General features: G+C 41.4%; 7 protein-coding genes and 1 non-coding gene across 10 annotated transcripts; 4 read left to right on the forward strand and 4 right to left on the reverse strand.

Annotated features, from left to right (window-relative positions):
- The first annotated feature begins 13,993 nt into the window (after positions 1 to 13,993).
- slc20a1a (solute carrier family 20 member 1a) lies at positions 13,994 to 21,284 on the forward strand. Its single transcript, NM_001140224.1, has 11 exons — positions 13,994 to 14,180; positions 15,137 to 15,841; positions 15,985 to 16,125; positions 16,374 to 16,459; positions 16,659 to 16,755; positions 18,794 to 18,913; positions 19,049 to 19,261; positions 19,457 to 19,937; positions 20,021 to 20,206; positions 20,388 to 20,472; positions 20,756 to 21,284. The coding sequence occupies exons 2-11, from the start codon at positions 15,490 to 15,492 to the stop codon at positions 20,909 to 20,911; spliced, it is 1,917 nt and encodes a 638-aa protein (NP_001133696.1). The 5' UTR covers positions 13,994 to 14,180; positions 15,137 to 15,489; the 3' UTR covers positions 20,912 to 21,284.
- A 1,015-nt stretch (positions 21,285 to 22,299) lies between these two features.
- On the forward strand, positions 22,300 to 49,546 carry LOC106579886 (U5 small nuclear ribonucleoprotein 200 kDa helicase). Its single transcript, XM_014160217.3, has 44 exons — positions 22,300 to 22,588; positions 23,000 to 23,163; positions 23,276 to 23,447; positions 23,617 to 23,809; positions 23,921 to 24,075; positions 24,178 to 24,330; positions 24,407 to 24,506; positions 24,601 to 24,737; positions 24,906 to 24,986; positions 25,167 to 25,340; positions 25,473 to 25,610; positions 28,205 to 28,360; positions 28,508 to 28,678; positions 28,851 to 29,044; positions 29,172 to 29,295; positions 32,944 to 33,093; positions 33,227 to 33,337; positions 33,451 to 33,582; positions 33,731 to 33,919; positions 36,340 to 36,537; positions 36,713 to 36,865; positions 37,008 to 37,088; positions 37,518 to 37,601; positions 39,620 to 39,726; positions 39,861 to 39,979; positions 40,089 to 40,243; positions 40,360 to 40,549; positions 40,837 to 41,010; positions 41,153 to 41,313; positions 41,598 to 41,825; positions 41,962 to 42,153; positions 42,307 to 42,485; positions 42,618 to 42,769; positions 42,869 to 42,977; positions 43,095 to 43,203; positions 43,319 to 43,508; positions 44,174 to 44,338; positions 44,529 to 44,650; positions 44,810 to 44,953; positions 47,544 to 47,720; positions 47,841 to 48,001; positions 48,222 to 48,303; positions 48,409 to 48,501; positions 48,692 to 49,546. The coding sequence occupies exons 1-44, from the start codon at positions 22,544 to 22,546 to the stop codon at positions 48,839 to 48,841; spliced, it is 6,414 nt and encodes a 2,137-aa protein (XP_014015692.1). The 5' UTR covers positions 22,300 to 22,543; the 3' UTR covers positions 48,842 to 49,546.
- Positions 49,547 to 49,995: 449 nt separating this feature from the next.
- On the reverse strand, positions 49,996 to 52,189 carry LOC106579887 (putative cytosolic iron-sulfur protein assembly protein ciao1-A). Of its 2 annotated transcripts, none has more exons than XM_014160220.2 (7): positions 51,774 to 52,189; positions 51,532 to 51,680; positions 51,327 to 51,438; positions 51,099 to 51,187; positions 50,739 to 50,931; positions 50,546 to 50,612; positions 49,996 to 50,467 (listed from the first exon to the last, which is right to left on the reverse strand). In XM_014160220.2, exons 1-7 carry the CDS (start codon positions 51,910 to 51,912, stop codon positions 50,233 to 50,235), a joined length of 984 nt encoding a protein of 327 aa, XP_014015695.1. In that variant the 5' UTR covers positions 51,913 to 52,189; the 3' UTR covers positions 49,996 to 50,232. The 2 variants fall into 2 exon arrangements, with proteins under 2 accessions (XP_014015695.1, XP_014015694.1); XM_014160219.2 differs by having other exon boundaries at positions 50,730 to 50,931.
- A 158-nt stretch (positions 52,190 to 52,347) lies between these two features.
- LOC106579884 (transmembrane protein 127) lies at positions 52,348 to 55,293 on the forward strand. The gene is made up of 3 exons (XM_014160215.3): positions 52,348 to 53,112; positions 53,220 to 53,384; positions 53,515 to 55,293. The coding sequence occupies exons 1-3, from the start codon at positions 52,869 to 52,871 to the stop codon at positions 53,823 to 53,825; spliced, it is 720 nt and encodes a 239-aa protein (XP_014015690.1). The 5' UTR covers positions 52,348 to 52,868; the 3' UTR covers positions 53,826 to 55,293.
- Positions 55,294 to 57,038: 1,745 nt separating this feature from the next.
- On the reverse strand, positions 57,039 to 96,363 carry LOC106579883 (uncharacterized). 2 transcript variants are annotated; one of them, XM_014160213.3, is made up of 22 exons: positions 95,722 to 96,362; positions 88,495 to 88,590; positions 82,156 to 82,362; positions 72,284 to 72,430; positions 71,285 to 71,436; positions 71,064 to 71,181; positions 68,787 to 68,928; positions 68,136 to 68,281; positions 67,882 to 68,024; positions 67,638 to 67,778; positions 66,103 to 66,219; positions 65,848 to 65,998; positions 65,620 to 65,731; positions 65,343 to 65,518; positions 64,993 to 65,231; positions 64,734 to 64,818; positions 64,304 to 64,474; positions 63,519 to 63,555; positions 59,702 to 63,250; positions 59,376 to 59,545; positions 59,028 to 59,241; positions 57,039 to 58,754 (listed from the first exon to the last, which is right to left on the reverse strand). In XM_014160213.3, exons 2-21 carry the CDS (start codon positions 88,553 to 88,555, stop codon positions 59,066 to 59,068), a joined length of 6,240 nt encoding a protein of 2,079 aa, XP_014015688.3. In that variant the 5' UTR covers positions 88,556 to 88,590; positions 95,722 to 96,362; the 3' UTR covers positions 57,039 to 58,754; positions 59,028 to 59,065. The 2 variants fall into 2 exon arrangements, with proteins under 2 accessions (XP_014015688.3, XP_082822416.1); XM_082966290.1 differs by lacking the exon at positions 59,028 to 59,241 and having other exon boundaries at positions 95,722 to 96,363.
- Positions 96,364 to 97,038: 675 nt separating this feature from the next.
- On the reverse strand, positions 97,039 to 98,671 carry LOC106579885 (transmembrane protein 230). Its single transcript, XM_014160216.3, has 3 exons — positions 98,240 to 98,671; positions 97,832 to 97,954; positions 97,039 to 97,690 (listed from the first exon to the last, which is right to left on the reverse strand). The coding sequence occupies exons 1-3, from the start codon at positions 98,333 to 98,335 to the stop codon at positions 97,550 to 97,552; spliced, it is 360 nt and encodes a 119-aa protein (XP_014015691.1). The 5' UTR covers positions 98,336 to 98,671; the 3' UTR covers positions 97,039 to 97,549.
- Positions 98,672 to 121,815: 23,144 nt separating this feature from the next.
- Positions 121,816 to 130,458, forward strand: LOC106579882 (alpha-1A adrenergic receptor). The gene is given in 2 exon segments (XM_014160211.3): positions 121,816 to 123,533; positions 129,926 to 130,458. Coding segments are annotated over 2 exon segments (1,437 nt in total). The 5' UTR covers positions 121,816 to 122,629.
- A 6,162-nt stretch (positions 130,459 to 136,620) lies between these two features.
- Positions 136,621 to 136,673, reverse strand: LOC123729346 (U7 small nuclear RNA). The gene has a single exon (XR_006761134.1). It is a non-coding gene; the product is annotated as a U7 small nuclear RNA (small nuclear RNA).
- Between the last annotated feature and the right edge of the window lie 3,551 nt (positions 136,674 to 140,224).

Raw genomic sequence — 140,224 nt, forward strand, 5'->3', positions numbered from 1 at the left:
TTGTTTAACACTGACCTCAAGGCTCTACCTCCAGAATCTTCTAGTGATCTAATGCCACCTTCAAAAGTCATGTGTTCATCCAGAGTGAAGCCAAAGTATTTATAAAGCCCAGTGTAGAGTAATAGGGTTGTACCAAAATAAAAGTTGTGTGTACTTCTCTACACACTCTTCTTTCTGAAATGAACAACCTGGGTTTTATCTTGATTTATCACTAATCTCCATTTAGTACACCATAAATTAACAATATTTAAATTAACATACACTGAGTGTACAAAACAACTTTCCATGACATAGACTGACCAGGTGAATCAAGGTGAAAGCTTTGATCCCTTATTGATTTTACCTGTTAAATCCACTTCAGTCTATGTAGATGAAAGGGAGGAGACAGGTTAAAGATGGATTTTTAAGCCTTGAGACAATTGAGACATGGATTGTGTCATTCTGAAGGTGAACGGCAAGACAAATGTTTTAAGTAAGCTTGAACAGGGTATGGTAGTAGGTGCCAGACGCACCAGTTTGAGCGTGTTAAGAACTGCAACACTGCTGGGGTTTTCATGCTCAACAGTTTTCCGTGTGTATCAAGAATGGTCCACCACCCAAAGGACATCCAGCCGACTTGACACAACTGTGGGAAGAATTGGAGTAAACATGAGCCAGAATCCCTGTAGAATGCTTTTGAAACCTTGTAGTCCATGCCCCGACGAATTGAGTCTGTTCTGAGGGCTAAAGGGGATGCAATTCAATATTAGGATGGTGTTTTGTTCACTCAGTGTGTTTTGGAGGTCATCTTATGTCTCAGCAAGGATAGCTATGTCATCAGATGCCCAGATGCCCAGATGCCCAACAAAATGCCAAGGAATATATCCTCAACTTCAACACCAAGTTTAGCATGTTTGATTTGTAGGGCTATATCATTAACATATAGTGTAAATAAAGTGGGTGAGAGTACGTCTCTCTGCTTTACATAGTAAAGGGTTGGAAACCAGCCAGTCCTGAGGTTATTGACCTGAACACAGGCAACTGGAGCCCGATAAAGAGCTTGATAGCATCATAGAATCTACCATCAATTCCAATTTTAATTAGTCTGAAAGCAAGGAGGTCTGTATTCACCCAATCGAAAGCCTTCTGAAAATCAATAAAACGGGAAAAAGTTGATTTTCCCTCTTGAATTCTAGGCCGGACCACTGTAAAGACAGTATAGATGTGATACACGCTATGGCTTTGCCGAATCTATCTGTACTATAAACAAATAATTTATTAATGAAAAAGAGAATCACTCTTAAATGACCATATTTTCTGCAGTTCAGAATGGGTTGCAATGTGAGGGCATCTACAAAACGCTATTTGTGACAATACCATATAATAAGTGGCTTCTAAACAGCTTCTACCCCCAAGCAATAAGACTCCTGAACAGCTAATCAAATGGCTACCCAGACTATTTGCAACCCCCCATATCTGCTTTGACTCTGAAGAAATTGATGGAGTGCATATTCTGAGAACTGATGGCAGCAAGTTTCTTAACTGACTCTCGAACTGGAAATTGCTGAAATTGAAACTAACTCACTCAACCCTGTTCCAACGAAATGCTGCCTTTCCAGGACTTAATAAACATGTACAGAGATATTATTGCCATCTAGAGGACTTGAAGGTAAATTGTGTAGCTATATCTGAAACAAGGCCAATAGAAAGGGGTTACGTGTTGACTATATAATCAAGGTGATTGTATAAATGTGATCTTGGTTACTAAATTCCCCCCCCCACACACACACACGCAGGCACGCACACACACATACACTTTCTGTTATCATTGGGCCTGACCTACAGCCTCTGGTGTGCTTTAACATACCACCAAGGGGCGTCTCTTCAATGGGCTATTTTAGCCATACCAGTTAGGATTTAATTCCCAAGCACTAAATCCATTTCACAGATCTTTAATAATGGGGCTTAACAAGAACTGGGACTGGGAGGTTTATAATCATTTTCATCTGGTTTCTTTCTGTATGCTTTCTGCGAGTGTGTGTATGCATGTGTGCATGTGTCCAGGTGTTTGTGCGTGTGGTGCATTTTTTGATATATTTTTTATTATTAGGATCCCAATTAGCTGTTGCAAAAGCAGCAGCTACTCTTCCTGGGGTCCACACAAAACATGAAACATAATACAGAATGACATAATACAGAACATCAATAGACAAGAACAGCTCAAAGACAGAACTACATACAAAAAAATGTAAAGGCACACGTAGCCTACATATCAATGCATACACACAAACTATCTAGGTCAAATAGGGGAGAGGCGTTGTGCCTCGAGGTGTTGCTTTATCTGTTTTTTGAAACCAGGTTTACTGTTTATTTGAGCAATATGAGATGGAAGGAAGTTCCATGCAATTAGGGCTCTATATAATACTGTATGCTTTCCTGAATTTGTTCTGGATTTGGGGATTGTGAAAAGACCCCTGGTGGCATGTCTGGTTGGATAAGAAGGTGTGTCAGAGCTGTTTGTAAGTTGACTATGCTAACAATTTGGGATTTGTTTCTTATTAAAAGAAGAAGTGATGCAGTCAGTCTCTCCTCAACTCTTAGACAAGAGAGACTGGCATGCATAGTATTTATATCAGCCCTGTGATTACAATTAAGAGCAAAACGTGCTGCTCTCTTCTGGCCCAGCTACAGCTTAACTAGGTCTTTCCTTGCATCCCTGGACCACACGGCTGGACCATAATCAAGATTAGACAAAACTAAAGCCTGCAGAACTTTCTTTTGGATTGTGGTGTCAAAAAAGCAGAGCATCTCTTTATTATGGCCAGACCTCTCCCCGTCTTTACAACCATTGAATCTATATGTTTTGACCATGACAGTTTACAATCTAAAGTAAGGGCAAGTAATTCAAGTTGTTCAAGTTGTTCAAGTTCAAGTTGTTCAACAGCCACATCATTCATTACCAGATTCAGCTGAGGTCTAGAACTTAAGGAATGATTTGTACCAAATACAATGCTCTTAGTTTTAGAGATGTTCAGGACCAGTTTATTAATGGCCACCCATTCCAAAACAGACTTCAACTCTTTGTTAAGGGTTTCAGTGACTTCATTAGCTGTGGTTGTTGATGCGTATATGGTTGAAGCATCAGCATACATGGACACAAACACATGCTTTGTTTAATGCCAGTGGCAGGTCATTGGTAAAAATAGAAAAGAGTAGAGTGCCTAGAGAGCTGCCCTGCGGTACTACACACTTTACAAGTTTGATATTAGAGAAACTTCCATTAAAGAAAACCCTTTGAGTTCTATTAGATAGGTAGCTCTGAATCCACGATATGGCAGAGATTGAAAAGCCAAAACACATACATTTTTTTCAACAACAGGTTATGGTCAATAACGTCAAAGGCTGCACTGAAATCTAACAGTACAACTCCCACAATCTTCTTATTATCAATTTCATTCAACCAATCATCAGTCATTTGTGTCAGTGCAGTACATGTTGAATGCCCTTATCTATAAGCATGCTGAAAGTCTGTTGTTAATTTGTTTACAGAGAAATTGCATTGTATTTGGTAAACACAACTGTCAGTGTGTGTATGTGTATCTTAGTATACTCTCACAACAACTAAATGCAAACATTCTAAGCTAACCAAACTAGCTGTTAACCTTGTGCAGTATATTTCCTAACATCTTCCAGACTTGTTACTATCTTTATTGTTTAAACTTATGTAACAGTATTAAGCATCAAGAAGTACTTGACACATGACCTTGATCAGGCATTATTCAACATCATACAACCATGAAATGCCTTAGGAAAGCATAATGGCAATACAAACATTAGACATTTCCTTTTGAAATCTAATTTTTGCTGTCTATACAATTGTTATGTCGAGACTTTTCTTGTAACAATATCTTCATTATGTAGGCTACTCTGATTTCTTACCGAGAAATATTTTTCACATGTAAGAGCCCATTGTTAATAACACTGTATCTTTCTCAGCCTTGTTACAACTCGTGTCTTCAAGTTTCCTATGTTTACACTTTCCATCACACTCTCTCCCACAAGTGTTTCTTAGTTATGAAGAACAGTATAATCTAACTAAGTGGTGTTTTAGTAGAGGCTGTTTGTATAGTATTTCAACATCAGCCTGCCCTGCTCATTGTGAAAGATCCATTCTGCTTATTATGTGATCAACCAATAATGGTTGGCGGTATTATACATACTTTAAATTGTGTGTATGTGTGATCATAGAAAACAGAAATGAGAAACCACGGTATTAGAGCGCAACTAACAATTACTGTGGGAAAAGGCTCTACTGTCATCCTGTATAGTCAATGTGAAGCCCAAGCCTGGGAAAAAATTGTTTTCAATATGTTGGGGCCGGGGGTTTGGTTCTCTCACACCGAGTTACCCTTGACAAAGATATTTCTCACGCCTCAAAAGAAAACATGCAAAGACCAAAATGGCACATCCCTATGATTTTCAACAACAATGCCATCAGCTTGACTAAAACCATAGAAAGGTACATTAATCTAATTATTAGTTTGGAAGTACTAATTAAAGATGCATTAATGTAATTATTTGATTATACTGGATATTTTCTGGAAAATTTAAGACATTTTCAATGGTTATATAACTAATGTGCTAATTCAATAAAACATTTTAAAAAATGGTTTAGAGATGATTTCTAAAAGTGTTTTGTTTTGTTGTGTTTTTACATCTAGAGGATGCCGTGCCAGCTAGTGTAATGAGGCAGTTGTACAGCCAGACTGTACAAATAGAAAGACTCAAACCCCTATGATTGTGTAAGGAAACCATGAAAGTAGTGCAACTAATCTGAGAGCTGGTGTTTGGAGGATGTTTGAATGTAAACCCAATGTAAGTGTTTTGGTACACAGAATGGGTTTTAAAACACAATAGAAGTACTCTGAAACACCCAAAGTGGTTCTTCAATCTGAATATTGGTGTTTTTAAGAAAATGTTGTGATAACACTTTTTGGGGTTTCAGTGCATGTAAACGGCAGCATCAAAACACACACACACACACAAAATATATTTTTCTGCAGACTGTGTCTCTCATACAATCAAATTGTTAAGAAATACACACTCAAACACATACCCATATTGTAAAAAATATTCTGTGGTGAATTAAAATTAAAATTAAAATAACACATGCTTAATAAAAATATTTGACTTTCACTGAGGTCATTTCAATGATTTGTTCATTTCATTTTACCAAAACATTTAAGAATAAATCCAACTTAATACGTTACTCAAAAAGTAAGTATACATTATTAAGATAACGAAAGAGAGAAAATTGAGTGACTTAACTTTTTAGAGGATTGTGGGTAATTCAACCTTTTTGACTTTATCATTCTTATACACAATGTTGTTTGCATGTTTGAAGAAAGAAAAGTATACTTCTATATTAGTATTAATCAGCTCGTTGTACCATGAGATGTAATGGATCATGATGAACGGATATCAAAACCGTCAGAAAAATGACATGAGCAAGAAATGTAAAACATCTAATTATTGCTGGTGGATTGAGAGCTGTACTCAACATTGCCTGCCAAAATAGGTTAAACTGGCAAATTATTAGACAGATCAATGTTAAACATTAAAGTTCTTCATAAGGGATCTAATTCCGCACTAGACAGAAATAGACACCAAAAGTGTTTAACCATTTCCGGTAGTGTGCCCAGGGAGGCAAGGTTTTGCACAACACTTAAGTTTAGTTACAACACCATGTAATCTTTCAAAAACATCTCAGGATGATGTGTTTCAATACTCCAGCAAAGTTAAGGTTTCATCTCCTTCGCGTTGGTGGCAGATCAGTTGCCACTAGTTGGTGTTATAAAGCACTTCATTTTAAGTGTAGAGCAGGGATCATTAACTACATTCAGCCGCGGGCCAATTTTTTCTTGGGTGGATGGTCGGGGGGCTGGAACATAATTACATATTATTTGTAGACTGCAAATTGACCGCAAGAAACCCAAACAGATATGTCTGACTAAAACAAAATAATTTCAAACCTTGCTTACATTTGTATTCGATTCGTGTGGGAATACTTGGGAACAGCTTTCTTAAATGAAAATCACTTGGAGATGTTTTCCTGGAGTGTTTTACATTTTTTTTTATTACAGTCTTATGTCCAACTACGAAAATTCCACACCAAATGTATTTTTTATTTTTTGCTCAGTACTTAGGGGGCCTAATTCAGCCTGCCAGGTGGGGAACCCTGGTGTAGAGAAATAACTGAAGATGTGTGGGTGAGACTCTTCAAACCACAATATTTTAGTTTAAGGATGCTCTTCCTGTTTTGTCCCACATTTTCCCAAATTAAGAATTGAGTGTGGTAAGAATAACAGACAACATTACATGATGGTAAAGTTTCTTAAATTAGAAAAAGAAAAGGCCCGAACAAGTCTGACACATGCAGAGAGATTGGACAAACTCGTAGAGAGCTTTTCATTCAGATCTTTTCACTGTTCAATCTAAATCACAGCCTTTCAAGAGCCTGAAGCCAGCTAAACACATAATGTATACACAACAAAATGGTTGTGGGTTGAGGAGAAACATGCATCACACACACACACAACAAAGCAGAAACAAACAATACAAAACACATGAGGGTCAAATTGAAGGAGTTTCAAAATGTTTATTGGATCACAGATTGTTTGGAATGCTACATACACCTTTACAAGAGATCCAGGAATCATTGCTGGATCTAGTCTGTTCAATTGTTCACCCTTATGGTATTAACATTCCATTGATAATATTATTAGCTTCAGCAATGTGTAATGAAGACGCAGGGAGTCAGGAAGCAGGTGCAGTCGGTGAGTCTAATATGAACGACCTTTGAGAATACAAGAACAAGAGTAGCGTCTGAACATGAACGCAGAAACAATACTGCCTGATGGGTGATACAACGGAGTGATAGATAAAGGGGGAGTAATCAGGGAAGTGATGAAGTCCAGGTGTGCCTGATGAGGGGCATGTGTGTGTAATGATGGTTGCCAGGTGTACGTAATGATGGGTTGCCGGACCGGTGGTGAGTAGACCTGCGATGTCGTGCGCTGGAGCGGGGGAGCGGGAGTAGACGTGACACTAAAAACTATGACTTGCAAAACCTTTACAAATGTAATCTCTTCTATCTTCCCACTGTAATCTCCTGTGTTTGATTATTCTTCGTGTAAAAGGGGGTAAATAAATCCCTACATGCTTTTCCATTTCAGAAACATCACACAAAAGATGTCCAAGCTTCCCAAAACTGTCACACACTTGTTCACACTCTTGTCTCTGTAACGGAGTTAATAAGATGGTATCGTAAGCTCACTCCACAAAAAGCTTGAAATGTTGGGGATGGAGCTATCAAATCAAATTACATTAGATATAACCATTGGAATGTTGTCAAGGAGGAAAGTTATGTGTGTTGCTAAGCAGAGGATCACTGGTTTTAGCCCAGTATGGGGCAGTTGGACAGTGGAGGAAGCAAAACTAGTAAGTGCACACTGACCCCATGTCTTCAGTGTATTCACAATTTGTTTATCACTTTAATTGAACATTTACAGTGCTTTCAGAAAGTATTCAGACCCCTTGACTTTTTCCACATTATGTTACGTTACAGCCTTCTTTAATGTACTAAATAAAACAAGTTCCTCATCAATCTACGCACAATACCCCATAATGACAAAGCCCTTTGCTATGAGACTCGAAATGGAGCTCAGGTGCATCCTGTTTCCATTGATCATCCTTGAGATGTTTCTACAACTTGATTGGAGTCCACCTGTGGTACATTCAATTGATTGGACATGATTTGGAAAGGCACACGCCTTTCCAAATATATAAGGTCCCACAGTTGACAGTGCATGTCAGAGGCCTGAATGCAGACCTGAATGCCAAGCATCACGTCTGGAGGAAACCTGGCACCATCCCTATGGTGAAGCATGGTGCCATTTTGCACAGAGAGCAAAGTACAGAGAGATCATTGATGAAAACCCACTCCAGAGTGCGCAGGACCTCAGAATGGGATGAAGGTTCACCTTCCAACAGGACAATGACCGTAAGCACACAGCCAAGACAACGCAGGAGTGGCTTCGGGACAAGTCTCTGAATGTCCTTGAGTGGCCCAGCCAGAGCCTGTACCATAGAGGCACAGAATAAGTTAGAGGAAAAACAAAAATAAATGGAGGAACTTATTCAAGAAAGATCCAGTGTAATATATTATAAAAATAAAGCGAACTGGATGGAATATGGGGAAAAATGCACCAAATTCTTTTAGAAATGCACCAAATTCTTTTAGAAACATAGAAATGCTACCAAAAATGTTTTATTGAAACTTGTTACAAATGATGGAGTCACGCATGATTCACCGAATGATATTTTGAAAGAGGAAGTAAAGTACTTGTTTTCGTTTCAGTCTCCTCCATCTCCACTAACCGAAGCTAATTGTATGGATTATTTTCCTATTAATAATGTAAAATTAACATCTGTTCAGAAAGACTCATGTGCATGCCAAATTACAGAGGAGGAACTTCTTGATGTAATTAAAGCCTTTAAGGCCGGGATGGCATACCAGTGGAAGTATACCAAGCTTTTTTTTATATACTCATAGGACCATTATTAGCATGTTTTAACCACTCCTATATAAATGGTAGATTATCGGACACGCAACAAGAAGGTCTGATTTCATTATTACTGAAACGGGATCCAAGTGGTATATATAAAGATCCAGTCCATTAAAAAAAATTGGAGGCCTCTTACACTACAGTGTTGTTATGCAAAAAATATATCTAAATGCTTGGCACATAGAATTAAAAAGGTATTGTCAGATATTATTCATCCTAATCAGACAGGTTTTTTACATGGATGAAACATTGGAGATAATATAAGACAAGTACTAGAAACAACAGAATACTATGAAATATCAGGGACACCAGGTCTTGCTGATTCTGAAAGGTCTTTTGATAAAGTATGACTGGAGTTTATATATCAATGCCTAGAATATTTCAATTTTGGAGAATCTCTTATAAAATGGGTTAAAGATATATATAATAACCCTAGGTGTAAAATAGTAAATAATGGCAACTACTCAGAAAGTATTAAACTGTCAAGAGGAGCAAAACAAGGTTGTCCACTATTGGCATATCTATCTATTATTGCCATCGAAATGTTAGCTGTTAAAATTAGATTAGGGATTAGAAATCCGTGGTTTAAAAACAAAGGTGTCATTGTACGCTGATGATTCATGTTTTCTTTTAAAACCACAATTAGAATCCCTCCACAGCCTCATAGAGGATCTAGATACTTTTGCTAACCTCTCTGGATTAAAACCAAATTATGACTATATTACGTATTGGATCAATTTTTACATTACCGTGTAGTTTACCAATAAAATGGTGTGACGGGGTACCATACTCAGTATACAAATCCTGAAAGAAAGAAATGATCTCACTCCAATAGATTTTTATAGAAAGTTAGCAAAAATAGATCTTGCTACCATGGAAAGGAAACTACCTGTCTATTTGTGGAAAAATCAACTTCTTTGGGATCGGTGTCCCTTCCACGGGACAGTTGAGCTAACATAGGGTAATGCGATTAGCATGAGGTTGTAAGTAACAGGAACATTTCCCAGGACATAGACATATCTGATATTGGCAGAAAGCTTACATTCTTGTTAATCTAACTGCACTGTCCAATTTACAGTAGCTATTACAGTGAAAGAATACCATGCTATTGTTTGAGGAGTGTGCACAATTTTGAACATGAAAAGTTATTAATAAACAAATTAGGCACATTTGGGCAGTCTTGATACAAAAATGTTAACAGAAATAGAATGGTTCATTGGATCAGTCTAAAACTTTGCACATCTAGTGGCCAAAATCTAAATTGCACCTGGGCTGGAATAATACATTATGTCCTTTCTCTTGCAAAACAAAGATGATGGTACAAAAAAATTCAAAAGAATGGTTGGTTTTTTCTTTGTATTATCTTTCATCAGATCTGTTGTGTTATACTCTCCAACATTCCTTTCAAATTTCCACAAACATCAAAGTGTTTCCTTTCAAATGGTACCAAGAATATGCATGTCCTTGCTTCAGGGCCTGAGCTACAGGCTGTTAGATTTTGGTATGTGATTTTAGGCTAAAATTGAAAAAAAGGGGCGGATCCTTATTAACTCTTTAGTCATATCACAGTTGACCTATTTGCTTATGGTTTTCCTTACACCTAGTTTTATATTATATGAACAAGACATATTACATTTTATTTGGAATGGCAAGCCAGACAAAATTAAAAGGGCCTATTTATATAACGAATATGAATTCGGAGGGCAGAAATGATTAAATATTAAAGCATTAGACCTCTCACTAAAGGCATCAGTTATACAAAAGTTATACTTAAATCCGAAATGGTTCTCTAGTAAATTGGTAGGAATGTCTCACCTTATTTTCAAGAATGGCCTTTTCCCTTTATTCAGATTACAACTGCTCACTTTCGGCTGTTTGAAAACGAAATCATCTCCAAAACATAGTTATTTTTTAAACAAGCCTTAGAAAGATGGGTTGCAATTTCAGTTTAATCTACCTGAAAAGATAGAACAAATAATACAACAAATATTGTGGTTAAACTCAAATATACTCATTTATTTTAAAAAACTACTTATTTTTCGATAACATTTTTAAAAAAGGTATAATTTTTTTAAATTATATCATAAATAGGACTGGTGGAGTTATATCACACATGCAGCTAACACAAATATATGGAAATGTCTGCTCTACCCAAAATTACAACCAACTAATTGCAGCATTACCCACAAAAATGGAAGAGGCAAGTAGCGGAAAAGAAAGGAACTTGTCTGTCGGCCCTGCATTAAAGGCCATAAATGGTTAAAGAAAATTGTCGTGATAAATAAAAACATATACCAATTTCATTTATGGACCAAAAAATTGACAGCTGTGCCATATAAACTGCAAAATAGTTGGGAAGAGATTTTCAATGTACCCATTCCATGGCACATGGTTTATGAATTGACACGCAAAACAACGCCGATTCAAAACTTCAATTTTTTTTATTTAAATTATTATACAAAATTCTTGCAACCAATGGAATGTTATATATATGGGGGATACAATCTTCCCAGCTCTGCAGATTTTGCTGTGACGAGGCAGAGTCATTAGATTATTTATATTGGTACTGTCCATATGTAGCTTGTTTTTGGTCACAGGTCCAGGAATGGCGAAGAATTGCAACATTTGTCTAGAACTAACACTGCAGATAGCAATACTGGGAGATTTGAAAAGTCATAGTCAATCAATCAATAATATAATAATTATTTTAGCAAAAATGTTTATCTTTAATTTACAATCTGTAGAAGCTTTGAGAATAGAAAGGTTCAGCACTTTTGTGAAGCATCACAGCACAGTTGAAAAATATATGGCAAATAGAAATCCAACATGGATGGTGTTAAGAGATAGATGGGAGGGGTTGAATGGAGCTGAAGGGTGGGACTAATAACAAGATAACCAATGTAAAACATACGGGGTCTGTAAAATGTATTTAGGTTCAGAAATGTTGCGAAATAGCACAGTTACAAATAGAAATCAAACTGGATGGACATCAGAAATAGAGGACGGAATAAAAACAAACAAAATATGACTAATGTAAAATAGATTGTGTCTGTAAATGTGTATAATATGTATAAACTGAAGGTAGAAGCCTAAGTGTTATTGTTTATTAGTTTACTCCAATTGGGGGAGGGGTGGTTGGGTTTGCGGGGAATAATAAAGGTATATTCTAAAAAAATTATGTATGTATGTATGAATGTTTATGTATACATATAAAAGTACAGAGAGATCATTGATGAAAACTGTGTGGAAATTGATAAAATAAAAATAAAATAAGACTCTAACCTAACAAAATGTGGAAAAAGTTAGGGGTCTGAATACTTTACGAAGGCACTGTACTGTATGTGCAGTATCAATAGAAAACTTACACGGTTTTCAGGACTTCAGTTAGAGAATCATCAGCTCTGTCTTCCTGGCCCACCTCCAAATGCTTTTGATGGGTCAAAAAGTTCCATCCGAGGGGCAAGCGGACCACATAAATGCTGACTAAAAGGTTTAGATCACATGTACTTCAACTACCACAACTTTAACACCACAGAGTACCAAATAATTAGTGATGTTTAAAGGGAAGCCATCAGCAGTTTTGAGGGCAATGTTGCAATTCAAACCTGGGCAAATTCTGCTGACTAACATGGGCCTGCAGACTTCCTATGTGAATTTCACAGAAAAGGTGATTAATAGTTAATTGGAGGTTGACCTAACCCCTACACTTTTAAAGTGACCGCATAGTGCTGATGTGCAGAGACACTACACTGAGTATACCAAACATTAGGAACACCTTCCTAATATTGCCCTCAGAAAAGACTCAATACATTGGGGCATGGACTCTACAAGGTGTCGAAAGCGTTCCACAGGGATGCTGGCCAGTGCTTCGTACAGTTGTGTCAAGTTGGCTGGATGTCCTTTGGGTGGTGGACCATTCTTGATACACACGGGAAACTGTTGAGCGAGAAAAACCCAGCAACATTGCATTTCTTGACACAAACCGGTGCGCCTGGCACCTTCTACCATATCCCATTCAAAGGCACTTAAATATTTTGCCTTGCCCATTTAACCATCTGAATGGTACATACACAATCCATGTCTCAAGGCTTAAAATCCTTCTTTAACCTCTAAAAGTCTAAGCCATACTATAGCCCATAGAAACACATTGAATAACACATTCATAAATGGCAAAAAAGACATTCAAATTATAAATAAGGAATAAGGCTTTGAAGTGTCTGTCCTATATCTAGGAGATATAGGACATATTTTAGTTGTTTTGGACATATATTCAACCTCTTATCTTTGTTAGAAAAAAATACCTCCATACTTCAATTCACATACTAAAGTAAAGATATCTTAATAGAAAATGACTACAGTAAAAGTGAAAGTCACCCAGTAAAATACTACTTGAGTAAAAGTCTAAAAGTATTTGGTTTAAAATATACTTAACTATCAAATGTAAAGATAATTGCTCAAATAAACTTTTATTTTTATTTTATCCTTATATTTAGCAAACCAGAGGGCTATATTTTCTGGTTTTTTATTTATGGATAGCCAGGGCACACTCCAACATTCAGACATAATTTACAAACAAGCATGTGTGTTTACTGAGTCCACCAGATCAGAGGCAGTAGGGATGACCAGGAAACTTCTCTTGATAACTGTGTGAATTGGACAATTTTCCTGTCCTGCTAAGCAGTCAAAATGTAAGGAGCACTTTTGGGTGTCAGGGAAAATGTATGGATTCAAAAGTACATTATTTTCTTTGGGAATGTAGTGAAGTAAAAGTAGAAGTTGTCAAAAATAGAAATAGTAAAGTAAAGTACAGATACCCATAAAAACGACTTAAGTAGTACTTTAAATTATTTTTACTGAAGTACTTTACACCACTATAGACACGTTCATTTTGATGAATTAACTCCAGGAGTATAGCCTAGCCTGTAAAATATAAGTGGCATTTTTTGGGTAGAAAGCAACATGCATTGAAATGGGTTGATTTTGCAGCACTAATCATAAACACATGCGCATACACTGGAAGATGGGCCATGATATTTACTTTCTGCATCCCATGATTTGTAGTGCTCATGAGAGCAACATCACTAAAAACGATATAGAACATGATTTTAAACTCTGATTTGATTATCAAACAATTAAGTAATAGACCTAATTTAGATGATACACTACGCCCTGAAGAAAATGGTCTAGTTATCTGAACAAGGTGTGCCTTTTGCTAAAGGAGCTGCAATTAATGTTTCCTGTAAACAGGCTATTAAGCTTTGCCTCTGGCGGCTACGGTCTTATGATTAGAACTGAACGTGCGTGCGCATGAGCCGTTAGGCTACTCTCCACCCATTGCCGAACAAATATAAGGCAACAAGCAATTTAACATATAACAACACTGGCAGCGCCACTTGATATAGACCTCTTCTCCGATGACTGTTTAGCCTACTAGTGGACAAGTGACAGGATACTGCGGATGCTTGCTTTCTAGACACACAGGCTACGCGCAGTCTTTTCAATGTCACCTACTTATTGCAACAGGAACAGTGGAGCACCAGCCTTCGGAGAGACACTTTTTTAACGACATTATTGGTGAGTTTAAAGCAACTTGTTCTTCTTATGGTTTTCAGAATTGGACAATTAAAAGGCTACTACTCTATGATGGTTTTATGTTCCACTTGTTTTAATTTCATAACTGGTTTTAGTATAACGCACACGTGAAGCAGCCTAACATGTCAGTTATTCATTGCAAGTTATGCAAGATACAGAACTTTCTGGTTGCCTTGTCGGCCTATTGCATAAGACCACTTTTACTGTGTTAGTCAATAATAACTTTATGTAGCATTCATGGATAAGGCCTCACTAAATCAAATAACACTGCTCTTGAAGTGCTTGAAATCTACTTTTGTGCTCATTTATAATATAAGTATGTTACTTTTATGTTAGTGTATATTCACTGACAACTTGTGAAGGCCTACAGAAAGCCTACTTTTATACTGTATTATTTCAGCGATTTAAATTAAATTTGAGCCATCATACATGATTTCAAAAGTACCATCTCTCAAATTACAGTACAAAACATAGACTCCTTAGGGTAATGATTCACACCATAGTTAAGCCACCAATTCTTGGATGTGCTCTTAGTTTACAAATGAAAGGCCACTGTAAAAGAAGGCCAGACAGTTCACTAATATTAAAGTCAATAGGTCAGCTTGACAGAGACTGTGCCAGTGAGCATGGTGGAGAGAATGGATTACTATCAAATGTAAAAAATTCAAAACAGTAGTTGTCTGCTTTTTTTTCCACACATACAATGGTCATTCATTTGACCCCACCCAAGTTGTATCCATATTGACTTTGATCTGTCAGCAGACATGCTGTAACATTGCTGATCCATAGTGACTGTTTTGGTCCTGTCTGTTAACTCCTGGTCTAATAGGTTTATGTCACTTCAAGTATGTAATTTGTGTTCAATGCTGAAATGAAACAATGCTTTATATCTTCTGATTCAGTGTGGTGGATTAATCTTTTTGGTTGTTGTTTTGCAGAACATCGTATATCATCAACCACCTGCTGAGTCTACCACACAATGGATGTCCTTTGCATATCATCGCAGTGTCTAAGAAAACTCTCAAACCAGCTTTGTATACTTAGATAACAATTATTGTTTTACCCTTCCCATTAGCCGCTTATTGAACAGAGCTCGGAAAGGAGTAAGAAAATAGCTATATTCTTTGATTTGAGGCAGGATACCTGAAACATTTATTTATTGAATCTCAAAGAAGCAATATACCTCATTATTTATTAATCATATAATCTCGGAAAGCATTGTTAAGTAATTTTGAAGCTATCCTAATATTTAGAATTTAGTTTTGAGATTCAAACACACAAGTTTTTTGCAATGGAGTCTACCACTATAGCATCTCTTGCAGCAGCCACCACTTTAGCTACCGCGGCCTATTCAAGCGATATGTCAGGCTACCTGTGGCTACTGATTCTGGGCTTTGTCATTGCCTTCATCCTGGCCTTCTCTGTGGGGGCCAATGATGTGGCCAACTCATTTGGCACGGCGGTGGGCTCTGGCGTGGTCACCTTACGGCAGGCCTGCATCCTGGCCACTATCTTTGAGACCGTGGGCTCCATGCTGCTGGGGGCCAAAGTCAGCGAGACCATCCGCAAGGGCATCATCGACGTGAACATGTACAATGGCTCCGAACACGTGCTGATGGCAGGCTCCATCAGTGCCATGTTTGGTGAGTGCTTATATGATGGTCACTGTCAGGAGTTTAGAAACTCCTTGCATGCTATGTTGATTTGAAAGGTCTCAATGGCATTTGTTGATATCCTTTTGAAAAGAGTAACAAATAAGGACTTTGTTCATCCTTGTGTTCTACAGGTTCTGCTGTGTGGCAACTGACCGCTTCATTTTTGAAGCTCCCTATATCTGGAACCCACTGTATTGTGGGTGCGACACTTGGTTTCTCCATGGTAGCCAAAGGTCATCACGGGGTCAAATGGATGGAGCTACTACGCATTGGTATTTAAATGACTGTGGAGATATTCTGCAATAGGGACTTGCTCAGAAATTATAATTGTGTGATGATAAGACTAATTAAAGGGTGACATGCATGCTTATGACAAGTCTTACAATGTGTTATATCTGTATCATAATGATAATAGATGTCTGTGTTAAGGAAAGTGTTGACGAATAGTGTTGGTCAGAGACTCGTTGAAATATGCATTGAAAGGATTCTCTTTTAAAATACCCCTCTTTTCTCTCTGTAGTGGCATCTTGGTTCCTCTCACCTCTGCTGTCAGGCATCATGTCAGCAATTCTCTTCTATTTTGTTCGTAAATTCATCCTGAATAAGGTAAGATGGATAAACCTGTAATTCACTATTGTTTATAGTGTTTCAACTTTCCCCCGGGGAGTGAATGTAGAAGGATGAAATTACTGTTTCAACACAACATGGGTAGTATCTGAGGAATATATGAAATAACAGTGATATTTAAGAAGAGATCATTAGCTATGTACTCCGAGCCAGAACTTACCCATCCTGTTTTCCTCAGGAGGACCCTGTTCCCAACGGCCTGAGAGCTCTCCCTGTCTTCTATGCTATCACCATGGCCATCAACCTGTTCTCCATCATGTTCACTGGAGCCCCCTGTGAGTACAATACACACTCTGTCACAATGCACACATACACATCACCTACTTCATCCTCCCAAAACGCTCTCTCACAGCACTAATGCAGGGACCATTGACACCCCTGGAGCACGCTTGATGCCTTATTAAAGTGTCACTGGAGGCACCAAGAAGTCTGCTTTGATGATGTCTGTAAATATTTCACTCCTATGTTTTGTCATTCAGCATATTTAACTACCTGAATCTTAGAAAAGCAAGCATGCTGCTGTCAGAACCTCTGCAATGACATTTCTTATACTGTGTTTTGGAAACAATTTTATTTTCAAGTTGAATGAACCACTGAGAGAAATATGGATATTAAATGGGACATTTCCACTCCTTTGTGTTTCACTTGCAGGGCTGAACTTTTCAAGAAGTCAACTGGCCTGGGCCCTTCACTGAAGGCTGCAGGCCGGTGTATGTCAAGGATTAATACACACCATAACCCCTGGACACAGCACACATACAGCACACATACAGCACACATACAGCACACATACAGCACACATACAGCACACATACAGCACACATACAGCACACATACAGCACACATACAGCACACATAGACAACAATATATAGGCTATTTTGTATGGTATTGCTCATTTAGCAGGACTAACATTTTTACCACACTTGTTTTAATGCTTGCCCACATACTCTTTTCACACACACTTGCTCACTTTTTCTGTTTCTCAGACACTCACAGTATCACAACTGCTGATAATCTCACTCACTCCAACAGAGACACGTAATCAGAACCACACAATTGTATGTAGTATCATTGAGAGCAGGGCTCTCCTACCCTGTTCCTGGAGAGCTACCATCCTGTAGGTTTTCACTCCTACCTTAATCTAGCGCACCTTATAATTAGCTGGTTGATAAGCTGAATCAGGTTAGTTACAACTGGGGTTGGAGCTAAAACCTACAGGAGGGTAACTCTCCAGGAACAGGGTTGGAGAACTCTGATTGAGAAGATAAGAAGTGTTCTCTTGGGAGACTCTTGCTGTATCTATGGCAGTAGGAGATTCAATGTCACTACATTACAGCATTTGCCATCCTGTATATTTTTATTGTTCGTCTCTGCCTTTTGCTGTAAATGGTGTTTGGCTCCCTCTCTCTTACTTCTGTCAAGTACTTCTGTACTTCTGTCAAGTCTTCATTAAAATAGGCAGAGCTAGACATCTTCTTTTGCTTCATATACCACTATGAGACACTTTGAAAGAGCATCTCTTAATTACATTTACTAGTTAGCCATACATTAGTCTGTTACATTTCATTCACTTCCCGGATTAAACAGGTAAGTATTAGATGAAAATGGTGTAACTAACCATATAGTATAAACATATGTTAATAAGTAGAAAACAAAAAAGTAAAAATAATTACTAGTGATTGGTACATAGTAATGCACTGGCCTATTTTAAAGTGACCCTAAATCACATAATCACAATGCCACAGCGCCTGTCTGACTCCCATTATCTGTTGTGCAGAGCATGTCCTCTGTCTGATATGGCTAATCTCTGAGGACGTACACAAACAGCTTAGCTGGAAGTAAAACATTTCTCAAGAAATTCTACCACGTGTCTCCCATCTCATGTGATCATGAAGTAAGCAGGGGCATAGAAACTACCAAGAAAGGACAGCAAGAGGGGTCATTTGGTTTGTACCATCCTAGTGATTATCTAAAAGGACTTTGAAGGCACAAGCAATAGTACACTCAATAGTGTACTGGACATTGGCATAACTTAAATGAAAAGGTCACTTTCTACTTTATTCAAATTACTGAATCATGTACAATTTCTAATTTTAGTAAAGGCATCTAACCCAACTATGAATGTAAACTGAGATATGTTCGATGTTTTGTGCAGAATTTTGTTGCTATGACTGTGATAAAATACAGTGGGAAATGTTGACATTCCCATGGCAGGTGCTGTGTATGATGACCTTGGATTATGTGGAGGGTACATGCTTTAGTGAAAGCGTCCTCTGAGCATTCTGTTCTTTGTTCCCTTGTCCTGTACATAGTGCTGGGGTTCAACAAAATGCCATGGTGGGTAACACTGCTCATATCGCTAGGCTGCGCCCTCGTCACAGGCCTGGTCGTGTGGTTCTTCGTCTGTCCACGGCTCAAGAAGAAGATCAGGCGTAAGTGGCATTGCTGAACTTTTTCTTTAATTTGCAAAAAATAAATACTGGACTTCAAACTTGTGTTGATTTAAAGGGAATCGACTGATATGAAGATAATCCTGATTGCTCCCTTTCTGCCTGTTTGTCAACCAGGTAAAGTGGCCTCCAGTCCCTGTATGACTCCACTGATGGAGAAGACTCCTTCCAAACCTGCCCTACAGGAGCATCCCTCCACAATTCAACCTTGTGACTCTGTTCCCCAGACACCGCCAGCCTATGAGAAAAGGGCGGCCTTTAAGATTGGAGGTTCGGAGGAGGCTGATCTGGACAGCAACATGGACACCAAAGACTTAGACGCTAGCAGCGGTGAGATCCCCTTACTTTGTTGCAAGTGGCTAGTGACCATTTTAATTAGGGCACAATACATTATTTGTAAACGTATACATTTTATATAGCTAAAGTATTATAATATTATTACATTACTAAAGTAAGTATTATAGTATTTGTACACCCATCTGTATTGTTTGAACTGAATGTATTGTTGCTGGTTATCCCTCTTAGGTATTAATGGCATGGGCCCCATGACCATCACGGACCCACACAGTGGTCAGGCTCACACTGTACACAAGGACTCAGGGCTCTACAAAGACCTGCTGCACAAGCTTCACCTAGCCAAGGTGGGTGACTGCATTGGTGACGACGATGGACGGCCCATACGGCGGAACAACAGCTACACCTCCTACACCCTGGCCATCTATGGCATCCATGGGGACCCCAGATACAAGGAGGGAGAGCTAGCAGATCAGCGGAGGAGATCGCGGCTGGACAGCTACAACAGCTACTGCTCGGCAGTAGCAGATGGTGGCACAGTGGCTAAGGAGGAGGCAGGGGCTGTGGGGCTGACACTGGAGGCTGGCCAGGACATACTCCAAGAGGAGGATGAGCTGGAGGTGGACCGGCCAGAGGTCACACATCTCTTCCGGTTCCTCCAGATCCTCACTGCTTGTTTCGGCTCTTTCGCCCATGGAGGAAATGATGTCAGGTATGCGAGGATAGAGAATATAGAGAAATAATTACTGTCTGTGAATTATCATAGGCTGATTATAGGATGTTATTCTCTCTCAGTAATGCGATTGGTCCTCTGGTGGCCCTGTGGCTGGTGTTTGAGAGTGGCTCTGTGGTGTCCAATGCCCCCACACCCATCTGGCTGCTGTTGTATGGAGGAGTGGGCATCACTGCTGGGCTCTGGGTGTGGGGACGCAGAGTGATCCAGACCATGGGCAAGGACCTCACCCCAATCACCCCCTCCAGGTATGCCATGCACTCAAACTAAATATCTGTGTTTTACATAAGTCTGTGGGCCAATACAACAACATATCACATTGTTAAAACTCCCAATGTTTATTCAGTATGAATATCATTCATTGTACTCTTGTATCGTATTACACAGTATACTGTATAATCTCTTGTGAATCTTATTTGCTTCCTCCAGTGGATTTAGCATTGAACTGTCCTCAGCGCTCACAGTGGTAGTGGCCTCCAATATTGGTCTCCCTGTCAGCACAACTCACTGCAAGGTAATTCAACTTTAAATGTATAGATGAGTCTGTCCAATTTCTTAGCCTAACAACAAGAAACTGTTTATAGTGCTAAATCACTGTTATAAAATATTTTGGAAAATGTGTGTTTTATAACAACATAACGGAGGAGTCGCATGACACGTTAATAAGTAATCATTCATTCATTCATTCATTCATTCATTCATTCATTCATTCATTCATTGACCAGTGTGAGCCGGTAGAAACCAGTGTGAACCTGTGCATGGTGTTGAGTAAAGTTGTTTCTATTATGCTCACTCAGGTGGGCTCTGTGGTTGCTGTTGGATGGCTGCGCTCCAGGAAGGCTGTTGACTGGCGTCTGTTCAGGAACATCTTCATCGCCTGGTTTGTAACCGTCCCCATCTCTGGGCTCATCAGTGCTGCCATCATGGCTCTCTTCACCTATGTTATCCTGTGAGGTTCAAATGGACCTGGGATGACCTTGCCTTCACTCCTGACGAGGGTCTACTACACTGCAGCCGGGGATACTGTTGTTTTCTCACTGACCATAGTTTAAAACTGTGTTGAAAAATGTGTGTTTCAGCATGTTTATGTTATCTGTACATATCAAGTCCTGACTCTGTTTCTTTGTTTCTTTATACACATGTGTTTATTGCACAGTATTCAGCATCATTGAAGTTGATTACTATGTAATGTTGATCATCTATCTATCATGTAATGAATTGTTTGAACAATTTTAAAATGTCTAGTTTACAGAAGAACTAGGAGGTGTCCCTCCCATGGTGTTTCTAATTACATTTTTGATTCAAAATAAAATGACATTACTAACCCATTTGTTGTTGGGGTTATAATGTCAGTACACTTACCAGCAAGAGAATACAATGCAGTAAAAACGTAGACAATTCAGTTTAAATAGTCAATTTATATTTAGTTTGAAGAAACAATAGATCAATACCCTCTGTTATGATTTGCGTAGGCACATACAATACAGAGACATTGTAATCCTCATAAAATGTAGATTATTCTAGTCTTTCATTCACTTAATCAAGTTTGCCATTCACTCTAGATTACAAACATTTATGCTATGTGCGGCACTTGGGTGATAAACATCTAGAGGATCAGAATGAAATAGTGGATACCACTGGACAGTATTTTAAATCTATATGTAAGCTAGTGTGTGTGTGTCCAGATAATTTGACCCTGGGTGAGACTGGGGTGATCTGCCGCACAGGTATGTAAGTATTTAGTGATGGAAAAGATCCAGGAGATGATACACACACTAGCCTGCATATAGATTTAAAATGCAATACATCATTTTGTTGACTATGAAATAGGCTGTGCAATAGAGATTAGACTATACACTACAACTATATTACTATATTGCAGTACGTACAATCACAAAGCGAGTTGAGCAACTGCAGGCAATTTCATGACCACTTTTTTAAAGAATGGCTCAGCAGCCCAATTATTAGCTATGCCTTTGCTGGGCAGTATTCACAAACCTATATGATCTCTTGCAATTATATAATTGCCACCAAAGCCCAGTCTGGCTAATAATACAGTCAGTGCTGGTTGAGGATGAACAGTCTGGGGTTTGGACCAGGGACACTGTGTTGAGTGAGTTCGTGGGGCGAGTGTAATACCGCATGTGCAATAAAATAAATCATTTCTTAGCAGACGCAGCACTAACATATGGGGAGGCTAAACCCACTTAACAGAGTTAAGATTCTATAAAACCAAATCATTGCAATAATAAAGTTGGCCAGAGCGGTGATGCTTCAAAGAGTCGATAGAGGGCATTGTAGAAAAAAAATGTAACGTCGAATTTGACCTATAACACGGACGGAAGCGGAAGTAAAGACGCTTGTTGTTACATCGTGTTTTCCGGGACGTATGGCCAACGCTTTTATTTACAAAAAGTACATCACGTATCCCTAAGTGTATATATAGATATATCTATAGATACAGAGGATTTCTGCTTATCTGTATTTATTGATCTAAAGCACACCAACATTAGCGGGCTGCTCCGCAAACTAGCCATCGTTTTTCCAGTGTTGAACAACAAAAGTGCGGTTACGTTCATTCAACAATGGCAGATGTTACTGCGCGTAGCTTGCAGTATGAATACAAAGCGGTGAGTATGAAATTGAACTAAATTAGCTAACGTTAACTACTTGGAAATATGTTCACTCAGGCTATTGTTTTGTTGCGCCTATGTAGCTAGTTCGCAGTATAACGTTAGTTAGCGTAGTTGGATACAGCCTTATAACTTTAACAACCAAAACTGACTAAAGTTACGGGTTACTAACCAGCCGCGCTTGCCGACCAGTTACCAGCTAGCTAGCGAGACAAGTTAGCGAACCAACATTAGTCTGCTAGCTAGACAGTTGATTGTCCAATGTTGGGAAACACGAATTCCTCAAGATAAGTTGTTTTTGTGCCTCAGTAACTGTATAACCAGCCAACATAAGAATAACTTGGTGTGGGGAAGTTTACATTGCATTACAGTTCCTCCTTTTATCTTTTGTCTCTTGTCCAATAATAGAACTCCAACTTGGTCTTACAAGCGGACCGTTCGCTCATTGACCGCACAAGGCGCGATGAGCCCACGGGAGAGGTGCTGTCCCTGGTGGGAAAGTTGGTGGGAACCAAGATGGGTGACAAGTCCCAGAGGACCAAACCTTCAATGCAAGGAGAGAAACGGGCAAAGTAACTACAAGTGCCTCTTCATGTCTATTTCCTGGTGCATGTCTGAATCACTTCTTGACTAACTAACCCACATATGACTCGTCCCTCCACCTTTGTCTTTTAAACTGTGCAGGAGGAGGAAGAGAGATGAGGACGGACACGACATGAACAAGATGAAGGGCTTCACCCTCCTGTCAGAAGGCATTGATGAGATGGTGGGCATTGTGTACAAGCCTAAGACCAAGGAGACTAGGGAGACCTACGAAGTCCTTCTCAGCTTCATCCAAGCTGCCCTGGGAGATCAGGTCAGAGAAACAATCAATAAGGCACTTGTGCAATTATGTGTCCGTCTCAAGAATCACTGATTTGAAAAGATTGAAGAACACTATGCAGACAATATATAATGGTGGAATTAACAATGTTCTATTCAAATCAATGATGACTTGAATATGTCTGTGATGTGTGTCTCCGCAGCCAAGAGACATCCTGTGTGGAGCAGCTGACGAGGTGCTGGCTGTGCTGAAGAATGACAAGATGAGGGACAAGGAGAGACGGCGTGAAGTGGAGCAGCTACTAGGGCCTGCAGATGACACACGCTACCACGTGCTGGTCAACCTGGGCAAGAAGATCAGTGACTATGGGGGTGACAAGGAGCTCCAGAACATGGGTAAGGAAATTAACACAATGATGAAGGAATGTTTACATTATGTTCACTCAACTGGAACATGCCTTTATTTCAGTATTATGCACTCAAATGAATCAATGTTTCAACACACAGATGACAACATTGACGAAACATACGGGGTGAACGTCCAGTTTGAATCGGATGAGGAGGAGGGTGATGAGGACCAGTTTGGGGAGGTGCGAGATGATGGCTCAGATGAAGAGAGTGAAGGAGAGGAAGCAGACTTGGGCTGCACCCTGACGGCCAACGTAAGACCCCTCGTTTACATGACAACACACATTCATACTAAACTACAATGTCTTTTTTCACCATTGCACTAATGAAACATGCATCTCCATGTTCCCCTGTAGCTTGGTGTGACAGGTGATGTGATGACAGCCAAGAAGAAGGAGCTACACCCTCGTGACATTGATGCCTTCTGGCTCCAGCGTCAGCTCAGCCGTTTCTATGACGATGCCATAATCTCTCAGAAGAAAGCAGATGAGGTTCTGGAGATCCTCAAGGTGTGTTTTATTTGTTTCAGTGTGTCTGTGTGGATGTGTTGGTCTCTGACTGACTCTGTGTCTCTGTATTCCACAGACGGCCAGTGATGACAGAGAATGTGAGAACCAGCTGGTCTTACTGTTGGGATTCAACACTTTCGACTTCATCAAAATCCTTCGGCAGCATCGGCGGATGAGTGAGTACCTGTCATTTCCACAATGGAGGAAATCGCAGCCTGCGTTGCCAAATTTGAAAGGTCACTCATAATCAATTTCTCTCCTCCTTCCCAGTCCAGTACTGTACCATGTTGGCAAGTGCTCAGAGCGAAGCAGAAAAGGAGAAGATTATAGGAAAGATGGAGGCAGATCCAGACTTGTCCAAAGTTCTTTACCAGCTGCAGGAGACTGAGAAGGAGGATATTATTAGGGTAAGATGCCATCTTCATTGTTGCATTAGTCACTGGATAAATCATTGTTTATATTACACAGTATAGAAACATATTGGAACAGACTGAAGTAAATTAACAAATGATCACCTAATGATTTCATGTTGGTTCCCTTGGTCTCAAACAATGGCTGGTCTTTCATGTCTTTAGGAGGAGCGATCTCGCAGGGAGAGAGTGAGGAAGTCTCGCGTGGACAATGACTTAGAGTCTATGGACATCGACCACGGAGAGGTGAGAAGGAGAACCATGAATAATGCACACACTAATATAGCCTGTCTAACCACTGTGTATCACACAGACGATTTGCACATACATTGCAAACACGGCACACATGTTGCAATTCCACACGCATTTAATATGAATACATTGATGCTAAATACTAACTTGAATCATTTACCCCCCTCCTCTCAGTCCATGGCCCCTAAACAACTGCTGGACCTGGAGGACCTGGCCTTCACCCAGGGAAGCCACTTCATGGCCAACAAGAGATGCCAGCTACCAGACGGCTCCTTCCGCAAGCAGCGCAAAGGCTACGAGGAGGTGCACGTTCCTGCCCTCAAGCCCAAGCCCTTCGCTGACGATGAGGTGTGTGTTTGTGAGCGCGCCTGTGCATGTTTCATTTTTTGCTGTAGTCAGTACTGAGGCTTCTAGCAAGTGAATGGTCTTGTTTTCAAGAACTTTCTACCAAGCCTCTTAATTTATTATCTGTGTTATTAGGTGCTGGTGGTCATTGAGAAGCTTCCCAAGTATGCCCAGGCAGGTTTCGAAGGATTCAAAACCCTGAACCGCATCCAGAGCAAGCTGTTCAAGACTGCTATGGAGACCGACGAGAACCTGCTTGTGTGCGCTCCTACGGTTAGTAAATAAACCACGGTCAATTATAATACTTCTCCCCATAATACACTGCTCTCTGCTCAGCGCGCTGTCATGTTGCATATGTTTAGAAAATGCCACTGTCGAACTCTCTGTTATGTTTTCTAACTTATCACTATTTTCTTTTTTTTATATATATTTTTCTTTTCTTTTTTACTTCACCCTTATTTAACCAGGTAGGCTAGTTGAGAACAAATTCTCATTTGCAACTGCGACCTGGCCAAGATAAAAGCATAGCAATTCGACACATACAACAACACAGAGTTACACATGGAATAAACAAAACATACAGTCAATAATACAGTAATACAGAGAACAAAAAGTATATATACAGTGAGTGCAAATGAGGTAAGATAAGGGAGTTAAGGCAATAAATAGGCCATGGTGGCGAAGTAATTACAATATAGCAATTAAACACTGGAATGGTAGATGTGCAGAAGATTAATGTGCAAGTAGAGATACTGGGTGCAAAGGAGCAAGATGCATAAATAAATACAGTATGGGGATGAGGTAGGTAGATGGGCTGTTTACAGGTGGGCTATGTACAGGTGCAGTTATCTGTGAGCTGCTCTGACAGCTGGTGCTTAAAGCTAGTGAGGGAGATATGAGTCCAGCTTCAGAGATTTTTGCAGTTCGTTCCAGACATTGGCAGCAGAGAACTGGAAGGAAAGATGACCAAAGGAAGAATTGGCTTTGGGGGTGACCAGTGAGATATACCTGCTGGAGCGTGTGCTGCTATGGTGACCAGTGAGCTGAGATAAGGCGGGGCTTTACCTAGCAGAGACTTGTAGATAACCTGTAGCCAGTGAGTTTGGCTACGAGTATGAAGCGAGGGCCAACCAACGAGAGCGTACAGGTCGCAAGGGTGGGCAGTGTATGGGGCTTTGGTGACAAAACGGATGGCACTGTGATAGACTGCATCCAGTTTGTTGAGTAGAGTGTTGGAGGCTATTTTATAGATGACATCACCGAAGTCGAGGATCGGTAGGATGGTCAGTTTTACGAGGGTATGTTTGGCAGCATGAGTGAAGGATGTTTTGTTGTGATATAGGAAGCCGATTCTAGATTTAATTTTGGATTGGAGATGCTTAATGCAAGTCTGGAAGGAGAGTTTACAGTCTAACCAGACACCTAGGTATTTGCAGTTGTCCACGTATTCTAAGTCAGAGCCGTCCACAGTAGTGATGCTGGACGGGCGAGCAGGTGCGGGCAGTGATCGATTGAATAGCATGCATTTAGTTTTACCTGCGTTTAAGAGCAGTTGGAGGACACGGAAGGAGAGTTGTATGGCATTGAAGCTCGTCTGGAGGTTAGTTAACACAGTGTCCATAGAGGGGCCAGAAGTATACAGAATGGTGTCGTCTGCGTAGAGGTGGATCAGAGAATCACCAGCAGCAATTGCAACGTCATTGATGTATACAGAGAAGAGAGTCGGCCCGAGAATTGAACCCTGTGGCACCCCCATAGAGACTGCCACAGGTCCGGACAACAGGCCCTCCGATTTGACACACTGAACTCTGTCTTCGAAGTAGTTGGTAAACCAGACAAGGCAATCATTTGAGAAACCAAGGCTGTCGAGTCTGCCAATAAGAATGTGATGATTGACAGAGTCGAAAGCCTTGGCCAGGTCGATGAATACGTCTGCACAGTAATGTCTCTTATCGATGGCGGTTATAATGTCATTTAGGACCTTGAGCGTGGCTAAAGTGCACCAATGACCAGCTCTGGAACCAGATTGCATAGCGGAGAAGGTACGGTGGGATTCGAAATGGTCGGTAATCTGTTTGTTAACTTGGCTTTCGAAGACCTTAGAAAGACAGGGTAGGATAGATATAGGTCTGTAGCAGTCTGGGTCTAGAGTGTCACCCCCTTTGAAGAGGGGGATGACCGCGGCAGCTTTCCAATCTTTGGCAATCTCAGACGATACGAAAGAGGTTGAGCAGGCTAGTAATAGGGGTTGCAACAATTTCGGCAGATAATTTTAGAAGGAGAGGGTCCAGATTGTCTAGCCCGGCTGATTTGTAGGGGTCCAGATTTTGCCGCTCTTTCAGAACATCAGCTATCTGGATTTGGGTGAAGGAGAAATGGTGGGGTCTTTGGCGGGATGCTGTGGAGGGTGCCGGGCAGTTGACCAGGGTTGGGGTAGCCAGGTGGAAAGCATGGCCAGCTGTAGAGAAATGCTTATTGAAGTTCTCAATTATAGTGGATTTATCAGTGGTAACAGTGTTTCCTAGCCTCAGAGCAGTGGGCAGCTGGCAGGAGGTGCTCTTATTCTCCATGGACTTTACAGTGTCCCAGAACTTTTTTGAGTTAGTACTACAGGATGCACATTTCTGTTTGAAAAAGCTAGCCTTAGCTTTCCTAACTGCCTGTGTATATTTGTTCCTAACTTCCCTGAAAAGTTGCATATCACGGGGGCTATTCAATGCTAATGCAGAACGCCACAGGATGTTTTTGTGCTGGTCAAGGGCAGACAGGTCTGGAGTGAACCAAGGACTATATCTATTCCTACTTCTACATTTTTTTTAATGGGCATGCTATGGTCTCCCTCTGTCTTTTCCCCTGGGTGCCTCCAGGGGGCAGGCAAGACCAACGTGGCCCTGATGGCAATGCTGAGGGAGATCGGCAAGCACATCAACCTGGACGGAACCATAAACTTGGACGACTTCAAGATCATCTACGTTGCTCCGATGCGCTCGCTGGTACAGGAGATGGTGGGGAACTTTAGTAAGGTGAGACTTGTTGTCCTTTCTATGGGGTCAGAACTCAGTGTTTCATGCTGTCAAGGGTTTGAATTGCCAAGGAAGCTGTGTTTGTATAATTAATCATAAGGCATAATGGCCTGTTTGATCAGTTTTGCTTGTCTCCCTCCATCCCAGCGTCTAGCCAGTTACGGCATCACAGTGTCTGAGCTGACCGGAGACCACCAGCTGTGTAAAGAGGAGATTAACGCCACCCAGGTCATCGTCTGCACCCCAGAGAAATGGGACATCATCACGCGCAAAGGAGGCGAGCGCACCTACACCCAGCTAGTGCGCCTCATCATCATTGTAAGTACAGACACTCTCAAACGGTCCTCTTGTGGACCTCATGCATGATCCTTCGAGTGTTTAGTCAAACATCCCATTATTACACTTCCCAAGCATTTACATTCTTTTTTTAACTGGTTCTAAACTCATTGGGTGTAAGTACTGTATGTAACTGAATGTGTCTTATGGTCAGGATGAGATCCATCTGCTGCATGACGACCGTGGGCCAGTCCTAGAGTCGCTGGTGGCCAGGACCATCCGCAACGTGGAGCTGACCCAGGAGGACGTGCGTCTGCTGGGTCTCAGTGCCACTCTGCCAAACTACGAGGACGTGGCCACCTGCCTGCGTGTGGACCCCGCTAAGGGACTCTTCTACTTCGACAACAGGTCAGCCAGGGCTCAGGAAGGAGGGACAATCTCTCCCACACTCATAATCCCACTTCCGTTTAACAGGTTTTATCTTGTGAGTGGTTGCGTTGTAAGCATAAGGCTAACAGTCTTTTCTGTCCGGTAGTTTCCGCCCAGTGCCTCTGGAGCAGACATATGTGGGCATCACTGAGAAGAAGGCCATCAAGCGCTTCCAGATCATGAATGAGATCGTCTATGAGAAGGTCATGGAGCATGCTGGGAAGAACCAGGTAAGGCCAGCTCAGTCTAGTGTTCTTTTATTTTATTACATTTTTTGTGTGTTTTTTTTTTTACACCCTTTTCTCCCTAATTTCGATCTTGTCTTATCGCTGCAACTCCCCAACGGGCTCGGGATGCGAAGGTCGAGTTATGCGTCCTCCGAAACAACATGACACGCTAAACCACACTTCTTACAGGGATGCAAACTAGTCACCTTTTGGCGAAATTTGCCGTTTTGAATCCAAAATAGGTGACCTATGTGATTCGTGTAGATCCTTTGAGAAAAGTTTGGGGAGGGGGGCTTTGGATGACTACTGGCTGTATGTGAACTAGTGATGCGTGTTTGGAGCAATACTGGCTGTATCCAAGGCTCAGCCAGTCGTTCACATAACAGAATGCAGCACGCGACTGAAGAGAGAAGAGATTGGCTAGTTACAGCATCAGCGCGAGCTCTGGAAAGACAGCAGGAAAGTTGAAAGGCAGTTTACCAGTTAACTTACAGCGGCGCCAAGCCTGACCATGGAGACGGGGATGAGAAGGGGATGAAGCGTACTTCATGAACTGTAACCGAAAAACAACTGGCATTTGGAACGTTTGAGGTGAGGGAAAAAGTGTGGTTGAACAAGTGTTGTGTAGAGGTCGACCGATTATGATTTTTCAATGCCGATTATAAGACCCGGGGGGGGGGGGGAGCCGATGCCGATTTTTATTTATATATATTTGTAATAATGACAATTACAACAATACTGAATGAACACTTTTATTTTAACCTAATACATCAATAAAATCAATTTAGTCTCAAATAAATAATGAAACATGTTCAATTTGGTTTAAATAATGCAAAAACAAAGTGTTGGAGAAGAAAGTAAAAGAGCTTTTTTACATGGCAAAAATTGCAAACGTATAAGTTCCTTGCTCAGAACATGAGAACATATGAAAGCTGATGGTTCTTTTTAACATGAGTCTTCAATATTCCCAGGTAAGAAGTTTTAGGTTGTAGTTATTATAAGAATTATAGGACTATTTCTCTCTCTACCGTTTGTATTTCATATAACTTTGACTATTGGATGTTCTTATAGGCACTATAGTATTGCCAGCCTAATCTCGGGAGTTGATAGGCTTGAAGTCATAACCATCGCAATGCTTGAAGCACAGCGAAGAGCTGCTGGCAAATGCAGTAAAGTGCTGTTTGAATGAATGCTTACAAGCCTGCTGCTGCCTAGCACCACTCAGTCAGACTGCTCTATCAAATCATAGACTTAATTATAATGTAATAACACACAGAAATACGAGCCTTAGGTCATTAATATGGTCATATCCGGAAACTATCATTTCGAAAACAAAACGTTTATTCTTTCAGTAAAATACGGAACCGTTCCGGATTTTATCTAACGGGTGGCATCCCTAAGTCTAAATGGCATCCCTAAGTCTAAATATTGCTGTTACATTGCACAACCTTCAATGTTATGTCATAATTATGTACAATCCGGGCAAATGAATTAGTCTTTGTTAGGAAGAAATGGTCTTCACACAGTTCACAACGAGCCAGGCAGCTCAAACTGCTGCATATACCCTGACTCTGCCTGCACAGAACGCAAGAGAAGTTACACAATTTCCCTAGTTAAAAGAAATTCATGTTAGCGAGCATGGTGCAGGTATGGTTAGGTACACATTGGTGCAATGACAGTGCTTTTTTTTTTTAATCCTCTTGTTAAAGCATCACCCGTTTGGCGAAGTAGGCTGTGATTCGATGATAAATTAACAGGCACCGCATCGATTATATGCAACGCAGGACAAGCTAGATAAACTAGTAATATCATCAACCATGTGTAGTTAACTAGTGATTATGTTAAGATGTATTGTTTTTTATAAGATAAGTTTAATGCTAGCTAGAAACTTACCTTGGCTCCTTGCTGAACTCGCATAACAGGTGGTCAGCCTGCCACGCAGTCTCCTCGTGGAGTGCAATGTAATCGGCCATAATCGGTGTCCAAAAATGCAGATTACAGATTGTTATGAAAACTTGAAATCGGCCCTAATTAATCGACCATTCTGATTCATCAGTCGACCTCTAATTGTTAGCATTGTTAAGTATCTTGCTAGCTGGATCGAATTATCAGTTTGCTAGCCAGAGAAATGTTGAGCAACATTAGCCAACTTTACTGATCAAAGAATTGAGTTCATGGTGTGAAAATTAGCAGACTAATAAAGTCAGACAGCTAACGTTAGCTAGCCAACGTTACTTCAGATGAGCTAACGTTAGTAACCTAACCAATTCGCTATAATATTAACTGGTAACGTTATACAACTCTTTGCCGTTCCTCAAGTTATAACGTGTTAGTTGGTTACTGGACCCTGGCAATCTGTGTGACATGTTAACTAGCTAACGAACTAACTACTATCTGTGAACTAATGTTTTCCCTTTACAGTATGTGGTTAATTTTCAGAATGAGAGAATTAGATGAAAATGAGATGTTGCTTGTTAAACAAGTGGAGCTGGGCCTGGCTTAAACTGGATGCCGCTAGGTGAAAGGAACACCACACACTTTCTCACTTTTTCAATACAGTGGATAAAAAGGGTTATGCCAGGTGTACTCTCTGCCTGAAAGAGACCCTTTGTTGGCATAACTGATATCATGCTGTGCTGGCACATTGTGGAACAGATGTCCACAGGCAAAGTGTAAAATGCAATGTAGGCCAAAGATATTGCTTTTGTTGTGTTGAACTTGACTAACACGTGTGTGTGTGTGTGTGTGTGTGTGTGTGTGTGTGTGTGTGTGTGTGTGTGTGTGTGTGTGTGTGTGTGTGTGTGTGTGTGTGTGTGTGTGTGTGTGTGTGTGTGTGTGTGTGTGTGTGTGTGTGTGAGTGAGTGAAGGGGGATTATTATATTTTTTACTCAGTGAAGTTTATTTTTGTACACATGTAGCCTTAGAGCAAAAATAGAATGCCTGTTTGTTTCATTCTATTTCTACTTAAGATGTTTTTTTCCCAAGTGTAATATTTAGAAGTGTGTGGTCACAAGCGTTCTATTATAAAGGCTGTCATGGCTAACTGCAATATTAATGTATTGTTTTTTTCTCAATGCTTGAGTGTCATTTGCAGTGAAGTCTAGGCAACAAATAACATTGGATTGCATTCTTTACATTTGTTTAGCTGTGAGTTAGTTTCACATTAACCACTTTTTACTTTACACACAGAGACTGATCATTTAGATCATATTCTTTGTTTAATTCGTTAACCTGCATTTCCCCAGGAGGGATTTTTTTTTACATGTTTCAGTGCAACAACAAAAAAGTGTCACCTTTTTGGGCCCTCACTAGTTTGCATCCCTGTTCTTAACACCCGCCCGCTTAACCTAGAAGCCAGCCGTGTTGGAGGAAACATTGTTCAACTTACAACCAAGGTCAGCCTGCAGGCGCACGGCCCACCACAAGGAGTCGCTTGAGCGCGATGAGCCAAGTAAAGCCCCCTTCGGCCAAACCCTCCCCTAACCCGGACCCCGCTGGGTCAATTGAGTTGTGTTCTGTAACCATCATCTGACTCCACATTGCGACCAACACAAAACATGAGTTCTAGAAAATCCTAATGTCTGTTTATCAGAGGAAGAGCAACAGAGAGTTCCACAATCTAGTATCCCTGTGCTAACTTGTGTTTGTCAGGTGCTGGTCTTTGTCCACTCCAGGAAGGAGACTGGGAAGACGGCCCGGGCCATCAGGGACATGTGTCTGGAGAAGGACACTTTGGGGCTGTTCCTGAGGGAGGGCTCAGCCTCCACCGAGGTCCTCAGGACTGAAGCAGAGCAGTGCAAGGTGAGCTCATCTGACCTGGAGACTGATTTTAGCTGTCAATCTATGCACTTCATTGAAATCCAAATCTTACAATCTGATTATAAAAATAAAATAAAAATCCTCGAAAAAGTATATACATTTTTTAATCCACCAGAACCTTGAGCTTAAGGACTTGCTGCCTTACGGTTTTGCCATCCATCATGCTGGTATGACCAGAGTGGACCGTACCTTGGTAGAAGATCTCTTTGCTGATCGCCACATCCAGGTTAGTCTCTTCTAAATCTACTAACCTCTTTCCCTTGCTCCTATACAGTCAGAGTTATTGTTACAATGTCACCGGACCTGTCTCACTGAAAGGGCTTTGTCCGTCTGTTTCAGGTGCTGGTGTCCACAGCCACATTGGCCTGGGGTGTGAATCTGCCTGCTCATACTGTTATCATCAAAGGCACCCAGGTGTACAGCCCAGAGAAAGGCCGATGGACAGAGCTGGGAGCCCTGGACATTCTACAGGTTAGTCTGCACTGGCTGGTTAGACGACTGAGATGCATACACAGGGCTAGACTTCATTGTAGCACAGTGTAATTTGTTAGCTAAATAATCTTCAAACTCTGGCCGTGCTTGTGAGTTTGAATGACACCTCACTGTGTTCTGTGTTCAGATGCTTGGTCGAGCTGGGCGTCCTCAGTACGACACCAAGGGAGAGGGCATCCTAATCACATCCCACGGAGAGCTGCAGTACTACCTGTCTCTGCTCAACCAGCAGCTGCCCATCGAGAGCCAGATGGTGTCCAAGCTGCCAGACATGCTCAACGCTGAGATAGTACTGGGCAATGTGCAGAATGCTAAGGTGAGTGTATAACTGGGGTTCACCCCCCCACAACCAGGGCTGTGGCGGTCACAAAGTTTTGTCAACTGGTAATTGTCAAGCAAATAACTGTCGGTCTCATGGTAATTGGCCGTAAATTAACAAACACATTTAGTATCTCCTGGCTTCCACACATAGTCTACAAGCCACTGATGCTGACCTTTGGAACATCTACATTTAAAGTCTAAATCCATGTAATATAGCCTACACTTTCACAATAAATCCATGTAATATAGCCTACACCTTCACATTACATCCATGTAATATAGCCTACACCTTCCCAATACATCCATGTAATATAGCCTACACCATCACAATAAGTCCATTATTTATTTTAGACAAGTCTAAAGAAGCATGATATGAAGAAAATGTAGTCTATTTCAGAAGAACAGAATAGCATAGAGTTGTCCTTATGTTAGGTCCTGATCATGCTATGCTAAATGGATGTGGGCTACACTAGTTCATTTAGCAGACAAGTTTGCTTAGAATTCCGTGGCATTATTTTATAGTATGAAGAATGCAATTGAACAAAACTGAAAACAATAAAAATGGTATTTTGAGGGAGTGCGCACATGCGCTTATTCTGTGTTGAGTGGTTAACAAAGAAATAGGTACTCCTATATGCTTAGAGTTATTCATGTAACTTTAGTTGTTATAGAAACGTTGGGCTATATGTTTAGATTTGTAATACATTGTAAGGCTGCAAAAAGTTGCTTGAAAGTCAGGAGCTCTGCTTAGTTTTTTGCGCAGGTTGTACACACTACATCAGTCACTCACAATTTGACAAGCACTTGATAATGACTAATTTCACAGTGGCATCCTATTTGTGTGGCCGTAATGCACCCTAAACAAATCCATGCCTTTTGCGGCCAGTGGCCATTGTGGCCTTCTCCCTGAGTGCTGTGGGCTCCATCACGTGATTGGGTCTTTCTCACAGGCTACAAGTGAAGACGGATGCATCTGGGGCGTCCTAATCCAATTCCGAAGATATTGGAAGAACTGTCCACATTCACTTTTCTATGCCAACAAGAGGCCTAATGAACAGCAAAAGCAATCTACTATCCTCCATAGTACAAAAGTCAACATATTCTGTGCGAGAAATTAATATTCCAAACACAGTCTGGGACAGTTGTGGGATGCGAAAGATCCCAAATGAATACAACCACTAGCATTAACTTTTTTACGCCATGTGGCTGTTGCAACAGATCAGAACATCTAGCTTAAAATGTTGATAAATTATTAGGCTTTTTCACATTATAAGCACAGCAATGCGCACATGACAGTAGGCTATAAGCGCAGATATTCCATTAGCGGAAAATAGCATTTATCAAAAGTGACCGCCAATGCAATTATGCATGTACTGCTATTATTATAAAGGTGCATTTATATGGGTAAAAGGATCTTCCCCAAACTTGAAACTCACCTGCTTCTTAAGTATGCCAGTTAGGCTCAACACCCCTTGTAAAGCAGATTAATGTCCTTAATTTTAAGAAGTTATTTGGCCACTTTAGTTTTGATACAAACCTTATTAAAACATATAGGCGTATGGGATAGGCTACAGTACATGAGGTGTGCGACTATAATTTGAAAAAGTTGCCCAAAAAAAGGCATTGTTTCTTTTGCAGGGCATCATTCACAAGTGAAAATATATAATTCACGTGATATTGTCACCCATCAGACTATTCTTGATTTAATCTTGTCTTTACATATACTAAATAATATATGTGTGAAATTTGTTTTGATTTAGAATGGACAATTATCATGCACCTATATCGAAACAGGGGCAGCGGGAAAAAATACATGTAATCTCTGTACTTAAATAGCGAATGGAATATGCTTTTCCTGTGGTTTATTTTCATGCCAGCCAGGTAGGCTATACTCTTGTTCTAAATATAAACGATGTGCTTAATATTTGGAAAGTTGAGAAATAAATATAGTAGGCCTAGCCTATAGAAAGCTGATGGCATCCTCGTCTTTTTAATAGAGGCCGTCACACTGTTTACTCGCACAATTTCATAGCCTATAGAAATGTTGAGCAACATGGGCTCTCATGAAGTGTTTGAATAGATTTTCGAATACATTTTCATTGATGTTAGAGGGACACTAGAGTGCTGAGTACCAGGCAGTTAGCAAGTTTGGTAGGCTACTAATGACCATCAGCAGCATCAGAGCTTGGAGAAGCCAAATTACCATGACTGAACGGTCACGTGGAATTTGACTGCCTTCATGACTCGTGACCGCTGGTGTGGCGGTAATACGGTCACCGCAACAGCCCTACCCACAACTCACCACAAGTAACCATACAGACATTCTGTGGTGTGCTGTTGAGACTGCACTTTACCTGTACAGAAACTGGTCGGCTAGAATCATTAGTGCTCACTCCTCTCTCGTCTCCTCATCAGGATGCAGTGAACTGGCTGGGCTACACCTACCTGTACGTGCGTATGCTCCGTAACCCCACCCTGTACGGGGTCTCCCATGACGACCGCAGCTCTGACCCCCTGCTAGAGCGTCGCAGGATGGACCTGATCCACACTGCAGCCAACGTGCTGGACAAGAACAGCCTGGTCAAGTACGACAAGAGGACCGGCGCCTTCCAGGTACACACTGCTCTACACATGTTATTTTTGTTCAGGCGGATCAATGACCAATTGCGAACTCTCTTCAAGATTCTAAGAAGGTGAAAAAAAAGATTATGCTATTGATATGAATGAGACAAATTGATGTGCATAATAGATTATATTTTGGGCAACTTTTTCGCATCCCTCCCTGAAGGTTACTGACTTGGGTCGCATCGCCAGTCACTTCTACATAACCCACAACTCCATCCAGACCTACAACCAGTTGCTGAAGCCCACCCTTAGTGAGATTGAGCTGTTCCGCGTCTTCTCCCTCTCCTCAGAGTTCAGGAACATCACTGTCAGAGAGGTATACACCACTCTGGGATACTACATCAATTACTAAAGCCCACACATTTTGGGGGGGGAGCTTTTGGTTGGATCTACACAAAACTAGTTACTAGTAAAATGCTACAGATACATGAATACTCACATGTGGGGATTTATTTCAGGAAGAGAAGCTGGAGCTGCAGAAACTTCTGGAGAGAGTTCCCATTCCAGTGAAGGAGAGCATTGAGGAGCCCAGTGCTAAGGTATACTACATGTGTCAATGTTGTCACTGATCAGACCTGGGTTGAAATACTATTTCAATTACTTTCAAAGACATTTCATTTTTTGTTGTTGTTGAAACGACAAGCACTTTAATATTGGAATGTATTTGGAAATACTCAAATACACTGACTAAAATACACTCCCATGCATTTAACCCATGTGTTTGAAATAAGTATTTTAAGATAATTTCAAAAAGTAGACTATTTATAGGAAATCCAATAGAAGTAGTTGATTCGGGCCACATTATTTGAAAATACTAAAATACACAGAAAATAAGTATTTAATTAACAAGTACACATCTGTTTGAGCCCAGGTCTAACACTGATCAATGATCTGGTACACCACTGCAGTATGTATTACTAGAGCCCTGTTGGTATGAACCAGCTCTGAGGTGTGTGTTCTTATTACAGATCAACGTGCTGCTCCAGGCTTACATCTCTCAGCTCAAACTGGAGGGCTTTGCTCTGATGGCTGACATGGTCTATGTGACACAGGTAAGCCCATTTCTGTTTGCTTGATTTGAGTTGTTTTAAGTATGTTACCAGACTCTGACTGTTAAAGCTAGAATCCTTAGTTGCTACATCCATTTTTTGTATAGTTATTTTACAGTTGAAGTCGGAAGTTTACATACACCTTAGCCAAATACATTCAAACTCAGTTTTTCACAATTCCTGACATTTAATCCTAGTAAAAATTCCATGTCTTAGGTCAGTTAGGATCACTACTTTATTTTAAGAATGTGAAATGTCATAATAACAGTAGAGAGTGATTTATTTCAGCTTTTATTTCTTTCATCACATTCCCAGTGGGTCAGAAGTTTACATACACTCAATTAGTATTTGGTAGCATTGCCTTTAAATTGTTTAACTTGGGTCAAACGTTTCGGGTAGCCTTCCACAAGCTTCCCACAATAAGTTGGGTGAATTTTGGCCCATTCCTCCTGACAGAGCTGGTGTAACTGAGACAGGTTTGTAGGCCTCCTTGCTCGCACACACTTTTCCAGTTCTGCCCACAAATTTTCGATGGTATTGAGGTCAGGGCTTTGTGATGGCCACTCCAATACCTTGACTTTGTTGTCCTTAAGCCATTTTGCCACAACTTTGGAAGTATGCTTGGGGTCATTGTCCATTTGGAAGACCCATTTGTGACCAAGATTTAACTTCCTGACAGATGTCTTGAGATGTTGCTTCAATATATCCACAGAATTTTCCTCCCTCATGATGCCATGTATTTTGTGAAGTGCACCAGTCCCTCCTGCAGCAAAGCACCACCACAACATGATGCTGCCACCCCCGTGCTTCACATTTGGGATGGTGTTCTTCGGCTTGCAAACCTCCCCCTTTTTCCTCCAAACATAACGATGGTCATTATGGGCAAATATTTCAATTTTTGTTTCATCAGACCAGAGGACATTTCTCCAAAAAGTATGATCATTGTCCCCATGTGCAGTTGTAAACCATAGTCTGGCTTTTTTATGGCGGTTTTGGAGCAGTGGCTTCTTCCTTGCTAAGCGGCCTTTCAGGTTATGTCGATATAGGACTCGTTTTACTGTGGATATAGATACTTTTGTACCTGTTTCCTCCAGCATCTTCACAAGGTTCTTTGCTGTTGTTCTGGGATTGATTTGCACTTTTCGCACCAAAGTACGTTCATCTCTAGGACACAGAATGCGTCTCCTTCCTGAGCAGTATGACGGCTGCGTGGTCCCATGGTGTTTATACTTGCGTACTATTGTTTGTACAGATGAATGTGGTACCTTCAGGCATTTGGAAATTGCTCCCAATGATGAACCATACTTGTGGAGGTCTACAATTTTTTTTCTGAGGTCTTGACTGATTTTTTTTAAATTTTGCCATGATGTCAAGCAAAGAGGCACTGAGTTTGAAGGTGGTCCTTGAAATACATCCACAGGTACACCTCCAATTGACTCAAAGGAAGTCAATTAGAATATCAGAAGCTTCTAAAGCCATGACATCATTTTCTGGAATTTTCTAAGCTGTGTAAAGGCACCGTCAACTTAGTGTATGTAAACTTCTGACCCACTGGAATTGTGATACAGTGAATTATAAGTGAAATAATCTGTCTGTAAACAATTGTTGGAAAAATTACTTGTCATGCACAAAGTAGATGTCCTAACCGACTTGCCAAAACTATAGTTCGTTAACAAGAAATTTGTGGAGGGGTTGAAAAACTAGTTTTAATGACTCCAACCTAAGTGTATGTAAACTTACGACTTCAACTGTATATTAATTCTTGAAGAATATAACTTATAAATGCCTCATGGGCTTAGTTCAACTGTTGTACCCCATCAGTACCCAAAATAGAAGTATGTTTTACTCAAATGATTGTAAACAAGGTAAATGTAAACAAACACTGTATATCGTCAACATGGTTAACTCTGATTTTGAAATCATGGATGGTCAGACCTTGCATCCATAGCTCTGTCGATGAATTTGAGAAAGGTGGCTTTGTCTCACCTTCTGATTCTAGCTTTATCTGTTTTCTTCCTCAGAGTGCTGGAAGACTGATGCGAGCCATCTTTGAGATTGTCCTGAGCAGGGGATGGGCCCAGCTCACAGACAAGACCATGAACCTCTGCAAGATGATTGACAAGAGGATGTAAGTTAACCATTGCTGTTTATTCCTAGTTTTCACTGATTTAAGACCTTAGTCTACAGTGCTAGTGAATTACATGATGAGGCTAGAATGAAATGCGATGTTCTTCCCTGTGTGGATGTGTCCCTCCTACACAGGTGGCAGTCCATGTCTCCTCTGCGTCAGTTCAGGAAGCTCCCAGAGGAAGTCATCAAGAAGATTGAGAAGAAGAACTTCCCCTTCGAGCGCCTCTATGACCTCAACCACAATGAGATTGGTGAGTCTGCTCTGCAGTCTGCTCCAAATGCCCCACCTCAGACCTGCACCCACTAACACTACATTTTCATTGATTCATCCCTGGTTGTTAAAGTCCTTCTGTCCCTCAGGTGAGTTGATCCGCATGCCCAAGATGGGGAAGACCATCCACAAGTACGTGCACCAGTTCCCCAAACTGGACCTGGCCGTCCACCTGCAGCCCATCACCCGTTCCACACTGAAGGTGGAACTCACCATCACACCAGACTTCCAGTGGGATGACAAGGTCAGTGGTTTCTAAATGTGAATCTGTTTTAGTATCGTCAAGCTATAGCAGTTTAACAGGATTCACTTACTGTAACACAGACAAACCGTTAACACTGCTCTCTGTGGCACATACAGGTGCATGGCTCATCAGAGGCCTTCTGGATACTGGTGGAGGATGTGGACAGTGAGGTCATCCTACACCACGAGTACTTCCTGCTCAAGGCCAAGTATGCCCAGGATGAGCACCTGGTCACCTTCTTTGTGCCCGTGTTTGAGCCCCTGCCCCCGCAGTACTTCATCCGTGTGGCCTCGGACCGTTGGCTGTGTGAGTGACAATCCTCTGGCTAGATATTATATATATATATATATTTCTTTCGTGGTTAAGAGTGTTGGGCCAGTAACCAAAAGGTCGCTGGTTCAAATCCCCAAGCTGACTAGGTACATTTTTTTTTGTCTCTGTGCCCTTGAGCAAGGCACTTAAACCTAATTGCTCCTGTAAACCGCTCTGGATAAGGGCGTCTGCTAAATATGTCAAATGCAGTTAATTAAACTGTATGAGAAAATAGACTTTAGAGGATGTCCATTGAAAATGTATCTCTCTCCTTCTCTCAGCCTGTGAGACCCAGCTGCCGGTGTCTTTCCGCCACCTGATCCTGCCAGAGAAGTACCCCCCTCCCACTGAGCTGCTGGACCTGCAGCCCCTGCCTGTGACAGCCCTCCGTAATGCCGCCTTCGAGACCCTCTACCAGAACAAGTTCCCCTTCTTCAACCCCATCCAGACGCAGGGTAAGACGGCACCATGTTGGCTAACAGTTTCTAACAACAGACCAATGTGGCCCATTCAATAACTTCGATCAGGCACATGCCTCTATACCTTTTGGTGCTTACACTGTGAGTAAACTGTGTGGCATTGTCCGTCTTCCTCCAGTGTTCAACGCTGTGTACAACAGTGACGACAACGTGTTTGTGGGAGCCCCGACCGGCAGTGGGAAGACCATCTGTGCCGAGTTTGCCATCCTGAGGATGCTGCTGCACAACGCAGAGGGTCGCTGTGTCTACATCACACCCATGGAGGCTCTGGCTGAACAGGTACAGTTATCAATATGGACTGTTTTTACATTTACATTGTTTACAAACGTTGGATTAAAGCAAGTTTATATTTTGGGTTCTGATGGGGCAGGACAGTAAAACTACGCTACGCTCATTTAGAAATTATATTCCTCAAGAATCAATGGGTACATATCATTAATTTGGATATAGGAACTGCAGATTGCCCCCCTTATTAACATAATGTTGTTTTCATCTGACTTTTAATTGTTCACACTGTTTACCCATTCCTTACACATCCGTTTAATATCTTCCTGTGTGTCCAGGTGTTTGTTGACTGGCACCAGAAGTTCCAGGATGCTCTGAATAAGAAGGTGGTGTTGCTGACAGGAGAGACCAGCACTGACCTGAAGCTGCTGGGGAAGGGTGACATCATCGTCAGCACCCCGGACAAATGGGACATCCTGTCACGCCGCTGGAAGCAGAGGAAGAACGTCCAGAACGTCAGCCTCTTCATCGTGGACGAGACTCACCTCATTGGAGGAGAGAACGGTGTAAGGCCATGAATCCAAACTGATAAAACCTGTATATACACCTGCCTAGTGCTTTGATTAGATATAAACTATACAATACTTGTTTGGCATGTGAAGTAAAATACATTGATATTCACACTCATTGTCTTGCTTGTAGCCTGTGTTGGAGGTAATCTGCTCCAGGATGAGGTACATCTCATCTCAGATTGAGCGTCCCATCCGCATCGTGGCCCTCAGCTCCTCCCTGTCCAACGCCAAAGACGTGGCCCACTGGCTGGGCTGCAGTACCACCGCAACCTTCAACTTCCACCCCAACGTCAGGCCTGTCCCTCTGGAGCTGCACATCCAGGTCTGAACCATGACTGTAATGTCTTAACATGTTATCATCATCAACCTCATCAACCTGCCACCAATAAGGATTTGGCCATAAAATCTGTTATTGTTTGGCTGGGTAATATCATCTGCTCAATTGTACCTCATTGTAATGCCAGTCTCTCCTCAGGGCTTCAATGTGAGTCACACCCAGACTCGCCTGCTGTCCATGGCCAAGCCAGTGTACCACGCCATCATGAAGCACTCCCCCTCCAAACCGGCCGTGGTGTTCGTCCCATCCCGCCGACAGACTCGCCTCACCGCCATTGACATCCTCACCTTCTGTGCTGCTGACGTGGTCCCTCAGAGGTCAGACCCATGACCTCACCCTTTAATCTCTGAGGGATGCAAGGGGTTAAAACTCTTAATAGGTATCCAGTAATGATAGGTGTTGTAACCTGAGGTCTCAGAGCAGTAACATATGTCCCTATCTCCCTGTAGGTTCCTGCACTGCACTGAGAAGGACCTGGCTCCCTTCCTGGAGAAGGTGACGGACGGCACTCTGAAGGAGACGTTGGCCAATGGGGTGGGCTACCTGCACGAGGGCCTGTCCACCATAGAGCGCAGGATCGTGGAGCAGCTCTTCAACTCAGGTACAACATGCCACTCCATTAGAACTGCTGATGCCTAGTCAGAGGAATTATGGGCTGTGGTTGTTAAATGACATGCTGTGTCTGGTCTTCGGTCTGCAGGTGCAGTCCAGGTTGTGGTGGCTTCACGCTCCCTCTGCTGGGGCACCAACATCTCTGCTCACTTGGTCGTTATCATGGACACCCAGTACTACAACGGCAAAATCCATGCGTAAGTAGCTACGACACTGGTTTTGGTGATGACTACATTTCCTAATCTATACCCGTCAGAACCACGTCCTGCCTCAGGTTGAGTGTGTGTTAGTGACCATGTCCTCTCTGTCCCCAGCTACGTGGACTACCCTATCTACGATGTGCTCCAGATGGTGGGCAAGGCCAACCGGCCCCTGCAGGACGATGAGGGACGCTGTGTCATCATGTGTCAGGGTTCCAAAAAGGTACATTGGCAATATCCTCATTTATTCGCCCTCTCCATTTTCACTCAGTCCCTCTCTATCTCTCGTACTCCATCATTCTGTCGTTTATAACCTACTCTCTTTTTCTCCAATGTAGGATTTCTTCAAGAAGTTCCTGTATGAGCCCCTGCCGGTGGAATCTCACCTGGACCACTGTATGCATGACCACTTCAACGCTGAGATCGTCACCAAGACGGTGGAGAACAAACAGGACGCAGTGGACTACCTGACCTGGACCTTCCTGTACCGCCGCATGACCCAGAACCCCAACTACTACAACCTGCAGGGTGAGACAGACACACACAGCACTGCGACTGCTCTCTACTGTTGACATTCTTACAGATGAGCTATACAGGTTTCGGACTGTATGCCTTTTAGTTGAAGTTGATTTATTTTCCAGACATACAGGTAACTGCCAAAATAAAGGAAACACCTAAATAAAGTGTCTTAATAGGGCGTTGGATCACCACAAACCGGAGCAGCTTCAATGCACCTTCACATAGATTCTACAAGTGTCTGAAATTATTGAAGGGATGCAACACCATTCTTCTATGAGAAATTCCATCATTTGGTGTTTTGATGGTGGTGGTAAAAGTTGGCTCAGGTGCTGCTCCAGAATCTCCCATAAGTGTTCAGTTAGGTTGAGATCTGGTCACTGAAACGGCCATGGCATTTAGTTTTCATCGTTTTCATGCTCATCAAACCATTTTGACCACTTGCGCCCTGTGGATGGGGGCATTGTCATCCTATGGGGGCATAGCCATGGTAGGCAAAATAATATCCTGCCCAGCATGGCCCTAAGCATGATGGGATGTTAATTTCTTAACTCAGGAACCACCTGCTTTCACTATACTTTGTATCCCTCATTTACTCAAGTGTTTGTTTTATTTTGGCAGTTACCAGTATATGTGTAGTCTTCTGTTAAACTGCTGCATCTCCATCTCCCCTGCAGGCATGTCTCACCGTCACCTGTCAGACCACCTGTCAGAGCTGGTGGAGAACACCCTGCATGATCTAGAGCAGTCCAAGTGCATCAGCATCGAGGATGAGATGGACGTGGCACCTCTTAACTTGGGCATGATCGCTGCCTACTACTATATCAACTACACCACCATCGGTGAGAACTACCACAACCAACAACCCACTGTCACTAAATATGGCTGTATCAGTCACATCACCTATACTGTGAACCATCGCAAAGACTAAACAACTGTTGACATAGAATACATCCATCATTGAGTATATAACGTGTTGCTATGAACAACAGTTCTGGAGTTACTGACATATTTTATTTGTGTTTGTATCAGAGTTGTTCAGTATGTCCCTGAACGCCAAGACCAAGATTCGTGGATTGATTGAGATCATCTCCAATGCTGCGGAGTACAAGAACATCCCCATCAGACACCATGAGGACAACCTGCTCAGACAAGTAAACATACTAATGCACAACAATAATCATAATATGCATTATGAGCAGACTCATAACCCACTCAAATACCCATGTAGAAGTGGAAAAAATTGAAATTGCTCACGAATACTAATCCGGAAACACTCGTCATTAATCAAGTTGTATATGTGGTGTTTTCAGCTGGCCCAGAAGGTACCACACAAACTGAACAACCCCAAGTTCAACGACCCACACGTGAAGACCAACCTGCTGCTGCAGGCTCACTTGTCCAGGATGCAGTTGAGCGCTGAGCTGCAGTCAGACACAGAGGAGATCCTCAGCAAGGTGAGGAGGATTGGCGAACAGCTCCCTGAATGAGACATTGATAGATAATTTGGTGGAATCTTAGCTGTGGTAAATGGACTCTGTAGAGCAGTAAAGGCATCCACATATTATGATGACGTTTTGGACATGGGCAAGGGTTTTTCCGGCTGTTCGGGCACAACTTTTTTTCTAGAGGCAAGCCGAAGTCGGAAGCCGAGGACTACACCCCCTCGTTCGTCGATTTGATCAACAGTAGGGATTCTTCAATTAAGTTATTTGTAATTTCTCTCAGACGACTCGTCCTCATGCACATTTTTTCGAAATACTGCACCAAACATCCTAGTCAGAAGCAAAATTGTGTGACTAAGATCTCCCCTGCAAAAAAATTGTAAATTAATGACAGATTTCTTGAGGTTTTTTTTACTTTTGAGGAAGTGTATTTTGGCTATGGCAGGGATCATCAACTAGATTCAGCCGCGTGCCAATTTTGTTCTTGAGCAGATGGTTGGGGGCCAGAACTTAATTACAAATAATTTGTAGACTGCAAGTTGACCGCAAGAAGCCCAAACATACAGTACCAATCAAAGGTTTGGAACACCTACTCATTCAAGGGTTTTTCTTTATTTTAACTTTTTTTCTACATTGTAGAATAATAGTGAAGACATCAAAACTATGAAATAACACATGGAATCATGTAGTAACCAAAAAAGTGTTAAACAAAAAAATATTCTATATTTGAGTTTCTTCAAAGTAGCCACCCTTTGCCTTGATGATAGCTTTGCACACTGTTGGCATTCTCTCAACCAACTTCACCTGGAATGCTTTTCCAACAGTCTTGAAGGAGTTCCCACATATGCTGAGCATTTGTTGGCTGATTTTCCTTCACTCTGTGGTCCAACTCATCCCAAACCATCTCAATTGGGTTGAGGTCGGGTGATTGTGGAGGACAGGTCATCTGATTCAGCACTCCATCACTCTCCTTCTTGGTGAAATAGCCCTTACACAGCCTGGAGGTGTGTTGGGTCATTGTCCTGTTGAAAAACAAATGATAGTCCCACTAAGCGCAAACCAGATGGGATGGCCTAGCGCTGCAGAATGCTGTGGTACAGTAGCCATGCTAGTTAAGTGTGCCTTAAAGTCAAAATAAATCACTGACAGTGTCACCAGCAAAGCACCCTCACACCACCTCCATGCTTCACGGTGGGAACCACACTTGCGGAGATCATCTGTTCACCTACTCTGCATCTCACAAAGACATGGTTGTTGGAACCAAAAATCTCAAATTTGGACTCATCAGACCAAAGGAGAGATTTCCACCGGTCTAATGGCCATTGCTTGTGTTTCTTAGCCCAAGCAAGTTTATTCTTGTTATTGGTGTCCTTTAGTAGTGGTTTCTTTGCAGCAATCCGACCATGAAGGCCTGATTCACGCAGTCTCTGAACAGTTGATGTTAAGATGTCTGTTATTTGAACTTTGAAGCATTTATTTGGGCTGCAATTTCTGAGGCTGGTAACTCTAATGAACTTATCCTCTGCAGCAGAGGTAACTCTGGGTCTTCCTTTCCTGTGGCGGTCCTCATGAGTCAGTTTCATCATAGCGTGTGATAGTTTTTGCGACTGCACTTAAAGAAACTTTAAAAGTTCTTAATTTTCCAGATTGACTGACCATGTCTTAAAGTAATGATGAGCTGTAATTTCTCTTTGCTTATTTGAGCTGTTCATGCCATAATATGGACTTGGTATTTTACCAAATTGGGCTATCTTCTGTATACCACTCGTACCTTGTCACATCACAACTGATTGGCTCAAACGCATTAAGGAAAGAAATTCCACAAATTAACTTTTAACAAGGCACACCTGTTATTAATGTAAATGCATTCCAGGTGACTACCTCAGGTAGCTGGTTGAGAGAATGCCAAGAGTGTGCAAAGCTGTCAAGGCAAAGGGTGGCTACTTTGAAGAATCTCAAATATAAAATATATTTTGATTTAACACTTTTTTTGTTTACTACATGATTCCATGTTATTTCATAGTTTTGATGTCTTCACTATTATTCTACAATGTAGAAAAAAGTAAAAAAGAAAACTAATGAGTGGATGTGTCCAAACTTTTGACAGGTATTGTATACAATATTTGACTAAAACATAATTTAAAACCTTGCTTACATCTATATATGATCACGTGTCTCTATTATGCGTGGAAATAATTGGGAACAGATTTCCCAAATGTAAAATCATTTGAAGCTGATTTCCTGATGTTTTTACAGTTTTTATACATATGTCTCAAAAAACATATTATTAGTATAAACATTTTTGAAAACTTGGGGGGACAAATAGACCACCTGTTGAGTAACCCTGGGCTATGAGTTCTCAAAATGGACAAACAGTACTATTGCCGCTTTTTTCCCTCGTTTTTCAATCAAAGGTCTTTTAAAGGCGTACGCAAGCACACTCGTTCAATTCGGCTAGCTGGGATCGGCTAGGCGCCAGCCGAACTGAAGCATGCTGACACCTTAAGACTGGTATGACCTAGTGTTGAACTGTTGAGAGAGCAGTGGGTCATATTGAGTTATGCTAGTGTTTAAAATCTGTATATGGTTCTGTCTTGTCCAGGCTGTGCGTTTGATCCAGGCCTGTGTAGATGTGCTGTCCAGTAATGGCTGGCTGAGCCCTGCGCTGGCTGCTATGGAGCTGGCCCAGATGGTCACCCAGGCCATGTGGTCCAAGGACTCCTACCTCAAACAGCTACCTTACTTCACCTTGGAGCACATCAAACGCTGCACAGACAAGGTAACACATCCACTACTGCCTGTTACTCTATCCATTTGTAACACTTTAATTTACCAGACAAGCAATGAACATCTTGCTCGGGTGTGGATCCTGAAGCTGATCTCTCAATGTATTTCTCAGGGTGTGGAGAGTATCTTTGACATTATGGAGATGGAGGATGAGGATCGTAGTGGGCTGCTGCAGCTCTCAGACACACAGATAGCTGACGTGGCTCGCTTCTGTAACCGCTACCCCAACATTGAACTGTCCTACGAGGTGGCAGAGAAGGAGAACATCAAGAGGTGATTTAAATGGGGGCTGTTAGAGGTATAGGGGAATCTTTGTGGGGAAATAGCTTGACCGAATATAAAGAGATCAGTACCACAGGAAACTGTCAATTTGCTTAGGAGTTTGATAATGTTTTTACTAGTTACTACTACTGCCCAGTGAGTCTATAGAACATTGAGAATGAGAGAGAAACTGAGTAGGTGAAGGTGTCTGATCATATCTTTGTGTTCACAGTGGAGGTCCAGTTTTGGTTCTGGTCCAGTTGGAGAGAGAAGAGGAGGTGACTGGGCCTGTTATTGCCCCACTCTTCCCCCAGGTACCTAGCATCACCACCAGCTTGTCAGAACTCCCATACTGATTTGTTCAGAAAGCACAAACTCAACAATGTCCATGTTTTAACATTTGATTGTTATTGTTCCAGAAACGTGAGGAGGGCTGGTGGGTGGTGATTGGAGACCCCAAATCCAACAGCCTGATCTCCATCAAGAGGCTGACACTGCAGCAGAAGGCCAAGGTCAGTTAAATACCACACATCAATCTGATCTTGTGGAGCCAATGAATACCTGCAGACAACTGCATATGTTTGACAAAATTGTTGCATATGGCTTGTGGGTGTAAAAACAAAGTAGACAAATAATCTTAAAGGTGAATGCCCTCTGTCAGCAGTGCTTGGCCTCACTCTGTGCCCCTTTCTCCCACTGCAGGTGAAGCTGGACTTTGTTGCACCAGTGCTGGGCATTCACAACTACACGCTGTACTTCATGAGTGATGCCTACATGGGCTGTGATCAGGAGTATAAGTTCAGTGTGGATGTGAAGGAGGCAGAAAGCGATGGAGACAGTGACTCAGACTAATCAGGGATCTATAGATGGGGAGGAGTCTCCCCAGACTGGGATCAGTAGGGATTGTTGGTTTTGTTTTAGGTAAGGCATACACGGGTTAGCTGAGAACGTCACGAAAACGATGTGCACGCTTCAATGGGGCAGAAGTCCGCGTTGTGATTCTGGATAGCTAGCAACAATGACAAGTAGCTGCCATATGGGGAATTGTAGGTGGCTCGTTTCAGTTAGTTTCATCTTGTTCTTGATACCATGTCTTGTTTTGAGGTGTTATGTCTATGCTAATATGGCTATAATTTGCTAGATAACCAACAACTAAATATTTGAGATAAGTGCTCATAGATTACATGTCAACAATCTTAGCCAACCCTGTCTTTTTTTGCCCCAAAGTTCTGCATGCGTCGGTTTTGTTGCTAAACCGTCTAAAGTCGTTTTTTCCTCCTTGAATCTATTTTTGGACTTCTCATTATATGCTCGAGAGGTAATGTTTAACTTTTTCTATGTCTACAGTAGTTTTTACATTTGGATCAGTCAAGAATAATGTATATAGTACCTAATTAGAGATGTCAACCACAAGGTTTGAATTGTACATGAAAAAAGCATACTTACTATTTTAGTGAACAGTCATTGAATATTAAAGATGTCTACTATTACTGTTTCAACAACGTGATTAATAGATTGACCTGTTTTTTTTTGTTTACAATAAATAATCCAAATTGACGTGACTGCTTTGACTGTCAATTTAAAGGTAGACTAAGCGTAATGACGTTGCAAGACTTCGCTCTCACACGGTGTCTGTGCATGGGTTCGCTTCATGCTCTTACGTGGTAGCCAAAGGACCGAAATATACCCACTGTGCATTTGTCATATAGCTGAGTCTACCTTTTAATATGAGGACAATAATCCTTACGAAGAATTTGTAATAGCTTTCAATACCATCGCATTAAAAAAACAAGGCACTTTCCATCATAGCTTAGAATTAAGCGCTTTCTTTCCCTCACAACGTTTCTGGAAACTTTTAGCTAGCACCAGTCCTAGACATCCAAATGTGCCGAACCACTCAACTTTGATTAAATAGCTATAACAATTTTATTTTATTGATATTACAAAATGCCTTTGAAATATGTGTAAATTGTATTGTTTTTCAAATATAATTATGACAATACACATTTGGGACCCTTGAAACCACAATTTATGAAGCACAGCACAAGTGCACAGGCAGGAGTCTTATCAGTATCACATGAGACCAAGAAGCCTAATGGTACAATCAACAGGAAATTCCAAGAGACAAACAAAATACATGACTATTTCAGTGCTGGTAGCACCCTCGATTGTACAAGGTAAATTCAGCACTGTTAAACACTGGATGTGGAAGTCCAAACTGGCCCAGCATACTGTACATTTTCTCAGACCTCAGACTGGTAGTTCCAGACTGCTATCTCCCCATTGTCACTGCAGGAGACAAGGAGCCCAGCCTCCTTGGGGTGCCAGGCGATACAGTTGACATCCTGGCTGTGGGCCTTGGGTACATGGGCAGACAGGGAGAAAACAGGCTGGTCTGGATCAGCTGTCTCATCCTCCTTAAACACACGCACTCCGTCATCACCACATGCAGTCGCCAGGGCACCGGTCAGTGGACACCTGAGCACAACAAATAAGTACTGAGTTGGATCTGTGGCTGCATTTTATTAATATTTTTTATATAAAGAGGATGCTCACCATGCAATATCATACACTGTCCGTCCATGAAACCCTGAAAGGGTGCAAACACATTTCCAAGCCGTGTCTGTGCATTCAGTAAAAAAAAAAAAAAAAAAAAAAATTGTCAGGCGTTAAATGGGCATTTATCATTACCTTCCTTTTCCCTTACATCATCCACACATTCATAGAGCATCTTGCTCACCCTGCCCACCTCCAGGCTGACATTCTTTCCAGATCTTTACAGTACGGTCATCACTGCAGGAGGCCAGTCTCTGGCCACTTGGGTCAAAGGTCAAACCCCAGACAGTGGAGGTGTGACCCTCCAAGGTCGCCCTGCACTCCCAGTCATCATCCTCTTCTTTATAGACACACACATTGTTGTCGTAGCTACACGAGGCCAGGAGCTGTGTAGAGAACATTTAACTTCAGTGGGTAAAAACACACTGAATGCAGAGTACAGAATACTGAAACGATTAGTCCAGAGAAGCCTTGCAATAGTGTTGGGGTATGAAAGGATTATATAATGCTGCTATTTAGTACAAAGAGTGAAACAGTATGAAATAGGCAGTACCTCCTGTGTTGGGTGCCAGACAACATGCTTGACATCCTGTGTATGAGAGTTCACTACGCTCACACACTCATACTCATCCTCCTCATCCACTGAGAAAGACAGAAAGAGACATAGTGGGAGACTGTTCAAAACTACATACAGATACACAACAGCTGAATGTTTATGTGGAACACAAGTAATGTGATAAAAATACAAGGAATTGTATTCCTATGTTAATGCAGCACTAACCTTCCCAGATCCAGACGCTCTTGTCTCTGCTACATGTGGCCAGCTGGTTACCGGATGGGGCCCAGGCCACACATTTCACCTCATTCTCATGTCCTTCCAACACAGTCAAGCACTGAAAGAAACAGAGACAGTGTGATGCTTTCACGGGCCATATCTTACTATCATCATCACAAAGCATTTGGTCAATTGTCCGTGGACGACTCACCTCAAAGTCATCATTCTTCTTCTTCCAGATACAGGTTGTGGCATCAAAGCTGGCTGAGGCCAGGTAGTTTCCACATGGGGACCATGCCACCTTTCTGACAGCTCTCTGGTGTCCATCCTGGAGCACTGTCTTGCATTCCCAAGAGTCACCTACACAGACACAAAGGGGTTCATTTTTCCTGTTTTCCACCGGCACATGCCTCTGATATGGTTAATTTCACACAGTGGATTTGGGATATTTACCTTCCCTTCCCCATATTCGAATGGCCCGGTCACCACCACACGAGGCCAGCAATGTGCCCTTGGGGTTCCATGCAACATACCAACAGCGAGAATCTGGATGCGCGTTGAATTTCTGTAGAAGGGCCAAAGTGTCCTTCATTGCTAACAAGCTTGCTATCTTGCAACTACTGGCAACTGATAAGCACAATGTGCAGCCACAAAACTAGTCGTAGCTATGAATGATACCAACAAAACCGTATCTCCAAGAGGATAATGCAAATATCATACAGACATAAACAATGAAGATAGCTAATATCCACTTAAAATACGATGTTGTTATCCGGTATATGTAAATACATTTACCAACCAAATCCAAAAACGCTCAACCTCAACTTCCTACTTTTTCTTCCTCTTCGTATCTTAGTTACTGCTGGCTGCCAATCTAACGTCCATCTGGCTCATTACCGCCCCCATGAGTACAGGATGAACATTGCCCGTGTTTTCTGGACACCTGGTGTGTAGCTGCACAATAACCCAGTAGATGGCGGTAATGACCACAAAAGTACCTTGGTCTGTGACGAATAACAAGGAAGGAAACAATTTTACAGGAAGCTAGCTAGCGAATTGGCTGCCTTTTGTTTTTGTTTTTAGCGTGAGAGCTAGTATAAATCCCAATGTCCGCGTTTTAGATACATTTATTGGCCAGATTGTAAGTATCATATCATCAGATTGTATTTGTTATGCCAGTTCACTTTACTGTTTTGTTTGAAGTGATTCAATTAGGATTTTATACTTAGCTAGCTAACGTTATACGTTTAAAACGAACTAGATAGCTAACTTTGCTGCTAACAGGCCTAGGTCTAGATCTTAGTTAGTTAGACAGAAAATTATCGGTCTATTTTTTTTTCTGTCATTTATCATATCACACCCAACAGTTGAAACTTATTTATTTTACAAATAATGTAACCAGTTGACCTTCACTATCGGTTTTGGTGAGCTGATTATTTCACAGGCGGAAGGGCGCATTGTCAAAACAAAAGCTGTCCGTCCTTTGAGTGACATAACATAGATATACATCAGGCACTCAGTCCTGGTTGAAGACAAAGCGGGAATTGAATGACAATGTATGCACCACCTGGTGCCACTGTCCCTGGAAGCCGGCGAAGGAGAGGGGGTACTGCACTGCCCAAGCAGCCAGAGCGAAGCCTGGCATCGGCCCTCCCCGGAGCACTCTCCATCACGGCTCTATGTACGGCATTGGCCGAACCAGCTTGGGTCCGAGTTCATGGAGGGACGTGTCCCAGGCAGGAGCTTGGAGTGGCTGATGTCCTGGGATACATTGACCCAAAACTCATGGAGGGTAAGTAATGATATTGTCAACAGTGGCTCGAGCACCGAATGTGAAATCACGTTGGCATGTTTACAAGACCTGTGGTTTGTGTTAACTATCACGAACTTCTCCTAAAGATTACTGCGTGAACTCCCAGACCATCTTACTGATAAGGGTCATTGCTGCCTTCTGCTTCCTGGGCATCCTGTGCAGCCTGACAGCTTTCCTGTTGGATGTCTTTGGGCCCAAGCACCCTGCCCTCAAGATCACCCGCAGATACGCATTTGCACACATTCTCACAGGTATGAATGGGTTTGGGTGATGGAAGGGGGAGGGAATGAGCTTTTCAGCGAAAGAGTGTGAAACAATTGCAAGGCAACAATGGAATCCGAAAAATATTTTCCTGCTTGCTGTTATTTTGTATGGTTTCAGTGCTGCAGTGTGCCACAGTGATCGGGTTCTGCTACTGGGCCTCAGAGCTCATCTTGTCACTACAGCAGCAGCACAAGAAGTACCACGGATCCCTCATCTACGTCACTTTTGCCATCAGCTTTTACCTGGTGGCGGGGGCTGGTGGAGCCTCCATTCTGGCCACAGCTGCCAACCTGCTGCGCCACTACCCCACAGAGGAGGAGGAGCAGGCTCTGGAGCTTCTCTCAGAGATGGAGGAGAGCAGTGAAACATATCCTGCCGATTATGACATTGCCAACCAGTTCCAGCCGCCTCCTGCATACATGCCTTAATGTTGCCAGACGGCCGCTTCTTTCTCTTACATCCATGCTTCTCTATGAGCACCACTTTTGGCCTCGTAACAAACACATATACACATATGTGATCCAATAATTGTACCAAATGGAAATTCTCTGCAAATAGCTTACTCTCCTTTCCTTTATCAACATACTAATGAACACACTTATTTCTTGATTGTGGGTGCTTGAGTGCATGAAAGCTTCCTTTTATGATGGCAGAGATTCAATACTTGAATCTTATTTTCACCACCGAAGCTTTTAGTAATTTGCATGTAAATGGCATTAAGGTCTTGACCCTTACATGTAACGCAAGAGAAAGTGGTAATATATGGGGTGTTAATTCATGCACTACTGTGCGGTTTGGGTCTACACCTGGTTATTGAATGATCAGATATGGGTTGAGACTCAACTTGGTATATGACAGTGTGTGACAGTCATGGCTTGACAAAGGTCAAGTTTTGAACAAAGTTTCGAGTTTCCACAGTGTGGCAGTAGTATTTGGCCCTTGGTTTGAAGCATTAAATACCCACTGAACATCCAAAACTTGGTGACTTGCCTGCCATGTGAATATTATTTGACATTTTATCAGTTAAACCTAATAAAAGGCACCAAGATTACACAGACACTGAATTGTGGACATTTATTTTTCAATTGAAAGGGACCATTATTTATTAACTGCCTGCCCCTGGTGTGGTAAATGTGGTTTTTCTTTTCTTTTTATGTGTATGAAAGGCACTGTTTTGCATTTTATTTAGTCTTGCAGTTGTGAACTTGGAAATTAATAGGTTTTCAATATTCTGTAAGATTGGTTCGACATGGTAGTAAAAAAAAAGTTATTTTACATGATTATGGCTAGTGATTGAGGCACTCATTGCAGTGAGTGAAAGTAATTGATGGAAAACCATGAGAAATGTGAAGTGTCTCATCATATTGCAATGGACGTTATTCAAGATGTTCCTATGTTGAACAACTAGAGGAACATTATTTTCTCATTTTAACAATGGGGAAAAATGGGTAGAACGTCATTGTAGAATCATCAATCCACAATGCATTGGTGATTTCATAAATTAAGTAATTTCATTTAAATATACACAACTGATTGACAACTCTTAATTGTACTTTGTGATTACTTGGCTTGAGTTATGTGACAGTTGTGTGTTGTCTGTGCTTGAGTTCTTCCCCCTTGATCCTCAAGATAGTGAGAATCTGATTGTAATTATTTGGGATGGAATCTTACACACACCCATCTTAACTTATGTTCAGATTCAGCCCTGTACTGCTTACTTTTTGATATAAATGTGGTTAATAATATAGTTTTACCATAGGTGATTTGTTTCTCTATTGTTTATTTTATTTTAGCCTTTCCCCTCATTGTTGCCTTACTTTCATCAGTCTGTAAACATGTATTGTGGACTGTTTATACAAAAGCAGGTCATATTCGAAATAAAAAGAAATTGTCCAATTTTCTTTTAGATAATTGCTTTCAATGTAAGAACTGCAAATGTAGGCTCGTACCTGGCTCCTTGAGGGTACTAAAGGGGGCATGCTTCAGTTCGGTTAGTGCCTAGCCTAGGAGAACCGAACGAGTGTGCTCGCATACTCCCTTAAAAGTCCTTCGCTTAAAAACGAGAAAAATTTGTAATAGTACTGTTTTTCCGTTTTGAGACGCCGTAGCCAGTAATACACTTCCTCAAAATAGTCAGAATTAATCTAAGATTAAAACCCCCTTTTTAAATAATAATTATTAACAACAAATCATTAGAAAAAGTACATGGGGGAACACAAGTGTGAGATATTTGTGTATAAAGAATATACAAAGGACAATTGGGCTAGGGGGTACAATATCACATTACACATGGACCTTAAGGCACATACACACACATTTATAATTCTAACAGTTTTTTTGTTGGTAGAGTATAGTTGTCTTATAGTTCAATTTGTTTTTGGAAGGTAAGAAACTATGGTGTTTTGTTTGTAAATTTACATTTGTGAATATGAAATTTGGCCAAAAGAATAATACAATTAATTACATCAAATTGTTTAAATTTATGTATATCGTAGTTAAAGAATCCAAGCAATCTTCATAAATGTGTTCAATTATACATCTACTGATGTCCTGCCACAGATTCATTACATGAATACAATGCCAAAACAAGATGCAACACCGTTTCTGGGAGGTCATTACAAAAGGTACAATTTGATTTTATGTTTTTCTTAAACATCTTCATATAGTGGTTGGCAGGATAATATTTATGAATAATAAAAATTCAAAAAACGTCCTTAATTTTGTTAATACAGTAAAGTAGGTGTGTGTGGCAACATCCAAACTTTTTTTCAACAGATATGATCAATAAAACCATTCCAATAAGGCATGACATAAGGTATAGATACAACATCCTGCTGAAACAAGGCTTGTATAGCTGTATTGCTGTTAGATGGACCAAAAGAGAAACAAATATTTCCTACTGATGAGTCACTTAGGTATGTTCTGAGGGTCAGGCCTTGACACGGTCCTGAATAATAAAGCAACACCTGAGGGAATGGCATCTAAAACAACTGCACATCTTTAGGTGTTACAGGGATCTTGTAGAGTGATAAGAATTCCTTATAATTAAGTAAAAGACCCTCTGCCGCCGAAAAAAAACCTTACAAAAGTCCAAAACGAACAAAAACGTCACAAAATTGTGTCATAATATGGGCTCCCGAGATCCGCAAAGGTTGTCACTCCCGGTTCTCGTTGCATAAGCAGTTCGAGTCTCCCAAAAATCACTCTATTGCGGCATTGCCTTATCAGTTGTTAGTTAAATATTACATTTTACAATCGAGGTATAGACACGCATTACGCCTCATACCCTAGCGCCGATTGGCATGAGAGAAAGAGTGATCTTGGGTCTCATCAAACAGAGCCTAAACTCCAACATAGAAGAGAGAAGGCACAAACTGTGCTGAAATCCCGTCTGAGAAGAGTGGTGCTGTAGGACACTACATAATAATCACAAATTATGCTTCCCTCAGTTTTGAACCCAGTTCACTGAATGGTGACCTCATGTGTAAAGTCTGAAATAAGTAAAGGTGTAAAGTCCAAGTGAAGGATTCACTCTTTAGTTTTATCTCACTGTTACCAATAAAATGAACATGGGTGCAAACTGTACAGTTCAGGACCCTGTTCAAGACGTTTCAATGTCAAATCATAACGTCACATTCTGGTACATTCAGAATAAAACAATTTATTCAATACAAAAATAAAAACGACAATGACAACAACCAAATGAGCAGATATTGAAAAAACATCCAGTTTGTACAAAACATCAATCTTATTTAAAAAAAAATGCCAATGTACTCCAAATGTACAGATGTACAACTGCTCCTTAAGTATAATACATGCTTCAATTCTTTCCTTTTATGAAATTGTATAAGAAATATCTCTCTTGGTTACTGTAAAACAGTTCCATTATAAAGTACAGTTTTTTTTTATTAAATAACAAATGTCAGGACAATTTTGGATATAAAATGTACAACAATAAATGGAGACTTCTTATTCCAGCAGAATTCAGCTTAATGGAGTATATTCACAGTGTGCTTTTCACATCAATAATGTGAACTTGCATGTAAACATTGTTGCATATCAAAACTCATGTTAATAAATATACAATAATGTTCAATAATGCTTGAAGTACAAAAGGTGATGACATACATTATACACAGTACTTAATCTCAAGCCGTATTGTTATTCTTGAATTCCAATAATTTAATATAGGCTTAGTTTGGGAATAATGTTGAACCATATTTGTGAATGGTGAACTTCCATTTTTTTTGGACAAAGGTAAAGCAAATATGATACACAACCTTTCCCTGTCATGGACAACTTTATAACATCTTTTTCATATGATCAAGGATTAAGATGTTGAGTTGCTATGGTACTAAAATACAAGGTGTAATTGTCCAGGGCTACAGTACATGAAAACATTGACACATAAATTACAGCAATCACTCAACACTTTCCTGTTAGTCTGAAATACTCTGCTGAGAAAACTGAGTATGATTACAAACACAACAATGAGGGAGATTTACCTGTTTAATTGGGAAATGAATAAACAGGTTTTTCTGTTCAGGTAATGGTGAGCTAGTTACCCACTCACTGTAACAATGCAACACAAAGATGAAGGCTCGCTCACTCAAAGCACATGCCATTTAGGTGGCTAATGACAAAATACTATTTGTGTTGAGTACTGTACTAAATCTTCATATTCAGTGTTTTCACATACAGTTCCATACATTGTCATAAACTGACTGATGTTTTCACCAATTTTCATAAAATGGTGGTGGAAGCAAAAAGACTTTGTCCTTGATGTGAAATACTCCTTGGACTTGAAATACAGATCTCAGGCACAAGTTATAGCTTGCCACCATTAGCTGGCCAAGTGGTTATGTACAAGCATGAATCCAGTGACTTTCCAAGATCTTTTTTAAAGAGGGCCAACTGTGTTTGATTGTCCAAGCTTACCAAAAGCCCATAAAACACTTGTTGTTTTGGTTTACATTTGTACTTGCCTCTTTAAAAGGTCCCTGGTCAGTTTCACCAAAACACAAGAAATATAAATATCCAGCATCTGATAACAGGCTCCAATCAGGGCCAAGTATTATTCTGTGTCAATAACGATGGCACAACACAGGTATCAATATCTGTGGCAATTGGTGTGTACGATGTGCGCCATATGATCAAGCATATCCTGTCTTTTTCAGTTGGTTACACTTTTGACAGTGTTCCGTCCACAGAGGATCCGGTTGGATTGTCGAGGATTTGGATTTTGAGGTGTTGCGGTATCATGAAGCTTCAAAAAAGATATCCAGCATACATCCAGGACCACACTACTGTCAGTTCTCTGCATCTGAGAAACTATTTGGTTCCTTTCTTTGACATATCTGAAACACAAAATGTTAAACACCGTTAAACACATTCCCAGGACAAACAATATAAGATTCAGAAAGACAAACATCAAAATACTGTGAGATTAGGATTCCATTAGCTAGTATAAATTGGTGCTTTGCTTAAAAAATACAGTGTTTTAAAATGAACAGAAAAAGTGAACGCACAATTTCACAACAGATGGATGAAAACTAGCAGGGATAGAGGCAGGCAGTGAGAGGTCAAAGAGAAGGTGAGGGGGTAACAGTAGCAGGCAGAGAGGAACGGACCAGGGTGGGCAGGCAGTTAGAGCAGTGCTGAGTTGGAGTCAGAGTCTGTGTCGGGAGGGAGGGAGGCAGGGATCACTGGTGCAGGAGGATCCCTGAGAGCGCCTGTACTCCTGGTACTCCAGGCGGAGTGCGTTGAAGCGCGCCTCACTTAGGGAGCGGGTGTATTGGCAGTGAGGTAGGTTGGAAACTGGTGGACTGACTGAGCGAGGAGGGCCTGAGGGGCAGGATCGATAGGAACAGCATGGAATGGGAAGAATCATGGGTACAACTCACATCACCACAACCACAACAAAAGGCACATGATATGATACATTCAGTGTGGTGAATAATAAAATGCAATTGTCTTACCTTTCCTGTAGAGGTCCTGAAGGCCAGCCACAGAAAGGACTTGATCATGCCTGCCCTGCCCCCTACCCTTCACTACCCCTGCCTGTGGCTTCATGGCCTCCAGGACTTCCAGATCCACACAGACATCAGCAGAATCCCACTCATAACTCTCATCTACTGATGTGTTCCTTCTAATGACAGGCACACAAAACAAGTAGTCAGAGTCAAACATACAGGGGACAATAGCAATAATTTAACAGTAAATCAATGACATTTTGGCAATATCCTCAATTTCTTCAGCTGTGAAGACACCTGTGTGTGATGTTGGACTGGTGCGGTAGTTTCACCTTTTTTTTCTCCACTCACGTAGATCCATCTCAGCTCTGTGTCTCTGTGTCTCACTTTCCTCTGTTGTCTCCGGGGAGCTGAGAAGGATGGGAGTGATAGAGAGGGACTGACGGAGGAGGCCAACGCTACCTCTCCCACTGCTCTGACTGGCATAACTGGCCCTCCCTCCTTCCCTGTTGTCTCTCATCTCTGCCTCAGCCCCTGCCCCCTTCCCTGTCCCTCTCTCTGCCTCTCTATGACTGTCTACATCCCTGGCTGGGAAAGGGCCACCATGGTAGGGTGAAGGCCAGCTATACATCCGGGGCAGGTTGGGCCTCGGTTGGCCCCTCTTGGACTCCATCGGTCTGGGGTAGTCTCCCCTCATGCCTGGTCTGGGTGTGTACTGGTCTGGTCTGGGTAGGTACTGGTCTAGTCTAGGCAGGTACTGGGGTATTGAGGAGTTCATAGAGACATATCTTTGCTCTACAGACCTCAGAGCATCCTGATATGTGATAGGCGACATGGCGGCATCAGGATAAGCACTGGCCTGTCTACATGGATCTGATAAGTCTTGTCTAACAGAGACTGGGGGTTGTCTTGGTGGGTACATGGAGGGGCTGAGGTAGGTATAGGAAGAGCTGGCTAGGGATCTGTCATACCGAGGCCTCTCCAAGGATCTGTCAGCATTCAGAGGCTTCTCCAAGCTTCCTACACTCGGCTGTCTAAACTGGACCCCTTCCCTCCACGAGGGGTCTGGTCTGGAGAAGGAGTATGCAGGGGTGCGTCCTAAACTATACGATTTGACCCGGACGTCTGGGTTTGGGAACTCATCCCAGTAACATTTCTCTGAGACATAAGTCCTTGGTCTTTCAAAATGCTCCCATTTCTGTGACCCTAAGCTGATGGACTTTTTTATGAATGGACGAGGCTGTCCCATGCCTGAAAGTGTTCTGCAGGGGCCAATGCTCAGAGATTTCTTGATGAACGGTGCAGGGTGTTGATAGATCCTAGAGGCTATTTTATTAGTCCTGTTGCCCTGAGAATGAAGTCTTTGGGATTGTTCTGAAGCTGACTCTGGTTTCCCTGCAAAAGTATTAGTGTGTTTAAACACAACTTCTGCCATGCTTTTAGCTGCACTAGCCAACGTCTGGGCTGGACTTAAACCAATTCTCGTTGGTGGTCTCTCTGAGCCTGTGGTCTTTTGACTAATAAGTGGTTGTGACTGCTCATAATAACGATAATTCCCTGTGTATTCTGACCCAGGTGCTAGTTTTTTTGACCTGTCTGGAATCGCAGTGCTGTGGCTTGAATCTCTTGCTTGCACTTGCAGAGAGTATCTATAGTCTGGCTTCTCAGTTGCCTTTGAAATTCCTGCTGGACCAACAAAGTGTCTGTTTTCTAAAAAAGAAACCGTGTTTTGGTTTGAACTTTTCTCTAGCTTCTCCTGCACATGAACATCCCAGTTTTTTGGAACCACGTCTGGCTTACCTTCCAGAGAAGTCTCTGTCTGTGGCTCTATGCTTTTGCAAGCAGTGTCTGTGAGTTCAGATTCATCCCCAGGGTTGTCCACACTCATCTCAATGAAACCCGGGAGGCTCAAATACTCGAGAATTGCACTTGTCTGGAGTGGGGACATTTTGGGTGCCTGGGTTGCCGGCTTATTCTTGAAAGACTCTGATATTCTGGCAGCAGAGAACTGGGACTGATCACTCTCACACGCTTCCAGAAGAGTTAAGGGGGAAATTTGACTGGGGCTGTCATTAAAAAGAGCCCTATCACTCCTTCTGGAGCGTGCCCTGACGCCCTCTCTCTCCTGCTCAGGGTTTGACAGTGAACTCCGAGGGTCATCCCCAATTGGATCACCTCTCACTTTCCCTTTGGCCCCTGCTTTGTGGAGCTCATATGACAAGGTAGAGTAACCAGAGGGAATTTGATTTAATCTCTCCCTATCATCCATTGTCTCTGTTCTCTCAGACAGACTATATGGTGCAGTGCCTGGGTAAGGCTGGTCAGAACTTGTGGCCCTCACTCGCGCTGCTGAAACAGATCTTTCAGCTCTTGGCTCCAGATGCTGTGTACCATAAGCAAAGGACGATCTTGGCTTTAAGGCACCTCCCCCTGGCTGTTTTGTCTCCCTCCAGCCCTCCTCAACCATAGACCTTCTACGATACATGTCCTGCTCTCTTTCTACAGTTCTGTCAGGACTCCTTGACCTGGCTCTGCCTACGTTTCTGTCTGTTCCTTGACTGATTGATGGGCTTTCTGAGGTAGGGGAGAGCTGAGATGGAGAGGTGCATTGAGTGACTGGGTAGCGTGAGCAGTCCACATGTAGTGAGTCCTCCATGGCCAGCCCAGCATGACGTTGGTGAGGATGTTGGGATCTTGGTGTGGTGCTCTCTAAGGGCCTCTGCACTGGGACAAGGCTGCTGATAGAGGTGACTGGGCTGATGTCCCATTGGATGTAGGAGGAAGGGAGCCGGTCCATTGGGCTGCTGGTGTTCCCAAAGTAGCAGGCCCTCCTATAGTCCGACAGCTGATGGGTTTGCCCGGACGCCCGGTGGGCTTTGGGACGTAAGGTAATGTCCTGTGGCTTCCATATAGGATCCTCAGCCCCTGAACTGCCCAGTTCTCTGTTAGGGCTTGTTGCCTTTTCAAGCTGGTTCTCCTCTTTCTCCCACTCCCTTTCCCTCTGGCTGGCAGTATAGTTATCCAGCTCCCTTTCCATCATCTCCCTCTCTTTGGCCAGCTGCAGACACTTTCTGAGGTTATCCTGCTTTTGTTGACTTGTGTCAATCTGTGAGACCAGTGTGCTGGCGTTAGTCAGCTGGCTCTCTCTCTCCATGGGTTGGTAATCTGCTAGGTGATGCCTGTCCATCTCCAGCAGTCTGGCTGTCCTGCCCAGGCTGGGGAAAATGTCCTCTGGATGCCCAGATCGGTATCTTTTCAGGGAGTCACAGACTCTCTTCTCACTCCTATCGGAGTGGAAACTGGCTCTCTCCAGCAGAGCCTCTGAGAAGCCCTGCTCGTCATCAGAGTAGAAGCAGCCGTGACGGGAGAAGTTCCTGGCCATTGCCCTCACTCTGCCCGGGGAGGCAGGGGGCTTGCTGAGTTCTGTAACCTCCACTGTCAGGGGGGAGTCCTTTCTCTCTCCCCTCTCAGAGCTCAGACTGCTGGACTTTGGAGAGTCTCTGAAAGATGTCCGGTTGCTCCCTGTGCCGCTGCCTCCCCTATTGGTTTGGGTTTGTAGGAAGACTGTCTTCATGTTGGAAAGAGTAGATGCCTCTGGCAGGGGTTGGACAATGAAACGTCCATCTGGGCCTCTTAAGATGGACTCCAGAGCAGAGGGTGGGGGGGCCTTACCCCCCAGGTGGCTCTCAAAGAGGGTGTAATGTGGTGGGGGAGTAGAGCTGGACAGGAGTTGCCTGCGCTGGTCCTGGTACTCTCCACGGCTGCCTTTATTGAAGGAGGAACGATCAGCCTGAGAAGACGAGGAGTTGGGGAAGAAAGACAGGGGAGGACAAAACTTGATCTTCAGGACGCTGTCAGGGCTGTCAGAAGGCGAGCGAGCTCTGAGGAAGAGAAGAGACATAAAGGAGGAGAGATGAGTTAAACAGTACAGGTTAATGCATTATTACATTATTGTCTCAAGCTTAGAAGAACCATATGTAAGGATGCATTCAGTGGATACAAATAGTTATGCTTGTTATGAGTAGCAGATCAAATAAATACACATTCATTTGCAATGATTCTCAAAAAAATGCACAAGAATGAAACATGGGTTGGTGAGAAGACAGCCAATGCAATGAGGAAAACATGCTGGTACGGATGGGAACTTACTCTGGAGAAAGACTCTTCTGGAAGGCAGAGGGTTGATCTGAAAAGGCGGGGAAGGGTGAAAAGGTCAAACAATGGCACATGTAAAATAAACAAATAGATGGGATGAAAAGAAACGATGTCAACTGAAATACACTGAGTATACAATTTGTCGGGGCATGGACTCTACAAGGTGTCGAAAGCGTTCCACAGGGATGCTGGCCCATGTTGACTTCAATGCTTCCCACAGTTGTGTCAAGTTGGCTGGATGTCCTTTGGGTGGTGGACCATTCTTGATACACACGGGAAACTGCAGTGTGAAAAACCCAGCAGCATTGCAGTTCTTGACACAAACCAGTGTGCCTGTCACCTACTACCATACCCCGTTCAAAGGCACTTAAATATTTTGTCTTGCCATTTCACCCTCTGAATGCCACACACACAATCCATGTCTCAGTTGTCTCAAAGCTTAACAATCCTTCTTCTTCCTCCCCTTCATCTACACTGATTGAAGTGGATTTAACAAGTGACATCAATAAGGGATCATAGCTTTCACCTGGATTCACCTGGTCAGTCTGTCATTGAAAGAGCAGGTGTCCTTAATATTTGTATACTCAGTGTAGATTAACATGCATAGCATGCAAAGGAACCACCTGACAGTTACAAAGAGTTGCTCCAGTCACCAAGGCTTTGGAACTCCAGCTTAGTAGGCTGTGAAAATACTTTCTTAAAGATAACCTCTAATAAAAAAAAAGCTTGAAATTCTCTGTCTTAGTATCAGAAAAATGGTAGGATACAACAGTCTTTACCATCTCTCCTCTTCCTGCGCCGATGGGCTCTTCTGTGACTCATAACACAGGCTGTCACCAAGGAGAGGATGATTGCCACGAACAGGAAGCACACTCCACCCAACACACCAGCCAATAGGGGCTCAGGGACAAACTCCAGGAAGCCTGTCCGGACAGGGTACATCTCCATCCCTGCAACCATACCAGGCACAGTGTCTGAGTAATGCACTACCAGCAGCATAGACAGCCATGCTTTTGGCTAACAATCGGAAATACCTACACAATACATTTATCAACATAATGACAAGTGTCATGACCATTGATTATTATCAAGCACAATTGATATACCTGCTACATAATATTTAGGACTGTTTAGTCTTGGCTTTATGAACCTAAACAGTGTTTCTATCATGCAGTTGATCACAGCTGGCTGTACAGTGATGATACTAACCTGTGGTGTCCACATTGACAGACTCACTGGGCTCACTCAGTAGTTTGTTACTGCGAGACATCAATCTCAGATCATAACTGCAGTCCTGAGTGGGGAGAAGGACAAGTGTTCAGTAGACACAATTCTGGGCAACGTATCTGAAAACACATTAGTGCTTGGAGGTCATAGCCTTCAGATTACAGTTCATTACACCTCATTTATCAAATAGTCAGTGTCTTCATTCATTCTGCCAAGGTCCAAAATTATCATCGCCTCTCACCCTCAGTAATCCTTGCACCAGTAGTTCACTCTGGTTGGTCTTCACAGCACTGTTGAGAATGACCCATTGGCCTCTGTCCCTCCGAGCCTGGAGGACATACCCAGTAAGTAGTGTGGCCTGAGACTCAGGAGGATACCACTGCAGGACAATCCCCAGCGCTGTCCGATTGGCTGACAGGAACAAGGGAGGGTTGAGAGTTGGTAGACTGGTCACCACTGTCGGTGGATATGTTGGCAGGGCTGTGGAGGTGAGACAGGATAAGATCAGACTTGTACATACAGTAAAAATGTAGATCAATGTCCAATACAGACAAATTAAAGAGTACTTTGTCAGTTAAAATTTGTACAGACCCTGCGTCCTGACAGAGGTAATTTCACTGAAGGGTCCGGAGCCCAGTTTGTTCTGAGAAAGGACACTGAACTGGTAGCTGGTGCCAGCCAGCAGCCCTGTCACCAACAGGTGGGACTTGGAAGTGGGCACGGAGATAGATCCCCACTCATGTTTCCCTCTGGAAGTCTGCTTTACCCTGGGGGTAAGAGGGAGGAACAGAGAGATTCAACCACCATGTTCCAGAGAGCAGCTTTGAGTTGAGTCTCATTCTGATAAACATTGAGATGAGTTACTAACCAGACAGTGAACTTCTGGGTGTAACCTCCATCAAAGCCAGGTTCCCAGGACACATTGGCCTGGTTCATCCCAGTACTGACTGATACAGATGAGGCAGCATGAGGGCTGGTGCCTGGGAGGAAGATGAGGAGAACAATGAGAATACACCAGCGGAATTGTACACACTAGTGTCTACGTCAATAGTATAGCATGTCTTGTACCATGTTGCTCCATGCAGTGGGTACTCACCCAGCACCAAAACCACAGTGGCAGTGCCGACAGTGGCCACACGGTTGGTGGCGAGGCACTCCCAGCCCCCCTGATGATCTTTGCTGAGAGGCTTCAAGAGGAGGGAGCCATTGGACAGAACAGTGTACGGGGAGCGAGGAATTGGACCAACCTACAAATGAAAGGGACAACATGTAGAGATTAGCGTAAGTAGAGAGAGAGAGAGGGCTATGATGTCTCGGGTTCCTTCAGCAATGTCTATCAGGGACACCTCACCTTGCTCCAGGTGATATTAGGAGAGGGGTCTCCATCAGCTTCACAGGGGATGACCAGCTCCCCGCCCACCTCCTGCAGGTACTCAGCACGAGGGGACACCGAGAATGAGGGTGGGTCCTGCAGTGGGAGAGAGTTTTAAGTCCATATACTCTCAGAAAAATGTTCCCTGGGGTACAAAAATATCAAAATACGCATAACCTTCAGAGGTACATACACAGAGTATACCAAACATTAGGAACACATTCCTAATATTGAGTTGCCCCCCCTGCCCTCATAACAGCCTCAATTTGCCAGTTCATGGACTCTACAAGGTGTCGAAAGCGTTCCACAGGGATGCTGGCCCATGTTGACTCTAATGCTTCCCACAGTTGTGTCAAGTTGGCTGGATGTGCTTTTGGTGGTGGACCATTCTTAATATACACGGGAAACTGTTGAGAGTGAAAAAGCCAGCAGTGCTGCAGTTCTTGACACAAACCGGTGCGCCTGGAACCTACTACCATACCCCGTTCAAAGTCACTAAATCTGATGCAGCACTCCACACTTCACACCAGCATAACTACCACAGCATTCTGCAGCGATACGCCATCCCATCTAGTTTGCGCTTAGTGGGACTATCATTTGTTTTTCAACAGGTCAATGACCCAACACACCTCCAGGTTGTGTAAGGGCTATTTGACCAAGAAGGAGAGTGATGGAGTGCTACATCAGATGACCTGGCCTCCACAATCACCTGACCTCAACCCAATTGGTTTGGGATGAGTTGGACATCAGAGTGAAGGAAAAGCAGCCAACAAGTGCTCAGCATATGTGGGAACACCTTCAAGAGTGTTGGAAAAGCATTCCAGGGGAAGCTGGTTGAGAGAATGCCAAGAGTGTGCAAAGCTGTCATCAAGGCAAAGGTTTTGAAGAATCTGAAATATAAAATATATTTTTATTTGTTTAACTTTTTTGGTTACTACAAGATTCCAGCTGTGTTATTTCATAGTTTTGATGTCTTCACTATTGTTCTACAATGTAGAAAAGAGTAAAAATAAAGAAAAACCCTGGAATAAGTAGGTGTGTCCAAACTTTTGACTGGTACTGTATATATATTTCCTGAGCTTTCTTATATCTCCTAGATATAGGACAGACATCTGAAAACCTTGCTGCTTTTGATAGATTTTTTACTGTCTTTTTGCCATTTCTGAATGTGTTATTCAATGCTATGGGCTTTAGTAGTAAAGGCCAAATTCAAAATTTTATCAAATCGTTTTTAAATATATTTGTTTTATACCTAAAAGGTTCCTAAAATTCTAAATCAAATAGCTAAATAATCCATGGTATGACCATCTTAAAACAATTCCATATGTTAGCTTAGTAGTACGAACAGCAAGGATACGACTATGTACCTATAACTAATGGTACCTTACAGGGTACCTACAGTGACAAGCGTTTGTAACCCTTTAAGTACAATTCGGTACCTTTTTTTGTGTACACATTTACAGGTAGCACTGTAATTCATAACCAGGGAACAGAGGCCTGGGGTCCAGCCTTACCTGCAGGATAACCTTAGTGGGTTCAGACTGTCCCATGGTCCCGTAGCTGTTATAGGCAGTACAGGTGTACATACCCACTGCATTGTCATTAGCTGTGGCTATAAACACAGAGCCCTCGGCGTTCACCAACCAGCCAGGGAACTGAGCAGGCAAAGACAGAAGGAGAAAAAACAAATATGAAATACAACAGAGATTAATGGTGGATATACTGTGTGATAGGATTCATGTTGCCCTGATTGCCTACATTGTCAAGGTTTAAGTTGTTCCCATCTTTGGTCCAGTTGACAAAGATCATGGGGGGCTCAGCCTGGACTGGGCAGAAGATGACTCCTCCCATGCCCGTAGGTAGATACGTCTCCCTGGGCATCCGGCCCACCCTGGCAGGGTCTAAGAGAGACAGAGGAAGTAGATACAGTATGTCACTCTCCCAGAGATGGACTAAAACACACAAGCCAGGAAATCAAGGCATGCATAGCCATAGTCAACCACAATTCTTACGTTTGACTTTGAGGTGTGCTGAGGCAGAGGGTGAGGTCATCAGCCCATTGGTTGGTATACAGGTGTAATTCCCAGTGTCCTCTGGGACAAGACTAGGGATGAGGAGTGTGCCGTCCACTAGGATCTTCACACGTGTCTTAAGATACCTGAGGACAAAACACACACACATCACAACCCGGCCTTGAGTTAGTATCTTCTTAGTTGCATTATGCACCATTGTCTTGGGATTACCTGTGGTAACAATGCTGCTACCGGTATTTAACTGACTTACTAACAATCCAATTAACCTGAATTGTAGTGCCAATGTCTTTGTAAAATTACATGGAATCAATGCTTGAAAACATAAATGCACAACATTAGAAAAAAGGGTTCCAAAAGAGTTCTTCGGCTGTCCCCAAAGGAGAACCCTTTTTGGTTCCAGGTAGAACCCTTTTGGGTTCTATGTAGAACCCTCTGTGGAAAGGGTTCTACCTAGAACCAAAAGGGAAGCAAAAATTGTTCTTCAAAGGGTTTTCCTATAGGGACAGGCAAAGAACCCTTTTAGAACCTAGATAGCACCTTTTTTTCTAAGAGTGCAGTATGATACTCACATATCCCTGTAGCTACTATAGTTTGTGTTTTTTGTGTGTGTTTGTGTTGTAGTCAACTCACTCTATATGGTAGACATTCTGCCCCTGTTTCCACCACTCATAGGTGAGGTTGGAGGGATAGGCCTCAGCTTGGCACTGTAGGACTGCATCCTGGGACATGTTGAGGGTGGTGTCCTCTGGGGCGATAATGATGAGTGGAGGACCTATTTTGAATTTGGGAGATTTTCAGTTACTGCATGTGCTTTTATCTGGCTGTAAAACAAGTGATTCAACTGATTAACCTTAATGATACAGTTATTCTCATGCCAAATAACAGCTTCACAATCAGATCACGATTTGATGTGACAAGGGCAGTGCATTTATAGACCATACACCACTAGATGGCAGTATGACAGTAGCTCTGATCTGCACTCCATTACCTATTCTTTAAGAGAGATTCCCGCATTTGTTTTTCTGCTGCTCATTAAAGGACAAATCCACATAAAGACAATCTTTTGGTCTTTTTTTCATTAGTCCACTGTTGATACAGTCCCAAAATGTTTTGCATGTCAGCAGTTTTCAAGAATTTGGACCTTCAAAAAGCAGTGTAACTTGCCATATCATCATATGATGCAAAACGCATCATCGTGATGATGTGGCAAGTTACATTTTTGCCGCCTTCACGTGCTCTTCAGAACTAAGAAACTCAGACATTTCTGACTTGCTAACTGGTTTAAAATAATCAAATGTACATTTATTTAATTGGGTTAACTGCCTTGTTCAGGGGCAGAACGACAGATTTTTACCATGTCAGCTCAGGGATTCGACCCAGCAACCTTTCAGTTACTGGCCCAACGCTCTAACCACTAGGCTACCTGCCGCTATAACTGCAACCGTGTTGCAGTCATACACGTGTCGCCTTCAACCAGTTAGCTATCTTTTGGGCACCCAAGTGGCGCAGCGGTCTAAGGCATTGCATCTCAGCGCTAGAGGCGTCACTACAGACCCTGGTTCGTTTCCAGGCTGTATCACAAACGACCGTGATTGGGAGTCCCATAGGGCGGCGCATAATTGGCCCAACGTCGTCCGGGTTAGGGTTTGGCTGGGGTAGGCCGTCATTGTAAATAAGAATTTGTTCTTAACTGACTTACCTAGAAAAAAAAGCTAGTCGGAAATGTTTCCGCGTTCTGACTAGCACGTGAATACGGCATTAGCTTCTTGAAAATCCTATATCTTGAAAACATGCTAAACATTTTGGGACTATATCAACAGTGGACTAATGAAAAAAATATTTATATTTTTCCTTTAGGAAAAAACTAAGATTTGAATCTTGGGGGTGTGGTTCGATGTGGCTGTTATGTTCACTTTATCATACCCTGGCAGTTAGAGTTGTTGTTCCCTCTTGAGGCACGGTAACAACAAAATAGCCACTACCACTTCCTCAAAATAGTCAGAATTTATCTCAAATGAGTCAGGAAATCTGTCTATTTTACATCTAGCTAAGGTGTTCGGTGCAGTATTTCTCAAGTAAACATTTTTGCATGAAAAACTAGTCTATTACCAGAGTGTGCATCTGTCTGGCAGTGTTTCATAGCGTATCATGTTACAAAACAGGTCGTGACCTTGGGACTATAAGGTTTTATCTGCGCAAAGCATAGTTCTGAGATATTGAGCGTCCCAGTTTTCACATCCCAGATCTTAGAACAGTTGTGTAGTGAATGCTTCTTTCATAACCCATTAAGGTCCTCACCATAAAGGTACCTAGAGTGCAGAGTATCAAAATCCTGAAACATTTTAGTGGGTTGCAAAAGCAGATAAATCCGTATGGCTCTGAAATGTCAATCTGGGTTTAGCCATAACGTTCTATCTGACACTTCTGAATTAGACATGTTCCATTTTTAAGAAAACTGTTATTTTCATACGTAAATAATGGAATAACACTATTTTACCAAGATAGAGTCAGAACACATCATCAAATACATTAAGAAATGTATTTTGATCATCAGACCAACTACTGTCATCACTGAACAACGATGTGACAACATCATTTACTTTAAGATTTCAGACAGTGTTGTTTTTTTGCTTGCGTGCCATTATTGCTGGTTAGACTAGCCTAGACCATACTTAGAGTGAGATGGCAAAGAGATACAATATGTATTTGTATACATCTGTATTTGTTCAGGCTTGTTATTGGATTGCAGATAGAACATTGGGTTTATGCTGATATACATTTTTGGTAGCCTAGCGGTTAATAACGTTGGGCCAGTAACTGAAAGATTGCGCTAACTGAGCTGAAGTGTGAGCAGAGGGAGGACCTTTCTGCCTCTCCCAGATGGTTAAAAAATAGTCAGACTCTGACCTTTGACCTGTAGCTGGGTAGTATGGGTCAGATTCCCTTCCGAGTTGGACACCTGACATTTATACATTCCTGATGTCTCTCTGGTGACGGTGGCCAAAGACAAGGTGCCATTGAGCACCTGAGCGAGAGTGAGAGAGAGATTGGAGATACTTTGAATCATAACCAACAACTTCATCCAACAACAGCAAACATATGCTTTAAAAAAAAAAAAATGTACATACCGCCATCTTTTCATGTTTCTCAATTGGGGTCTCATCTTTATGCCAGATAACAGTTGGTCGAGGATTGCCATGGGCACCACAGCTGAGGGCCAGGGAATCCCCTTGCAAGACTTCTACAAAGGTCGGCGGAGTCTTGATAAACACAGGTGGGGCTGTAATAGAGGAACAATTGATGATCTTTAAAGAAATGTATCACAATTAGCTAGCTAGTTAATTAACTACTGTGTAACAAGTAGATAACTAATGGCAAACTACGAATTCTGTTATTGCTACATCTGTAAGCTAGTCATGGCCTTTGTGCATTACTTGGATGTAACACAATACTTGCCCTGATGATATCCTATTTGATGCATGAAGGAGGCAGAAAAAAAGACACATGGAAAGAAAGAAAGAATGGGAGGTAGATAGTAAATTGGAGTGGCATGTGTTTTGATATGAGTGTGGATGGGAAAGACAGAATAGGAAAAGGAGAGGAGAGAGTGACAGTAGGGGAGAGATGATCCAGGACAAGAGAAAGAGAGAGTGACAGTAGGGGGAGAGATGATCCAGGACAAGAGAAGGAGAGAGTGACAGTAGGGGGAGAGATGATCCAGGACAAGAGAAGGCGAGAGTGACAGTAGTGGGAGAGATGATCGAGAACAAGAGAAACTGCAACACAAATCACTGTTTTCCCTTTAGCCTCCACTATCCTGGTGAGGTCACATGCACTGTGTCTACGTCCCCTGTGGCTCCTAACAGACACTCCTGTGTCAACGTCATCCCACAGTGAACAGCAGAACCAGACAAAGACGAGACGTGAGCACTGTGTAAAACACTGAGCATTATGCAACAACAGCTCATACACCGCAATAAGACTCCAGAGGGACTGTCATGCTCCAGCCTCATGCTGAGGATATTTTAAAGGGAAAACATTGATGGTTGTAAGCAGCTGGAGGATTTCCTGTCCTGTAAGCGCTAGTCCAGTTCCTCTGACTGCCACAGAGTCCCACTGAGCTGCACCTGTGATGGAGAGGAAGGTCCAGGTGCCGTTGCGGAACTCGTCGGTGGTGCGGTCCAGGAGCAGGATGCGACACTCGAACCAGCCCTCGTCCTCCAGGCTCAGCTCCTCCACCAGCAGCGAGGCCCCCCGGGTCAGAGACACACGGCCTGGGCACAGAGAGAGACAGAGAGCCCCCAGGGTCAGAACACACAACCAGACTAGCAGAGTCAGCACATGCAGACAGGGGGCTTATCAAGCAGAGGACACAGGCATCCAGTGTCACAAAAGGCCACAGTCAAAGTCCAACCTCATGGGTTTTCAGCTAGGTTCAAGAGGACATTAACTATGCTGTCCCATAAAGTTTGCTGTTAGTATCAATATTCAATTATGCATTACATCCATTCCCCAAGAGGTTTGGACTCAGGGCTTTTTGGTCTGCTGAATGGAATGAGAAAAATGGCAGGGAGATAATACAATTTCAAGAGAAGCCAGAGACCTTGGGTTAGGGAAGTACAAACACATGATTCACTTGTGACAAGCAAAGCAAGATTATAGCTGAGGAAGCTTTACTATGTTATTTAGACTTCCTGTTGTTTACAATACGAAGAGTGCAGAAGGCAGTTTGGTACCAAGATCAACATATAGAGAGAAGCTCCTATCAATGTCAAAATGTCAAGATTTCTTATGAAATGTACCACCTGTTTTTGTTTATCGTGGAGGAGAGCATATGGCAGAGAGAAACAAACACTGGAGAGCGGAAGACACCCCACGTCTCTCTATTTCTCACTCACACCCCTCTCTTTTACTTTCAACTTTGAAACATGATCTCGTGGTTGCCTGGTGACTGAAGCCTGGTTTTCAGGATACCCACCCTTTTATTGTGTCTCTCAGTTATTCTTTTTTTCTCCCAAATGCAGGGTTTTAAATGATAGAAGATGTGTATAGTACAGTACATCAGGGGAAAACACATGCACTTAGCAGGTAACTGCCAAGCAGTTTGAAAATAAACAGAGCAGTCACAGAGAAACCTCATGCATCCCCTGAGAACAAAACAAATGTAGGCCTACCCAATCAGTTACCCATAACTGTAATAAGGTGTGTAGCTTTATATGAGCAGAGGAGAAAGTGCATGGCTTCTAAAAACAGGAAATAGACTTAAGGTTAGGGGAAGGGTTAGCTAACATGCTAAGTAGTTGCAATGTAGCTAAAAAGTAATAAGTAGTTAAAAAGTAGCTAATTAGCTAAAATGCTAATGTTGTCTGTGATTAAATTTGAACACGCAACCTTTGGGTTGCTAGATGTTCGCATTATACACCCATTCACCCAGACCAACCACCCTACTTTCATTTTTGCCTTACCATACTAAACATAACATATCATACTCATTTGAGTGTCCTGGATTTTCATCTACTATGTTACTTCTAGTCTATGAGACCAGGCTGAGCAATAGTAAAGGGAAATTATCAGACCAAAGGTAAGGACACAACAGTTCACCTGACACAAGACTGAATCCAAAAGTTACACTTGATTTTATGTACTTTTTACAGCATTTGTCAATGATGAAATCTGAAAATACTCTAGATACATTCAGTAACATAATACAAATATTAATTGTAATTCTAGAGTAGGTGCAAGATAAGAAAAAACGTTTACGAGGGTTTGAGTGAAAGGTCTAACTGGTGTCTCCACGTGGCCACACCCATCTGCACAGTTCTTAAGTCATTTCACTGCACTTTTATGACTCAATGAAAGAGCCTTCAACTATAAGGTGAAGGAATTTGAACGAATTGTAGTTTTTTGTTTGGAAAACAGGTCTGTGTCCCCACCATCACACTGTTGTTGTTTACGCAATCCAACAATGTTCCATTATAAATCGCAATCTGTGTCAGGTGGGCATCATTTGAAAGCTTGTTATATTGCCAACATGGCTAGCTAAGTTATAAAATACGATCTTACAATGTTAGGCTTTCAAAATGCACTTCAGAGAAACATAGTCTCATTCTGTTCAGGATAACCCAGGGTATAACGCATGTCATCCATGTAACTGTGGATCAAACATAGCGATCAACGTCTCATCTTTCAGAACACATTGACTTCTCTCAATTTACAGCATTTCCCTCACTCAGACAACAACAAACGTGCAAAAGTAGCCCAATTAGTGGGAGGGATGGGGGCATCTTCTTGCCGCACGCAGTGCTCAAATTTATAACGGCTGTCAGTCAAAAACCACACAGCGCTGTGATGTGGAGAACCTGAGCTCTGATATCATGTATAGCATGTTACTGTACAACCACTGCGTTCCAATTTAGGCGCTTATCAATGACAAAAATCTGCCATTTTCAACCCGTATATGGGATGACAGTGGCTGTGAGTGGAAAGGGCTACACATATTTTTCAAGGTGAAAAAGTTGGACGAATTAACCCTGACAAGGAATATGATTAGGTCTGATAAATGCTTAGGCTTTATAAGCCTCTGTAGTAAGCAATTATAATAGAGAACCAATCGAACTCTAGAGCCTGCAGAATCTGGATTAAAGACTGTAGGCACCTTGTCCACTAAATCCTATGATTGACAACACAATGTGTAAAAAGCACCTATTTGAAACCTGGTCTGTTCATTGAATAACCATGAGAATAGAAACGGAGTAGCACCCTCATCATTGAATCTTTTCACCACACAATCTTGTAGTTCAGCTCCTGCGGTCATCTCTCCAGGGTGTTGTATGACAGAGATTTATTGAATTTATGTCAACCTTAAAATTATGCCAAAAAAACATCAGAGGAAAACCCAATAGCAACCCTATTCAGCTTTCCAGGATGTTTTCCCTTCAGACAGCAGTGAACAGAGGTAGCCTTGTGATTAATTATGCGCCCACAGGGTGCAGGGTGAAACACCACACTGTGTTTAAACAGGAATTACAGTGACTAACAATTGACCCCACATTCCTGACAGGGGCTGTTGCTTTGGTTAATAGTAAGGTTTGCTTGCCGAGGTAGGGATTGACCTGCTTAAACACAGACCCAGCCCTTACTGGGCGGCGTTCAGTTTCTGTTTCCATAAAAAGGTCCCTTTAATCCCAGGTCAGTGTTACTAGGAGAACTGACAGAGCACTCAGAGAGAGGAAATGTGTGCTGAAATGATAACAGGTGCATGAAAGACTTCATCTACTGGCTGATATCTCAAAGTGAGGGATCCTCCCTGAGCTGCCTATTTCCTATGTAGGCTTTTTCCCAAACAGCAATGGAATTGATTCTACACCTAGTGAGTGAACTGGAGGAAAAACACTTTCATGTGCAACACCACACAGACTCTCTCTCACACCAAATCCCTGTGTGGCTAAATATTGCGAGACATTTTAAGCTCATTAAGATTTCCAGCACCTCTAAGAATGATTAAGAAACAAACACAAACCATGGAATTTTTAATGGCTAATTAAATCCAAATGCATGCGAGTGTGAGTGTGTAGTGCCAACTGGCTTACCAATGGGGAATTTCTCATTTGACCATCAAACACGTAACCATTTCTTGCTCCCCTCCTGCCTGTCCGTCACTACAAAGGGACTGCAACCCCCTTCCCACACCACCCCTCGTAATTCTCTCAGGTTACCATAGTGATGAAACTAAGAATACCCCAGGCTGGGCGTTTAGGTTTGAATTCAGTTGCTGTAGCAACGGGGAGAGACGGCGGCAAAACACTGGGAAGGGAGGGTCGATCACAGGGGTTTGTGCCTGTGATTTGAAAAATGACACGTGGAAGAAAACATGTTTGGATTTAAAGAATGGGTAAATGGCTTGTGACTGATAAAACAGTGTGAAATGGAGAGAGAGTGAGAGGAAAAAGAGCGCGAGAGAGAGAAAAGCCTGTTTTCATTTGAATCTGTGGTCAGACAATAGCCCTTGACACAGAGTAACAAATGCAGTTTTATTTTAATTTGAATATTTCTTTTCTTGCCATGGTCAAAATTGCTTCCATTCATAAAAAAGCAATTAGGATAAGATAGAAATAAATATGTGCCCTGTCAATGATTGCTTTTGTTAAGATGGACAGACAGGTCTCTACCACATTACTTAAAATATGTTCCAAATTTAAACTGTGGAGAATTTCCAATCCATCCCAACTCAAAACAAAAATATGGGGATCTGAATACTCATCAAAGATCACCAAGTATTGATCAAAACGGTTAAGCGTCCCATCGCTGCATTCCACAAGGAATACAATGAGAGGTTATGGAGAGGTTATGGAGGGAATTTTGATCAATAATTCACCGACTGCTACCAATGAGTGAGAGACCTCTATGACCTCAGTGAGCCTGCAACACTCCAGCAGAGACATAGATCACTCCCCCTTCGTCTGCATTAGCACAATGTCCAGAAGTCCTCCTCTACACTAGTCTCAACACAACACAGAGGCAGAGAAACAATAGCTGCTGCATTCTCCTGTCTGTTCTCCTCACTGTTTTTCCACACCCCAGATATCAAATGACGGCTCCAGTCACCATTAAAATGAGCTGCTATTCTGGCTGGTGTGCAGTGAAGGGTGGAAAATGGAAACACTATAATCCACCCGCATCCCTAAAACGTACCACCCTCTTCACATTAGCCAGAGTCAGGTTCTCCCCCACTGGGTGGCATGTTAAAAATCACTCAGCTCTTTCTGAGCTGCACTGCTCATTGCACTGCCAGAGAACTGGCTAGCCTGTACTCTGACAACCGTTTTTATGTAACCATGGCCTGGGGATTTTAATATACAAGGACTCTCTCCGTGGTGTACTGCATTGTGTTTAAAATCACTGTGCTCCCATGCTTACTTAATTGAAACTAGTGTTAAAATCATATTCATTTTACCCACATAATTCCAGTGACCTCGCAGTGCTAGCTGTGCCACTAGATATTCTGGGTTCAAGTCCAGGCTCTGTTGCAGCCAGCCGAGACCGGGAGACCCATGGGGCGGCGCACAATTGGCCCAGCGTCGTCCGGGTTAGGGGAGGGTTTGGCCGGCAGGGATGTCTTTGTCCCATCGCGCACTAGTGACTCCTGTGGCGGGCCGGGCGCAGTGCATGCTGACACGGTCGCCAGGTGTACGGTGTTTCCTCCGACACATTAGTGCGGCTGGCTTCCGGGTTAAGTGGGCATTGTGTCAAGAAGCAGTTGGGTTGTGTTTGGGGGTACACACGGCTCTCGACCTTCGCCCCTCCCGAGTCTGTACGGGATTTGCAGCGATGAGACAAGACTGTAACTACCAATTGGATACCATGAAATTGGGGCGAAAAAAGGGTACAAAAAATAAAATTAACCAAAAAATTGAATGTTGTAATGCGCGGGGATATACAGAATTTCATATGCTACAATAACAGTGGGACCTATGGAGGAAGACAGATCATTATGAGAGGCCTCAGTTTTGTTGTTCTTTGTCTGTTCCGTATGTGTTTAAGGAAGATGGGCAGAGGTGCATTGTGGGATGTGTTTTGATTTGAATACAATCATAAGTCTGGGGCTGGAACCCAGCCCCTGGCAGCCCACCCCTCCCTTCCTCCAAAATGTCTCTCTTCAACCCTCCTCTCCCCTAATCACTTTAACCCTCTTATGAATAGCTCTTTGTCAAACGATTACAGGTAACTCTGTCCCTCACTCTCTGTCCGGCTGTGTTAACCCCTGCTCACATGTTCAAGCCACTGCTTGACACATCCAAACAACTTGGCCAACTTCAGCATGACCTGCTATAGCCTGAATCAAGAGAACATGCAATTTAGAAGCAACTAGTCAACCATGGTCTGTGACAGAGCACGAAAGTGTGTCAGTGTGTCATCGCTGTTTTTAACAACACTGTATTTGACACTTACTGTAAGTCGCTCTGGATAAGAGCGTCTGCTAAATGATGTAAACGTAAATGTACTAAAACATGACTTAGAAATCACCATGTGTATATGTTCATGCACATGTGAGTTCTCTCATAATCCCTTCTGTATTCCACACATGATGTGCTGGTAAATAATTCACAGTTAGATTGACTTTCCAAAATATATGCAGCATTTTTTGGGGCTCATTCAGGCAATTCCAACCTCTTTACTTGCATACTAACATGATGCATCAGTTTAAACCTTTTGAAGTGAATTCTACATAATCAATCAAGCCTTTCAGTGATGTGGTGTAATAACACACATGTTAAGTTTAACTTATAGCCCTATCCTTGTAAATTACTCTTCCAACAGTAGGTAACAGAGACCTGGCTCAAGCAAAACTTCTCTCTTCTCTCAGGTCTGGGATAAGGTAGAACATCCCAGAAAGTGTTTGGGCCTTAGAGAAGGCTTTCATACAAAAGCTCCCAGGCAGCACAATACTGGGCCTGATCTCCTTCCCCCTGCTCTGATCCCAGGCCCATGGGACACACCTACAGCGTTGTGAGATGAAGTAACAGAGCCTTTGTCTTGACGGAGCACCTCAGAGCTGGAGAACATGCCACCACCTCACTTTACCCCTACCTACATGTACAAATGACCTTGACTAACCTGTACCTGACTCGGTACCGGTACCCCCTGTACATAGCCTCATTATTGTTATTTTATTGTGTTCCTTCTTTTTATCTTTTATTTTTGCTTTATTTTATTTCGTAAATATTTTCTTAACTCTATTTTCTTAAAACTGCATTGTTGGTCAATTAAGGGCTTGTAAGTAAGCATTTCTCGGTAAGGTTTATACCTGTTGTATTCGGCGCATGTGACAAATAACATTTGATTTGGTGAGATTCACGGGTCCAGGCTGCTTTCTTCTCTTATTGTGTCACTGTTTTGCAAACGTCTCCCTGGTCCAGTTTCAGCAGAAATACAGGCTGCAACTGGATCATGTGGATCGGCCTCAGCTGCCACCTATGTTCTGGCTTAGGTGGTCAAATAGGGTTATGTTCACTAAGGAAAATGTAAATTCCAACTAAGATTTGTGGTGGAACAAGGCTAATTTATTGAGGTTCTCTAATGTGTGTATTTGTGTAAGGGTGAAACAAAGCTATGACTCCCCTAGCATTTAGGGCTCACACTGAGACCGAGTAATTGGGGCCTGCTGGGCTGAGTCTGTTTTTTTTGCTGCTGTCGTTCTACCCCCTCCACACCGTCTCCACTCATTTACTTCAGTAGAGAGGACACATTTGATCTGCCCTTTTTTAGAGTAAGTGCCTCTGACAGGGCATCCAGTGCAGGGAGACTCACAGGCCAGCCAGGACTAAACATTTCCTCAACAAGCACAACTCGAACAGACTTCACCAGTCAAGTTGACTGCACATTCAGTCACTATTTATTTGTCTGTTCCTCTGTTCTGTCAGGTGATTGATGTTCAGTCCTCCAGGGTATGTTTAGAAAATAGACACGGAGGAAGAAGGATGTGGCACTGGGAAGCCTCCTTCAAAAGGGTTTCTGATTCCCTCCAGAAATAAGAGATTTGCAGAGCAGCCTGCACAAGTAATCTGTCTGTGTTTCAGAGGGATTGGCTTCTAATGGGGTCAACAGAAGAACATTACTCTGTTGCACAGACACAGACATAGACCCAGCGAGCACTCCTCAAGCACTCACTGTCATCAGAAATACACCTGATATCCTATCGGAACAACTGGAGGTTAAACGCATGGCAATATTATGCCCTCATCCAAGATAACGCTTCCTCTCATTCTTGCATGTGACATTTTTAGGTTGGGGGATGGCATCAGGGCAAGTTTGTACATGAGAGACAGAGATGACAGAACAGTCTTATAGGCTCTAAATAAGGTTTAGCAACAGTGAGTAATTTCTTCCCCTTACTAAAAAGTTGCTCTTGTTGTCCCTGAGCATAGACTGCTTGAGACAAAGACCAGGAAGTGGTTGTGTTTCATACTGTCTAGTGAGGTGGGGCTGTGGTTAAATCCCAAAACATTTTAATTTGAGGGTAGAATATATTAGATCTGCAGTGCTGATATGCTTCACATGTTGCCATCTGCCTACAGAGGGAGGGGAGCTGAGAGGATATGAGGCAGACAGAGGTTAAGCAGAGCCCAGACACACAGAGAGGGAGAATATCCCTCATCAAAACTAAGTAACAAACCGTTAGACTGTTGTTGTATCTTTTCTGTTGTTTTTACCCCCATAGATTCAGTGATGAATTCTGGGTCATGGAGCATCACATGATAGCCCTAAAACAATAACACTGTTAATGGTCTATCTATGGGTGGGCCAGTGCTCTCCAGGCCATTCCTGAGTGGTCAGAGTCTGGTGTGTGTCCAGTGCATCGCAGGGTCCATTTCATCTTCAGCGTGATAGCTGAATGTATCTAGTGATCGTTTTTAAATGAAAACCAACTCTAGGTGGACTTGAAAAGCTTCCTGCCAGTTCAATGACCTAGATGAGAGGGTATGGGATGGGTATGGGATGGGGGGGTAACATAGCCTTTGTCTTTTTTCTCAGAGAGACAATGACTAGATTATGGTACTCAGTGAAAGAGAACTCTAATATTCCATATGCTTGATCCATCCTCCTTACAGCTAAACAAGGTCACCCCTCTGAATACCAATAACAAACTGTCATCTGACCACCAGCCCCCACCTCAGCCCCCACCTCAGCCAAGCATGTCTCAATTTAACCCCACTCTCTTCAATCCATACTCCACTTGCACTCACATAAACACACACACACACACACACACACACACACACACACACACACACACACACACACACACACACACACACACACACACACACACACACACACACACACTCACACACACACACACACATCCAAACACAGCCCCGCCTGTCATCCCACCCCCTGACTAACATATTTCCGTCCTCGCCTAGTCCTTGTCCCAGTGCCCTGCCCTCCCCACCACACACACACACACACACACACACACACACACACACCACACACACACACACACACACACACACACACACACACACACACACACACACACCACACACACACACACACACACACACACACAGTCTAATTACAGGGCTCTTAATTGATTACCTATTTGGAGTATTCTCACCATTGAAACCTCCCAGCATTCAAAAATACCAGTGTAGCCCCCTTCCCCATCCCAACTCAAAACAAATCAGCTGTACTTAAAGCACATTCCCAGCCAGCTCCTCGTCAGGGGAAAGGAAGGCTGAAAGGAAGGTCACTGAAAGTTGTTTTAAGACAATGCAACCTTATTGCACGCAATCTCTTCAGATATAATCAGATACATTTGTCAGGTCCTTCTCTTCACTCCTTTGAGATACCACAATTGCTATCGTCGAGTCTAGGTAATTGAGGTTAAACTCTCCTTTGTCCTTTTCCCATACGCTGCACTGTAAAAAAAAAACACTAAAAACACTGGACTGTTGTGTGCAGGCAAATGGCTCCCAATAAACAAACAGGACAAAATATTAAATTGCACCAGGACTCTGAAAGTGAGAACCTGTCACGCCCTGACCATAGAAAGCCCTTGTTTCTCTATGGTGTAGTAGGTCAGGGCGTGACGAGAGGGTGTTCTAGTTTAAAATTTCTATGTTGGTGTTTTGGTTTGGTTCCCAATTAGAGGCAGCTGGTAATTGTTGCCTCTAATTGGGGATCATATATAAGTAGCTATTTTTCCCACCTGTGTTTGTGGGGATATTGTTTTGTGTTTGTGCACCACATAGTCATGTTTCGTTGTTCGTTTAATGATTTATTTGCTTTTGCTTAAAGTTTCACTTTGTAATAAATATGTGGAACTCAACATCCGCTGCGCCTTGGTCCCATTCCTACAACAACCGTGACAGAACCAAAAGGTTCAAATGTTCAGTCATGCTGTATAACTGCAATTACCACAATGCCTTTCCTGTGCATTGCGTAATTTGAAAGAAGCAGTGCTAAGACATAGATCTGGGACAAGAGGACTCACCCTTGTATTTGGGATGCACACGTGGTGCGTACACTCCGAATTTGATGAGGATGGGAACATTGTAACCCAGGCGAACCCACTCCACCACGTGCAGTGGGAACAGGTTTGGGGTGATGGCTCCTGTAGAAGGGGGGATAAGACTGCAACTAAGCTCTGCAGTCCCCCCAACCCTGGCTCGTACCACCGCCTCCACACCCTGGGACGTACCTGAGGAGAAAGCACACAGGTAACAATAATACCATGGAGGAAGGCTGAGCATGACTGGTGAATCTGCAGTAAAACATGTTAATGCCTGAACAGTCAACAGTCAACACACTCAACATAAATCAATATTTAAGAGCTCCTTAACATCCACAAACTATGTGGATCTGTTCCACATAGGTTTGAGTGTCATGCAGAACCAGATAAACTTTGAGTTTTTTTCTAAATGCATTCAGTGGAATTTCTGGTTACACATTCCAGGAAGATATTGAGCAAATATTCAATTTATCTTTTGCCTGGCAGAGAACTGATGATAAAACCGCTTTGCAGCAAAAGCATCGCTTCATGAGAGGGAAGGGGAGGACAAAGAAAGCAGAAACAGGGCTAAAACCAAAAGGTATGGATAGAGAAAAACTGGAAGGAGATTGAGAAAATAACAAGCAGTAGGCCTAAGGGGAAAGAGACTACTGTAGATAGCATAAACACACATTTAAATGTGAATAAATATTTATGAGTTGGATGGCAGCCTGAATATCTCCAGAGTATGCTCTGTTTAAAGCAGGCACACAGAGGCCATGTAAAACAATGGTACTCCATTTGGTGACAAGATCACTAGGCTGCAACCGGCTCTGTAGACATGCTGCAATCTCATTAACGACACTTGGGCCAGAGCCTGTGTTGTGTTGTCTCTGCAGCTCGTTTAGCCTGGTGATTAAGTACTAATCTCAAAGGGCTTACCTGTAGTCTTTTTATCGAGCAAAACACGACAGCGAAGGTACAACACTACATAGACTACATACCCCTCTGCGCAGTCAATGTATGCATTGTACAATATGCTGAGTTTCCCTGTACTTGGGCGGGAAACAACTGTGAAAGAGCAGTAGCCAATTGCGTGTTTGTGTTTGAGTCTGTTATTAAAGAATGTGAAACAATGCTGTGTCTGTTTGCTGCTTTTCATTAAATCATGTATGGCTATTTTTGTTAATATGGGCCGAATATTAGGCTTGCCTACAAGCCTATAGCCTACGGACATTTGATCAGTTATGGAAATATTCAGTCCATGCGAAAATATAAGAATCTAGTAAAAGGCCAACATATTTTTCAATAAAAATTGAATATTTGTCACATGACTATAGAAATGGAAATAGAAACAGTGTGATTTTAGAGACTCAAAGTAACAATAGCCTACTGTATGATTAAAGGGACTGCAGTCAATCTGTTACTGGGCTCACACCATCATTATCATTAGACACTTCACATAATTCAAATTCCATCAAGTCACATGCACAATTCGATCGCCCGTCATTCATTCACTGTCATCAGTAAGGAGAGACACATTGGGTCTAACAACACCATAGATCTAGGACTATAATGTAATACTTCTTTGTCATGAAATGTCATAACCAGTTCATTTTGTTTATAAGCCCACAAGGCGACTCATTTGTTGTCATTCTAAATGTCCTGAATAATGGTAAGGAAAATACTGTTGGCTGTTGGGCAATAGCAATAGGCCTACACAATTGTGCACAATGGACTAGGTCTTGATGGGTTATCTCCAATTTAACTGGGGAATACAACTATATCCCAGACAATGCTCGGATTCGGATCCGAAAGGTGATGAATGGCCTAAAGGAGAGAAGCCTGGAGACCCAGGAAGAAACCGACCAAGTTGTGGACCGTGGTACACACGGCTTGCGCTTATTTGGGGAGAAAATACATTCTTTCAGTGGCGACCCGTCATTCAGGGCAGGTGGGGCAGAGCCTGGTTTGAGCCCCCAATTTTTTGAAAAAAAGCAAACAAACAAATACATTTTTCTTTTGGGGGGGGGGGGGGCTTTCCTGTTTTGCATGTTATTTTGGCATTAAAATGTTTCAAATATCATTTTGCGAACAATGTAAACAAATGTATGTATGTAAGCCGCATACAAAAGCCGCATACAAACATGGTCTCTTTTTGTTTTCTTGAGTAAGGCAGCTCTAAAAATGCAGGTGTTTCAGCCTAGCTCAGTGCTTTCTGTGGTGGTGGGGCAAGCCAGCAGAAAATACGAAACATTGCGCCGTGATTGTCTCAGTGTTCTATCACTCATGGGGACACTACGTCACCGCCAAGTCTAAGGGTAGAAGCTAGAAAATTCTAGCCCCTTGGATGATGCCATAGAGTTACATTAGAAGTGCCCATCCAAGAAGCCTCAAGGTCATTGGCCACAGATAAAACGACATCAAATCACATTATATCTACAGTAGCTTTGTTTGGACTGATCATGTCAACATCATACTTTCAAAATCTTAGCTAGCAGTCATCATCATGAATCAAGTCGATAATCTACTGGTAAATTATTTTTAATCCTTCCGTCATCTGAAGAGAAATTATAGATAAAATGTATGGGTATCGGCCATTGGACATAAACATTACAAAACAAGTTGGAAATCACAAATTCCACAATGTAAGTGTTTTCACTGACATTTTCAACCTCTCCCTGTCTGAGTCTGTAATACCAACATGTTTTAAGCAAACCACCATAGTCCCTGTGCCCAAGAATACTTAGGTAACCTGCCTAAATGACTACCGACCCGTAGCACTCACGTCCGTAGCCATGAAATGCTTTGAATGGCTGGTCATGGCTCACATCAACACCATTATCCCAGAAACCCTAGACCGACTCCAATTTGCATACCGCCCCAACAGATCCACAGATGATGCAATCTCTATTGCACTCTACACAGCCCTTTCACACCTGGACAAAAGGAACACCTATGTGAGAATGCTATTCATTGACTACAGCTCAGCATTCAGCACCATAGTGCCCTCAAAGCTCATCACTAAGCTAAGGACCCTGGGACTAAACACCTCCCTCTGCAACTGGATCCTGAACTTCCTGACGGGCCGCCCCCAGGTGGTAAGGGTAAGTAACAACAAATCCGCCACGCTGATCCTGAACATGGGGGCCCCTCAGGGGTGTGTGCTCAGTCCCCTCCTGTAGTCCCTGTTCACTCATGACTGCACGGCCAGGCACGACTCCAACACCATCATTAGGTTTGCCAATGACACAACAGTGGTAGGCCTGATCACCGACAACAATGAAACAGCCTATAGGGAGGAGGTCAGAGACCTGACCATGTGGAGCAAGGAGAACAAGCTCTCCCTCAACGTGATCAAGACAAAGGAGATGATTGTGGACTACAGGAAAAGGAGAACTGAGCGCGCCCCCATTCTCATCGACGGGGCTGTAATGGAGCAGGTTGAGAGCTTCAAGTTCCTTGGTGTCCACATCACCAACAAACTAACATGGTCCAAGCACACCAAGACCGTCGTGAAGAGGGCACGACCGTCGTGAAGAGGGCATGCCCCCCCTCTACGCTGCTGCTATTCTCTGTTATTATCTATGCATTGTCACTTTAATAACTCTACCTACATGTACATATTACCTCAATTACCTTGACACATTGACTCTGTACCGGTACCCCCTGTACATAGCCCCGCTATTGTTATTTACTACTGCTCTTTAATTATTTGTTATTCTCATCTATTACTTTTTTTTCTTTTTCTTAAATCTGCATTGTTGGTTAAGGGCTTGTAAATAAGCATTTCACTGTAAAGTCTACACCTGTTGTATTCGGCGCATGGGACAAATAAAATGTTATTTGATTTGAAAATTTGATTTGATTTGAGTGGTTTGGAAGGAATCATTGTCGCTAACTGCAAGCATTGCAAAGCCATTATTAGCCTGCTATTCAGTGGAGTGGCTGTGTGGTCCAAAGTCTAAGATTAAGGGTTTCTTTTCCTAGTTTCAAATGATAAACATAAAAAATTGGACATGCTGTCAATGAAGCACAATTTGTGCCGCGCTCAAAACAATTGTTAACTGCTAAATCTGACTTTAGTGAGTTCAAGACAATTGGGAACTCAGGAAAAACGAGCTACGACTGGGAAAGTATGTTTTGAACTTTCGTTGAACCCAGAATTGTAAATCCGGAACTCTGGCCTCTTTCTTGAGCTACGTCCTGAAGATCACCGACATTATCATGATTCAACCTTTTTTTTCAGAGTTCCCAGTTGTCTTGAAAGCACCATAAATCTAGAGAATGCCAGACTTTGATGACAAAGTTTGATGACAAGATTTGCCAACGAAGGACTGCCGTGCCACCTCCTGTTAAAGTGGGCACAGCACAACAAGGTGAGTCCAAAAATGTCTTGTATGCTTCTGCATAAATTATGTAATATGCCAGGAAGATATGTATACTGTAGCTAAGAAAGTAATACTAAGTGTATGTTGTGTAGTAAACAGTTAGCAGCCCATGTGCCTCACCCTAATAATTTGGTCTATTTTCACCTCTTAATTTAGCCTACTATTCTGACTTGGTGGTGCACATGTAGCCTATAACCTGTTTTTGAGAAATGTAGTCTTTGAATATTGTAAGAGCTTTCATTGTCTGCTTATATGCCCCCTTTATTTATCCTACAGTTCTGACTTGGTGTACACTGTAAGAATGGCCCATGTTCTGAATTCTGTTGCTGTACATTTCAAAAGTGCTGAACAAATAGTTATATTAACTACGTCCGTCCTAGCTTGCTCATTAATGTCTTAATCGAAATTACTGATTGCCTCTTATCCGCTTGTTGTCCCCTTATGCCATAGCTTGTACATATCAATTGTCAGTAGAAACCACATTTGTTTAAGCAAGTCAGCCATATCAGCTATGTTTTTTTTTAAAGGCAGTAAATGAGGCTGAATGAACCGTTTCGCTGCCAGACAAGGCTCCGCTGATAGCCAGGTGTTGCAGTGGTAATGTGTTGGGACTGCTGTTGGGACTCTGCTGTTGGGACAGCTTTATGTAGGCCCTAACAGTTTGTGGGCACCGTTCTTCACTGTTATAGTGCAATTAATGTGTTGTTTAGTGCTGTGTTGTGTAATGGATTTGCTGGCATGCATCCCACATAATTTTTTTTTGCCCCACCAAGATTTCCATGCTAAAATCGCTAGTGCAGTCTTTAAAACGAAAATGCATTGTAGAAACTAGAAATAGACCTAGATATAGTATAGGCAGTGTTTAACCTTCAGCCTTTATATAAACATATGAATTAGTTTATATACAATATTCTGCCCATATGAACGAATGCATATATAATATTTATATTCATACATGATTTAATGATGTAGGCCTATATACAATATTTATAGCCATACATTACCGGTACTTAAAGAAAAGCAGTAAACATAAACATTGCTTCACATTCTTTAATAAAAGACTCATAAACACAATCACGCAATTGGCTACAGCTCGCTTCACAGCTTCCCAGGGAAATTCAAGGTATTGTATGCCTCACGCAGACGAAAGAGTAGTGGAAGGAGTTTGCTTCTGCTGCACTGTTCTCTGTAAAATATAACGCGTTGCGGCAGTGCTTCACTCAAAAGGGGACACTCCCTGATAGATGGTAGGGCAGCAGGCCCCTCACCCCTCCCTCCCTCCCGATCCACAACCCCCTGGGGTCCACACATGGCCTCGCTCCACTAAACTCCCCTCCCCCTAGAAGCGTGCTTTTTGGATGGGACCAGTATAAATCCCAGATTAATCTAAATCCGCACCATCAGATTTATTTTGTACATTAGGATTTCACCCCATTCCCTTGTACACACTTGTGTCTAGACCCCCCGACCCCCTCCTCATCACTTTCCCCAATCTATGTCACGTGTACATAGTGGCTGATGTCAGAGACTTATCAGTATGATGCTTTGAATCATATGTTCTAGGGAGTGCATTCAGAAATGTCCACCAACCATTACATGAGAGCCAAGGCCTTGGACTCTTTGCCATTACATAAGCGTCCATGTAAACAAGGAATGTAAAGAGAGTGGTATAAACTCCAGAGGAAAAGACATTGGTAATTAAGGGTGGAAAAGGATGAAGAGAGACAGAAATTATGAGAGGCAGATAGTGAATTGAATGAGAGGATTTCTCTAGAGGCACATTTTATATGATGAGTTTTACAGTACATAACTTCACTATATTGATGTACCATTGTAATAGAAATGTATGAAGTGAATTACTTGGGTAGCTAGGAGAGCAAGGCAGGTGTAAGGAGAGAAACCAATAAAATGTTATGAGCATAGCAAATGCACTGTGCAGTATTATACTTACGCAGCAGACAGAGGGCAACAGCAGTGGTGACACCCAGAAGCCACAGCCTCTCCAATCCCATCGCCGTCCCTCACACTGCTTTACATATCTCCCAACCTGAAAACACAGAAACACACACTCAAATCAAATCTCTGACATACAGTAACACACAGCCTTCAATACTGTACAAGGACATTCCCACTGCATCTGGCATCAGACAAGACCAAGGTAATCCTCCAAGTTAACATCAACCCTAAAGTATTTCATAATCCCTACTTCAAACTGTATTCCAGTCTGTTGACAGCTTGATAACTGACTGTATTCTGTAAAAAGTCTTTGCCCACTGCAAAATTGGATGTCTGATTTGTGATTTGGATTTGGATTAAGGGAAACGTGCTTATTTAAACTAGCTTTGGGAGTGAAAATATATTGATGTGTGTGTGTGTGTGTGTGTGTGTGTGTATGAGTTTGTGTGTATCACCATTAGACAGACCTGTGGGTGTCCCTGTCACTGATATGGTCAAAAAGATGAACCTTCTGCCTGTGATTGGTCCAGCTCATACTGTAGGTCTTGTCTCATGCTAACTGGGCTAACAGCTTTAGAGAGGTGACACATGCAAGAGGAAAACATCAGGTTCTTCTCTGTTTATCTCGTCATCCCAACCCCTGTCTAATGGTCAATGCACTTTCAATTCATATTTCCTCTTGTGTTTCAATATTAAAAAAATACCATTCACAGTATTCGAGAAGAGAACCCTGTAAATTCCATGAATGTAATTTCTATCTCTGACATTGTGCATTATTGCACCGACCCACTGAATGTGAACCGGATATTACTGTAACCAGAGTGCTCAATAATCCACTTCCTAGAAAGAAGAATGGATGGAGCCTGACAATACAAAGGGTCAATAAAGCTTTGAAAACTGAATCTGTGTTGCACTGTCTGGCCCATGATGTGTTAAAGTAGCAACATACAGCTTAAAATCATCTACAGTTTAAGCTTTCCCCTTTCCTCCACACACACATATACACTGTATCCTCCCACATACGCAATGCAGAGTCACTAATACCAGCTTATCACTAGTGTAAGTTAATTACACTAATATAAGGAGGCTATTTTTAGAAAGCTAGGAAGTGTAATAGCAACAGATATGCCAACTCAACTCACGTGACACATTTGGTTTCATAGTAGTAACTTGACATAGTAAACAGATCTGGGAAGAATAGGTTAGGGATATTGTTATCTTCTGCACTTGTCTGATAAGGGTATGGGACTCAGCGGGACTCTTTAGTCCTGTTGGGAATTAGCCATGGCATCTGTCCTGAGTTGGTTTAATCAGTGTGATATTTATCACTGATTTGGGGGCAAGGCAACAATGATGTTATTATATGAGAGTAGCAGAAATGGCAACATGGCCATGGGCTATGTCACAACCAAAACAAAAGTCTCTCCTCTCTGAATGGAAAAGGAGCAACAGAAATTGTTTCACAGGGATACATGATACCTACAACTTGCTCTGACAGGACAGAGATGGAAGGAATAATGATGTCCTCTCGTTCCTGTCTTACGCCTGAAATGCCAAATTAAATCGAACAATGCCCATCCCATTCAGTTTTTTTTTCTTCATATTGCACTAGCTATTGTGTTATCATCCCTGCAAAGTGACAGAAACACACGATTACTTGTCACTGGAGCTGATTGCACAGCACTGCATCATTCTCTGAGGTAGAAATAGTCTTCCTAGGTAACAGTTTTCATCCTTCAGCCACATGGCATCCAATCGAGCACCCAGCCAACCAACCCCCTCTCATGTCATGTTGCTGCTATTGAGGGAAACCTCATTTAACTGCTAAAATGTTTATTTTGGATATCTCTTTATACATGCTTATCACCTATAGGTACTTATATCACCTGTCAAATTCTTTAGAGTTTCTCCAGCCTTATAGTTGGTGCTTTGGCAGGGCAGTTGAGAGAGGAGAGCCAGACATCAGACCCTGCTGTAGGGTTCCAGGTCTATAGGTGTAGACAGGAGAGACAGAGGACAGCACCCACCACTATTCTGTGGCTTTAGGTATGACCTGTTTCCCAGGGCAGGAAGTCCTTTAATTTAAATGCAAACAGAGGAGGCCTACAAGTTTATCTCAAGATGCTACATCATACGTAGTAATGAGGGGTTGCATAGGTCACTGATAGTATACATGTTGAATGACGATGCTTGGAGATGCACAGTACACAAAGCATCATATCAAAGTGCCTTTAATCTCATAAAGGAAAAGCAAATTGGGTGCCTTTAGAATGATTATCTCTCTATCTTCAAACGAATGAGAGGACTCAGTGTTCTTTCTAAAAGCATATTGTCAAGAGAAATCATTACAATTATGGGAGCTGCTCAAGGAGGGTTCTGATTTTGCTTCTTCAATGAAAAAGTTGCTAGTTGCATACAAATACACCAAGTCAATTATTACGAATTATTGGATTATGTTAATATTGCCCAACAGTCATTTAAGTTTCTTTGACTAAAACCTGGTTTTAGTTTACAGGGTTGGGAGTGGTAGCTAAGCCCCTTTTATACAGTCCTGAACAGCAGACAAATGCAGCTCTGCCAGGATCAACTGTACATGGAGCAGATGCGGGTTAGGAAGTGAGGGGAGCTGAGCCTGAGGATATCTGAGGGGAACACGGAGACGTTACATAAGTGTCTAAGTCACACAAAAGAAGCCATTGAGGGAGATCTGGACCGTTCTGTCATACTAAGTAAGACTGTTCTGTCAGTACACAACCAATACACAACCTCAGACACTCAAATAGTCTGGGCCTTTTCTCCCATAAGTCTGGCAACCAATGCAGTAGACTAATACACACTTACACAGAAGACATTTTACTTTGAAATGACAGTGTAAAGACTTTCAAACCTGTTAAAGCTGCAATATGTAACTTTTTGGGCGACCCGACTAAATTCACATAGAAATGTGAGTTAGAGACCTGTCATTCCCATTGAAAGCAAGTTTAAGAAGTGGTAGATCTGTTCTATGTGCTCCCGTTCTTAAGTTCAAACAGCTGAAAATACAATATTTTTGGTTATGGAAAATATTCGTCCGAGCAGTTTAGATGGTATAAAGATTCTCTACACAATGACTGCTTGTTTTGCCACTTAAACTGAAATTAGGCCAACCAGGAAATGGCGGAGCGATTTCTGCATATTGCACCTTTAAGAATAGTTGCATCTCTTACTGGGATTCAATGAGACAAATTACTTTGGACGGCATCCTTGTGAACACCTAGCCTAATCCAGTACTGCTGCTCCCAACCTTAATAGTGTAATCGAATTAGAAATCAAAGATAAAGGGCATCCGTCAGCAGCACACTGTCCTGTATATGCTTGTACAAACAGTTGGTGAATTTGTATTAAGCACTGCTTGCCATAGCAGAATGACAGCCATTGATCTCACTGACAAATATACCATACAAAACCTTCCATCCATCCCCTGTGAGAGAGCCATCATACATAAATCCATAATCTATCAAGACTGTTGTCTTCTCCGCAGTAAACAGTTGTCAGCAAATACTGTACCATAACCTGCCAGATTGTTCTCTTTACAGGGATGCTTGCCATTTTGATGACATTATAAATAACATGGATGGTCTATCCCATCTAAATGTGGCACAGCGTGCGTGGCACACACTTACAGTAGCGCTAAGGGAGCAAATCACGGACAGGGCTGAGCTGGATCTCACAGGTAGGATGCAGCACAGTTTGAAGAGCACTGCATTAAGAGGTAAAGAGGTGAAAACATGGAGGGAAATTATCCCCCCAGGCCAGGCCAGTAGTAAGCCCACTGAGAGTAAACCCCACCACACCCAAAAAGGTTTCGCTGAAATCGCACCCAGACAAAACCGCAAATGTGTACATCAAAGTCATAACAATAGAACACGACACTCTCCATCTGCCTAACTCTCTACGTTCACACACTTGGTAATACATACTAAGAAAATCCTATCGGCCTAGCGGCCAAGGCCCATCTGTGATGTTGGTGATAGAGACGGACCTGATAAGCAGCTGTATTACTTTCTTAGTAATCCTGGTTAATCCTGCTTGGGCCATGGCCTCAGAACAGGCCTGCTGGGTTTGATGGGGGAACTGAGGGCCCTATTGCAGGTGCAAAGAAAGAACACTCCTACTAGTAAATCATAAACAAATAAAATATTCATCCACTGTACATCGCACCAGATTACTTCATAAAAGGAAAGGGTTAAGGCCAACAATCAACATTTTACTGACCGAATTAGCGAGTATAGAGACCAAACTCTTCTTTCAAGGTGTAACTCAGCGTAGCGGGGGGGGTGGGGGGGGGTGATACGTCTGTCATCATTGAGACCCATTATTAATAATAATAATATGGTTGGTACTTATATTTGTGTGTATTGTACTGTACGCATGTGTGAATTTGATTTTTTTTCATATCCCAACTCCCTCTGAGAGGTCTACATCTTGTGTACTGACATCCTCCGTTAATTCAACCAGCCCTTTAGAGTAGTTTGCCCCACCCCATGACCTCTGGTGGCCATGCAAACCTTAATTTAGGGTCAACCACTGCATTGATGTGAAATGAAGTGTCTCAAGGCATAGATAGCTGATTGCTGCACCTGAGCTAGAATACTTCACACGCAAAAACCACATTGGCCTTGTTAGAAGAAGGAGAGAGACGAAAGTGAGATGCTGCCCACATGTCTTGGTTGATCGAAAGAAAGCTAAAATAAAACTAAAGAACCCATTTGGTTCTGGAGGTTTATTTATACCTCACCAAGTCAACTCTTACCATCTATGACTGAGAAACACATTCAGAGTTTCCAACAACACTGCAGATTGAAATGGCCATGTCTATACAATGGTGCCTTTGACACTGCATTCAGCTGAATACGTCTTAATAAATATCCCTTTCTCTAATCTCCTTTAGGTTTTCCCTCAAAACTCTAAGCGGTTTTGTATCAAATCCGTGCAAGAAACAAAAACTTGCTTTATTACACCTCGATGCTAAATAATAACGTTTCGTTTTGCAACTTAAACAGAGTTTCTATTGGAGAAATTCTGTTTGGTTCCATTTTAATAAACGTTTTGCAACAGAATTGGTGGAATAAATACACCCCTGAACACCCAAACACACAGTTCACTCTCACAGCAGCCACATACAGCGTCATCACTTTGCTCATTGTATAATTCCTTCTCGCATATATCTGCTTTTCTTGCTCTCACCTTTTGTCTTCGCTTGTGGACTTCAGTGCACAACACAACAGCTGTCTGTGACCAGGTGTAAAAACCTCTCCGAGCCAAAACTTCATACTATAACCGTTAATCACTACACAGCCTACATCGTTGTCACCATATTAATGTTATAGTCAACAAACTAGAACAAATGCGTTAGTAAACCCACAATCCAATACGTGTGTACAATCACACAGTACAGTGTACAGCAAGCAGTTACCTTGACTTGGAAGAGTTGCTGTGTTGGATATCTTTAGCTAGCTAGCTAACATTAAGTAGCATTCCTCTCTGTTTGAGTCAGCTCGTTGAGTAGGCTAAATTAGCTGCATTAGCCACATAAGTGAAAGGTAAACTAAGAAGCTAAAATACAACAAAATATAGTTAGCTCTCTCTCTCTCTACTGCTTCTCCTTAATTTTTGAATAAATATTTTTTTTCTCAAAACTGTTCAACTCTTGTCCTTTCTCTCTTTGAGTCAACAACTCACAACATTTTATGCACTGCAATGCTAGCTAGCTGTAGCTTATGCTTTCAGTACTAGATGAATTCTCGGATCCTTTCATTGGATGGACAACATGTTAGTTCATACTGCAAGAGCTCTGATATGTTGGAGGACGTCCTCCGGAAGTTGTCATCATTTCTTGTATTGAATTCAATGTACCCAGTGGAGGACGGAAAATAGCTGTCCTCTGGCTTCACCATTGTGCTACTCTAGAGGGTGCTGTTAATGCTACTGTGGACCTTCATTGCAAAACTGTGTTTTAATCAGATATTTGTTGACGTGAATATATTCAGTACAGTTTTATCTAAAAAGGATAACTTTTTTATGTTTCACTATTTTTATTTTTATGAAATTCACTCAAGAGGATGGTCCTCCCCTTCCTCCTCTGAGGAGCCTCCACTGTGCAGAACATAGAACCACAGAGTCCGGTAAATCACTAAGGCCCATGGATGAACTGAGCTTTACAGTTGGACTTTGGTCACTTGAGTAAGCAATTCAAATCTAAAAAATCAGCAATACAAAAACATCACTCTGATACAATGGACACTTTACTATATCATGAAATAAGTGCCATGGTAAATAACTGAACTATTTAGCATCAATGATGCCCTTGTGTCATGACTCATGAATTGCCACAGTCCAAGTGAGGATATCCAGTATAAGTCATTCATAAACATAACAAACAGAAGAACTGAAAGACACAATACATGGTCTTTCAGAATGAAGTCAGTCTCAATAACCAAGTGTGGATTGAACTGGTGACTCATTATAGAGTAGCTGAAGCAAATATGCATCATATTCTGTTGGGTTTTTGCCTTCATCCACATTGGGGGATGGGAGGGTTTAGTAGCAGATGCTGTTTTCATTGATCAGTTTTCAAACATAAAGAAAAATATAATATGTGGCATCAAGGCTGATATCTGAATGCAGTAAATAAGTAAAGAATAGGAATAACATCATATATCGAGAAAAAAAATTCTGAAAGTCCATTGTTATTTTAGAGTAACTAGATGGTTTGTTTACAATGATGCCCCATGTCATAGTCTCCATATCAGGCAACAACAACAAAAACAGGTGCCTCTATTGTCTGACATGGACTGATAGGAAAGGGACCCAACCTGAATACAAAATGACCATTCTGCTGTGATTGAACATTGTTCTCAGTATGCATTCATTTAAGGCATTAACTAATCTTAATTTCACCAAAGGTGAATAGTCTACAAGAACGGACGTCAACACAATGCACTTCAGGGAATATTCTGCTTGTCAGACTGTTTTAACGGTAGGTTGAATAGGCTACTTGAGACAAAAGTATAAAGCTACAACGGAATCTTTGTCTAGACTAAAAAAAAGTGTGAGGAAATGTGTGTTTGTGAAAAAAAGTATATTCTATTATAAGTGAATGTACATTTGCAATAAAAGTGGACCACATGTGTAACTCACATAAACTGTTATTCACGTGTAGGATGTGGCGGAGTCCATTTACCTTGCTCGAGGCACTTCTCTGAGTTGACCAGAATACAATCAGTCCATCGGGTCCTTTACTTTTTTCAGCAGTTGACGTATTTAGGCTTTCATTGGTTATTCTAAAGTTTGATACGTTTGACTTAAAAATGCAGGTGTTCGCATATTTTATAAAAGCGTGAAAGACTGTCTTTCACGAGCCCCTGATAGGTGCTGACTCAACAAGAGTGAAGATAGGAAAAGCTCAGTTTAGATGTAGCTGTAGCAGTATTTCATTCTATTCTAAGTCATTAAATCCCATATAACGACAGAGAAAAACTTAAGGAGTGCCTAGATTGGTTTATAATAATTTGAAAGTTTCCGAGCATATTTAAATTTTTCTCCTTCGTGCAGCTTTGTCCAAAGTTATCCAAAGTGTAGTAAAAAGGAGCAGTAGAAAAAAAAATATCTGAATCCATTAAGCGCATTTATTTAAGTAATGCGTTGCTCAAAAAATCCCCAAATGATGTGCACCTCTCAGCTCCACCCTACAATGACGGAGAATGTGTAAGAGTATAGTCGTCTATTCATGCACTACGTTCCTCGCGGTTTCTTTCCTTCCTCGTATCTCCCTCCTCCTCCCTAAGATATGCACTCAGTTCGAGCGCTCCAGACAAAAGCGCTTTTCCGTGGGAGAGGACGTTTTGGAGACCCTAACAAAAGACACATGCTATGCAACGGGACACGTCCATAAACAATGACAATGTCATGTTGCCTATACCCCCAGTCATACATTTTAATAAGGGTCCAAATGTAATCCAAAATGCCTTGCTTCTGTTCTTCTCATGTCTCTTTTTATGATGCAATGATCAATAACGGCTTTATTTAAGGGGTAAATACTTTGCCCCACAAAGTTACAACAAAATGCCTTCACAACACCACATTTTTCAAATCAATATGGGTGGGATAGTTTTCCTATATGAATAGATGTCCCTCTAACAACTTGTTTTTTAATGGTTTTGGGTCGGAGGTCGTTGGGGTTAACTGGTCCTAGAGACCCACTCTTAGTGGTAATCTCGTTCCCAAACACTTCCGTCCAAATGCAGAATAGCCTGATGAGGTTACATTAGTGGCAAGCCCTACCTGCTTGATTTAGGCAAAACTTCATCTACACTACCAGTAGCATCATTTACCCAAATATGTCCAATAATAGCTCTCAAACAAACACAGATCTTACATTTTAGAAACATTTGGTTCAGATCTCAATGGTTGTCTGTAGAATATTGGGTTTGTTTTTTCCCCACTGAGAAAACTTTGGAACACCACATGGGGGCGTGAGTTGACACAAAAGTGAAGATGGTTGTTTATGATAGTCTTTATTTGAGCTGGTGCACAACCACAATTGCCTTTCTTTTCAACACTCCTTTGCCAGTGGCAATGCCTCTCAAACTTAGTTAGTAGATATCTATACCAAACACTTTGAGCTCTGTATTGTTGCGTGACTACTTTTCCCTCTTGACTCTCACAGGCCTAGCAGCACACCATATGGAGATCAAAGGATTGGCATTAATCACATAAGATACTCCTACCAGCAAACGCTACAGGAAAGCACAAGTGACATTTCAACAGAAAAACAGTCAACTTTCAAGTTTAGCCATAATGTCTCAAACTCATGGTTTTGTTTATGGTAACAGTGATCAGGTATAGGACTAACAGTTGGACAATAAATTCAACTCATGCCTCCCTCACCGCTCAGTGTTTTACCAGCACAGAAATTACATCAAAGGACATCTGCTTTAGGACTAACCTGGTCTGTCTGATTACTGTATTAAACAACGCTATATAAAAATAACATGAATCTCAGGAGTGGCTCAGTCATCAAAATCTGGTATATCATCATAGGAGTAACCACGGTAGCCCTTTGACGCATAGTAAGCTATCCGCAGGTGATAGAATCCAGGAAGGAAAACCAGGATTCCAATGATGAGAACAGGCACAGTCCGGTCAGCATGCTGAAACGAATGAAGACAGAAAATCGATAAAATATTGATATCTAAGGAACACATTAGAATGTGTCAAAGTTAACTGTGTGAAAATGTATTTGTTGTAAAACATGACAGGAATGTACAAATAGACTTAACTTTCATACTCACTGTGACTTCAAAGTATCCTGCCAATAGGAGGGCTCCAATGGTGATTAACAGAGAGCCAATCAAGAAGAGGCCAGTGGCCAATGCAATGGCTTTGTATGGGACCTTGGGTGGGCTCTTTTTGAACTGGGGCGATAAATATGACTTAATAACAACATAATACAGAGTATCAAACATTTTGTCATTTGTGTTTCACCAAACCATCCCAAAGGCTTTTTCCAATACTGATATTACAACATTATTTCATATACAGGGTTGATTGATGCAATAATGATATTGGACTATGTCTATAGTTACATAATGTTGATAGATTCCCATAATTGCCATGGGCAGTTCATTTCAAATGGCCTATAGATTCCAGAAATCCATTCCAACCCTACCAGGCCCATTCTAGCACTCTCAAGCCCTTACCTGCAGGTCAATGTAGCCGTCATCATCACTGGCTAATTTGGAGTACCTGACCTTAGTGTTAGGTATTCCATGTGTTACACTGTTGCGAGCTGTCATCTTTGCTTTAAATTACAGGAAACAAAAGTATCACTCTTGCTTAAAAATGTTGCATTGTTCTGTTACATTGGCAGCCGATTGTATCATTTCATATTGAGAAATGCTACACTGATGGCGCCCGCCTAGTCGCTACAATGTTGCTCCTCTCGATAATTAGCCTAGCCTACGTTGTAACCAAGTTTAAATAGAAAGAAGGGTACCGCCGTTTCAGATAAGAAGTTAAAAAGAGAGGTAGCCTAATTCTGTAGAACTTCAAACGATGGTCTATAGTCCACCTAGCTACTCATGCTGAAGTGACCTCTTCCGTTGTTTCGTCTGTACAACGCCTGCGCAATGCGCATTTATTTTCTCCATATTAGATGGGTGTATTCATTACGAAAATCGTTTACCTTTTAAGAACCAAACGAAGCAAAACAGAGCAAAATGAAAGTTTATATTAGACAAATTCCATTTGCTTTCGTATAAGAAACGTTTTGCATCAGAATGGGCAGAATGAATACATCCCAGGTCCCTGAAGTGTATTGGAAGTAACCTACCACTAAGGGGCGCTGCCGTATCACAGCTGAAAAACAATTTGGTACCGCTCAAGTGAATCACAAGAAATGCAGACTATATAGGCTATAGTGGTCCTGATGTTATTTCATGTGCATTTAATAACTTTTTGAGCGTGTGAGTTCCTCTTTGTCAAAGAAAATTTAGAAAACTGATGGAAATCCCTTGGATTACGTTAAGTGACATTTCCCTTCCCTGCTTCAGTTTGATCCTCCTGATGTAATGGAGGTGATGGTGGTAATTGGTAACTTAAAGATATCAGCAGCAGGTCATGATGAGATTGGTTACTCTGGTGAAATCAGTGTCTTCCTCGTATATCTTCACCAAATCTTTGCAAACTGGTATTGTTCCTTAAGATTTGAAAATTGCCGAAGTTATCTCCCTCTATAAAACTGGGGATCCAAGATCTTTTACTAATTATTGCCCAATTTCTGTACTAGAAAAATTGGTGTTGAAACATTTAAATCAACACTGTATTCTATATGAGCACCAATATGGTTTCCGTAAAAACGACTGCAACTTGTGAATCAAATCTTTACAGTCGTTAACAACAATGAATACGCTCTTGGCATCTTTTTAGATTTATCCAGATTGTTTGACATGATTGATCATGAAATATTACTTTCTAAATTGCATTATTATGGTTTTCATGATTATACATTTAATTCGTTATATAGTTATGTTCATGATAGAGAACAATTTGTTTATGCAAATAACTGTGCATCTACCAGGGCCAAGACATCATGTTGTGTGACACAGGGTTATAATTGGGCCTTTGTTATTCCTAATCTATATCAATGACCTTGCTGCCGTGTCTTCTACCGTACTTCACATTCTCTTTGCTGAGGATACCAATTTGATTTTATCACACAATCATTTTGATTCACTAATTAATGAAGCCAACTCGGGTAAGGCCACATTTTCCGAATGGTTTGAGATAAATAAATTATCTTTAAATGTTACAAAAATTCTACTTTATTGTACTCACTAGTAAGAATAAGAAATAGTTTTTTTTTTTTAAAGGAGCCCAAATCTCAATTGGTGGGAATGAAATGGAACATGTCACATCCACTAGATTCCTCTGAGTTCTAATTGATGAAAAGTTATCCTGGAAAGATCATATTCAATTTGTCTGTAGCAAACTGATGAAATCGGTTGGTATCATCAGAAAGATTAGTGGTTTGGTTCATCAGGCTTGTGTCCTAACTCTATACTATAGCTTAATTGACCCATTTCTCATTTACTATAATATTGTCTGGGCCAGTACATACAGTGAGGGAAAAAAGTATTTGATCCCCTGCTGATTTTGTATGTTTGTCCACTGACAAAGAAATGATCAGTCTATAATTTTAATGGTAGGTTTATTTCAACAGTGAGAGACAGAATAACAACAAAAAAATCCAGAAAAACGCATGTCAAAAATGTTATAAATTGATTTGCATTTTAATGAGGGAAATAAGTATTTGACCCCTCTGCAAAACATGACTTAGTACTTGGTGGCAAAACCCTTGTTGGCAATCACAGAGGTCAGACGTTTCTTGTAGTTGGCCACCAGGTTTGCACACATCTCTGGAGGGATTTTGTCCCACTCCTCTTTGCAGATCTTCTCCAAGTCATTAAGGTTTCGAGGCTGACGTTTGGCAACTCGAACCTTCAGCTCCCTCCACAGATTTTCTATGGGATTAAGGTCTGGAGACTGGCTAGGCCACTCCAGGACCTTAATGTGCTTCTTTTTGAGCCACTCCTTTGTTGCCTTGGCCGTGTGTTTTGGGTCATTGTCATGCTGGAATACCCATCCACGACCCATTTTCAATGCCCTGGCTGAGGGAAGGAGGTTCTCACCCAAGATTTGACAGTACATGGCCCTGTCCATCGTCCCTTTGATGCGGTGAAGTTGTCCTGTCCCCTTTGCAGAAAAACACCCCCAACATAATGTTTCCACCTCCATGTTTGACGGTGAGGATGGTGTTCTTGGGGTCATAGGCAGCATTCCTCCTCCTCCAAACACGGTGAGTTGAGTTGATGCCAAAGAGCTCCATTTTGGTCTCATCTGACCACAACCCTTTCACCCATTTGTCCTCTGAATCATTCAGATGTTTATTGGAAAACTTCAGACGGGCATGTATATGTGCTTTCTTGAGCAGGGGGACCTTGCGGGCGCTGCAGGATTTCAGTCCTTCACGGCGTAGTGTGTTACCAATTGTTTTTTTTGGTGACTATGGTCCCAGCTGCCTTGAGATCATTGACAAGATTGTCCCGTGTAGTTCTGGGCTGATTCCTCACCGTTCTCATGATCATTGCAACTCCACGAGGTGAGATCTTGCATGGAGCCCCAGGCCGAGGGAGATTGACAGTTCTTTTGTGTTTCTTCCATTTGCGAATAATCGCACCGACTGTTGTCACCTTCTCACCAAGCTGCTTGGCGATGGTCTTGTAGCCCATTCCAGCTTTGTGTAGGTCTACAATCTTGTCCCTGACATCCTTGGAGAGCTCTTTGGTCTTGGCCATGGTGGAGAGTTTGGAATCTGATTGATTGATTGCTTCTGTGGACAGGTGTCTTTTATACAGGTAACAAACTGAGATTAGGAGCTCTCCCTTTAAGAGTGTGCTCCTAATCTCAGCTCGTTACCTGTATAAAAGACACCTGGGAGCCAGAAATCTTTCTGATTGAGAGGGGGTCAAATAATTATTTCCCTCATTAAAATGCAAATCATTTAATAACATGTTTGACATGCGTTTTTCTGGATATTTTTGTTGTTATTCTGTCTTTCACTGTTCAAATAAACCTACCATTAAAATTATAGACTGATAATTTCTTTGTCAGTGGGCAAACGTACAAAATCAGCAGGGGATCAAATACTTTTTTTCCCTCACTGTATGCCTCCTACCTACACAAATTACTCATCATACAAAATACATTTGCAAGACTAGCCACCTCCTCTAATTACCTGGCTCCATCTGCACCTTTGTTTAAGAAACTTGTCTATTTACAACATTAATGTATGCCAATTATGCACTTTCATCTACAAATACTCCTACCTCCCAGACAGTTGACCTAAATCCTTCAATGGATTATTCCAGGTTAATTCTTAAATCCATCTATATAACACAAGACACTACGATAACCTTCACCCTCCCTACTGCCACACCTCACATAGTCAATTCTCTATCAGACACAGAGGTACCATACTCTGGAATTCTTATCTTCACATTGCCAAAACCTCATCATCCCTCAATAACTTTAAGCGAAGACTGGGGGTCAGCTTGATGAACCAAATTACTCAATAATCCCCTCCATTTAGCCAAACTCTCTCACACACACACACACACAATCAAATATGTTTTTTTCTTGTTTTCTTGTTTACTGAGTATATTATGTACAATTATAATTAATATGCTTTGTTTAACTGATTGAAGACATTTTTTTAAAACTTATATTTGTGGTGTGGTCTTCATATAAGTACCTTTGGGCTTCTAACCTCACCTTCAAACCGTTTTTTTCCACTTTTTTATCTGTACTGTTTTGTCTTTTACTTCTTTTCTTTGGTGCGAATAAATAAAAAATAAAACAATTCAAAATAAACTAGGCTATAGGCTACCTGGCATTCTTCTCGGCAGAAGATGCTAGCCTACTGGCTTGGAGACACTTACTGACTGTAACGATTGTCTGGAAGAGGGGACCAAGATGCAGTGTGGTAAGTGGTCATAATGATTTTTAATGAGACACTTCAAAAACAAACAGGGAAAACGAAAGCCAACAGTTCTGCCAGGTGAACACACACACACACACACACACACACACACACACACACACACACACACACACACACACACACACACACACACACACACACACACACACACACACACACACACACACACACACACACACACACACACACACACACACACACACACACACACAAGACAGAAAACAACTACCCACAAAACCCCAAAGGAAAACAGGTTGCCTAAGTATGATTCCTAATCAGAGACAACGATAGACAGCTGCCTCTGATTAGGAACCCTACTCGGCCCAAAACAAACAAATACAAAAACATAGAAAAAGGAACATAGAACGCCCACCCAATGTAACACCCTGGCCTAACCAAAATAAAGAACAAAAAACCCCTCTCTATGGCCAGGGCGTTACAGTGACAATGTCAGTATCTGTCTTTTCATAAAATCAATAGATCTATCACATGTATGTTTACATAATGTGATACTGTCAGTGATGTTATTAGTTAGTTAGTGCTGAAATATTCAGTATATTGTGATTTAGTATTGGTTTTAGTTGACAGCTTTCTCTACATCGTCTTCCCATGCATTATTTATCTTATAACCTTCACCTTGAGGTAGCTCTCAGATCATACATGATTATACATGTTCGCAGTATAGTGCATAGTCATTACTCATTTATTTTGTATGCATACAGATGCCGTATCTTAATTTGATCATCCTGTTGTTGCAGGAATTTTCCTGCACATCAGAAAAGCAAACTTGAAGTGCATTCAAGGTTTAAAAAGGCTTCTAAGGGACTGTACGTTATTTATAATGATGGATACCTGGAGAAAATATGACCTCTCTGAAGTGAAAATGGATGGCCCTCCCTTTAGCAAAATATATCTTTACTCGATCTCCCTGAATGCTTGAAAAAAAATCAAGTGACCGTCCCCTATACCCAAAATAACAATTAAAACATAAAGTGGATAGCAGGGAACATGCCATTTAACCTCACTCCTAGGACAGACCAGAGCCTTAGATATGCAGTTTTAGAAACTGTTCTTTGTTTTGTAAGCATTACATGGCAAAGTAGCCAGAAGGTTGTGGATAATACAGACCAGTGCGGACAAGGGTAGGGGTGAAACAATCTCAATTATAATAAAAGCACTATATGAAACTATGATCTTATTTACAGAACAAGTTACAACTGAGGTATCTGATCATCAATGAATTTGAGAAAAAGCCATTTGTTTTTTAACACAGCAGGTGCATATCATCAGGTAGGGTGAAACTATAATTTTCTAAATATTCTATTTTATTCCATGATATTGTTGTAACAAAATAGATTTGTGTTGACAGTGATTAGGGCATGGGAATATAAATGAACAAACTAGGCATGCATAGCTCACTGCATGATCATCAAACCTGACTGGCCAAACTCATGTTTCTAAAAGTGAATTTAAAAGGCACTGTATAGCCTATTAAGGTATTTTTCATTTCATGATTATTTCATTCTAAGTCATATTTCTTTACATTTCATTTTATGTAGCCTAAATGCGAAATGTATAGGCATGTTGTTGAAGTGCTGTTGTTACATGCTGAGTGTTCCTTCCAGCCTGTAGCATGTCACAAATGCTTCACAATTGATTTCTTAAATGACAAGCTATAGCCTTGAAATAAGAATAATATAGCCTAAATAATTCACTTCCGTTCCTTCTTAGGCTACCTGGCTTGATCCTGACTGATTTGGAGTTAGTATGTTGTTTAATCGCCTGTTGAAATGTTGAATATCAATTGATAGCAGTGGAGTGTATTCATGGATGCCAAGGGAAGCCAGGTTTCCCCCCAAAAATGGACCAATAAAATATTGACATTTAAAAAAAAAAAATTGAACATTCCTCTCTGTGTTTCAGCATTTTCCTTGAATTCGCAAGAGCCTGAATGTGTCTCACAGGAGAAAGCATCCGAGCGAGCAAAACAGCGCCCCTCTGTCTCTCTACGTGTAGGCCGTCTATCTGATGCTGTCTGGTCAAAACGAGTATCACATTGTTGTTGCCTGTAGCATTGAAGACAAGGGAAGCCAGCATGCTTTTGTTCTCCCTTGATAAAAAAAGTATAAAACATTAGCCAATCAGCTGTGGGCTTAACAACTGTGAATGGTCCTGGCGCACCAAAAAAAAGTGTCAAGGGAATCCAGCTTGGTGTCACTCCTATCAAATCCCATTGAGAGCATATGTCATTGACAGAAAAACTTGATTTGTTTCATCTCCTTCTGTTGTTGTCTTCCGGTGGCTAGCTAGCTAAAATAGACCTTTTCCTAAATTAGCCATGGATAGAGATAGGGATTTGGACTTGTGGTTTTACTTAATTCTCCTTACTTGCCAATGATTATAAGGCGATTCAATATAAGTTAAGTTCAATATGTAGCTAGATGTAGAAGCCTAATGTTAACTAGCTAACGATGCCCATGGACAGAAGTTAGGCTAACGAGCAAGCGTTTTAGCCAGGTAAAAAAAATATTAGCGTGTAATGTATGACAAAGTGATAGACCGTTTCGTCAACATGAAAGAGAGGACGATGGCATTGGGTGTTTCTCTACAAGTAGGGTGAGTCAACATGTTTTTCTACTTGCATGAACGCACATGCACACACACACACACGCACACACACACACACACACACACACACACACACACACACACACACACACACACACATGCACACAGAAATCAGAACCATGGACAGCCACATATTTAGCTTAATTTGATTGGACTAAATTGTTTTTGGTATCTTTTAGTTGTCACTGTATTAGACTAAGCATAGGTGATTTGATGATGTTGAAATGTTGAAGTTGAAATGGTGCTGGAATAGTGGAGACAGATCCTGTTTTCTTTGCGACTTGCGGTAACTCTCTGTGGTTCAAAATCAATAATTGTTTAGTGATCCAAAAATGTTGGCTTCCCCAGTGATTTTACCCACGCACCGTAACTGATTGATAGTGACAGCATCACACATTCCTTCCCAAGCATAGTCAATGTTTTCTCTCCTCAGGTATAGAAGGTTGTAGCGCAGCCTCTGAATGTCATACAGACAAACCCATATGATATCCCATATGTATCGAAGTCACGTGTTTCCCTGGAATTTTACAATTTGTTTCTAGCACAAAGCATTGCGGACTAAAGCGTTGTTATAGATCGCTTTATATAATCATGTCCATAAAAAAAAAATATATATATATAATAACTAACAAGGGGTAGCCCTATGCTTTTAGACATTTTCTTTAACAAAGACCACAATACCCTCACATACCCCTCAATTCAAGCACTGGTTTTAACTTAACACTTAACCAAACCATTCACTGACACTGAGATATTTAAGGAGTGCATGGTGACTGAAGGAATTGGCAGACACAATATATGGATAGTAGACTATAATTTTGTCTGTCAAACCTATTTCTCTTTTTCTTGAATAGGAAGAAATAGGTTCCAACACAAAGCCCCTCTTGTTCTTAGTAGCCTAAATTACAATTAAAATGAAGACATTTTAAATTAAGCCATCTCAAATTGGCCTACTTTCAGCACCTGCGCTGTCCATCTCTGTCGCTGCTAAATTCATAGTAAATGATGTAAACATGGCTTATTGTGAGGTCAATAACTCTGATAATTAGCTTTCTTATGGACAAAGAAAACATATTGTTTTATATTACAGCAGTAACAAGCTTACCTCCGGTCATCTTCACTCTCTCCCTCTCAAACTGAACAGGACATCAGTTGGCCTAGTCTGCACCACAGATATAGCATTTTTGGACACAATATTTTGTTGTTGTTATAAGAAGCCCCTGAAGTTGTTATAAGAAACCCCTGAAGTGACACCTGTACACAGCACAGCCAGGGCAGGCCAGGGCTTATGATTGGGAAAGCCTATCACTGCAGTCTAGCCTAGTTTCATATACACCAACCCAGCAGCGCAAAAACTCGGGAAGGAAGTATATTTTCTTAGAAATATTACTTTGCCCTGCGCTTCTCCGAGCGTGCTCCTCGTGTTGGCCTATAGCCTACAGTATACGCTATGGATCATTTGATTGAGACCACACTAGGCGCACTTTATATTGTGCACCCAGCAGAGAATCAGGAATGAGAGGCAGCAATGGGCACACATCGAGATATAACAAGCAACTCATTCTCAAACACTGAGCAATATGACATTTCATCGATTACAAATTACATGACCCTCCCCTGGACTTAATAAAAAACTACTAAACCCTCCCCCTGACTGAAATTGAAAAAGCATGACCCTCCCCTGTTTTCCTCTGAGTAACAATTGTGTAGATTTCGACCTCTCCCTAAAGTTTGTAATTTTCACTTTGAATTTTCAAACTTGATTTGCCCTAACAAAAAATGTATCAACCCCTACACAAATGTTTCATTAATTATAATCCACAGAATAATTCTCATTTCCTTTTATTGCAAGGTTATTTTCCTGCTGTAGCAATCTGGCTCAAATGAAGATCCTAGATCTGTATGAAAAAAAGTCAAATCAACAGATGGTAACTGTATTAGAACCTCCAGCTACTGCATCTGTCACTTCCTGTTGTTTGTGCGAATAAAATTAAGAAGCTCTGTTGAAATAACAATCAAAACTGTGCAGGGATCACCTCCCACCCCTACTCAAACACACACACACACACACACACACACACACACACACACACACACACACACACACACACACACACACACACACACACACACACACACACACACACACACGCCATCAGTTGCACCTCAACAGTCTTTGTCAATAAACATGAAATGGTGCACATTTTCATAGTAATCCATGTTAGACATTCATTTTCATACGATGACAACACGTCAGATTGAATTGGCAATTACTGTTATCTGAAATTGTTATCTAATATGGTTATATCACATCCTTCGCCCTGAGGCTTGTACTCAGATATGGATTGATGTGCTTAAATATACTGTTTCTCTTATTCAGGGCAGTGTCTCCTTTCTCTAAGATATCATTTTTTAATCTCTGTATATTTCTCCCATATATTTGTCTCTGACTTATCTTGCTTTCAGTCAATTAGACAAATACACACCCCTTCTCTCATCTTTGTGTCCAGTGCATTTTGAAGTGGCATGTTTGGATATTTTTTTATGTTTTATGTATTGAACATGGTTTTACGGCTTCGTTTCCATCGCAGTATCCTTATACACATACTTACTGAGGTACATTCCATGTGCACCACTCACTCCCATGCTGTATGTCTGTTCTCATCAAATTGCCTCAGAATAGACCAGTCTTTGCAGGGTCAATATTGTCCAGTGCTCTGTGTTCTGTAAAAAATATCAATTAGCCCTCTAGTCAATTTATTAACTGTGATACGATAAGTCGACTTTTTCAATTAATGGTGATATTGAGTCAAAAAAACAATTGAAGGCCATCACTTCCCAGAATATGTTGCCGTTGTTGACCAAGGCTGTGTCTCAGACAGTGTTTAACAGACTAGAAATGGTTTGATTATCTATCCGGTGTCTGTGCAATAAGAGCTGTGACTGATCGCTCTGCACAGGTCAATAAAGTAGATACACTTGGTGTTGTCTGAGAAGAGAATACAGGGCAGAGGCAGAGAAAGTCTACTCAGGTTACCTGATGATTCAAACACACAAAGAATAACAATACTGAACGACTTTTACACTGATAAATAATTGATGTCGTTGCAGATGATAGAGGGAAATTGTCTTCCTTCCCTTAAAAATACTATATTATTCCACATTGCCCCTCTGGTCCTGGGAAAATTGGACCATCAACACATAGACAAACTAGAGAGGCCCGTTTAGGAAGGAGTGTCTGATAGCGTCCTCACAGTACAGCCCTCCAGCTAGCTAGCGGGGAAACAGTGATATGAGCGCTTTGCCAGGGTCACACACAGCGTTCATAGAGTAAATGCTCAGATTATGAATTATCTTCCGGCTAAATGTGAGTCAAACAGGGAAGATTTCATTTAAATATCTGAGGACCCGTTCTGCCACTACTGTGATAGACTCATCAGAGTTGCTTTGTATGAAATAAATGAATCTCTTGTCTGGTAAGTTATTAGAATCTTGAGACAACACATATCCACCTGGACACACATACGACACGTACATGCTGCTGTTTGTGTTGTCATCACACTTTTCAAGTGAAAAACAATACAATCTTGTTTCTCTGGCCTTGATGTTCTAAATGTTCTCCTTTACAATGCAGTACAGCATATACAGTACAGTGCCTTCAGAAAGAATTCACACCCCTTGATTTTTTTCCACATTTTGTTCTGTTACAGCCTGAGTTCCACTGATCTACACACAATACCCCACAAGGTCAAAGTGGAATTTCGTTTTTAGAAATGCTTACAAATTAATATAAAATGTAAAGCTGAAATGCCTTGAATATTCAACCATTTTGTTATGGCAAGCCTAAACACGTTCAGGAGTAAAGATGTGCTTAACAAGTCACATAATAAGTTGCATGGACTCACTTTTTTATGATTACCCCATTACCCCATTTTTTATGATTTTATGATTACCCCATCTCTGTTTCTCTCTTATCTGTAACGTCCCTCAGTTGAGCAGTGAATTTCAAGCACAGATTCAACCTCAAAGACCAGGGAGGTTTTCCAATGCCTCACAAAGGGCACCTACTGGTAGATGGGTAAAAATAAAAAAAAGCAGAGACTGAATATCCCTTTGAGCATGGCGAAGTTATTAATTACACTTTGGATGGTGTATCAATACACACAGTCACTCCAGAGGAGAAGGAAACCACTCAGGGATTTCACCATGAGGCCAATGGGGATTTTAAAACAGTTACATAGTTTAATTAATGGCTTAACAACATTGTAGTTACTCCACAATACTAACCTAAATGACAAATATTCCAAAACATGTATCCTGCTTTCAATAAGGCACTGAAGTAATACTGCAAAAAAAAAGAAGGAAAATATAGAAACTTTTTGTCCTGAATACAAAGCATTATGTTTGTGACAAATCCAACACAACAACACTGAGTATCACTATTCATATTTTCAGGCATGTTGGTGGCTGCACCATGTTATGGATATGTTCGTTATCGGCAAGGACTAGGGAGGTTTTTGGGGGATAAAAAGAAACAGAACAGAGCTAAGCACAGGCAAAATCCTAGATGAAAACCTGGTCCAGTCTGCTTTCCACCAGATACTGGGAGACAAATGCACCTTTCAGCAGGACAATAACCTAAAACTCAAGGCCAAATATACACTGGAGTTGCTTACCAAGATCACATTGAATGTTCCTGAGTGGCCTAGTTACAGTTTGGACTTAAATTGTCTTGAAAATCTATGGCAAGATGTCTGTCTAGCAATGATTAACAACCAACCTGACAGAGATTGATATGCAAAAAAAATTATAATGGGCAAATATTGTACAATCCAGGTGTGCAAAGCTCTTCGAGACCGACCCAGAAAGACTCACAGCTGTAATCACTGCCAAAGTGATTCTAGCATGTATTTACTCAAGGGGGATCAATACTTATCTAATCAAGATATATTAGTGTTTCATTTCTTCTTGGGGTGTGAATACTTTCTGAAGGTACTTTAAATGATGCATTGCGTAGACTTTTTAACCATTTTCTGGTATAGATTTCTGGTAGCGCAGAGAGCGCAAAAAAAAAATATCTGTGGGAAACATTTATTTCCTTGTATAGAATTTTTTAGTAAACAAAGCTACTAAAATGTATCGGAATTGTTTAATTAATGATGGCCCAACAGTTCCTTCTGGAATTTGGTAATGGAATCTTAAATAATGGTGTATTGATGTGAAACTGATTCAGAGGATTATTAGATAATTACTCTGTGATCAGATAAAACAGATGGTTAGACTTGATGGCAACCAATACTTCATTTACATTGACTTCATGTTACTTTTAACATACAGATGTAATTGCCATTTTAATTGAAAAAATATTAGTACTGGTATTTTTTTTCTGTTTCAGGGTGTAGGCATTGATTTTCCTTTTCAAAACTCACTCGTTAAGACTCAAAAGACATGACACTAAAGCCAGTAAAACACATCAATATAGTAAAATGATTAAACCATGTATGAAACCAAGCCCTAAATCACGCAAGAGTTAGTTTGTCAACATCTAAAATAGTTTGACATGAAGGGTTGTCATTTTTCATGATAACCACGAGAGCATTTTCCCCCCACAGTCAGTTATAGCATAATACCAGATGTGCATAGCCCCAGGGATGTGTGTGTATGTGCAGCAGTCAGGCAGCTGCAGCAGGGCCATAATTAGAGTCCTGTTTGGGGGCAGAGTTCCATCGGCAAAAAATAATTAGGGCCGACTTCATTACAGCAATTCACAGAGTGCCATGACTGGAAATGTCAAACGCAGAGTTCTAAAATTCCACGGCAGACACAACCGCAGAGGCAGGCCAAAGTGAAATCAAAGATCATTTTTTTGAATTCCGCATTTACAACAATGACAATAATACGCAGTATCACTATGGCCCGATTAGAAACATATGAAAGGCATAGGATTTTGGGCTATAGGCTAACTATGGGCACCGGGCCAAACTAACACTGCAGTTGATTCACTCACAGAGCGGTGGCCAGTGTTCGTTCGTTTGGCTCTACACAAGCAGGGTTCATCTCTTCCTACCGAGCTGGGTCGTTAGTCGATGCTCCCCATAGCCGCCGTTACATAGATAGAACGTTTTAAATTCCTCTAAAATAGATGGAAAAGGTGAAATGAGCTAAAGTGAGGGGTTCACAGAGAATGAGATATTCAGTGTTTTGGCTCTTGTACTTCTAACCTGTTGAATATTATCTGACAAGAAAATGTTGGTTTTCAAGCGTGCAAGAATTTCTTCTTCATCTTCAATCTGTCTGCCCATGTGAGGCTTAAACACACTTCAACTAATGATGCATCAAGCTTGTCTTTTTTTCTACCTGAGATGTTTTTGTGTGTGGGTGGAGGATTGGCTAGTGTGCTAACACATTTAATCAAATTCCGTAAGGCTCTTATCCTCGGTTCAAATGGATGACTAAGACTGTCACCTTCCTGTGTAAATGTGAAGACCCGGGTATCTATAAGCGGCTGCTGGACAGATGTCCATGATCATACAATGTCATCTTCTCATACTGTAACATTTTGAAGGCTCTTGCAGCTGAAACTGAACTACATTATTTTTTGTCAGTAAATCCAAAAGAGGGTTGTGTGCTCCAATCGACTAATAACTGTGTTTAAAATATGTATGTATGTGAAATTTGAGGAGTTCTCGTCAAGGAACATATTTGATCTACAACAAGAACATCTCTAGCGGAAGTCATTAAGGTGAGTGTCAGTGTAAATGGCAAAATTTGTATAAATGTTTAGACAAGATATGTCCCTCAGTTAAGTGTAATGTTCTCGAACTAGATTTTAGAAACATCAACACTCAGCAGACTGAAAGGCTCAGACTGATAATTGCCATTCTGACAGGTCTTTTACAGATGAAACTTGACAAGATGAACAGACAGACAGACAGACAGACAGACAGACAGACAGACAGACAGACAGACAGACAGACAGACAGACAGACAGACAGACAGACAGACAGACAGACAGACAGACAGACAGACAGACAGACAGACAGACAGACAGACAGACAGACAGACAGACAGACAGACAGACAGACAGACAGACAGAGATGGGGTGGAAAGAGAATAGTCTGCTCTTGTTCTAACATTTAGAGAAATCTCTCATCTCTAACTAAATTAATCTAATTTGGACTCGGTAGCTCATAAGATAATATACCTTGACCCATGCACAGCACATCACAGCGCAGCACAGTTACTTTTTAATTTTTTTAACGTGTTCATATTCCATCATTCAATTTAATGACGTCATCACTGATAATATCTCATCAGTGAATTAAAATGTTAGATGTTTAGTAAGGAAGGGTCAGAACAGATTTGCTCTGCAGCAACCCAAATGTGGGAAAAGGGAAAGGGGATACTTAGTCAGTTGCACAACTGAATGCATTCAACTGAAATGTGTCTTCCGCCTTTAACCCAACCCCTCTGTGCAACCCAAATTTCATCACTGCTAAATATGTTTACTCTACATACAGATGTAGGATCTTAATTTGAGCCAGTTTGCTACAGCAGGAAAACATTCCTGCAGCGACAAGTAATGGGAATTATTATAGGAATTATAGTTATTGGACATTTTTTGTAGTGGTTGATGCATTTTTCTTTAGGAACATTCCAGCAACAACAGGTTGATCAAATTAAGATACGGCATCTGTAACAACACTCTTAGAAAAAAAGGTTCTATCAAGAACCTAAAAAGCTTATTCTGAGAACGCTTTGAATAACCCTTTTTGGTTCCAGGTAGAACCTTTTGGGTCCTATGTAAAATCCTCCACAGAGGATTCTACATGGAACTCAAAACAGTTCTACCTGGAACCAAAAAGGGTCATTCTATGGGGACAGCCAAAGAACCCTTTTGGAACCCTTTTTCTATGAGTGTACCATTGCTACTCATTTTAAATGATGACGAACAACTAGGAGTTGTCATGGTGATGTACTGTAAATGCTGTGAGGGGAAAGTGAATCGTCCCCAGGCAGGAGAAGCAGGTACTGAGAGGTGGTTTGCTGCTCATCTGCTTGTGGGGGAGAAAGGATTCTTTGCTATGATACAGTAACATCCTAAAGGCTTGGGTTGGTGTTGAATCTTTATGAGCTTGAAAACATACAGCTATGGACAGTTTACAATGGATGGTAGAGAGGGGGGGAGGGGGGGGGGACTAGGAGTAACGCACAGCATATCGATGAAGGTAATGAGCCTCAGATGAATTGTTGAAGCCGAAGATGGTCAGATGGTCTTTTCAGGTACATCTATCCCTGATAAAGTAATTTATATTCAGTGCCCTAACAACAGTCATCTCTCACTGTAGGGCTCAGATATCGTACATTTCCCAGCACCCCATAAATACCTTGCATCTGGAACCATTTGAGATAAGATTTCAATCGCATGGCAGTTTATAGTATTTGAGGATGTGTCCATGTGTGTCAATCGTCTTGTTGCTTATTGTGTGTGTGTGTGAGTGTGTGTGAGTGTGAGTGTGAGTGTGAGTGTGAGTGTGAGTGTGAGTGTGTGTGTGTGTGTGTGTGTGTGTGTGTGTGTGTGTGTGTGTGTGTGTGTGTGTGTGTGTGTGTGTGTGTGTGTGTGTGTGTGTGTGTGTCTACGTCTGTGTGTTTGTTTGAGGCCCATGGGGGATATGAGACTAATCTATTTAATCCACAATACATAAACATATGTTTTGTTCTACAGCTCTTCTAAACTCTTTGACCCGCAGACATCTATTTTAGCATTAAAAACACAGGGGGTTGGGGGTGCCTCAGGCATTTTTCAGAACTTCACGTCTTCTTTATGGACCCTCCACTGCAATCAATTTGAGTTTAATGTAACAGAACTGTAAACCAATTAATTCATGAATAAACAATATACAGCGTCTCCAAACCAGTTTCATTCGATTCCTTAGTTTGATCGTGTTATAATGAATCATACTTTTCTGGAAATCATGAAATATGGCTGTGCCGTCGCTGAGAAATCGCTGGGAAAATCTAAAGTTTTGTATAAATATTGATGACGCATGGGATGCTGATCTGTTGAAGGAAGCTGAGATGTATAGGCTATAGTGGAGGCGGGGAGGCGGGGAGGGGTGGGGGGGGGGGGGGGGGGGGTGAAGCGGTGGTAGCAATGACTCATTTCGTAGTCATCGTTTCAAGGAGTAAATGCTCTTGAAGAGCAGCACTTAAATGGATCCAGGGCTTTCCATTAGGAGCGCACTTGGCTATCTGAATTAATTTCGGATACCTCACCTCGGTCGAGAAAGCGGAGCATATCACAAAAGCCCGCAGTTATTAACACCCTGTCCTTTTTACACCTTACAATGCTCCTTTTTCATCTTTCTTTTTGCTTTTCCGTATACTTGACATTTGTTGCTGTTCAAACCATCCGGACAAGTGTCAAGAGTTAGGTGAGTACCGGTCCAGTGAAAAATGTTTGATTGCTTTGGTCAACGGGATCGAGTTTGTTTTTTGAAGAAGTAACTCATTTATTGCAATCTATTTTTAGTTGATTGTCAACAGATATGTTATTAATGTTTTCATGTATTGCATAGGCTACTGTGATGTACACTGGGCTAGTCTAAGTAGTCTAAGGAGAACGAAATGTAGACTAGTATTGGTTTAAAATTACATCCAAGTATATTGAAATCAGTTCCATTTATGAGAATCACAGTTATGGTCAAAATACGGAACATCTACTGGACTTTTTCATTATTCTTATTCTTTACCGAATGAAAACGGTTCCTTCTAGTGTCTATAGTTCAACAAACTTTGTCATTTTCAATACTAGTCAATAACCTAATCAACGTTAGATATGTGGCGCTTTTGCAGAGCCTAGATTGTGTAGTTTAAATTTGTACAATGAAATAATTCTGAAGCCTATAGCCTATTTGCTTGCTACAGTAGTCTATAACGATGTATGAAATATGTTTAATTGTTTGTTGCGTTGCACCTTGCATTAGCCTTGAAGAGCAAGCAGTAAGGAGAAACAGTCAATTGTTAGGCCATGGCTTCCATGGCTTCTTTGTTTGTTTGTTTCTTTGCAGAGGAAATAGTATGTTCTTATAAATTGTGGATTTGTATTTCTCACGGTTGTCGAAAGGAGAAGAGGACCAAAGTGCAACATGTGTGTTATTCCACATTTATATTTATATTGTGAAACTATGCAATATATAAATACACTGAAATGAAAAAACAACAAACCGTGACGCTGAGATGAACACATACACAACTCAAAATTAATCACCCACAAAACACAGGTGGAAAAACCCCTACTTAAGTATGATCTCCAATTAGAGACAACGAGGACCAGCTGCCTCTAATTGGAGATCATCCCAAACAAAACCCAACATAGAAATACAAAACTAGAACCTAAACATAGAAATAGAAAACATAGAAGAAGAAAAACCTGTCACGCCCTGACCTACCCTACCATAGAAAATAATATCTTTCTATGGTCAGGACGTGACAGTATTTCTTTTATGTATTTTTCCCACATAGGCCTACTATATATTCATGTTCTTCCTTCAGTTTTTCATGTAATAGAATTGAGCTGTGAGAGGTCACCACACAGTCCATTAATGTATGTGAAAACAAACAGTGTGATTACTGAGCATTATATCATGGGTGTGTCTAATCCTGAATGCTGATTGGCTAAAACTGCATTCCAGTTGGTGTATATTCCACAAATGACCACCTGCTAAATCTATGATGTTAAAATGCCTATTTACACAGTTCCATCTGACTGTGCAATCCACTGTCTCATCAGCCCAGCCAGGCAATTTATATCTCCACTATAAAGAACATCTAGCCATTATCTAATCTTTGAGACTAAAATTTAGTGGTTCAACAGCGGAGATTAGTATAAATGTCTCTCCGACATTTGCAACATTGCTTTAATATTCATATTCGATCTACAGCTGTCGCATAGTAATGAACTTGTTGCGAGTCAGGATTACACAGACAGGCAGGCAGCTTTTATCAGCCAGTCGAAATCATGAATAAGCATCATTTTTATGGATATATACAAAAAAAATGAAACAATGTGCAGCTAGTTTGCAGTCTTTCCAGCTTCAGTTTGAAGTGATTATGTTAGCTGTGTTGTTGTCTATCTCCTATGAACAATAGTGTCCTGACGAGGAGCACATTTTCTATACCAGGTGAAATCGCGCATCATTAGCTCATCGTTATTGATGTATCCAAATAAATTCCACTAGATAACAGCTTAAACATATCCAAATGCATCTACTTTGTTTTTATTCTGGTTGCACTGTTTGACGTGACAAAGTTAGCCGTAGTTGGCTAGCTAGCAAGCAAGGGATAAGTATGGCAATAGAACATTTAGAACGAATGACTGGGTCGTGTCTTTGGCAACTGAACCGATAGAAAGAACAACCAGCCAGCTTGGGTAGCAACCCTCGATTTGTGTCAGGACTATATCTTGTGGAAGGATGAAATAGTATGAATAAATTAATCAAAATAAGGTTTTTAATGAAAATATGTAAATCATTATTTGAATATGTTGATAGCTCGTTGTATAAAAGTGATAACGCCCTCGAAGCCAGTGTTCAGAGGATATATTGGCACGGTTTGCCGGCCTCCGACTTCGTCTCGGCCTAACAACACCCTTGCCAATATATACTCCAAACACCGGCTTCTCTGGCATTATGACTTGATTAGAGCTAATAGTCAGAGACAGTGAATACCACCATACTACTGCAATAATGTGATAACTGTTCATTAAAGCGTACCAGTAATTGTGATGTAATCTTGGACAGAATGGATGTTGCTTTAGGGGCAGTCATGACTGCAGTTATGTGGACACACTGTCTCAGGCATAATGTAATGCTTTTAGGATCCTTAATTTGAACAAATCCCAACAGGCACCATTTAGAGGGGGTTGGCTGTCTGTGCAGCTTGCTAGACACAAACAATCCTTGTTTTCTTGATTTGAGTATAATGTCTTTGCTGTTTGGGTTTGCGGTAATTTAGTGAGGCATTTCAGGTTACCTGTGCACCTGAGTCTGGTATGCACCTAATTTCTAACATCCAGATGTTGCTTACAAGGCACTATGCTGAGGGCAACTCATTAAGTAATGCTTTCATGTGTGACAATGATGCAACTGTCATTGTTGTTTATTCATAACTTTGCCATGGGCAGTTTTTTATTTGTCCCACGCTTCAGTGGCTAAAGTCAGACACATTCTTAGCACCCTATATTGCCCTTAAATCAAATGAGCACTCTCTCATCCTGCTAGTACACTACCCAAGTAAGTATCTGTGCATTAGAGACCTTTCTAACGCCCAGAAAACTCTGATTCAAACTCCCAGTCACCAGCTATGCAAACGTTATAATGTCAAAATACGTTTGTTGATCACCAAAATGAACATGGAATTTTGCTGAGCAATTATCTTCATTTACACCTGTCACGGCTGGTATGTGCTTCCAAAAAAGGTCTAAATAAAAATGAAATAAAAAATGTACAAGCAAAATTACTCTTCGGCACCTCCAATGTATTGAGCTGTTGAAGACTTCCGACCTGTGAGGGGCAGTAATGAGTGATTGGAGGTGCAGAATAGGATTTTTTTGGGTTGCTAGTACATTTTTATTTAGACCTTTTTTTGGAAATACATACTGGCCGTAATGGGAGTAAATGAAGATAGTTGCTCAGCAAAACTCCATATTTGGCGATCAACAAATGTATTTAGACATTAGAATGCTTTCAGAGCTGATGAATGGGAGTTTGAATCTGAGCTTTCTGGGCATTAGAGAGGTCTAGAGATGCTGGTTCAGTACCTATATTGCCCTTAAAGTAAATGAGCATTCTCACCCTGCTAGGACACAAGCCAAGCGCTGTTGTGTGTTATAACCCACACCGTGAGTAATATTATGGCACCATCCCAGTGTTCGCTCCAGCAGCACACCACACGCAGGAACTAGTTGGAGGTGTGAATGTAAGTGGCATCTGACTGTACACAGGAGTTCACCAGGCTGCTTCAGCAGCTGCTCAGCCAGTGTGGAGCAGGACTCTGTAGGGCACAGAGGAAAGGTCACGCTGCGGTAATAATGATATGACGGAGGAGAGAGGGGAGGAGGACAGTAAGGGACTAAGTAATGTTTTAATTTAGACCCATCACTAACCGTCCACTTTCACCTATTCTGTATGGTAATGGTTGGTGTGCATACAAAGTACAAGAGAATTGTTTGGAATACATAAACCTTGACACTGATTGATTTATAGTCTAAGAGCTGCACTCAGATGAACTTCTAATGTCATCATCTAAGTCAAAGCTGCTTATCATAACCCAATATAAACCAAACTAGGGCTGTTTCCATCCACTTTTAGTATTCTACTGTGTTGTCAAGCATTCAATCAAATCTACAGTATATTCCATATATGACGTCCATGTACCAAATGCCATTGAGCAGCAGAGATAAGACTGATTAGATTAATTTTACATCAGTCAGACAGTGGGTGTTTTCTGTGGGACATTGTGAAAAATACATGTAGCTATGTCCTCTATTATGAAAGTTTACTCTTTGAAGGCGAAGGAGAGACAGTCAGAGAGATTGTTGCATCACCACCATACAACAAAGTCAAGATGAATTACAGTGCCTTCAGAAATTATTCACAACACTTGACTTTTTCCACATTTTGTTGTGTTACAATTTGGGATTAAAATTGATTTAATTGTCATTTTCTTCTCAATGAGCTACACAAAATACTCTAATGTCAAAGTGGAAGAAAAATTCGAACATCTTTTTTTTTATTATGGAAAATAAAACACTAATGTATCTTGATTAGATAAGGATTCACCCTCCTGAGTCAATACATGTTAGAATCACCTTTGGCAGCTATTACAGCTGTGAGTCTTTCTGTGTAAATCTCTAAGAGCTTTGCACACCTGGATTGTAGAATATTTGCCCATTATTCTTAAAAATATTATTCAAGCTCTGTCAAGTTGGTTGTTGATCATTGCTAGACAGACATCTTGCCATAGATTTTCAAGCCGATTTAAATCAAAACTGTAGCTAGGCTACTCAGGAACATTCAATGTAATCTTGGTAAGCAACTCGAGTGTATATTTGGCCTTGTGTTTTAGGTAATTGTCCTGCTGAAGGGTGAATTTGTTTCCCAGTGTCTGTTGGAAAGCAGACTGAACCAATAATATGATGGAGGAGAGAGGGAAGGAGGACAGTAGGAAACTAAGTCATGTTTTAATTTAGACCCATTACTACCCGTGTGTGTTTTTTCCACCCATTGATTCCACTTTCACCTATTCTGTATGGTAATGGTTGGTGTGCATACAAAGTACAAGAGAATTGGTTGGAATACATAAACCTTGACACTGATGGATTTATAGTCTAAGAGCTGCACTCAGATGAACTTCTAATGTCATCATCTAAGTCAAAGCTGCTTATCATAACCCAATATAAACCAAACTAGGGCTGTTTCCATCCACTTTTAGTATTCTACTGTTGTCAAGCATTCGATCAAATCTAAATTCCATAGATGACGTCCATGTACCAAATGCCATTGAGCAGTAGTGACAAAGCTGATTAGATACATTTAACATCAGTCAGACAGTGTTTTTTTTATGTGGAAGATCTTGAAAAATAGAGTACACATAGCTATGTCCTCTGTTATGAAAGTTTACTCTTTGAAAGCGAAGGAGAGAAAGCCAGCTGTGAGTCTTTCTGGGTAAGTCTCTAAGAGCTTTGCACACCTGGATTGTACAATATTTGCCCATTATTCTTTTTTCAACTTATCAAGCGCTGTCAAGTTGGTTATTGATCATTGCTAGACAGCCATTTTCAGGTCTTGCCGTAGATTTTCAAGACGATTTAAGCTCGTACAGGCCACTCGGAACATTCAATGTCATCTTGGTAAGCAACTCCAGTGTATATTTGGCCTTGAGTTTTAGGTTAAAGTTCTGCGGAAAGGTGAATTTGTCTTCCAGTGCATGTTGGAAATCAGACTGAACCAGGTTTTCCTCTAGGATTTTGCCTGTGCTTAGATCTGTTCCATTTATTTTTTTCAACTTTTTTAAATGAATCCCTAGTTTTTTGCCGATGACAAGCATACCCATAACATAATGGAGCCACCACCATGCTTGTAAATATGAATAGTGGTATACAGTGATGTGTTGTGTTGGATTTGCCCCAAGCATAACGCTTTGTATTCAGGACAAAAAGTTCATTTCTTTGCCACATTTCTGCAGTATTACTTTAGTGCCTTATTGCAAAGAGGATGCATGTTTTTTAATATTTTTTATTCTGTACATGGTTCCTTCTTTTCACTCTGTCATTAATGTTAGTATTGTGGAGTAACTACAATGTTGTTGATCCATCCTCAGTTAACTCCTATCACAGCCATTAAACTCTGTAACTTCAAAAAAATCACCATTGTCCTGATGGTGAAATCTCTGAGCAGTTTCCTTCCTCTCTGGCAACTGAGTTAGGAAGGGCACCTGTATCTTTGTAGTGACTGGGTGTATTGATACATCACCCAAAGTGTAATTAATAACTTCACCCTGCTCAAAGGGATATTCAATGTCTGCTTTTTATTAACAATCTACCAATGGGTGCCCTTCTTTGCGAACCATTAGAAAGCCTCCCTGGTTTTTGTGGTTCAATCTGTACTTGAAATTCAGTGTTCGACTGAGGGACCTTACAGATAATTGTATGTGTAGGGTGCAGCGATGGGGGTAGTCATTTGAAAATCATGTTAAACACTATTATTGCACACAGAGTGAGTCCATGCAACTTATTATATGACTTGTTAAGCAAATGTTTAGCTTATTTAGGTTTTCCATAACAAAAGGGTTGAATAATTATTGACTCAAGACATTTCAGCTTTTCATTTTGAATTAATTTGTAAACAATTCTAAAAACATAATTCAAATTTGACATTATGAAGTATTGTGTGTAGATGGGTGACACAACCTCAATTTAATATATTTAAAATTGAGGCTCCAATTTTTTGTTTTATTCTTTTTAATGTCTGTTTTCTTTACCCACTACCTTTTTGTGAAAAATTCAAGGGGTGTGAATACTTTCTGAAGGCACTGTATATATGAAAGGATACAGCACACTGCATGTCTTAAGACAGATGAATACATTTTTACGTCATAAATGTCAGCAATCAAATCCAATTTTATACGGAGGCTTTCCTTCTATTTTATTCTTAGGCTACACAGATAAATTGAGAAAAAGGGACAGATTTGCTAAGCATTTGCAGCAGGTGCAAAGTCTGCACCTGCTTTTCTTTCAAGAAGGAAATTAATTCAGGACGAGAAAAGGGATTGTATCTCCCATACAATGGGACTGGATAGGAGCCAGATAGGTAATTTTAAGCAGCTAATGATATTGAAACATGCGGCAGAATACAAATTGTGGCTGACTGAAAATGTTTTTAAAGATATAGCGACTTGTCTTACTGAGGTTTGATTTTCCATGAGATCTGTTGTGGTGGTTGGATGTCATACCAGTTTAAACTTAGTCTTACTCAGACCAAAGCATCACTGTGGCTGTATCTCTTTGTTTCAGGGGGAGTCATGCCACAGATGCACAGTGACTATTCAACTCATCCACATCCAAGCTGAGGCTGTTCCCACTTTCAGGAGGCTTGGCCAGACTTGCCCTGGAACTGGCCTGTCTCCTCACCTGTAATAACCCTCCTACCTCCTAACTCCTACTCTGGCAAGCGGTCTGGTCTGGAGCTCAAGCTCAGTGAGAATATCTTTCAGTATTCTCTTCCAGTTGGATTGAGCCAAACTAAAACCAAACTACTCAGTTTGCAGATTGTATATGCTTCACTGTCCTCTTCCTACTATTCTACATTTTTTATATGACATAGACTTGCCCTTGTACACTTTGAAGTAGATATTGGGAAGATCAGAGAGATCGGCCTCAGAGCTATGCCTATGATCATGATCCTCAGTAACCAAATACGACTCTGACAGGTCAGACTGTCAGAGAGTCGACTCCACACTCCATCAAAGATCTTTTGTGGTCTCCAACTGTATTATAACTTGTGGCTTAACATCCAGCACAATCTCAAAATGGATTATGATTTCTATGTTAAATAGCATTCCTCTGCATACACAATGTGTGTCTCGCTCAGTGTTTAAAACAAGAACATAGCTTACTATTTTTGATTAATCGTAATTGCTCATTAGATTGAGACATCATCAGTCAAATTACAATTTGACATGACAGTCTTAATGTGATCCTTATTTTAATTATTTTTACTTCTCAGGAAAGTGCTCTGATGTCCTTGTCTTCTCTCAGCAAACATAACTGTCTGCAGTCTGTTTATCAGTCTACTGTTACAGTACAGGGCAGCACAGTGTATCAATACTGTATAGAGAACAGATGGTTCCTATAGCAGACAACATGAACATGACCCCAGAGCCTCCGACACAGAACTGCTCCAACTGCAGCCAGGCATTTGTCCCAGAGCTCAATGTGATCAAGGCTGTGGCGCTGGGACTGATACTTGGGACCTTCATCATATTTGGGGTTTTTGGGAACATCCTGGTAATCTTGTCGGTGGTCTGTCATCGACACCTACGCACAGTCACACACTACTTCATTGTCAACTTAGCGGTGGCAGACCTCCTGCTGAGCTCCATCGTGCTACCCTTCTCTGCCACCTTTGAGATCTTAGGGTACTGGGTGTTCGGACGGCCATTCTGCAACGTGTGGGCAGCGGTGGACGTGCTGTGCTGCACAGCCTCCATCATGAGCCTGTGTGTGATCTCAGTGGACCGCTACATCGGGGTCAGCTACCCGCTGCGCTACCCAGCCATCGTGACAGAGCGCAGGGCACTGCTAGCTCTGGTGGGCCTGTGGGCTCTGTCTGTCACAATCTCCATTGGCCCTCTGTTTGGCTGGAAGGAGCCGGCGCCTGAGGATGAGTCTATCTGTAAGATCACAGAGGAGCCTGCCTATGCCATCTTCTCTGCTGTGGGCTCCTTCTACCTCCCGCTGGCCATCATACTGTCTATGTACTGCAGGGTGTATGTGGTGGCCCGCCAGGAGAGCCGGGGCCTGAGGGAGGGTCACAAAATAGACAAGTCAGACTCAGAGAGCATCACGCTGAGGATCCACCGCGGCAACACGGCTGTGTCTGAGGACGAGGCCCTGCGCAGCCACACACACTTCGCCCTGCGCCTCCTCAAGTTCTCCCGAGAAAAGAAGGCCGCCAAGACCCTGGGCATTGTGGTTGGCTGCTTCGTGCTCTGCTGGCTGCCTTTCTTCCTGGTTCTGCCCATAGGTGAGTGTTACCCAATGTACCCAGGCTCCTTACCTTGTAGATCGTGCTCCACAGCTGCTGTGTCATGCTGTTAATGTCACCTCCTTTTGTATCGACACTTGGCAAAATAATTTATGAGGGTTTATAATTAAATTGCATTGCAGAGATGGCTGTAGGAGGGAGTGTGGGATGTCTCCCAAAATAGATGTTCACAACAGTCTCATGCAAGCCTTTCTTATGTCATACGGTATCAACCATAGAAATAGAACAGGTTTATTTACGTGTGTAATAAATCAGTTATTTTAGATTATGTGAGGTTGTTGGTTGTGGATGATGTAAAATGTAGTCTATTGTCGCATTAATCAATAATGGGCTGCATCTGCAAAGATTTACTTTCATTGATGACACGAATTAAAACTTGTTTACAAATAGAAACCATCTGAAGTATCATTAAAAAGAGTACACTAATCAAAGTATTTGTTTGAACTGTGCAAAATGCCAATCTTCTCCTCACCCTTATGTTATTTTACTTGTCATACATGACTGCTTTTGTCTAACTTAACTACCAGACATTTTTTTTGTAGAATATGCAGTTGAAGTCAGAAGTTTACATACACTTAGGTTGGAGTCATTAAAACTCGTTTTTCAACCACTCCACAAATTTCTTGTTAACAAACTATAGTTTTGGCAAGTCGGTTAGGACATCTACTTTGTGCATGACACAAGTAATTTTTCCAACAATTGTTTACAGACAGATTATTTCACTTATCGCTTTCACTGTATCACAATTCCAGTGGGTCAGAAGTTTACATACACTAAGTTGACTGTAGTTAAGTTTAAACAGCTTGGAAAATTCCAGAAAATGATGTCATGGCTTCAGAAGATTCTAGAAGCTACATAATTTGAGTCAACTGGAGGTGTACCTGTGGACGTATTTCAAGGCCTACCTTCAAACTCAGTGCCTCTTTGCTTGACATCATGGGAAAATCAAAAGAAATCAGCCAAGATCTCAGAAAAGAAATTGTAGACCTCCATAAGTCTGATTCGTCCTTGGGAGCAATTTCCAAATGCGTGAAGGTACCACGGTCATCTGTACAAAAATAGTACGCAAGTATAAACACCATGGGATCATGCAGCCGTCATACCGCTCAAGAAAGAGACGCGTTCTGTCTCCTAGAGATGAACGTACTTTGGTGCGAAAAGTGCAAATCAATCCCAGAACAACAGCAAAGGACCTTGTGAAGATGCTGGAGGAAACAGGTACAAAAGTATCTATAGCCACAGTAAAACGAGTCCTATTGTCACGTCCTGACCATGGTAAGCTGTTATTTTCAATGGTAGAGTAGGTCAGGGCGTGACAGGGGGGTGTTCTAGTTTCGTTTTTCTATGTTATGTTCTAGTTTTGTATTTCTATGTTGGGCTGTTCTAGTTTCTGTATTTCTATGTTGGGATTTGTTTGAGATGATCTCCAATTAGAGGCAGCTGGTCATCGTTGTCTCTAATTGGAGGTCATATTTAAGTTGGTGTTTGTCTCACCTGGGTTTGTGGGAGATTGTTTTTGAGTCAGTGTATGTTTCACCTCTGCGTCACGGTTTGTTGTTTTTGTCATTCAGTTTATTTATGTATTGCATAGTTTCACAGTGTAAATAAAATGTGGAACGACACGCACGCTGCACTTTGGTCCGCTCATTTCTACGACAACCGTGACACCTATATCGACATAACCTGAAAGGCTGCTCAGCAAGGAAGAAGCCACTGCTCTTTAACCGCCATAAAAAAGTCAGACTACGGTTTGCAACTGCACATGGGGACAAAGATCGTACTTTTTGGTGAAATGTCCTCTGGTCTGATGAAACAAAAATAGAACTGTTTGGCCATAATGACCATTATGTTTGGAGGAAAAAGGAGGACGCTTGCAAGCCGAAGAACACCATCCCAACCAGGAAGCACGGGGGGTGGTAGCATCATGTTGTGGGTGTGCTTGGCTGCAGGAGAGACTGGAACACTTCACAAAATAGATGGCATCATGAGGGTGGAAAATTATGTGGATATATTGAAGCAACATCTCAAGACATCAGTCAGGAAGTTAAAGCTTGGTCGCAAATGGGTCTTCCAAATGGACAATGACCCCAAGCATACTTCCAAAGTTGTGGCAAAATGGCTTAAGGACAACAAAGTCAAGGTATTGGAGTGGCCATCACAAAGCCCTGAGCTCAATACCATAGAAAAATTGTGGGCAGAACTAAAAAAGCGTGTGCGAGCAATGAGGCCTACAACCCTGACTCAGTTACACCAGCTCTGTCAGGAGGAATGGGCCAAAATTCACCCAATTTATTGTGGGAAGCTTGTGGAAGGCTACCTGAAACATTTTACCCAGGTTAACAATTTAAAGGCAATGCTACCAAATACTAATTGAGTGTATGTAAACTTCTGACCCACTGGGAATGTGATGAAAGAAATAAAAGCTGAAATAAATAATTCTCTCTACTATTATTCTGACATTTCACATCCTTAAAATAAAGTGGTGATCCTAACTGACCTAAGACAGGGAATTGTTACTAGAATTAAATGTCAGGAATTGTGAAAAACTGAGTTTAAATGTATTTGGCTACAGTGTATGTAAACTTCTGACCCCAACTGCACATACACTTACCAATAATGTGGTATTTCATGTGGAAATAATGAAATACATTTTTTATTTCAGTAGCTTTTATTTCAGAGCACACAATGCCCAATAACAAGTATAATTGCCATAAACGTTTACTGATGTTATCACAATCTTTGAATAGAGTCAGTATTCTTTTAAAAGAAAACTGATTGATGAACGTTTCCGATTAGGCCCATTATCCTCATAATTTCATTTGATTAAATGATCGTGTTTACGTAACACTATTGTGTAGAAAATATTGAGAGGATTTTCAGGCAAGCCAAAATACCAGTCTCAAGAAATGATCCTATATTAGAGACTTCAACTACACACACACACACACACACACACACACACACACACACACACACACACACACACACACACACACACACACACACACACACACACACTAGAAAGTGATAGAGATAGAGAGCTACAGAGAAAGATAGAGTACGTTTGGAATGTCCATTTCCATTTATTCATTTCCAAGACACCATTGTCGATTGGTGTTAATTTCATGTTTTTTTTCGGAAGGCCGCTGAGGAGTTACTGCAGTTTGGGCCAGGTGTCTCAGTGATGCAGTGCAGGCAACAAAGGTTAAAGCTGTGGCCGGGTCTGGTGCTAGGCTAGCCAGACACTGGGTCATCATAGGATTCTTCAGATAACAGAGATACTCTCAGCATGGGTGGGTGGGTCCCTTTCAGTCAGCCTCTGTCCCAGTCATCTTTTCAGTGTGATCAAAGAGCTGCTGTGGTTAAAAGAGAGTGGCTTTCCAGTTGGGGGGGTCTATGAATAAGGCAACCTTACAGAGAGTTACACATAAGAAACTGTATTTGAAGAGTTGAATGCTATATCCACACATTTTTCACATTTGTATTTTTTCATCAGAAATGATTGCTTATGGGTACCTTCATGTGTGTGTAAAATATTACTGTTGTCAGATATTTTATTCATATATTTGAGAGAGTATGAAAATGTTTGTTTTTTTGCTAAACGCTATATATTCATTGTTTAGCTGGAATGGAATGTTCGTGTCCTGTATATTTGGCTGTGACATGTACTTGTCTTACCTTGCTATCTTAAGATGAATGCACTTACTGTAAGTCTCTCTGGATAAGAGCATCTGCTAAATGACTAAAATGTCAAATGTAAATGTTTTACATACAGATCTCATATTACTGTCTTTAATTATATATATTTTTTTAATTGGATATTGATGTCGCAAATATATAATTTGTACATTTCTTTACTAAAAATGTAGTTATTTGTTACGTTTGACTGTGTAAAACCTAGCAGTACTACTTATTTCTCTGAGAGTGAGGTGGATATATAGCATTTAGAAGAAAGAAAACACGATTATTTATCTCTCTGAAATTAAACCATGACATGACAGATTTTAAACAAATACATATCTGTCATTGAACAACCCCCATGCCATGATTAGATAGTGAAAAAAAAACCACATTCATCTCATTCATAATGTCTTTAAACAATAAAAGCAAATTTACCAACATTTCTGAAAATTGGTATAGCGTTTTGGAATGAAACTATTCATTTCCAGAGGACATATGCAATGTATGTGGTTCTGTACAAAGAGAAATATGATTGAATATACTATACATAATAAACATAACATGACAATGACTGTTTAACACATAGTAGCATCAACTGCTATTAATGACTGGCATCAGTAACAACCAACAGTAAATGAACACAAGTTTCAATAGCAACATCACTCACGTCTGTCCACGTACTCCACTTGGAGAAAGACTGATGAGGCTCTGACCTGAGCAGGCAGAAGGACTGTCTGCTGTCCTGCCCCCTAGCAACCTCCCTAGCAACCTATAGGTGGCCTGGTAGCAGAGGTCACTGGGAGTTTGGGGAGCCAGTTTGTGATCCCCTAGTCTCTCTGGCAACATCTGGGGATGGGTGGAGTGCTGAGCACATGCTGCCGGAAACTTTCTGTTGATCATATTTCACACACACTTTTCAGACAACCATTCTCTCTCTCTCTCTCTCTCTCTCTCTCTCTCTCTCTCTCTCTCTCTCTCTCTCTCTCTTTCTTTATCTCTATCTCTCTGTCTTTATCTCTCTCCCACTCTCTCTCGGCATCTATTTCTCTTGCACATAGAGGCATTCTCATCAGTGTGATCACAGCAGGAAGGAAATATATAGTCTGCTTGTTAGTTTAATCATTTCAGTATAGGATGAATGTGGGAAGAAAATACAAATCAAATCAAATTTAAGATCAAGTCAACTCCTTCTTAACCCCTCAGGGTTCCGATTTATTATACACTCTCATGCTCAGAAATATAGCAACTGCAATAGAGAGCTAGGGTGGTGATTCTACTCCCTTACCATGTCTGGACAACAATGTTAAGTATCATTATCCTGTTAAATCACAGAACGGTTTTCAAGTTAAGATTGATTGTGTTCGGCTGGGGATGGTTATTCTCGTTTGCTTTGGTTTATTGGGACAGGCTTTATTTCTTCTTCAAGAGGGAAACTTACCCTTGTGGGGATTTGAGTGGGTCAAAAGGGTTAAGAGGGCTATCACTGTCTTGGCAGTGTGTTTATTTTCAGACTGGTTTGTTCCAGTAGCTTTTTAAAAAGGCATGACCAAGAGCTAAGCAACTGTTTACTCACATGTTCACAAGGTAGTGGTATTTTGTCTGCTGGTGCTGTGGTCGTTAGTCAGTAGTTGCACTTGTGCCTACCATGCATCTTTGGTATTGTTATCTTAAATCATTACTGACATTATGAGTTATATTTGGGGGTGTTGGTAGTGAGCTACAGTATTTGAGCAGTAGTGTGCTTCTTTGTCTTCCTGGATGTATGGCAACGTCTCACTTGGGAAGTGAGCACATTTATTGGTCATCCATTATTTATTGCTCACTCTATCTTGTTTTCTGTCGCTATACATCGCTTTATACCCTCTGTTTGGTGCAGTAGAGGGAGAAATTATTTGTTTAGCTTTCTTAAAAAAACATGTTTTGCATCACTGTCTTTATTGTGTCAACTTTTCATAGATAAATTAGGCTTCCTGAGTAACGGCAATCAAGTTTCCAGGATGTATGAATTCAGTAGTTAGAAGAGTAGTAGTATAGCTGTTGCTTGTTGCACAGTAGTCATCTGAGATGTACTTGACACAGAATCATATCTACTCAAACTTCGCCTCCTTTCTTTCCCTCGTTCTCTCTCTTTCTCTCTTCTTCTCTATCTCCACATCACTAAAATTTCTCCAACAGCTTCTCCATTAAAGAATTTCACAAGACAGCTCGCCCAGCCTACCTGTGAAGATAGATGCTCAAATTCAAGGCCATCCAAGACATTAGCCATTTAATTATTTTAATGTCGAGCATTGGCTGGGAAAAGTCCTTCATGTAATGTGCATGTTAAACCATTTAATCTACTTCACTATTAAGTGTGCAGCTCACACTCTATCACACTTTCTCCCATGAGCCCCTGTAATCAGAAGCAGTAGGATTTATGAAGGCAATTTTAATATATCTGATACCTTGACGTCAATACCTTGATGTTAATCAGTTTTATTCCCTTTGAATGTGGGCATGTGTGTCCATGTCTAATTCTCTCTCTCTGTGTGTGTGTGTGTGTGTGTGTGTGTGTGTGTGTGTGTGTGTGTGTGTGTGTGTGTGTGTGTGTGTGTGTGTGTGTGTGTGTGTGTGTGTGTGTGTGTGTGTGTGTGTGTGTGTGTGTGTGTGTGTGTGTGTGTGTGTGTGTGTGTGTGTGTGGCCTATTATAGGTTCCATATTCCCGGCGTACAGACCTTCAGACACGGTTTTCAAGATCACCTTCTGGCTGGGCTACTTCAACAGCTGCATCAACCCTATCATCTACCCCTGTTCCAACCAGGAGTTTAAGAAGGCCTTCCAGAGTATTCTGGGAGTGCGCTGTCTGAGATCCCAGCCCAGAGCCACTCATTACCTGGGTCCAGGCCTCAGTCATGCCCAGGTCCAGGGTCATTCTCTCACTCTGAGAGTAGATAGCAGAGGTGAACCCTCCCGTCTTAGCCCCTCCTCCTCCATAGCCCTGTCCCACACACCCTCCTCTAGGGATGACAGAGAGTGGAAGATAGAGACAGGACAGGCTAAGGTGGCCCAACTGTGCAGTAGGAGTCTGCTGAAGACCTGCTGCTGCATCAGAGACGGGAGCCTCAACCAGGAGACCAGCCATCCCCAGCCCCCTCCACACGGGACCCTGCCCACCATTAAGATCCACCAGCTGTCTTTGTGTGAAAATGGAGAGGCCGTATAACCAGAGATAATGATGGAGTAAATCATTTTGAATGTCTCTGGTATGAATACTGTAGCTCGTCTTCTCTTAAACAAAGCATGGTCTAGCCTCAAGGTCCAGTGCTATTAAAAGAAACTAAAGTGAATAGTGAATACATTTCTAAGCTAAGTGGAGTTTACAACGATGAAACATTAATAATAGCTGGTGGAGATGGTCGATGAAATTCTGAAATATTTGGAGTACTCTGACTGCAGATACACAATGGCAGTGTTTAAATTATTGTTTGTTTTTACCCACTAAACCAAGGTTTTACCTTGAGATGTTGACACTCTTTAAAGGTCCAATGCAGCAGTTATTATCTACATATCAACTAATTTCTGGGTAACAATTAAGTACCTTGCTGTGATTGTTTTCAATTAAAATGATCAAAAAGTAACATTACATTTACATTTTAGTCATTTAGCAGATGTTCTTAATCAGAGCGTCTTATACTAGTGAGAAACAAAAATAGCTTCTTGGTGAAGAGCAATTTCTCAAGAAAGAATTTTGCTAAGGCTGTCTGGTAGTGGTCTGAGTGGGAAGGGGAAAATGGAAAATTAGCTGTTATTGGAACTCTCTTTCTTATTGGTCTATTAACTAATTTACCACCTGGTGATGCCACCAGGCAGGCCACAACTCTATCCAGCTCTTACACTAAAAGGGAATCATCATAATTTTCACATTTCACAGTATTATTCCAACCTCATAGTGTGGAAATATATATAAAACACAGGGAAATCACGTCTTTGACTGTACTGGGCCTTTAAGACAAGTGCACATTCTCTCGGGTGGCCTTTGCCACTCTTCACACTTTACCATCCAGTTGATTTGAATAGTAAAGAAAAACAGTCCAAATTACTATTCCAATCTAACGCCAAAAGTGATAGTTCCCCAAGAGCAAAATATATCCCCCTCCCCTTTTAAATATACATGTTAGAAAAAAGTTTTCCCTGGGGAGCTCAGTAATTTTACTGGGATCTACACTTTAGCTATATCAATATATGTATTATTTATTACAGATATTCCTGAAAAGATATTGGGGTTTGTGAAGGTATTTCCAAAGGAGGACCAAATTGTGTGTTCCTTGTGTAATGTTTACAAGTTGTATACTTACAAAGAATATTACCAATGCATAATAGGTCAAGTCTGTACATATGTAATTGGTGGTAACCTCACAAATTGCTCAAAATTGTAATATTTCTCCCAGTGTCTTACCCTTTACCAAGCTCTTGTCCCGTTGTGAGAATAGTGTGTGACTGTATGATACTGTGACATCCCTCCCAGTCTCCCTGGGGAGTCAGAGGGCAGGCACAATGCCCATCACAAATGAATCACACCATACTGTCCACAGCAGGCTGGAACCCAAGAGGATACTGTCCTTCCATGTCACGTATTCCAATAAAAAGATTATGAGATATTCTCAGTTTGGGAGTTGCAACATCACTTTGAGAATCCTTTTTTTGTGATTTCATGGACACACATGTTTCATAAACACGCATGGACAGTATTGCTTTGTACTCCAACATTCCCACGATACCACTTTCCAATCTCCACTGCCAGACAGAAGATTAACTTCCTCCTTTGGAATTCTGAGGAATCATTTCATGGGTTTTGACCTCATAACTGCTCCCAAGCCTCTAAATCCACCATAAACCAGTGAGAAATTTGCCTTCATACTGTAGCTCAGGCTTTCCAGTTTCAGGGAACCTTTTTCAAATTGCATCCACACAGTGGAGGCTCCTCAGAGGAGGAAGGGGAGGACCATCCTCCTCAAAAATAGTGAAATTAAAAAGGTTATCCTTTTTAGATGAAACTATACTAAATATATTCACGTCACCAAATAATTTGATAAAACACACTGTTTTGCAATGAAGGTCTACAGTAGCGTCAACAGTACTCTGTAGGGTAGCACCATGGTGTAGCCGGAGGACAGCTAGTTTCTGTCCTCCTCATGGTACATTGACTTCAATACAAAACCTAGGAGGCTCATGGTTCTCACCCCCTTCCATATACTTACACAGTAATTATGACAACTTCTGGAGGATTTCCTCCAACCTATCAGAGTTCTTGCAGCATGAACTGACATGTTGTCCACCCAATCTGTATCAAAGAATTCTACAGGAGAACGTCAGGCCTGTCTGTGATCTGAAGCTAAAGCGCAGCTGGGTCATGCAGAAAGACTGATCCAAAACACACAATCATGAAAATGGCTAAAAAGCAGCAAATTTCAAGTTTTGGAATGACCTAGTCAAAGTCCAGACCTAATCCCAATTGAGATGTTGTGGCAGTTCATGCTTGAAAACCCACAAATATTGCTGAGTTACCGCAGTTCTGCATGGATGGAGTGGGACAAAATTCCTCCACAGCGACATGAGAGACTGATCAACAACTACAGGAAGCATTTGGTTGGAGTCATTGCAGCTAAAGGTGGCACAACCAGTTATTGAGTGTAAGGGGGCAATAACTTTTTCACATAGGGGTATTGGGTGTTGCATAACTTTGTTTATGAAATAAAGGAAATAAGTATGCAATTGTTGTGTTATTTGTTCACTCAGGTTCCCTTGAACTAATATTAGGTTTTGGTTGAAGATCTGATAACATTCAGTATCAAAAATATGCAAAAGTAGAGAAATTTAGACAGGGGGAAAACACCTTTTTACAGCACTGTATATATCATTGTAATTGTTTTCACTTTCACTTAGCTAGCAAATGCAGCTAGCTAGTTTAGACTACTCAAACACCCACCTCAAACGGAGAGGGATGGCTATCCAACACTGGAGAGGGATGGCTATGCAACGCTATGGCTGTCCAACACTGGAACGCTTTCAAGTCAAGGCAAGCTTTTGGTTTTATAAATGTATTGTCAACAGGGCCCCTTGATGTAACTGCTAAACTGCTTGCTGACTGTACACTTTACTGCATGATTGTAGCGGATTTACTAATGTGTTAGTTCTAGTAGCTATGTTTACTAGCTATGACGTTAGCTAACATGATGACAACGATGTAGGCTGTGTGTAGCGGTTATAATATGAAGGTTTGGCTTGTAAAAGTTTTTCTGCCTGGTGACAGACAGCTGATGTGTTGTGCACTGAAGTCCACAAGCGAAGGGAAAAGGTGAGAGGAGTAGAGTGCGTAGATGCGAGAAGGAATTCTACAACGAGCAAAAATATAATGCTCTTTCTGTGTGGCTGCTATGAAAGTGAACTGTGTTTGCATGTGATCAGGGGTGTATTCATTCCACTGATTCTGTTGCAAAACGTTTCTTAAACAGAAGCAAATGGAAGAAAACAGGGATAAACCTACCTGAATTTGACCAATAGAAACCCTTGTTTGCAACTGTTGAACTAATGATTACGCCCTAGAATAGCTAGATGCGGACAAGAGGGTGCAAGGCGGTATTGCATGTGTCACTGTCTGTCACCTTGACTACTCAAATTTTTCTCTCTACCTGTGCACCTACGTTGGAAACTTTCATTCATAAGCTAGATTGTAGCAACCTCATGATGGGTATAGGGAAAATTAGAGTATAATATAGTAGCCTAAACCACTCGATGTTTCATTGAGCTGGGTGAATGGAATATGAATGACAGTCATCCAATATGCTGTACTAGAAATAAGGCCATGCTCATAAGAAAAAAGAATGTCCTCCCTCATCTTAAACATCACCGACCGCCACTTACACAAGCACACAAATAAAAGTGATTTCATGGATATCCACGTGAAAAAATACTACACTTTAGTATAGAATACTACAGTAAATACTATAGAACTCTGTAGTAAACTGTAATATACAGTACTGTAGAATACTATACTACACACTGTAGTATCCCGATCATGTGTAGTACTTACTATAGGACTTTGTAGTATACTGTAGAATACTACAGTAAATAATACAGTATACTACAGACCGCAGAACACTACAGTAAATATTACAGTGATGTCCACAAAAACACTACAGTAATTACTAGTATATACTACAGTTTTTAATTTGCATATACCTTGTCCATTCCCCTCCCCCATATCCCAATTTGTGCCACCCATAAGTGAAAAACCTACATGCCAGGTATAGACCATATGTGGTGTTCCCTTCAGGTTATAGAAAACAGCAGAAGCACTGAACTTTCCATTCCGACCTGCCTGCCTGCCTGCCTACCTACCTGATACAGAAAATTTGCTCTCTGAGTATTTTCTCAACCAGGTTTCCTCATGTGGGTATGCACTGACCACATTGTGGGCATAATAATAATCTCTACAGAGGGGTTATCTGTAATTTACATCAAGGCAGAAGCATGGAATTGAACAGGATATGGAGCGCAGGCAGTATTGGTTGACTTTCCTATGATTATTTTCTCTTGGGTGTTACAATGTACTCCCTCTGTGCGGTTGGAATGTGAATGGCATTGCAACGACAATCGTCACTCCCGGCATGAAGATGAGTATCTCCAGCAAGTCCTGGCAGCCAAGTGGACAGGCTGACCTGAGGGGAGTGGCCAGAAATACTTATTGAGCCAGCAGACACTCTGTCCCCATTGACATTGGCTGGCATGAATGTGCCTCTCTCTCTGTGAGTCATACTGTCTCAGTACTGACGTAATCGAGAGGCTATTGGCTCAAAACACAGATGGTATTGATGATGAACTGACTGTCTCTCGCTCTCTGGGCTGGAGAGAGGGATACAAAGAGCGATACAAAGAGAGATATAAAGAGAGATACAAAGAGACTAAGAGCCCAATTCAATCGAACCTGCATTATTAAAAGTATGCAATTGCTTTTTTCTGATCATAGAAAAGTTGTGGGTAAAAACCTACAACCAGTACTGAGTAGACACCACTCCTATGCAGATGCTCCCAGTTTCCTGAATAAGAAGTGTGTGGGTGCGTGGGCTGTAGCTTCCAAAGAAAGATAAAATAGTCATGCAGGTAGCACACTAGTATCGCCAATCAAATAATACAAAAAAAGAAGTACTGAGAAAGGCATTACACATTTTTAAATCTCTCTTTGCTCTACCCTCTGCTTCTGGTTTTTAATGTTCTACGGTCTTTGAAATGCAACCCTTCTAATGAATTCCACTAATACTGCTTTGGCTGAAAATGGATCAGAGTGGAAAAATAGAAGTTTCCATCCTCTGTTGCAATGACACGTGAACCAGACCCTGCTGATTTTACTTTTGACTCAGACACACACGCCTAACTGCCATGGTCCTGAAATAACCTTTTGACTCCAAAAAACTCCCAAAGCATTTTCACCCACATGAAAAAATACTATAGTATACTATGGTATACAGGGCTTTCTGAAAGCATTCACACCCCTTGACTTTTTCCAATTGTTTTGTGTTACAGCCCAAATTGAAAATGGTTACAGAGGGTAGTGCGTACGGCCCAGTACACCACTGGGGCCGAACTCACTGCCATCCAGGATCTCTATGTCAGGCTCTGTCAAAGGAAGACCCTAAAAATTGTCAAAGACTCCAGCCACACAAGACATAAAATTGTTCTCTCTGCTACTGCATGGCAAGCGGTACCGATGCAAGTCTGGAACCAACAGGACCCTGAACAGCTTCTACCCCCAAACCATGACTGCTAAAAACTTAGCTAAATAGTTAACCAAATAGCTACCTGAACTAACCTGCATTGACTCTTTTTTTTTACTCATCACATACGCTGTTGCTACTGTTTATTATCTGTCACTTTATTCCTAGTTATATATACATATCTACATCAATTACCTCGTACCCCAGCACATTGACTCAGTATTGGTACCCCGTGTAAATAGCCAAGTTATCGTTACTCGTTATGTATTCATTATTACTTTTATTATTACGTGTTTTACTTCTCTATTATTTCTCTATTTTCTTTCTCTCTGCATTGTTGAAAAGTGCCCTTATGTAAGCATTTCACTGTTAGTCTACACCTGTTGTTTAGAAAGCATGTGACAAATATTTCAATTGAATTTGAATTTGTTTTGTATTCAGTGTAGTGTTTTTACAGACTTAACTGTAGTATTCACTGTAGAATACTGTAGTAATTACAGTTAACTATAGCAAAACACTGTAATAAAATAATATGTAGTACACATAATAATTAATGTAGTTACTGTAGTGTTTTTGCGGACATTACTGTAGTATTTAATACAATGTTTTTGTTTTATTATCTTTGAGATAGAAGTGGAGGCTTTCTCCTTGAATAAACCTACTAGAGAAATACTAAAAGAGCACATTTTCTATAACCTGTAGGTAGGTAGGACTGGGGTCTGAATGGCAGTGGTGTAAAGTAACTAAGTAAAAATACTTTGAAGCACTACTTAAGTCGTTTTTTGGAGTATCTGTACTTTACTATTTATATTTTGGACACATTTTAAATGTACTACATTTCACATTTTACTTCCATACATTTTCCCTGACACCAAAAAGTACTCGATACATTTCCAATGCTCAGGCAGGACAGCAATAGGGTCCAATTTCCACACCTATCAATATAACATGTTGACATCCCTACTGCCTTTGAGCTGGTGGACTTGCTAGACACAAATACTGCACTTGTAAATTATGTCTGTGTTGGACGGTGCCCCTGGCTGTCCGTAAATTGAAACAAACAAGAAAATCATGCCATCTGGTTTGCTTAATACAAGGAATTTGATGAATAGCATTTACTTGTACTTTTGACTTGATAATTGAATCGTTTTTCCACCACTGTACTTAAGTACATTTAAAACCAGATACTTTTAGACTTTTACTCAAGTAGTATTTTACTGGGTGACTTTCACTTGAGTCATTTTCTATTAAGGTATCTTTACTTTTGCTAAAGTATCACAATGAGTACTTTTTCCACCACTGCTGAATAAATAGTTCAGCGTTTCTGATCTTTACTATAATCTGTAGGGAACACAATACACAAAAGTATGTGGACACCCATTCCAATTAGAGGATCCGGCTATTTCAGCCACACCCGTTGCTGACAGGTGTATAAAATCGAGCACACAACCATGCAATCTCCATAGACAAACATTGGTAGTAGCATGGTCTTACTGAAGAGTTCAGTTACTTTCAAATCTAAACTTTCACCTTTCCAACAAGTCAGTTCGTCAAATGTATGTTTGGTGGAGGAGGAATTATGTTCTGGGGCTGATTTTCAAGGCTCCTTAGTTCCAGTGAAGGCAAATCTAAACTCTACAGCATGCAATGACATTCTAGACGATTCTGTGCTTCCAACTTTGTGGCAACAGTTTGGGGAAGGCCCTTTCCTGTTTCAGCATGACAATGCTCCCATGCACAAACTGAGGACCATACAAAAATGGTTTGTCGAGATTGGTGTGGAAGAACTTGACTGGCCTGCACAGAGCCCTGACCTCAACCCATCAAACATTTTTAGGATGAAGGGGAACACCGACTGTGAACCAGGCCTAATTGCCCAACATCAGTGCCTGACCTCACTAATGCTCTTGTGGCTGAATGGAAGGAAGTCCCTGCAGCAATGTTCCAACATCTAGTGGAAAACCTTCCCAGAAGAGTGGAGGCTGTTAGAGCAGCAAATGGGGATGAACTCCATATTGACGCCCATGATTTTGGAACAAGATGTTCAATGAGCAGATGTCCACATACTTTTGGTCATGTAGTGTATATGGTCTATACTTGGCATGTAGGTTTCTCACTTATGGGTGACACAAACTGGAACATTGGTGGGGGGTATATGCAAATTAAATACTGTAGTATTCATATATAAAAATGAAGTGTATTTTGCAGACATTACTGAAGTATTTATAACAGTTTTTGGGGGGATAATATGGAAGTATTTCGTATTTTACAGTATACTACAACATTCTATAGTAAGTACTACACATGATCTGGGGTTACTACAGCGGGTAGCATAGTATTCTACAGTATACTAGTCTACTATACAATTCTGTAGTATTATATAGTAAACGGTGTAGTCTTTCTTCATATGGGCACTGCATGTGCAATGAATGAGAAATGTGTGTGTGAGAGAACATGCTGGTCAATAGTTTGCAGTTCTCACTGATGATGACTACATGTGCACATATAGGATTCCCCTGGAGCTTTATTCCATTGAAGTGTCTGTTTTCAGAAGCTCTCGTCTGTGGGGGTGGATTGATCGACCTGATGCTCGCCCTTCTCCACTACACTATCAATTAGTGTGCCCTCACATAACTAGATTCAGTCGTAATTAGACAACTGCATGGTTGTGGATAATCATGAAACTGCTGGTGGAGTAAATAGCCCATGTTGTTTTAGCCCCACATTCTGAAATTGCATTTTTCTCCCCCCCAGTTTTATCATTGGAATGTGATACAAAAAGAGGCAACTGTGTGCTTCAGGACCATGCGGACGCCTCTGAGCGGTCGGGTTGGCTGTTTGGAGTGTTTATCCGACAAAAATAATAAATATGTCCCCCCTGATTCAAAAACCAAAGTTGCCCCCTTCACCGGATAGGTGCAGTGAAATGTCTTTTTTTACAGGGTTAGCCATAGTAGTACAGGGTACTCGAAGCAGCGACCTTGCGATTACTGGTCCACCGCTCTAAACTCTAGGGTTCTTGCAGCCCTATGATGAGCTTGTAGAGAGGCTATTCTGAGGCTGACCACACAAAGCGGACTGTCTCCACCTAGTGTGCTTTCCTGTAGCCTACACTTCCATTTTTTCTACATAATTTCTGAAACTCTAGCATCTCAAAGATGTTATTAGCAAATAAATATAATTAAAGTGCATGATTTATCAAAATAATTCAAGACAAATCTAAAGAACAGCAAACTACTACAATGAACAACATTGACTATTCGCCTTTAGATTGAGAACAGTGATTTATAATTACAGGATTATTTGTAACGCTAAAAATACAATTGAAATAGTAGTCATGACAATGGGAACATGAGATTCTTGGCATTATTTATTGCAATATTTATATAATAAATGTGTTTATTTATCCTCTCATATACATACATACCGGTTTTATCAGGGGTGCAACAGAGGCGCAGCTTTCACTGGGGATGTCCTCCCCACATTCTGAAATTGCATTTTTGTCCTCCCCAGTTTTAGCATTGGAATGTGATACAAAATGCGGCAACGTTTTGCTCTAGGACCATGCGGACGCCTCCGAGCAGTCAGGTAGGATGTTTGGAGTGTTTATCCGATTGGATTTAGGACCGCTCGGATCCCACAGAGCGGGCTGACAAGCTGTGTGAAGGCAAAACTTCTGGAAGGCTGGCTGGACCAGCATGGGAGAGTTGAGCATGGTTTAGTGTGTACGTGTAGTGCTCTTTCACCAAGTTGTAAAAGGTAGCAGGACAGAAACTGGCTACTCTTTAGTTGACTGACTTAACAGAAAAATAACTAAACTAGTCTTTATTCGCAGTGCTGAGCTAGTATTGTAACTGAAATGTAACGTTAGCTAATGTTTCATCCCCTCTTGACTGAGGTGAATGAATAAGCTACGCTAGTGAGTAGCTACCACAGCCAGGTTAGCTCTAGCCTCTAGCTATCTGTCAGATAGTGATATGAGGTGGCTATTATTACTATCTAACAGCAGTTGTTGGTATGGAAATGTTTTGTAGCCTTTGTTTTGTCCTGTTTCAGAAGTAAATTAACTTGGCAAGCTTTCGTCAGTTGATGTACCGTTAGAGAGAGAACTGACCAAAAGTTGGCTTTCATTAGCTATTATTTTTGCCTCAATCAACTAAACCTGAATCAAATGATGAAACCACCCGTTGGCTTTCTGTCCCACTCCCAACCGCAAGAACTGGTCCCAGAACCAACTGC

The sequence above is a fragment of the Salmo salar genome, chromosome 20 (assembly GCF_965601325.2).
Source record: "Salmo salar chromosome 20, fSalSal1, whole genome shotgun sequence".
Lineage (NCBI taxonomy): Eukaryota > Metazoa > Chordata > Actinopteri > Salmoniformes > Salmonidae > Salmo > Salmo salar.

Coding starts and splice junctions, on each gene's coding strand:
- LOC106579883 (XM_014160213.3), bottom strand. CDS start 88,555: ATGGGATTGGAGAGGCTGTGGCTTCTGGGTGTCACCACTGCTGTTGCC. Junction 67,779..67,881: donor ACAACTTAAACCTTGACAAT/GTAGGCAATCAG, acceptor TTGCCTGCTCAG/TTCCCTGGCTGGTTGGTGAA. Junction 63,251..63,518: donor CAGAAGAGTCTTTCTCCAGA/GTAAGTTCCCAT, acceptor TCTCTTCCTCAG/AGCTCGCTCGCCTTCTGACA.
- LOC106579884 (XM_014160215.3), top strand. CDS start 52,869: ATGACAATGTATGCACCACCTGGTGCCACTGTCCCTGGAAGCCGGCGA. Junction 53,113..53,219: donor TGACCCAAAACTCATGGAGG/GTAAGTAATGAT, acceptor CTTCTCCTAAAG/ATTACTGCGTGAACTCCCAG. Junction 53,385..53,514: donor ATTTGCACACATTCTCACAG/GTATGAATGGGT, acceptor GTATGGTTTCAG/TGCTGCAGTGTGCCACAGTG.
- LOC106579885 (XM_014160216.3), bottom strand. CDS start 98,335: ATGACAGCTCGCAACAGTGTAACACATGGAATACCTAACACTAAGGTC. Junction 97,955..98,239: donor ACGGCTACATTGACCTGCAG/GTAAGGGCTTGA, acceptor TTATCGCCCCAG/TTCAAAAAGAGCCCACCCAA. Junction 97,691..97,831: donor CAGGATACTTTGAAGTCACA/GTGAGTATGAAA, acceptor CATTCGTTTCAG/CATGCTGACCGGACTGTGCC.
- slc20a1a (NM_001140224.1), top strand. CDS start 15,490: ATGGAGTCTACCACTATAGCATCTCTTGCAGCAGCCACCACTTTAGCT. Junction 19,262..19,456: donor AGACTTAGACGCTAGCAGCG/GTGAGATCCCCT, acceptor TATCCCTCTTAG/GTATTAATGGCATGGGCCCC. Junction 20,207..20,387: donor ACCCCAATCACCCCCTCCAG/GTATGCCATGCA, acceptor TGCTTCCTCCAG/TGGATTTAGCATTGAACTGT.
- LOC106579886 (XM_014160217.3), top strand. CDS start 22,544: ATGGCAGATGTTACTGCGCGTAGCTTGCAGTATGAATACAAAGCG. Junction 22,589..22,999: donor TGCAGTATGAATACAAAGCG/GTGAGTATGAAA, acceptor GTCCAATAATAG/AACTCCAACTTGGTCTTACA. Junction 24,331..24,406: donor AGGTTCTGGAGATCCTCAAG/GTGTGTTTTATT, acceptor TGTATTCCACAG/ACGGCCAGTGATGACAGAGA.
- LOC106579887 (XM_014160219.2), bottom strand. CDS start 51,912: ATGAAGGACACTTTGGCCCTTCTACAGAAATTCAACGCGCATCCAGAT. Junction 51,681..51,773: donor TCGAATATGGGGAAGGGAAG/GTAAATATCCCA, acceptor GTGTCTGTGTAG/GTGACTCTTGGGAATGCAAG. Junction 50,613..50,729: donor TCAGCCTGGAGGTGGGCAGG/GTGAGCAAGATG, acceptor CTGAATGCACAG/ACACGGCTTGGAAATGTGTT.